We start from the raw sequence: 144179 nt of genomic DNA, 5'->3' as shown, positions 1-144179 counted from the left end.
ATTTGTGAGGTAAATAGTTTGAGACAGATACCAAACCCCCTCTGTTTTACTTAACACATTCTCATTTTTTGCAGGTATTATGTTAGCACTTGCATTGATTGTGCCACTATGATTCTAGGGACTTTAAAATGCAATGTTTTCTTTTTGACAGGCCAAATCATACAGAACATATTTTGTCACAACTCCATTCAGTTCTAAAGGCATGCAATTGAAGTTGCTTGATTTTAATTGACCCCAGAGTCACTTTAAACAAGTTATCATCCTGTGCTTCAGACAGATTCTATCGTTTAAATCACTCTAAGAAAGGAATATATTTTGGTAATTAGAAACACAGCTTGCAGTTGGGTGGTTGTGTTATTGATGTGGTGAGACAGCCAGGGCCTGCCTGTCCCATAGTGCAGCCGACAAGGAGCATCACGGTGGAGATGAGCAGCACAAATCTGTGTTTCTTGCAGTTGTTGGATGTATTTCTAGTGTTAATTTGAAATACTGCCCATTAGTTTATTATCCATATAGAACCGGCACTCTTTAAATCGAGAAGGAGAGAAACAAGTAGTGCAAGCTGAGAAATTCCATTGACCCAGTTAAATATAATTACGAGGTTAGAACTGGGGCCAAGATATTTGAGTTCCGTACGTAACATTTCGCTGCTCAGCCCCTTTTGAATGGCATTACCTCATCTTGCATCCATTCAGGAAAAGGGTTGCAAATCCCACAAGAACAGATCTAAGTTATCCAAGGTCATTGTATGAACAGAATGCGGACAATACTTCTCACGTTTTCAGTTACAAGGGGATGCTTAAAAATACATGTGATGCAGCATTTTATCTTTTAATATCAGTTGGGTTTGGGCAAAATGGGTTTTGTCAGACCTGTTTCTTTTGCAGTGTCTTTTCCACATGTTTCGCGTGTCAGGTGCAAGTGAGCCTGATCAGAGTGTTAGGAGGAAGGAAAGTATAAATATGCTAAGGTGCTTTGTAAAATAATGGCTTTATGTGAGCAAATGACATCAATTGGAACAAATTACATACTGCTTCCAATGATGTAATCCAGAAAGTTTGAATTGCTTTTAATGCTTTCAGTCTGAATAAATTCCTTTTCTTTTGAGTTCTTCCCAGTAACCAGCTTTTATATTGCAAGCAGCAGGCTTGATCTCTGTTTATTCCTTCATTTTGAAAATTTTGTCATAGAAAAGGCAGGTAGAAAAAAAAGACACAACCCTCATTGTATGGAATGATTAGTCATTCAGGAATATTTGAAGGTTTAGATTTCTTTAAAACATTGATGAGTGAGCTGCTGCAGTAGTCTTTTAAAATGTGCATGTTTTTATAATGCCTGTAAATAGTGACAGAGATAATAGGCTGAATATACAATTGAAAAATTCAAGCCAGGAGTTGATGTATGTGTTGGTGGGTTTTGGGGTTTTTCTTGGTTTTAGTTTTTTTTGGTGTTACTTTTGGTTTTGTTTTGCTTTATTTTTTTTTTTTTAATCCATATTCTTTTTTCTGTATATAGATATAAATATCAATGTAATGAAATGAGGCAGTGAAATAACATCTTGTGCTAAAATACAAGTGAATGTACAAATACAGATTTTTAGTACATGTAACAGGTGACAATGTGATTAGAAGTACCAATCATGGTATTTTAAAATGCTTGCTAAAAATTAAATGGGAGCTTTGATCTTTTTGGATATTTTTTAGATCTTGAAATAATACTCACTGCCATTAACAAAATTTCATAGTTGTGAGATCAGCATTTAGAAGAATCTTTGTTTCATTTAAGACTTTTCTGAAAATTATGGTACATTCTGTGGTTTTATTCTATAAGTTTATCCCTGTAAAATGCATCTACAGCCAAGGCATTGTATGAGTTACTGGCACAAGAGCTGTGTCTTTTGAACTGTGTGTGTCCAGTAAGGGACAAGGGATTGTAAGAGCGATTAACATTTTTAATTTCTTGACATATACAATAGAAAACAATCCCTGAATTTCATCCAGTTGTTTAGATGGAAACTAGAAATAAAATTTCCTATAAAGACTGCTATTAACATTGCAAGGGCTCTTCTCCCATCTCCGGAGGATCAGGTAATTTACATGGAGCTATCATGAGTAGCATCACCCATCAGAAGGCACGACGTTGACTCCACTGGAATATTTTGTGATGATAATATGTGATTACATATAAGTGAAGGCAGCAGGATACAGCTGGCAAAGTGTTTACCACTTCAGAGATAGTACGTATTTATTTTTCAGAGCTCAAAAGGAAAAGCTGTCACAACTCTTTTCTTATTTAATCTTAATTAGTATGGTTGTTCTTTTTTTAAATTGAACTCTGCCATTTTTAAGGCCTCAATTATTTTATTATTTGTTTGTGTGTGGAATGCTCTGTTAGCTTTTCCTAAGACTTGCTGATATTTTTGCAAGCGTAGCTGCTTGCTGAAATATAGATGGGTTAAGAAAAGTTTTAACTATACTACTTATATCACATATACATCTGTTGAACATTCTCAATGGTTTCATCTTTCCTTGAGTGAGCTGAAGTTACATTTTCATTATTTTTATCAAAGCAGAATGAGAAAGAAAGTTGTCTATTTATTGGTATTTATATTGAAGGTGATCAATAATAAAAAAACCATAAGCAATAAAAAATGCCTATGGTTCTGCAGGTGTTATGAAAAATATTTCTGAAATTACTCTAGTAGAAAATATTTTTTGGGATACTTTCTGTTGGTATGGCTTATGAAAAAATATATCTCAAACTTATTTTTTTTTCAGACTATAGAAAAGCCTTCCTGTTTTCTTTTTTTTTTCAATATTTAGACAACCGGACTAATGGAAAAAGACAGGACTGATAGCTTAGACATATCTTATAATGCCATTTAGATTTCCAATACAATACATTTTTTGTTACAAGAGATAAAGCGATGTGCTAGAAGGCAAAATATGGGAAAACTTACATTCTTATCAGGAAAAAAAAAAGAGTCTGCCCGTATATGCTAACGGATTATGCTGAGATTGAAAAGAGAGAGCATTATCTTTAAAAGAAAGTCAGTCTGAGGGACAAATCCTGAAACTGAATCCCTGCTGACAGACCCTTTTTCCTGAATGGGTATTTTTGCAGGACTCAAATTTCTCAATGTAATCGTGACACTCAGGTACTTCAGCTGCCGATGTCCCAAGGAGGGCGGACACCCAAACGTCCTGCTTGATGCTCTGGCAGAGCTGAAGTTGTGCGGAGTTGTCTGCACGCATACATATAATAATACACAGGTAAAATCAGGCTGATAGAAGGTGTATCTCACCTTCTTTTCTTGTCAGTTACGGTGCAACACCTTTAACATTAACTTTAAGATTTTGACTGCATGCGTGTCAAACAGCTGCCACTGCAAAAGGGGGTGGAGAGAAAGGGGAAAAAACAATACTAACATGTTTTATCCTCCCTCAGTGGAATATGGAATTTCCTGCGTTGTTCTCTGAGTGTCCAGGATCTGGGACAGGCAAGACTTGCATGTGGTTCAATAACACGTTTGGGATAAATATTTGTGTCAGAATTTTAAAACCTCTTTTTTTTTTTTTTTTCCTCTTGTTTCATTGCTAGAAATGAATAAGAGCTTCGTACCGCTGAAAAAACATTGCTCAGTTCCCTTTGGTTTCAAATCCCGCTACATTATATTTTTAAATGAGGAGTTTTTCAGCATAAAGCATCACACTGTGTCTCTCTTTATAACTTCTTTTACATGCTATCAGTTTCAGTGTTTCTTCCCCTCTGATCTGTGATCAAATCAATTGTCCAAAATGCTCTGCTGGTGTCAGCAGAATACGTTGGCATCTAGTATAACACATGTGGCTTGATGGACGAAATGGTAAATTCAAGTGAACTATAGGGTTTGTTGCTTTAAACGTTGTAAGAATGGGCACACTTTAAACAAGTTATGCCATTTTAATTGCTCGTGTTTGGGTGCTAGGGCCGCAAACCAGACTTTACCTGGTTGATAATAGAAGTGGGGCAGTGGGGACAATACCAATTTTGCTGTGTCAGTAACATGCTCTGGTTGGTGTGCTATTCCAGGTGGTAAGTGTTATAATTATCATGTCTGCACTGAGTTGAAAATGTCTCTCTCAAATAGATTAAGTCTACAAGGACTGATTGTTTCCATTTTTCTGGTTTTCTGCACCGATTCTGCTTTATTTTGTCTTTCTCCTTCTAGGAAGTTGTAGAGGAAACAGTCCATGAAGGAAGTTGATTATAGTTGGTTGGTAACTTCTTGCTGCCCAAATCTCAGTGACTTAGGCAATTACTAGTAACTGTTAGCTATTAAAAATATATATATATTTTTAAAGGCTTTTAAAACTATGTGGGCAAGATGATTTTGCAGAAAGAAGCTGGGCATTCTTGAATTGAATTTAGACCACATTGCTATTCCAAGGTTTGGATTTTGGATCAAAACAGGACCAGATTAAAAAAAAATCTGAATTTTTTTCAGGCTTTTTCTGCCCGTTATTGCTCCATGAGCAGTGTTTTCCTCTTTCCTCAAGTCTCTTCCACATATCAAGTAATATTGATCTCCTCTCAGCCTTTTTTCTTTTACTTTGTTTCAGACCGACTTAGATACTTGGGCAATATTTTCCAAAGCCAGTAGCTTTGTATATAGTATTTGGGATTTAAGGTGACCTAATTATTTGGTAGAATTCTTCTCCTCTCCATCAGTTGCCTAAGAGGTGCTACAGAAGGATCCCTTATTCATAAGTAATAAACACACACAAATGCACTTGGCACTTCTATAAAACCAATAAACCCTTACTTCTATGAAACTACTGCGGCATGTCAAATTAGTCATGTAAAGTGACCATGGAGATTTCAAGTGATGAAATCAAGCTTTTTGTTTTCATACGTAGGAGGTGCTTTGGTTTTATATCCCTGCATATAAAGAAATTTAGGCATAAAAGAATTCTCCTTGACTCTGGTATGTTTGTACTCTTCCTAAACCTCCAGTTAGCTGTTCTTATTTGTTACTGTAGTAAGACTGCATCTTCATTTCTGGTCCTTTTCGATTTCCACATCTGGCAGGCAGTGAGGGATGGTTGGCAAAGCAGATGACCTGGTTCTGTTCCTGGCATTGTCGCTACCTTGCTGGGGAAACTTCTCTATGCTTCCTTTTCCTCTTCCTTATACTGGGCATAATGGTAATGACTTCCTATACTAAATCTATGGATGAAATACCTGTATATAAAGATTTCTTTATGGAGCACTTCGTAGTCTTTGAAAACAAAATTTGCAAAACACATGAAGTCAAAGCACAGAAAAAACACCCTTTGTAAAACCTTCTTTAAGGACATGCATCTGGTCTCCTGGCAGCCTGCTTCGTTTACCTACCAAATAAGACTGTCTACTGCATATCATTTTGGGTGATGGACCCCAGTTTCAGACAGAATTTTTTTGCCTGGAGCTTTTCAGTCTACAGATGTTCACACTGCACTTCTGCCTCAGTGTCTCTAGTCTGGATGTAATCAGTGATCTCATTCACACTTGAAGTCTCCAGAGAAGGGATAAACTGTACATCGTGTCCTTGTCCATCTGTGTCTTCAATGATGTAATCAAATTATTGGTCGAGTGCAGTCCAGTTCCACTGGTTGACTTGCATGGCATCAATATCAGTGCTAAATACACTCCATTGCCACTGCTGCATTGGCATACCCTGTGGAAGTGTTTTGCAATGTGCTCTGTATTTTGTCAAGGGACCTGTGCATTGCACTTATTTCAGCTGTCAAGCTTATAGACATAGCCTCTGTTTACTTTCTGGAGATGATGGTTCTGTTTCCTAGGCCATCTAATGTCTCCGAATGTTACTGGCAAAATGGGTTTTGGTGTGCTCTTAGTTGTCAGTGTCTTGAGTAACTAGTAACTTCAATAACTAGTGACTCGAGTAATTAGTAAATGCAAAGTTAATGAAAGGCAAATCTGTTTCCCAAAACCATTATTTTCAGTGGCTGAATAGTCAGTATTGGTGTCAGTCAACAGCCATATACAGTTTTTGACACAGAACTCCACAACAGAAACAGCACACCTGCAGCTTCATTGTCTAGTCATTTGAAGACAATTTTTCGTAGTTGCTCACTTGTACTATGGGGGAAAATTAAACACTATAGAAGATCCATAACAGTGCAACATAGTACAATATACCATTTTTACAGAGTTGCGAAATGGGAGATAATTTGAATAAAGAATTGCCAAGAATGCACCTGTGCCCTGTTTGCCTTATTCAGGGTTTACCATAAGATCATACATATTTCAAGGTTAAGTATCTGATCTTGTTGTAGGACAGCTAATACATAACAGTCCTATGGTCTTCTGTTCTCCCCTATTCAGATAATGATTTATGATCTGGAATTTGCTGTTCTAGAAACACTTTTAAACTTGGGAGCAGATGTGTTAAAGTCACCGCAGACAGCACGACCAGGAAGGAAGGCATGGGATAAACATGCTGGCAAGTGTCCCTTTTCTTTTAAATTTGCTCACCCCCAGAAATGATCATTTCAGTCTGGGGCAAAGCAAATGGGAAAGACTGAAACAGTTTAAGTATACTGGAAAATAATAGATTACAGTTACAGACCATTAGTGAAATGCATTCTCTAGTGAGCATGTATTTCAGCAAAATGTCAGTGTAAAAGGACACTGAAATGAAGCATTAAGGTAGGAATTAGTGTTCTGTTGCTCATTAGATCTTGGTAGAACTCAAAAAGGTGGACATGGGCTGTGGACTTTCAGAATTTACAAACCAAAAAAAAATATTACAAAAATTTATGCAAAAGCATAAATATTAACTTCACACTTAGATTGCTTAAGTGCCTGTGGACATGACTCCTAAACATCAACCTGAAATCTTGCCGAAATCTGGGAGGTGTCTCAATGTAATATTCAGTCAGTCCTTTCATGCTTTAATAGCAACATTGCAAAATCTGCTCAACTTTCTCATGGATTCATCAGGGTTGCAAAGGTGTGGGAAGCTACAAAACTGTTACGTTCCGTACTTTTGTAAAGCAGGCACAGTAAAATTTGCAGCTGTATGAACTGTCTCAAGGTAGCAGTAATTTAAAGACACTCATCCTAGTCTCTCACCGTGTTGTCAGAACCTTGTTGTAGTCATACACAGGCAGATAATTCTTAGTTCACTTGACTAATTCATATTAGCATATAAGATCTGTAGTGTTCTAATGAAAAGGCTGGCAAGCTATCATCTCTGGTCAAAACAAACAAGTAATACAGATAAAGTTTCCATGCAAATAATGCAATAAATCACCTGCTTTACAGAAGTATTGAGGACAAGATACTGAGATTGATACCTCCCACCCCTTCTTTAGTGAAAATTGTGGTGTTTTTTTTAACACCTACAGAGTTCAATAATTCATTAACTAATTTAAAAGTACTTCTAAAAGTATTAAACAGTTGGATTTTGTGTATTGGTGAGGGGGGATCAATGTGGACTGTTTGTGGGGGGGAGTTGGTGGAAGTTTGCCTATGCAAAGACAAAGGTAGCCACTGCCTTCTCCTTATGGAAGGACAGAAATTAGAGTTGTATCAAAGATTGAGTGAAGGGACTACCAAGGGCAAGAATAGTCATTTTATCACTCGTGGGTAATATGGAAAGTCTCTTCTCATGCCAGGAGAACTCTTGTGGCACCACACAGTGTGTTTTCTTCCTAATGCCTCGTTCCTAGAGAAGCAGTATGTAGTGATGTACTGTGACTCAGCTGGATGACCTGAGATAGTGAGTGTCTAATGATAATGCTCTCTTTTCCTCCAAATATGGCAATTTGTGACAATCTGATTAAGCCAAAAGTTCCTAATTTCTTCCCAGGAAAACAACAGCTTCCTTAGGAAATAGAAAAGTTTACTTAGAGTGTTTTTTGTTTGTTTTTTTTCTCTCTTTACCTTTTGTGTGTACAGGCACACACGCTCATTAGAAGTGTAGCTTGGGAGAGGAAGGAATGATTCTGTGGAGCATATATTCACATGGACATGCCAGTTAGCACATTTTCAAATTCTAGGTTAGATGAGGCCTGTTGTTATTTAAATATGTGTAGTTGGTGAAGATGCAATTGATTTAGAAGGTTAGATAGAAGGTAGGATGCATCTTACCTGGCTTGAGGCACCTGAGCTACAACTCACTTGTATCGTCAGTGAAGACAAGTGAGCACAACCAACAGGTTATTCAGCAATGAGAAATGTGGCTTTTAACTGTAGGGAATTATAGGAAACCCGTTGGGAAGTATGCTCTTAGTTCAGAGGCATTTTTTAGATGGGATGATTGTGGGGTCTAAGATTTATTCTCTGCCCGTTATCACTTCTTAGAATGCTGGATTCTAATGCACTGGCTAACACATTATTAAAAAGTATCTCTTTTTTCTAGTATAGGTATGTTTTTAAAAATGCACCAGTTTGTTTCTGCAGGCTCTTCCCCTCATATTGAACACAGAAAGTAAACTAACAGAACTTTTTAATATGTCCTCGTGGAAACATGATTTTTTTTTCCTGTTTTACTTTTGTGCTGATCTGTAGAGACTGTATATGATGGTTTAACAGACAGTATCAGCAAATTTAGGACTATATTTGGTTTTAAATAAAGTGACCTGATCCAATCTGTGTCTGTCTCAGGCAGTAAACTACTTTCTGGTCCTTTGGTATGGATTAAATACAAACTAGTGTCATTAAATTCATTGGAGTGGAGCAGAGGAGAAAAATTAACTGTGTCATACTCCATTTTTTTCTCAGTCTTCATGACTTGCATAAATTCTATTATCTTCTGAACACCTAAATATGTGATTGTCTGCTCTATACCACAAAATACTAGTGGGATGTGATTCAACAGCTGTGAGTTTGAAAATTTGCAAAGCATTTTTTGGTTTGGCAAAGTTTCCTAGGATCTAGCAGGATTACGGTGTGTTTGAGATGCACTGCTTACTTGTGCAGAGTTATAATCCAGGAATCAAATCAGTCTTTTCTAACAGGCTTTTATAACTAAGCTCAGTAAAGTTGAGCAGAAGTAGAGTATTTAACAGGAAAAGTGTTGCTTGATTTTCTTCTTTAAATTGTATATTGGCTACATACCATTGACACTGGGATTCCTGTAGTACAGTGTAGGACTCTAAAAATGCTCTTTCAGAAATCTCCAAGTGGCTATGTGACTCTGCACAATATTCCTATGCTTATTTCAAACTCGTAGCACGGATATTGTAAGGATATAGAACATGCAATATTAATAAGGAATTACTTTTACAACACCTTTTTTTCTCTCAGCTCACAAAATGCTTAGAATACTTTAAAAACCTCTTATCAGTGTCCTCAGAAGCTATAGGATATTCTGTGGCGGTGCTTGGCCACAGCACCACAGTGACTCATGTACATGACGAATCAAAGAGGATTGGAGTGTCCCACATTATACAGTATCTGAGTTTTCTAGATAGAAGAGCTATAGCCTAATACCGCCTTTTGGGGCTTCTCCAAGAGTGAAAACAGTTGATCCGGTGTTATATCCTTAGTGGCCTGTAGCTACAACAGCTTGCAGCACCTTATGATTACCTTAGGCCAAACGCTGTGTTTTAAGAAGTAACTTCCCCTGAAGTGATTTGTTTAAGAGTTTTCTAATGTGCTGGCATATATTCTTGGCAAAATCTGCAAAAAAAGAGAATTAAAGTTGAGAATTGATATCAATGACTCCAGGCCTCAAAACATTACAGAGCTAATTTAAGTGCCCCAAAGAGCGGGATTTATACAGCTGAGGGATTTTAGAATTGCAGCGAAACTCTTAAGAAATCTGAGCAAAACAAAAGATAGATAATAGTCTGTGAGATCGCCTCTTCTATCTCATATTGTCCTGTACATGTTCTTCTGAACACGGCAGACAAGGTTGACGGAGAACATACTTCATGGCTTTTGTCCTCCCACTTCTCTTGACATGTCTCTCAATGTTCTTTCGTCTGTCGCATGGATTACTGTTCCACCTGTTGCCCATATCTTCTTCAGTTTTATTCTTGTTCATATGTTTGAAGAATTGTTTTTTCTCATTAAAGACTTCAGAACCAGTTATGTTGTCTTGATGAGGATAATTTTTGCTTACTTTTTCTCTTAACTTGATTTTTTCAAGTAGTTTTTGTCCACTGCATTTTCTTCATAGGAAGTGACTCTTTCAGGAGGTTTTCCATTGTTCTCCATGGCAACAATGCTGGAGTTTGCCTTGGTTTAGGATGACATCCTTGAAATAGCTTGGAGAAGAGGAGACTGAGGGGTGACCTCATTAATGGTTATAAATATGTAAAGGGTGAGTGTCACGAGGATGGAGCCAGGCTCTTCTTGGTGACAACCAATGATAAGATAAGGGGCAATGGATACAAACTGGTAACACAGGAGGTTCCACTTAAATATGAGGAGAAACTTCTTCTCAGTGAGGGTGCCAGGGCACTGAACAGGCTGCCCAGGGAGGTTGTGGAGTCTCCTTCTCTGGAGACATTCAAAACCCGCCTGGACACATTCCTGTGTGACCTCATCCAGGTGTTCCTGCTCCAGCAGGGGGATTGGACTAGATGATCTTTTGAGGTCCCTTTCAATCCCTGACATTCTGTGATTCTGTGAAATAACCAATCTCTGACTTTTTTCGTACAGATATTGATTCGAAAATGTTGTCTGTATTGGTTGACTTGTCGTGAGGTGGCAAGGGACAGAGGGAGGGAAAAGTGATTGTGCTTGTTTAGAGTCAGTTTGCGCCCCATTTCTGTCATGAGTAAGGAACTTAGTTTTTTAGAAAAATAATTGAATTGAAGTTAATGTCTTGATATCCTGGAAGTCCATAGAAGTAACAGGCATTTCAATAGCTGACAGTTTTAAAGGCAGCTCTCTAGGGAAGAACAGTTCATGTGAATGAGAGAAAAGGCAGTTATTTTCAAAGAGTAGTATGAAAACCCACAAAGCCTACACATACAATTTGAGTAAAGCTGGTGTATAAGATTTCAGTGAGTTTTAATTTCACAATAGTTCTAATGAGCCTGCTTTGTTCTGCCAAGGGTCTTAGGAATAAAAGTGTTGGATGTCTTCAAGGACCGATTTTACATTTACTTTAGTTTGTAGACAAATTAATTTACTTCTGAGAGGGGAAAAATAAGTGGCCTGCAGACATGGATATTTCTTTCCCATTCTAAGAGGGAAATTTAATTTAGCCACAGCTGGTATTTTTAAATTCCTGAACTGTAAAAAAAAATTAAAAAAAATTAAAAAATGCAGGTGCACCAGGGAAAGAAAAAGAAAAACAACCTTTAGAAGGATGTAAAATACCTGGGAACATTGACTGCCACACCTGATCATCTTGACTCCTGCCTTCTGCTCTGACTGGACATGAGGTACGCAACACATCACTTTATTCCTGAGAGATGCTTATTTACCCCATGTCTTAAAAAAATTCAATAATGGGAATTCCACAGCCTTATTAGGTAACCTGTTTTAGTGCATACCTCTCTTTATGCTTAGCAAGCTTTTGTAAGACCTAACCAGCCATTCCCTTTCTGTAAATTAATCCCATTAACCCCATGAAGTAGAGCCCTGCTGTGTCCTGCCATGTGGATGTGGCAAAATTGGACAAATGCCATCTTAATACCCATCTTCAAATGTATACGCAGTTGTGAAAATGTCTCCTCAATCTTTCCTTCTTAAAGTAAAGATGCCCGGTTCACTGAACTTTGCTTCATAAATCCTGTTTTGTCAAGCCTTTATCGTTCTTTTCATCTTCTGGATTCTCTCATTTGTCTAAGTCTGTCTGTCACTGTGTGTGTTACCAGACGCAGCTTTTCGGTTGAACTTTGCCGGCTTGGTTGAAGGATCTATCTTGGTTTGATAAGGACGAAGTCAACTCAAGTTAACTTTGTGCTTTAAAAAACAGAACAGCAGCTCTCAATATGGTTCCTTAATTGCATCCATGTTCTGTGTGATGAATAACATTTCCCATGTACAGAGCAAAATTAGCAGACAAATGCCCTTCTTCCTCCCAGTGCAGGGGCAGGGGAGAACCAATAAAGATGTTATATCTGTAAAAACAGATGTGTTAGTTATTTAAATGGTGCAAGCTAAACAAGGAACAATTAAGGTTAACTTGCTGCCATTTGAGTTCTTAAAAACACATATGAGAACAATGTCCTGCACAGAAGGAACTGATTTAAATTCGATTGTTACTTGGCTAAACTTGCCAGACTTGATGGAAAATAGTTGGTAGTTCTTTAAGCTGGTAGGTTTAAATAGATATCATATCTTTTCTATTCCATCTTGTTTCTGTTTTCAGTGCAGTTCTTTTAGAATATGGATTCTTATCTGTATAAATACTGATACATTCTACTGGTATTGAGAGTGATCAAATCCCCTGAAAACTGGGCACTATATGTAACTGCCTTGTCTAGAAGAATCTCATCCAGTTGCAAGTCTTAATCCTAAGTTTTCTTCCTGTAAGTTACAGTTTTTTAGTATCAAAGGTAGTTCTAGAAAGTGAAGTCTTTGTGAATGTAGTATACTCTTAAATGTTAGAACTAGACTTTCTGAAGTTGTTCTTTCATTGGGGCAAAAATGACTGACAAGTATGACAAGCAATCTGTAAATTGATATTGATCTGTAAATCTTGTTCTTGATTGTAAAGAACTTAATGAGAGCTGGATGTCTTAGTGAAAATGCATTTTATGTACGTTATTGTCCATTAAAAGTCACATGCCTCAGATGAATTATATTGATTGGAGTTGCATGAGAAATGGAATATCTCCTTTAACCTGAGTGGGATGTGGCACTTCATTCATCAAAGAGTGGAAGTGCTTTTTGTGGCTACATTATGCAGGGCTCTTCTGATGATGTGAATGTCTCTTTTCATGGTATAGTCCTGCCGAACTAAGCAGTGAGAGAGCTGTGGAGGTAGAAGCTTGTTCTACACAGAAAGGTGGGTTGAGGGGGGGGGAGGTGTGTGCGGTTGGTTGTTTTCTTTTATTTTTCTTTTGTTGTTGTTTTTTGTTTGTTTGTTTTCTGATGATAGATCCATTCCATTCCGCTGTTAGACTAAAATAACAGATCTTATGCAAGACATCTCCTTTGAAGGGAGGAAGCATTTAGTAAAATCACTGATGGATGAGATAAAGAAAATGCACTAGCAACAAAGTATTCTATAAGGTCACTTATCTCTTAATCCAAACTACATAATTGAAATCAGGGTTATGTTGTCAATGATGTGTCTTCCTGTCTCTGACCATACACGAATCTTGAGGGACTGGTTAAAATTAAGGTGGGCTGGACTTCATTCAAGACGCAAAAAAAAAAAAGAAAGGTATTTTTCATCTCCATTTTCCTGTACATTGATGTAGTGCTACATCGTGTCAATGTGTGTTCTGCAAACTGAAACCTTGTCTTCAGAAGTAGTCTCTCAATATAAGGAAAAGGCAGTTAATAATAAACACTAGTCTGTGTGTAATTCACGTAAAATGACATCAGTCTTTCAGCGGCAGGGTAAATACTAATTTAAAACTTGATATGATAAAGATTGGACCACCAACTTCAGGTTTATGGAATGCTTTAGGTTTGAAGTGAACAGTGAGTCATTAGGTTAGCTTGCAGGTGAAACGAGCTTCAACTTGTTTCACCTTCTTCCCTTCTTTTCTTAAAGGGAATCTAAGGTGTCAGTGACTCACATTTGTCAGATTAAGTGGGGGATTGATGTATTCTACAGTATCACTGCACTACCTGGAGGTCACGATTGCTTCTTTCACCCTCTGCATATATAAACATGTTGGTTATTGTGAACTGTTGCCAGAAATTATTTGAAATACACTAAAAAAGATCAAGTGGAAGTGTTCTATCAAGTCTTTCTTGAACTGAATGAGATTATTTTCTACTTCATGTTCCAGATTTGTTCTTGGAAGAATTTCGGTATAAATTATATAAATTGGAGAAAAGGAATCTATATGTAAAGACTTTGATCATCCCAGTAGAGTAAGGTGAAATCTGTCCCGGGAATACAGGGAAGAGAATACAAAGTCACTGTTACTCTTTCGTCAGAGTATTAAAAGTGCTGGGCCTTTTGGGTGCTGTGAAAATGAGAAACTTAATCAGTTTCTATTTATGGCAATGGGTCTGCAAGGAACTCTGTGGGTATGAATGGACAGATTTCTTGGATAGCTTTTGTGCAAACTCAGGTGACATTTTGCACGGTTCTGTGTGGAGCCAGGCTTAAATGTTTCATTTAATTTGCATGAGGTCACCTAACTTCTTGGCTAACTGAACTGAGCTATACCAGAAAGAACAACATTGACTTGAAGGCAGACACCACATGGATCGTTCCCATTAGTGCTGGATGCTCTGGCTGATGAGCTGAAGTTACAAAACACAGGGAAAGCTGAAAAAAACTGGTAGCAATTCAGTGGCAACTCTCCTACAGGCCGTGTGGTTTTCAGTGAGAAGAAATGGTGTGATTTGTGTTTTAAAACATTTGGCTATGCACTCCAAGAATACCTATGTCCAACAGTACTTAAGTTATCTCACAGAAAATAGAGGTAAAGTCTCTCCCTGTAGAAAGTTTTGGGTTTAGTCAATGTGTTTCTCACTTCAGGATAGCAACAATGGTAAAAGGGGGAGCCAGGCTCTTCTCGGTGGCAAACAGTGATAGGACAAGGGGTAATGGGATCAAGCTGGGACACAAGAGGTTCCACTTAAATTGGAGAAGAAACTTCTTCTCAGTGAGGGTGCCAGAGCACTGGAACAGGCTGCCCAGGGGGTTGTGGAGTCTCCTTCTCTGGAGACATTCAAAACCCGCCTGGACATGTTCCTGTGTAACCTCATCTGGGTGTTCCTGCTCCAGCAGGGGGATTGGACTAGATGATCTTCTGAGGTCCCTTCCAATCCCAAACATACTGTGATACTGTGAAAAGCTGCGGACCAGACTGAGGAGTCCAGATCTGAATGTCACGTCAGATTTGCTGCATAATCGTGGCCCTGAACTCAAACTGGAAATGTCTCAGGCAACTAGGAAAAACAAACAAACTCCAAAACCCTCCACCAAAACTCTTCCTGGTTGTAACAAAGTAACTAGGGAAGGAAAAGATGAAAGAATATACATACATGCAATATCATATATTTTTAATTACAGCTACTACCAGAAGTTCAGGTTGCGGAGAATCACATAAAGGCTAAGAAATGTTGGTATGTGGCTGTTGTAACGATATTTTAGTTTCACAAAAATTTGATTCTTCGGTCAGATACTATTCCCTTTGTATCTAATGTGTTCGCTTCTGTGAACACATACTGCCACTCTCAGTGTCGAAATATAGAAGGCTACTTTGAAGTTGGATGTCAGTCAGACAACATTAAAATCACCCATAACACTGAATCCAGTTATGTGAAATGTGGGTTGATTAGTGGAGTAATGGTAACAGGACAGTAGAAATAAGGAAGAAGGAGGACATTTGGTGAATGGTCACATGTGTTCATGGATTCACTTGGTAAAACAGATTCACTTCTGCTTTTAATGGATGATATTTCTGGATTTCCAACTAGCTTTTGTTTTGGAACTGTAATCTTACTATATACCACTATAAACTATAAGACTAAAAATGAGTCTTAGGCTGCAGGTCGATACACTGTGCCAATGCTGGTTATCACAGATTCGTTAGATGTTTCCTTTCCTTCTCCTTTGCCGGCCTTTGGAATGTTACACCTGGGTATTAGGTGCCAGATGCGCTTCTCCGATGAAACATATAATGCATTTTCTTTCTTTTCATCCCAGCAGCAGCTGATATCCCTTTAACCCTGTTTGTTGCCAGACAGGGGAAGAGGGGGAGTATTTACCTAATTTTTCAGGGTAAGAGCCAAAGCTGAAATACCTAACACTCAACCAGTCAACTCCAACTCTCTTCTTCCATTCTCCTGCCCAAGAAGACAAGAGGAAAAAGAAAATGGAAATGAAAAACATAGAATTGGAAATAGCCATCAGTAGCTTGCAATGACTGTTTTTACTCGTAGAACTGCATGTTGGTGAAGAACAGAAGCTATATTCTTTAACTGATACTGGCTTGGGCAGACAGGAATGGTCAAGAAGAAAGAAGACAAAGAATCAGGGGAATTAAAACTGGAGAACTGCATGACAGTAGTGTGGAAAATGGCTGTTCATGTAGCTTGTCACATTTATATCTTGAAATCCTGGTGCACTTTCCCCTAATTTAAGTAAGAGGCATTATAAGTCTGAATGTGCATTATCTGATTAAACATTCATCAAAGGTTTTGTGAGAACTAATTCACTTATGTGCTCCCTCCCAAAATAACAGGTAATTCCAAGTCTTTTGTAATTGTTGTCCTTAAAAAATACTCCCCATGTAATTATTTTCATTATGAAATATATATATGTATCACAAATAAATACTTTGCTGGATTCATTTTCTGTCAGCTTATATCATGTGAAAACAAAAGCTGTTATTACTGGGAGGTCATTGTGAAAGAGAGGTTATGAGTGCACAAAACTAGACATCAGCATCACATGGTATATCTAATGCTACTTGGTAGACAGAGGGCCTATTTATATGACAAGGAAAGGATGGGAGAAAACGAAGGCATTCAGTGATTCTGACGGGAAAATAGATCACCAGACCACTAAATAGCTAAACTGTCTAACTCCTGAACAATCACTGTAATTCAGTAAGTTTGTGAGTTTTTGCATTTGCTTTGTAGAAAGCAGAAGTAAGGAGAGGACAAACAGATTTGTTTGCTTGACTCAAGAGGAAAAAGTTGAGCATCTGCCTAAGAATTTTTTTTTCATGTTCCTGAAACTAGTTCGTGGGTTTTCGTTACTGAGAACTGATATCAAAGTGATCTGCTTGCAAATCTGTAAATAACAAGCATGCGAAGAGGAATAGCAATAGAACTGTGTGTGCCTTAATCCAGTGCCTATTATTTTACATTTTTTATTTAGGTTTAAAATTTAATTTCAGTGAACTTGCTCCTTGTACTTTTACACAGGGAGAGAGGGATAGCAAGAAGCCGATTGATATTTGAATAGATACCAACAGTCTGAGGAAGAATTTCTAAAGCACTTAGGCTCTTAAATCTTGATTTGAGCTTACTCCATATGACGACTTTTCAGAATATTGATCCTGGTTTTCAAGAGTGCGGAGTGAAGTCCTGGGTCTTGATTAAATATGTATGTATATGTACAAGGGTAGAAAAAGCCCCCAAACCATATAGCATTTCTGCAGAAAGATGAAGTTTTTGCCCTTTTTGAATATTAAACTTGAGAAGACATAAGCTTTGTAAATACATTATTGGCTTCTGTTCGTTTTGCACTTTGATTTTTTCTTTCAGAGCCATTACTGCGGTGAAACAGACACTTAAAAATACTGACTAGGTGCTCACACATTTAAGTCTTGTGATTGGTATATTATATATGAAATGTGATTGGTATATTATACACTTTCCATGAGGAGGATTTTTCCATCCTGAAAACTGGAGGTAATTTCAAGGCATTTTCTTCCATTTCCATTCTTCTTCTTCAGTGGGAACTTGCATGAGAATCAAATCCTTTGTACTAGAAATAGCGAAGCGCTGCGCTAGTGCTCGCTAATAATTGTTGTGGTCTTTGTTTTCAGACAGGTTCTAATTTGTTGAGTCATTATGGCTTTATAGTGTGGCTTTTTTGCAGTAACTGTTGGACTGACATAATTGAACTGGTTTGGTCAAGCTTCATATAGTGTTGGGAGACACTGCTCTTTCAGTTTCAGACCAGCTTCTTTTGGTTTGGTCTAAATATGATTCTAAGGGCTTGTCCACCAAAAGGTATTTGCCAGAACTGCTGTACCAGAATATATATATATATATATAAAATATTATGATATATGTTATATAATATGATATATATCTTATATATAATGTAAGCAAATAGTTTAATGCTCAGTGTGTTCACTCTCAGATTAGTGGGGACTTTTTTTTAGTACAGTTTAGTCCACTTACTTGTTATAATGTAAATGTAATAAACATGATTTTAACTAAAACAAGACTATCCAGACAGACATCTGGAGGAATTTTAATAACATTGCTCAAAACACACCATAAGTAATTGGTAGAACCAGGAGCATGGACAAGCCTGCTTGCTCTCATCCTTGTCCACATTAATGGAAAAGCAAATAATTCTCTAACTTTGACAGGAGATGGGCTGGATTTTGCTTTATATTTACTGAGAGTAAAGGGGCATCCCATTTTGGTTAATGTTTCTGCTATTTAAATTGAACACTGAAGTATGTCGATTTAAAAACTCATCATAGCTAATTTTTTGAAGTGCTCTGATTTTTCTGTATGCTAATACTGTTTGTTGGGGGTTTTTGTTTCTTTGTTTTTCTGAATTTACTAAGCATAGATTGTAATGTAACAGTGAAGAATATATATTCACAAATAAAGTATAAGTATGTTGGGACACACTGTCACCTAGATTTACGAGTTAGATCTCATGTCTATATTATGTTCTGTTTTCCTGTGCTTGTATTTGCTGTATTTACAACCTTGAACTTCAATGAAGACTTTGCTTCATATTGAAGAAATGAATCCATCCTGAGGAAAACCACCTACATCGTCTGTCACTTTCCTTAACAAGACACAGGAACTTGTTGGTATTAGGCAGAGATTGTGAAAATTACATCATATAGCATAGTTGAATAATGTTATGACAACTTATCAGCAAATCGCTTCACTGTAGGTGAAATGATAGTCATCTGTGGTGAACCACCAAAAAGATAAAGAAGGGCAGTGGGTAAAGAGAACTGTCAGCATTCTTTGAAGTGTTTAGCTAAGTGAATAAGCAAACTAGAAAAGAGAGGGTTTATAATAATTTTTATTGTTATGTCAGCCTGGATGTACATTCTTTTGATTCATATTTGTTTTGTATCTCATGCAATTATAATTCAGTACCAATAAATGAATTAGTTGTTTACCTAGCAGGGGAAATGGTAAGAAGTCAACATATTTGTTAGAGACACCAACTATTGGATGAAAAGGAATGGCTGGCACAGGTTGCAGGAGTAGGTAATACAGCTACAAGTTTTCATCTTAGAAGTTACTAAGTTTAATTTTGTGTCTTGTTTTTAATAGCTTTTATGGGGTTCAGAATACCATTTTTATTTAAGAGTTTAGTGAATGGACTGTATACATCCTGTTTCTTCTGCACAAGCATCTGGATTGCAAAAATCCTCACAAAACCCGGTATGACGCAGTCCATTTGTTGGCAGCCTAACAGCAGCTGAACAGATATGGAGATCATATAAACTTGTATAAACAACTTTGCAGTGTTAAGCAATGAGTTCCATACATCTGGATGGGTTGAGAGATGCTTCCCACAGGTCAGGTTTACTAGATGTAAAGCAAAAAGAAAACATTAATAGAATGGCAGATCTGGTATTACGTTTTAAATGGTTTAAGACTAGAACTGATGTTCCAATTCTGCTGACTAAATTCAGTAATAGAATCTGTTGGGTCTTTTTTCTTTTTGAAAGAGAGGGAGAGAGAACTCCACCTGTTCAGAAAAAGGAAAAAAAAAATCTCAACTAGTATGGATATTTCTATTTTCTGTGGACAAATTTCTTTGTACTCAGAAGAGAGCAGTGAGAACCATGGCAAAGCATATCTCCCCAAGTTTAGAGTCCAGTGACTCTGTAGCTGCTGAAGATTGTAGTAACTTGTGGTTACAAGTTCAGTCTGTTATACCCAAAGCTGCAAGGCTCTGATCCCTAGTTGTGGCTGCTAAGTACTACTACCAGTGAAATTGTAAACCACAACTTTCCCCCCCAGTCTATAATTGATTTGTTTGTTTGTTTCCTGGGTAAATGTACAGTCAGGATATTCCTTGGCTTTAGAATTTCACACTCTGAAGTCAATATGGATACATAGCATTTTACTTTGAACTTAGTCTTGGAGACAACTTCTGTACCTCTTGGTAGACTCAAATCTGAAGTAAGATTCAGCAATGCAGTAATTTGGTTATTATTACAGTGCAGTCCTTGTAATACTTCACAGTTTTTCTCAGGATTATTTTTTTCTTTTAGTAAAGCATCAGCTCAAGCATTGAGACCCATTCCTTTTTCTGTGAGACTCCAGTGAGAAGTTGTTCTGCAGAAAGGCAGTAACTACAAGGCTATTTCTCTGCCATGCATGAAAGTACTAATTCTTTCCGAAGTGTGTTAATAGTTGGAAGGATGACTAAACATGGCATCCTGGGAATTTTGTGTTTAATTCATTCCTTTCCCTGTGTCTATCTTTGTTTCTTTCTCTCAATGACTTACAGATCCACTTTCTTACAGGTCAGAGAAGAGTTCAATTTGAAAACCACTCTGTGCTTTCAGTGCTGTATTCACTTACCGTAAGATTCCCCAGTTGGAATTTAGCTGACTGCTTGTGGCTAATGCACACAGCAGAATACACTTCAAGTGCTTTCACAGTCTTACTGTTGATACTATGGTAACTAATGAAACTTCAGGACCTTTTTTTTTTTTAGTTATAAAATAAGCATCCATGATACAGAAATGCTTTAGGATCCTAAGTGCTGAATACAGCAATACCAATTTTTATATACTCAGTCATCACATCTGAACAGATATAGGTAGATACTTTCTAGGAAAGCAGATATGAGGCTCTTCAATAGTGCTCAGCTACCCAGGTGTATCCGTGAAGCTTTTCCAAAATTCTCATCAAGCACCTTTTTAATACAGATAGGAGGATATAAGTTTACAATATTAGGTGGTATTTGGCTTAGTTTTTTGCTCAGGCGATTTCTCCAAAGTTCTGTTTTTGCTTCAGTAACCTTCCTTACCTTCCTTCCATCTTCTTGGCCCTGAAGAGTGGTGGTGTTTGCCCTGTGCAAGGAGCTCGTACATCCTCTGTAAGCCTTTCACTTTCTGAGCAAGAAAAACAAGCTCTGTTTTCACCTGAGAAAAACTGTGGGATGTCTCGTGCATCTCGGAATATATAAGTCAGGCAAGAACAGGTTACCAACCGTACCCAAGAAGTCATTTTCTCTTGAAACTAGGTGTACAGATGTAGATCATCCCTTGAATTGCCTTGGGATTCCCTGAAGAAATACTCTGCTTTTCTTTTTCCACTTCCCCTCTGAGACTTCATGGACCCTGTGGCCTCCAGCAGAGCTTAGTACAGATGATTGTACAATTTTATGAGGTGCCTGTGAGTATTTCTGCTGGGCTGCTGACCCTGAGCTCCTACACTGCTGGTTCTCCAACACCAGGTTCATCTCCTATGCTGAGGAGCCAGGCACCAACATCTGGAAAACAACACTTGCATCTGTTCTAGCAAACTAAATGAGGCCAAGATGTGGGTGACTCAGACACTGGATATTCATTCCACGTTTTTAAATTTAAAGTGTGCTCCCTGGCACAATTTTAGTCCATGCAATCTCTCTCCTAAACAATGCTTGAGAATATTCTTCCTTCCGAAGTTCGATCTGCAGGCTTTAAAGCAATCTGGCCTGGTTATAGGAGCTCACTGGAGCTCTTCTACTGACTGTTTCATGGAGTTCAGACCTGAAGGGCAACCTGATTTCCCTCATCCTTCTGGCACAGTTCTGAATTATGAAGTCAGTGGAAGGTGGTGTCAGGAAGGGGCTGTTCCTCCCATCACTGGTGTGTCATGCCAGTCCCATTGCTCTCTAGTTTACTAATAGCAAAACTTCTGTTTGAGAAAAAAATCAACACTATTTAAGTATTTTGCATGTAGTGCTACCTATTATCTTTTCAGTAACAAAAGAAAGGGGAGAAGTGTTGCCTACTTGGTTTTTATTCAGCTCTGCTTGCGCAGTGTGAATTACCATTTTTAAGGTCGTCGTTTTTGTTCTTGTTGACTTTCTTTTGAGACCTTGGAAGGAATTAGGGGTATACTAAAATTGTCTGGTATATGCTGAATCTTTCCTCAAGAATGAGCTGTATGTCCTAATGTTATCTCTGAGTTTAGATAACTCTGGATCTTTGAGGCATGCTTGGCAAGTCTCCCAGTGGAGGCAGTTCAGTCAGCAAGTGGCAATGACACCTATCTCTAATAACAAATCTGTAGCAGGTGTGTTATCTGGCAAAATAGAGGGATTTTGCTGTTCCCTGCCTCTTTTATTTTTAAAGTATTATAAAGTTTATAGGGAAGAAAATGAATGTTGCTTACTTTCATCCTCCAGGACTGTTGCTATACTAAATTTGGTGGGGTTTTTCATTGTTTCTACAAGCAAAGCATTTAGATTTGCTCAAATCAGTTACGGTGCATTGGCATAGCCCATAAAATAAGAGCAGGAATGATAAGCTCTCATACTGCCTTTCTGGTAGACGATGTAACTTTAAAGGTCAGGGTGAATTTATTACATTAACATATTTTTTTTTCACGTTTCTTGCAGTTTCATTGTTTCAGCCCGTATCAGAGCAGGTATGGTTAGGTGATTCAGGTCATGCTTCTATAAGGAGGTCATAATATGGAAGAGTGTCATAAGTTGTCCAGCTAAGGACTGAGATTAGTCACTGAACCTTCCGTTGCATTTGTACTACATTCATACAAGATTTTGCTGGGTCAAACGTGGTGATGGGGCATCTTGTTGTATGTGGAACTCCTTAGTATTTCTGTGGTTTGATAGGAGGTAGATCAGCCAAGCCATAAAAGCAAGACAATTGCTACTGCAGTCACCAACATCTAACTTCCGTCTTTCTGCTTTTTGTTACAGTTGGACTTGAGTGGTTTCTGTGACATAAACTGTCCGATGCCAAAGCAAGAGTTATGTCCCACTTTAGAAGTTAACAGTTAAGTTGTGAGTGCAGAGATCCCAAACTCACACCTACATACAAACACAAATGATGTTAATAAAGAATATAGATACTCAGGCAGCTGTACGAGCATGTCTCACGTGCATGCACACTAGCTTCTGAAAAATGGCATTTGTTACTTCATATCTCATTTTAAAGTCTTCTTTTGATCTTAGCTGGACATTTGTTAGTGGTTTTCAATAGTCAGGGCAGATGTTTGAGTGAAACAAATTTGTAACAGGGAGTTCGTGGTAAATGCTTCTTCAGTAAAGCTAAAACCGCTTGTCTGTATTTTCAAACCAAATCAAACCAGACACAGAGTCTATCAAATTGTCTATTTGAGCTCTACTACATATACATTAAGATGTCTAGAGACAGAAAATCCCTGTGACTGCTTTCCCATAGAGGCTGTGTGGGTGACTCTTTCTGTATACACATACAAGACTTCTGAAGGTTTAAATTCTTGGCTGACACTGGTAATGACTGCAGTGCCAATTCAGACAGAGAAGAGTGCTGGAAAAGTGGAAAAACAACGATACCCTGGGGTTGTAGAAAGATGAGATCACTCGTGGATATGTTGAATGCTAATATTATGTGACTGCCGATGACCACACCTTCCCAGGGGCAGAATCACTCACTCAGCTTTCAGTGGCTGAAGGGAAAAGTTTCTGGATACAACCTCTAAAGTTGCAAGAATGACTTGTCCAGGGACAGGTTCATTCTTGCTTGACAGATTTTTTTTTCAGTGCTCAGATTGAAGAGCAAGAGAATCTAGGAGGTTCAGTATTTAGAAAAACAAAAGAGTAAAAGTGCATTAAAATAATTAAAACAAAACAAAACCCAACCCCAAACCATAAAACTACAAAAGGATGAAAAGAAAACAAAACCTAAGAGGCTTGAGGAAAAGTTGCTCCTCTTACCCTTTCCTTTTGCATTATGAGACATTTGCCTGTGCAGCATTTCTATTCTCCTCCAAAACTTAAGTTTATATACTGTTGTGTGACCTAGAGGCTATTTGGGATTTGCCTTTCTTGAATCATTGCAGGTGATGTTGTACAGAAGACTTCAGAACTTCTGTAGAACACTTCCCTGGTGATCAGTGGTAGAACATCTGAGCCAAAGGTGTACGAGCAACTCCGAAAATCTTTTTTTCTGTCATTTGCACATGTACTTTCTTCCTTGAGGTTATTCACTGTGCACAGAGAGCTACACAATTGTTCCGTTCTGTTCTTCCTGGACGACATTTTCCTTGTTTGTTTTCAGTACTGTGTAACTGATAGCCCAGGACTTTGGGTGATATGAAAGACTGACAGAATTGTTAGTCCACAGCTTTCTGTTGTGAATGACTTCTTAAATAGTCTCTCTTTTCTCCTAGATACAATACTATTGATTTGATTAAACATGATGGTAAAATGCTAATAGATTAGAGTGGGTGACAATTTACCAGTCTGGGCAGAGATTATCCAATACTTGCTTTTATTTATTTTTGAAAGTATATTTCTTTCTAGATAAACATTAATGGTCCTGTAGAGATGCAAATAACAATGTGTTTGTTGGAGTTGCAAGTAGAAATGCCAATAAGAAAACACCTTACATGTGAATATAATAACAGGAGCATTTGTAGAAAAACATTTCACAGATTTTGTTTTGGTTTGTTGTTTGTTTGTTTTTCCATTTTACATGGATAACATAATGAAACACAAGCAAAAAATTACAAGGTAGTTTTAAGAATTGAGACGGTGATTAAAGAGATGCCCTTTATTTTACCATATGCTGAATTTATTCAGTGGCTTGAACTCAAGAGTAAATGTACATTGGGCCAGAAGCCTGCATAGAAAGGACACACCTGAGTTGAGAGGGGGAAAGGAAACAAAAAGCTTTTTGCTCCTATGTGCAAAGGGACTGCAAGCAGGAGGTGAGACACTATGTAATGATTCCTTAAAGAGCAACTTGATAAAACATGAGCATGCATTTTAGCTGGTGAGACAGAAGTATAAAACTGGAACATGGAAAAGCCTAGAAAAGAAGCCCAATTACTGAGATCCACTATATGCAGGGGGAGGGTAAAGAAGGAGTCAACTGTGTGATTGAAATGGCAGTTTTATGGAATCAGCCCAAGAGAAGAACATTGATGCAGGCGATCTCACCACATTGAGCCATTTTTTACCATATAGAGGTTACATGAGCAACCAGGGTGACGCAGTGGAAAGGCATCAAGGAATATAGAACTGAATGAAGACTGCAGGGGGAAGGTATGGACAGCTACACTTGGTGAACTAGGACCATAAAGGTTAACAACAATTGTGGCAGTAGATACAAATGCTGAGGTATAAAGAAAGAAGAACGAAGCTAAGGATGCTGTTTGATGACACCATTATGAGAAGAGACAGTTTGATGCAGAAATACAGGGAGAACAATCTCTTTAGATATTCAAATGAAAAATTTCTCAGGTACCAAATAAGTAGTTTTAAGATGATGGGAACAGATTTTTATTGGCTTTATTTAAAACCAAACTGCAATAGCAATTACATAGAACAGTGTAGGTTATATTTCATATAGATACTAGTTCATCAAATTACCCTTACCTTTCAGCTGAATTGCAGAGACTGTCTTTGTTCCAACTAGTTTAGTTTTTAACGTCGTTTCTGAGGCATAAGCAGTAAAGATTTCTCCCAAATGAATACATTCCTGCTTTTTACCAGTCCTTTAATATTCATTTAAAGAGCTATAGGCAGTACTTTTCTTGCATTAACTACAATTTATTGACTAGCTTGAAGAAAAAGTACAACTTGGTCCGTGAAAAGCGTTATTTGGCAGCTTCTGTCTCATTAAATACTCTGCCTGGTTTCTCAGTAGCTTTTAGCTGCTGAACTTTTGAAAGAGAACATGGAACATAACAGGAAGCAAGAGGTTTTTTTTTTCTCAGAAGTGGAGTTCATAGTTCTGTTGCTCTAGTAAAGCAGTTTTTATATGGGGAAACTTATGATTTAGCCAACACAAAAGTCTGTCCAACTCCTTGTCCACATGCCGTCTATGGGACTTGAATAGTTTCTCTGTTAAATACCATATTTAAGGAAAAGACAAAAATGAGTTGTGATTTTGCAATACCTCATCAAGTGGGCTATGTTTTTTAAAACAAAATGTCTTTCATTTATTCCATTATTTTTTGTCAACATGTAATCTATTTAGTGCAGGAAATTAAAAGGTAATCTTATGGTTCATGCTTGTCGAAGAGTTTTAGGAATCGATCATATCCTGCACATTCTGCAATCCCAAACCTGTTTCCTATTTCACTTTCATTTTCTCCAGTAAGTCCTTGAATGATAGAATTAAATGCTTATGCATGTGGTGAGGACTTAAGGTAAGGAAATGAGGACAAGAACTGCTAGAAGAGTTTCCTCTTGGACAGCTTCTTATTCGTTGGGCAGCAATCTCATGTTTTCATAGTAACCTCTTCCTGGGAAGGGTTGTCAGGCACTGGAACAGGCTGCCCAGGGAAGTGGTGGAGTCACCATCCCTGGAGGTGTTTAAAAGACACATAGATGAGGTTGTTAGGCACATGGTTTAGTGCTAGATTTAAGTTATGGTTGGACTCGATGATCCTGAGGGTCTCTTCCAACTGAAATGTTTCTATGATTCTGTGCTTTTCTCTGTGAATCCCACATCTCCTTCTGAATGGTAGGATGACTTCAACAACCTTGCTGGTGTCCTGGTATCCTCCTGGTGAAAGTTGCTGGCCTGGTCTGTACAGTGTAGTCCAGCTCAAGCAGAGGAAAGGACAGAACCTGCTTTCCTGCTTTGTGTGCACAGAGTCAGGTGCTAATGTGTTATGCAAAGATGTGTGGCACCACAGATCATGTTTATTAGTGATAGCAAGTGAGGCTGTTGTGTTTTCTGAACTCGATGTGTGCAGTGAACCCAGCTGTGTGCATTGGCTACCTCATGGATTCCTACTTTAAAAACGAGATATGAGTTTAAAAAATCCAGATACAGAAATAACTAAATGAGCAGAAAAAAATGGTGCTTATGGGCTATCAAGATGTAGGCATAGGTTTTTGACATTCTGCTCTTAGACTTGAACCTCTAAATAATACCAAAAAGGAACTTTACATTGTGAGTGCTCTTTGTGGAATTGATTTTAGTTATTCATAAAGATGTAAGGAAAACATCATACTAAAGGTATGATAATAAAGGGTGAAAGAAAAAAAAAATGTTCAATTCTACTCTCACATCCTTCAGGTATATATGAATCTGCGCTACTTACAGAAAATTAAGATGAATTTCTGAGGCAGAAAATCGCTTCCAATATGGGATAGCATTCAGAATACATACTATAACTGAGGTTTTAGATGTAATGTTTATAGCTGGAGTTTCTTACATTGGCTGCCTGACAATGTTTGAAAAAATACAGCAATGTAGAATAAAAACACTCACCTCTGAAAAGACAAAGGTAAAGCCTTTCTTCACTTCTTACTCTTTGAAACAGTTTCTCGTGTTATAGAGAAACTAAGAACTGAGCATACAGAATCCTGGGGTAGAGTTAAAGGTATTGTTAATGTCAGCTGAATGCATACTTCGCTGAAATACATAGGCCCTTCCTCCCAGATAATTGCATCCTGGCAGAGTAGAACACCGTATCTTTTGGAAATATGCAAGTTGCTAGATACGTGCTGCCAAAACGTGCTAGTGAAAAGTTTCTGCAAAGGGCACTTAGAGTTTCCCTGTTCTCTTGGGACAAATCTCTGTGGTTAGCATTTCTCATTCTAAGAGATGTAGAAGACAGCTGGTGGGGGAAGACACGTGTTTAAGTATCTATTTATGTGGCATATATGGCATGTTGGAAACCAGCAATGGAAAGTTTAAGTTAAACTGAGAGCTAATATATTTCCAACTATTCTGTACTTTAAAAAGCCGCAATTGTAAATACGTGTATTAGAATGTTCTGTGGTTTCATATCGAGATTTATGGCTGATACACGTTTACAGTGAGAGCAGGCCTGAATTCTGATCAGGGAGAAGTGAGCTGACCTGCACTCAGGCTGCCCTCTGTATCTTTGCACACTTTATCTCCCAAATGCAAAATTTTAATTCCTGCTTTCAAAAATATCCCATCAGTTCTTTGGCCATTGCCAGGTGAGAGTCACTAAGTGAAGCCACCGTTAGAGCTGTCTCAAAAGGGGAGAGGATATTTTTAATAACTAGTTTCTATTCATTTGAACCTTGTGCCTAGAAGTAGAAGTTCTCAGGCAGTTCAGGATGAAGCTGCAGAATGATAGGACAGTGCTATGTCTGACTCTCTGCTTCTCGATTCCTCATGAACAAAAAGGACTTTTACTAGACCTGCACTCTCTTCATCATTTACACCAGTAATTATTTCTAGGTATATGCAGGCATTTATAAGGATTTTCAAATGAATTTATTATATTTACTGTTTGTGAACTGTTTAATCCTGTATGTAATTTTAATCTGGAACCTGTGTCCACATCATTTGTGCTAAAGTATTATAAGCACTTGAGGGAAAGCTGTGACAGTCATTGTTATGTTAAAAAATAAACCATATGAATTCACTTCAGGATACGATGTAGTTAGAAGAGTAGAAAACGGGCTATGAGGTCTTAGCATAAGAATTTTAAGCAGCACTGGTAATTAATAAAGACAAAGCAAGTTACTACTTGTGAAACACGTGAAAGGGTGTAGCATCTGCAATTGTGAGAATACTGCCTACATTCAGCTGAAGTAAACGTGGCCTGGATGGTCCTCTTTTTACTGTAGGTGACTGACAAGAAGAGGCCTTCTAATTAATAGGGACTATGATGTTTACTTCAGGTTGTAAGCATCTTACAGTTAAATGTGGTATCTTAAGGATATATATAAATTGTGATTTGTCAGCCTCAGTAACCTCTTGTGTGAGGCCAAAGCCAATTCTTAAGCCAAAATCACTGCCAATTCGAAACCAGAACCAATTCAGTAGCCTCATACTGTTTTCTGAAAAAAAAAAATGGTCTTGTCAGGACAAGCTGGGACTTCTGCAATGTCCCAGGCATTAAACAGTATGTGGCCTTTCCTGGTGTGTGAAAGAAATTCCATGTAGCCATGGGTAAAAGCTTTGCAAACTCACTTAAGTGTGTTTCTTTCTCAGAGGTTGTGTTGCGAATATGGTGAGTAAGCGCATAGAATCATGGCCATGGAGTTGATGATGTTTCACAGGGAAGGGGCATAATTTTGGTTGTGAATAGAGTAGCTCTGTTTAACTGAAGAATTCTGCTGCATGCCAGTAAGTACAAACAAAGATCAGTACAGCAGAAGGAGAAATTATGATACTGACAGACAGACAACATATTTCTTAATTTGCAGTATGTAATCGTAGCTACTTCATAGATACAGGTTTGATGCTGTTGTAGCTACTTATAGTATTGTTTCCAGTCTTCTTTCTGTTCTTCCTACACACTGCTCTTCTGTGTTGTTGTCCATCTATTGCAAATCCTTCCTTCCAGCTCTTTGTGCTACTGGAATGAAGTTTCTATTTTGCTTTTATATAATCACAGGTTGGGGTTTGAAGGGACCTCTGGGGATCATCTAGTCCAAACCACCTGCTAAAGCAGGTTCACCCAGAGCAGATCACACAGGAATGTGTCCAGGAGGGTCTTGAACGAACAAACCCAAGCAAACAAAAATCAAACCAAACCAAACAAACAAAAAAAAACCCCACTAAATCCCACCATTCTTTACCCATCAGTTGCTTTTATTCCCTGTTTTCCTTTCCCATTTTGAAGTTTCTCAAATATTGAATAAATGTTTTAAAAGCTTGCAAACTGAAATACTTGATGTCATTTTTGAAATAAAACTTTTTACTGGGGTCTGTTAACAATCAAACTTCTGAAAGGCATTCTTGTCAAATTTCACTATTAAAAATTTTGCTTGAAGTTGTAGACAGAAAATACAACCTCCTGTAGTTACTTCCAGATCTTCCTGTCGCAAATTTCTGTGAAGTTAATGTAACTGTCCCTACACTACACAGTAGAGGATGGCTTTTGATCATACAATATGTTTAAATAGTACATGTTTTTCTAAATACAACTTTATCTGCGATTGAGTTCCAAGTGATATAAGTGGAATTTAATAAGACTTTTTAAAAAAATGCTTCTGGAAAAACTGAGCAAAACCAGTTTATACTGCTATATCTCATCCAGATTCTGTATTGACTCCTTCAATCACTTAATAAAAATATTGTATGGCAATGGGGGACTATTTTTTTTCTTTTGAGTGCAAAGGCAGTCTAAAATTTGAAAATCAAACCATAGCCACTAATCAGGATGCAGCCAAAGTCACCAGTGTATTTTAAATAAGGTAACACATAGTAGAAAAGGTAGATAAACTAGAAAGGTAGAGTAAATTTCAGCTCAGTCTTCTATAGTTTGCAACATCAAAAGTACCTAATACTTTTCTGTTAATCAATAATTTCATTACTATGACTGTAATTTAAAATGGGACTTCAAGACAGTTCCCTCTCAGATATGTTTTCCTTCAAGTCAGTAGACCAGAAACTGTGGTGAATGTCTCAGAAAGTTGTACTTCTAAGTTCCCCAATAATTAATGGTGGAAAATTTGGGATTTTCACCACTGTAATACAGTTATGAGAATGAATTATCTTAATTATTTATCAATGTGACAGTGGTTTTAGAAATGTAAACTGAAAAAAGTCAACCCAGCCCCTACTGATAGTGTCAGACATTTGGAAAAACTTTGTGTTTAGTAAGATCAGCTTTCTCTTGCTTTATATTACATTTCTCATAGTATGGTCAGTTTATCACTTTTGGCAGCAATTCTTATCCTGGTCAGATGCTGTATAGAGTCCTATAGAGTTTTATGCTTCTGCCTAAGATTTCCATTCTGTTCATGCTGCTTCTAGGTACTTTGCTGTAATTCTAAGCACGGTTTTCAATTACCATCTTGATGCTGTGACATCCAGGTGCTGAGAATTTATTTCTGTTCATGTGGAAGAAGCAGTCTTGGAAAATGCTTATCAGATGGTCTGTATTACAAATTTATATAACACCCACCAGCAGAAACAAGAATGTAGTCTCAAGAGCATGCAGGTATGAGACTTGCTAAAAGAAGGTTGAATGCGTTATTTTTCATCTCAGGCAATATCTCTCTGTGGAAAAGGGCTGTAGAAATTGGTTTGGATGAAATAAATGTGTGCTTTTCTATAGAAATTATTCGAAAAGTACATACATTTCATTACCATGGGTTTTGGTTTAGATATATTTAATTGATTGTCTATACTTCTATAGCAGGACTGCTGCATTTAACTCTTGATTGTTACCTTCATATTAAATGCCTAGGAATATTTTCATAAGAGTTGCAGTATGTATTGTAGTTTGTAGTATATATATGTTAGGCTCACTTATTCATATTTAGTATTTTGGAAGCAATCCAAAATGGTTTATTTGTCATACATTTTCCAGTTAGATTTTGTAGTGCAGTCGTATTTTTAAAATACCTCAGCTAATCAGAATTGACCAGCAATCTAAAAGGCACATGGGCGAATACTGAATTTTGACAACTCTTTAAGAAGAAAATGGAGGATGAAAAATGACTGACTGGTTTATCTTTTATATATACATCTATAAATACATGCATATGAGCTTATACATATATACGTAAGCATACATACTCTTCTTCATGTTGAAGTTGAATGCCGTAGCAAATTCTGTGCAGTGAAGCTTTATGTGGTGCAAAGAAATGGGCTTTGTTCACAGCGTTTACAAGAGCGATAATACTTCTTGAAGCAACTTCTGTGCTGCTAGTTTTCATGAAAAAGCCCACAAGCTGGTGTCTTCTGCATACATGGAGCCTACAGATAGCACTCTGGGGCACTGAGTAAATAATAAACATAAATACATCATTTGGAGGGATAAGGTGTTGACTGGATGCGATCAGCTTGGCTTTACCAAGGTTATACTGATTGCCTTCCATGATAAAACAGCTGGATGAGGGAGAGCAGTAGATGTCATTTATATTGACTTCAGCAAGACTTTTTGGACAATGCCTCCAAACATTCTTGTGTCCAATTTAGAATGCTATGATCTGGGTGGGCGGACAAATAAATGCACAAAATAAGGTTGGCTGATCTGGCTTAGAGGGCAGTAATTAATGGGTTGTACTTTAGCAGGAGGTCAGTGACAAGGAGAGCACCACTGGGGTCTCTCCTGGGAGTTGTCCTGTTTAACACTTTCAGCAGTGACCTAGAGGAGGTGATAGAGCGTATGCTTATCAAGTTTGCAGATGTCCTGGTTTTAGTGAATTTGCCTGTCAGCTAAAGCCTTCATATTAGCTGCTTTCCTGAAAGCCAGATACATGTTTTGGTAGACATAGCAATGGTATGCAAGGTCGCTGGACTGATAAGGATGGATGTACATCTTGTGAGAGGGGCAATGAGAAACAGGTGACCAAAAAACTGACCAACTGAAGTATTCCATTCCATTCACGTCATTCTTGTCCTTTTTCCTCATGGCCGACATTAGGAAAGGACCTTGCAAGTCGTCCCTGCCAACTGAGGCCTAGTGACAGACTGAATCCAGCTCCGGCTGGCTGCAGAGTCCAGCCCAGGACTTTGGGTGCCAGCCCTGCAGTTGCTGGGACTTTCAAGGTTGGTTTTGTATTATTTTCTCTATTTTTATTTGTAGCATTAGTAAAACATTGTTAATTTTTCCAACTCTCTTCTCTCTGTCCTTCTTTCCCTCCGGATCGCCTGTCCTGAGTGGGAAGCAGGGAGAGGGAGGGGCTGAAGAGGGAAAAGCAGGGGGAGAGGGGGTTAACAATACATCTGCCACAGTTTTATTGTCACCCCGCAATCAAAACCTCGACAGCAGATGACACCAAATTGTAGGGACCAGTCTTGAGAGCAGAAATGCCATCCAGAATGACCTGGACATGCTGGACAAGTGGGCCAGCAGGAACCCTCCAAAATTCAACAGGAATAGATGCAAAGTCCTGTACTTGGGAGGGAAGAATCCCCCTTGTGATAATACAGGTTGGGGGAGCAGCTCTGCAGGGTTGGTCCTGGGGGTCTTGGCAGACAGCAAGCTGAGCATGAGCCAGTCCTGGCAGTGATGGCCTTTAATGGCATCCTTGGCTGTATTAGCCAAAGCAGAGTCAGTAGGTTGAGGGAAAATATTTATCCCTCTTACATACTATTCTTTAGACCTCATTTAGAAAACTCCATCCCGTTTAGGGCTCTGCAGTATGAGAAGGGCATTGATAAACTGTAGAGGGTACAGTGAAGGGCCACCACGATGGTCAGGGGACTACAGCTTTGGTCCCAGAAGGGGAGACTGAGGAAACTTGATCTTTTAACCCCAGACAAGATAAAGCTTTGGGGGGCCAGGGGATCTAGTAACAGCCTTCCACTATCCACAAGGAGGTTATTGAGCTGATGAAGTCCCAACACTGAATGATGTGAGAATACAGAAACAGAGACAAATAACATAGAATGAAACGAGAGGTGCAGACTGAGTATAAGGAATAATTTTTTCACCATGAGGTCAGTTAAGTAATGGAACAGGTTTCCCAGAGCTGTTGTGGAGTCCCCACATTTGGAGGACTCCAAGACCCAGCTGGATGAAGCCCTGTGCAATCTGGTCTAACCTAATAGTTGTCTCTACATTGAGTAGGAGGTGGGACTTGAGAACTCCTGATGTTCCTTCCAAACACAATTATTCTTTGATTCTGTAATAGCTGTTTGACATGTTCACAGCTGTACACAGCTGGAGAGGAATTCTACGTTATCATTCTTCCTCTCTTGTAGGGAGATATTGCTTTTGAAGCCTCCTGAGTTGTTGCTTAATATATGAGCTTACTAAGAATGCCTTAAGAGGTTAAACATAGTAGGGGTTAAAACCTGGGGTCTAGTTCTACACCACATTGCAAGTTCAATGCAGATCCATGCCTTGGGCACAAGCTTCCGCAGCTTTCTCACAGCAGAGAAAAACTGAGCCCATCTTGCCATGAGGCCAAAGAGCATCATTCCTTCCAGTAAAGCTGCAGGGGCTGTGACCCTGTCTGTCCTTAGCTATCCCATCTGTCCTCAGGACACTGTAAAGTGCCTGACATTGGCCCAAAGAAATAGGCTTTTTGAACAAGAGTCACAGATTGATGTGTTTGAGGGGCAGCTGACACTGCGACGAGCCCCAGCCAAGGCTGCACATCCATCTCGGGGTATGTGCTGTCATGTTGTGACACGATCTTCTGGTGCTGGCTCAAAGAGCATGTCGGCTTTTAAGGCATTTCCTGTCTCTGTTTCAATATGGGAATTGCTGTCCTGATTTGTATATTTTGAATGGTGATTCTTTTTCAAAACATACCTTTCTTAATAATGTTAAATATTTCTAAATTTAGAAAATCTGATAAGTATATTGATGGCATTTTGCAAAAAATGCCTTTTTGCCAGTGTAGAATGGACAATGAGTATGTTTGGCATGTGAAAGCACTGTGATGATTCTAAAATCTAGTAACGTGTATAGATTTTTGTTTTAGTTCAAATGTAGTTTCCTTAATTTTAGGTGTACTTTTTTCTGTAGCTGTTTAAAATGAAAGTTATACAGCTCTTCTGGGGTTCAACTTCCATCTTTTTATTTGTTCAAGTGCATTTTTAAGTGGTTTTCTGTATCCAAAAGTTGTCAGTATGTTGTTTAACTCACAGCTTATCTTTTTTACAAGAAAAATAACACCTCATGTGTTTCTGGTTTGATATACCACTTTGCAAGGCCTCTAGTGCCTGATCCAGCTCTCACTGAAACCTCTGGATTTTATTTTTTTCATTGACTTCAGTGAACACGAGCTCATCAATCCGGAATAAAGCGCCTCTGATTTTTTCTTCTGTGGGAAGAAACACAAAATATTTTTCAGACATAAATCAGAGTAGTCTTAATTTTTTCTATCCAAGAAAATGAAAGTAGTGGAAAGCAACTTGGTCAGATTACTCGGGCCAGTGTTGCCAAATTCTTAGCAGGCTTATGCAGGAGGATGGGAGTGGAACCATGTCCACATGACTCATCACAAACTCATCACAAACTCTATAGGTGGTTGTCCAAGAAAGCATCTGATCGGCTCTTTGGCAACACCAAGAGGTTGTTAAGCCCCATTTCGCATTTCTCTATGTGTCTGTGATGCGGTTAGAAAAAGCAATGATCCCACCACAGTATCTGTGTCATCTTTTCATCTCTCTGAGTCAAACATTTAAAAGAGAATGGAAAGTGTATAGAAATTGGTGGCAGTAAAAAAGGAGTTCTTAATTTTTTCCATATGTACAGAACTAGAGTACTTAAACATATGGCTATAGGGTCATGAGAGAATATGTGGTGTATTCTAACTTCCTAAGCAGTAGACGTGAAGCTGTTAATATTATGATTTGACTGATGGATTTTTTTTTGTTGCTTTTACTGAATATACAGTAAAACTTACATTATGCCAATTGCTTGTAGTTTGGTTTTGGTATGATTTCCTTTGCTTGAGAGTTTTTCTGAACAAGTCGGTACAGTAGCACATCTATCTGAAGTTGTAAAGAACAAGTAATTCTCACCTTTTTATTGAACCTCCTTTTCTGTGTTGAACAGCAACAGTGATTTCCTATCATAGTATTACTAGTTCTGTTCAAGCTTCTAGGTGACAGTGTTTACCTAATTGAAAACATACTATTACATGATCTTGCCTATAGTCTATTTAATTATTTGAGGCAGGAATGTTGACTGTGAATTTCCAACATCTGAACTAATTGTATCAAGAGTTTGCATTTTACAGTAGAAGAGTAGTATTCTTAATATTACTTTTCATGCCATGTCTGTGGGCTACAGCAGCAGAAATGCACCAAATCATACCCAAGGGTGCATTTTGAAGGAGTTACATACATTTAGATAAGGCCTAACATGTATCTTTGGGAGACTGTGATGACTGGAGGACCAGAGTTTGAGGTGGTAAGAGGAAATTATTCTGTTTGCAGCCTTCTCACAGACCTCTGTGTGCATAACACTGATGAAATTTAGTATCAGTAGATCAGTTTCCTAATGTGTAAAATATATATGAATATGAAGCCCTTTGTAAGGCATGTAAGCATTCTGGTGCAGAATTAAAGCCTGTTCTGGAATGTGGCTGGGGAAAGCCCTGTGAACTGCCATAGGCTGGTCAAGAGTTGTGGAGCTTGGAGCACTGTCCATCAACATTCCCTAGTGAGGTTTATGCAGTCCCATGAATCTTCTACTCAGAGTGGGGCTACATCTACTTTTGATAAAAAGGCACAGAATATTTACTTGCTTTGGTAAATAATTCCTCCAAAGGAAAACTTTGTGTCTTGGATTAGGAAGTGATGGTCTCTCCTGTGTGCACATGGTAAAGTAAATCCAGTCGTGTCACAAGATACTTCTGGCTGTCTTGTGATTTCATTTCAGGTTAGTAGCTTGTTCTAAAAGGAGAACCGTTTCCATGTTTATTTTGATTTGCAACCAGAGTATGATGTATCCTTTCTAGTAATTCAAAGCAGAAATGAAAGTAGCACGATTATTTAACACATTAAGTGTTAAACATTAAAAAAATGGCATTCAAGTTGGAAGTCTTTTCAATACTCCAAGACGATGACAACAACAAACATACCTATCCTTCTTGAAATGGATTAGAATGATGAGATTTCAACATGGAAAAGTCAAAGCACCCATCTCAGCAGGGAGTGCTCAGGTTGTCCAGGGAAGTGGGTGACAGGAAGAGTGAGAAGAATGGAGCTGGAAAGGAATTCTTAATTCTCACCAGCCAACCTCCTTCACTTACTCTCCCAGCAACCCAGCCCTGTGAGTCTGCGATGGGGAAAAGCTGAGATCTGAGGAAGGATGCCTGACTTCTGCCGGCCCTCAACCAGCTTATGTCAATTGTACCATTTCCCTTGGCGAGCAGATTTCCCCCAAGAAAGCCCTGCAGCACACACTTCCACATCACGGGGTGGAAGAGAAAACTGTTCTGGGTCCTCATCAGTCCCTCAAAAAGACACACTTGCTTTAAATGTGGGATCACACTTGTGCAAGGATTTAAAATCAAAATGGTAGCATCCTTTATTACTGTAAGGTAGTGGATTGCCAAGAGAATTCTTAAAATGCCCTAGATATTTTTGACTGCCCGTGTGACCTGGGCTGTGAGCATTTCTATGCAGTGGGTTGATCTGAAGAATCTCTAAAATGGGTGGGTCACCCTTGTGCAAAACTTCGAATACTCCACATGACTAATTGCATTAGAGAGATTTAAGGGGGACTGCTACCATTTTTGGATTGTATTTCCACCATTCTGTGTGGAAAATGTTTCAGTGAAATCAGGACAAAAGAATGAAGTACCAAAAATTCTGGATTTTGAAAAAAAGAATTTAGTAGCTCACCTTCTGATTTATTTATTTATTTATTTATAATTATTAAAAGCACACAGAGATCTGATTTGCAAGATCTACAAATCAGTTATACCTTCTGCTGGCAGGGCTAGCTATATAACTTTGACAATCGGTCCAGGAATCCCCTTCCATGTATCCTTACGCAGCAATGCCCTCTACTTCAGGCTGGCTCAGGGACTATGGCAGAAATGGGGTATCTCCCAAGCCCGTAAGGCTCACATTGAAGTCAGCAGGAGCTCTGTATGTTTGGCCTTTTCTACTTTAATGAAAATGCTTTCTGTCTAGTTTCATGAATTTAGGAATTTATGCTTTTGATCCTGTCCACTTACGGTTTAGGGGTGGGTTGTGTTGTAGCCGCAAAACTAAACAGATGAAGTAATGAAGCCAAATCTTTAGAGAAGTAGAACTTTTGCAGTTTGATTCAGTTTCTTGCAAGAAAACCGTGCTTGTTATGAGTCTTGGGCTAAGTTTAAAAAATTCGTTGCAACACGTACCCCTTGCACAAAGCTGTTTAGCAGAAGGAGGGAACAAGTGTGCTCCTTCCTTTTTAATGCTTCCTCTGGGAAGCAAAATGGGAAGGGAATCCTATATAAACTTTTCCGTTAGACCTGCTTATTGTAAAGCACAGATTTATCTCACAATTTAAATTTGGATTTAATTTGTCCATATTTTATCCTTTTTTAAACATTTGTGGTGATTTATTCTTTGCTCCAATTCGCATCTGCTTTCAGCTGGCAAAGGAGGAACTTACTACAGCACCTGGAGGTCCATTTGAAAAAGGCGTATCCTTACCAGTCTAATTACTGGTGTAGTATGTGGGACTGATCCCTTTTCCTTTATTATTTAGTCCCAATACTAATAATGCCTTTGTCATTGAAGAGCTGAAGAGCCCACAGTTACTCAAGCAGTACGAGACTGTACATTTGGGCTCCACTGACAATTATTGTCCTGATGTGTGTGTGTCATCCCATGTTACTTTACATTAACTTTCAAGTTGCTGTTGTAGGAGTTTCAGGGAGTTCCAGGATGGAACTTTTGTACAGGGTGAAATGGGAGCTCCGGTAAATTATTTTCTTTCTTCCAGGGTTAGTTGGCTTTTTCAGTGCTTATGTTGGCACTGTTTGGTTATAAAAGCTTCCAATTAGAAAAAATTGTCTTTTTTTTTTTTTTCCTGAAAAAGTGAAGTTCATTTTAAGGTTAATTAAAGTCCATATATGGATTGCTAAGGAAGATATTTCACCTATTGTTACACGAAACTATGTTCGAGCTTGTGTTTCGGCTGAGTACTGTGTACCAGGTTTCCTTTATATGAATTAAGCTATACTACACTCTTGTGACATAAGTTTTTAAGACAAAGAAATATGTATGAAGGCTATTAAAGATGGTAAAATCTCCAGTATGTACGCTAATTTTACCAAAGATTCAGAAACATTTAAAGGAGTCTAACCTAATGTACTTTTACTTTCTTGAAAAAAAGACTTTAATCTTGCTGTCATCTTTTCTAAATGGCCACCCTTTGTCAATATAATAATTAATACAATTAATGCCAATTTTTGTAATGGCTGACTTTATAATTTGTAACATTACGGATTATATCACGGTCTTGAAGAAGAGTCTGGGGTTTTTTGCTTCAGTAGTAAAATACTTCTGCTAAATAAGAACACTGTGTTCTGAAGAATTTTTTGCAAATGTGGATTTAAAATGTTGCTTCTCTTATTTTACAAATTGAAAAAAATACATCTACTAAGTGTCTGGGGTTTTTCTTTGTCCCAGTAGTAAACCTACTATTTCATTTTAGGGAGACAGCATTCTCTAACTGTTTTATTTTGTCTGGGAGTTTTCTGAAGCCTTTCAAGATTTTAAGAGGTATTTTTACACCATCTTTCTCTCCAGAAAGTCATAATTTTAGTCTTTAAACACTGGAAGCTGTGCCCGCCCCTTCCTCATCACCCTCCCGATACAACTTTTAATACTCCAATCTGTGGTAAATTTGTCGGAGAGGAGACATGGGGGCCCGTTTTGTGGAATTTGAAACGCTGACAAGTCTGTCGACACTGGAAGTGCGATTGTCCCTCGGAGCTTACATCCAAGTTTGTTGTACCGCGCAGAGAATAGAATGTGGGAGAAGTTATTCTGAGTGTGTGTGCATGTGATTGCAGTTTCCAAGGAGACCACCTTCTTTGTCTGAACATGTCCAAAATGATTGCCTAATTGATCTCATCATGTGGGACACTCTGTCTGTCTTTCTGTCTGCTTCTCTCGGGCTTTCTTTCCTCCACATTGTTAATCAAAAAGTTAAAAAATGAAAAGTTACGTCCTCAAAAAGAGCCAAACAAAGCCATTAGCCTGCCTGAACAACAAGTTTGGACCATCCTTTAGTCAAAACCAATTGCTAGTGTGTCATCAGTATGGATGTGAAACATGTTGTTGCTGGTATTTCTTCCCGGTCTGTGCTATAACTCGTGCATAGATGATGCTAAGCGCTTCTTTGAAAGAGACAGCTGTTAATGCCACTACTGAATTTCCACTAATTATAAAATGAAAGGACCGGCTCTCTTTCCCTTCTCAAAGCTCAATAGTCTAGTTTCACTGATTAAAAAAAAAACCCCAACAACAACAACAAAAAAATCCCCGAAAACACACAAAACTCAGGGAAGAAGATGTCAGTTAGCGACAGTGCTGAAAAGCACGCTGATGTGCTTTTTTTTGTTGCTTTTGGTTTTGTTGGTAATGATTGTTTCCTAATGAAAGCCAAAGCTCTTTCAAATTGAATCCCTCAATACTGGAACTGGAAATGAAGAGCTCAGGTTCAAAAACATTTGTACTAAAGGGAGGAGGAGATTGCAGAAGGCAGTAGGAATAAGGTGCGGAGGCAAAACTGGAGTCACTGAATACTGCTCTTCGTATCACCAGGAGCACAGGGGACTTTAGGCCAATCCTCCCTTTCTTGCTAAGGAAAGATTTGTCTTAACTTCAGGAGAAATTTAACCTGAGTTATGGAAACAATATTATTGAGACAGAAACTGAAACTGTGTCACAATTCAGTATGTAAAAAAATATAATAAAAACATAATATTGAGTAAATTTAGTAATTACTGAAAGAAATATATTTTTAAATCCTCTCTTTTTTTTTTTTTTGAGTCTTTTTCCCTGCAAATGCCGTCGTTAAAAAAGACGAACATCAATTGCATAGCATGATTTTGTTTGTTTATTTGTAGTAAGTGTCTGTAATCTGTGTAAAACTGGGGAGAGGGCATAGTCTGTGTCAGTTTATTGACAATGTGTCACACTGGGGGTAAATACCAGCTGGCACATGAAAAAGGTCCAGGCAAATGTAAGCCAAGGGTAGTAAGCATAGACAGCTTGAGGCGCCGAGTCTGAGAGAATAAATGGAGTTTGCAGCAGCCACAGCTCTCAGCTTTCTTGGTGGTGCTTGTTGGATGGGATATGATTAATCTGTCTCTTGAAGGAAAGATCTCAATGACTGTTAGAAGCTGGTCCCTCTCTGCCTTTACTGTAAACTAGAAAGAAGAGAATAGTATCATGGGCCTTTGATGTTACCAGCTCTTACTCCTGCCTCGCTTTCCTCATGCGAGCAGTCCTGCTGAGCTGCTGGGTACAATTAAACAGGTATGAGCATCATTGGAGTCTTTGCAATTATACATGACCTTAGCATATGAAGATTTCAAAGTAGTAATTTGCAGGGTTTACAAGTCTTTTTGACAGACAATATTTTCTCTGTGTTTCATAAAGATGAAAATTTAGGCAATAAGCAGCTTGAAGACGACTTGAAGTACTAAGAAGTCCAGGGCAAAGCATACATAATAGACTGAGATCACCAGGTTGGACAGAGCAGGATGGTGCAAACCTGAGTGAGACAACAGTCGTGGTTAAGCCCTCGGCTTCATTTAGAATGTCCTGTTTACAAAATGCCATGTCGACAGGAAAATACGGTACTGTGGCTGTGAGTCCTAAATGTCTGTCACAAGCTCAGTGCTTCATCTCTCTACAACTCTGGGGAGATTCCTGAGTTGTATTTAATTAAAGCATGATAAATGGTCCATTTGAAAAAATAAGTCTCTTTCCCCCTTTCTGGTTATCCCCTTGAGTTCTGGCCAAAGCCTGAGGCCACTTCATATCTCTTCTGTTCTGCAAGAGCGATAAGAAGAAGAGCCAGTAGGACTCATGACCTTTTAATTTGAGTGTCTTATGTTTTAGCTAAGACGGAAATCAAATTTGTAGCTACACTGGATTTTTTTTTTTTGATATGATTCCTGTTTGAACTTACTTGGGTTTCGTGCAAACATGGTACTGTGGAACATAGAATAGTTAATCTTATAAAGGCTGAGCTATGAGGCAGCACTTTACAAAGTCTTCCAGGGAGAGCTGTTCCCTGACAAGATGCAGAACAACAGCAGTAAGGGCAGCGCTTGCAGAGGGGCAGAGGTGCCGCTCCCTCCCGAGAGTGAAGCTGAGAAGCAGCTCCCACATCCAGCACAGGCACCTGCATCCACCTCACCTGAATGAACAAATGTCCCAAATGATCAGAGAATCATAGAGCCATATGGGTCAGAAAGGACCTTCAAAGGTCATCTAGTCCAGCTCCCCTGGAATGAGCAGGGACATCTTCAACTAGATCAGGTTGCTCAGAGACCCCGTCCAGCCTGGCCTGGAATGTCTCCAGGGACAGGGCACCTATCACCTCCATGGGCAACCTGGGCCAGTGTTTCACCACCCTCATTGTAAAAAACATCTTCTTCGTGTCTAAGCTGAATCTCCCCTCCTTTAGTTTAAAACCATCACCCCTTGTTCAGTCATAACAAGCCCTTCTAAAAAGTCTGTCCCCCTTTTTCTTACCAGCCCCCTTTAAGTACTGAAAGGTCTCCCCAGAGCCTTCTCTTCTCCAGGCTGAACAACCCCAGCTCTCTCATCCTGTCCTCACAGCAGAGCTGTTCCAGCCCTCTGATCATCTTGGTGACTCCTCTGGCCCCTCTCCAACAGGTCCATGTCTTTCCTGTGCTGAGGGCTCCAGAGCTGTGTGCAGGACTCCAGGTGGGTCTCACCAGAGCAGAGCAGAGGGGCAGAATCACCTCCCTTGACCTGCTGGATGTGTGCCTGTACTTGGAATGTTGCATGGTCGGAGTGCTGCACAAACACAACTGCTTTTATTTGTCATTATGGTAATTAAATAAATGTTTAAAATAGGCTTTCCAGACTTGCTTGATAAAATACATCTTTCTGAGCAAAAGGTTGAGACCTGACAATGGCTTTTTAGAATACATTTGAAGAAATCTTGTTTATCTATTTAATCTGTACGAGATTCAACTCTGTTTGAAACATGACAATAACGCATCAGCGTGTATTATACAGACCACTAAGTCGGAAGGCACAGCCGTGCATTGTCACAACTGCTCTGTCACTTGTGCACAAAAACACTGAGCGCTGCAAACTTACCTGTCTGACTTCTGCCCTTGTTTAGTAGCTGCCAGAATAGACAGGCTTCAACTTTTCTTCTCTCCTGGACCCTCGCCTCCCAATCACTGTACTCCCTTTTCTTAGCTCCTCCTGCAGCAAACTACCAGAAGATGTTGGACAAGGTGAAGCTCTCCAAGGGTGCTTCTGACTCACAGACAATGTATTTATTCAGCCGGAGTCCCCAGTGAAAAATCTTTAGTTAATCTACCTCCTGGTGTTTCTGTGCTTTCCATCTTCTAGATTCTGCAGTAGAACATTCTGTGCCAAACTTGGGCAGACCCAGTCCAGCAAAACCTTTCTTGTGTGAGTGGTTATTAAACTGCAATTAATAAGAAAAATAATGTAAGACCTTTCAGCCTAAGGCAAATTATTTTTTATCTCTATTTTTAAAGTATATTCTATTGGACTTTCACAAACAAAATCCATTTTAGGAACTTATTTAAACTAAAGAAAGATTACAAAGGCTCTTCTTTTTTCAGCTTATACTTAGCTAATATACTTATTTTTATTTGGCACATACTTAACCTTTTCAGAACATTATTTCCATTGTGATGATAGTCAAAGAGAGTCAACATATTTTTTCAGTATTAGGAAATATTTTTGAATTTGATTAGGATAGGAGAACAATTTACCACAGTACCAGGCAAGCCAGGAAATCAAAGCATTGACTTTTTATACGGTCTGATGTCTTCCAGAAGTAAAGCAAGCTGTGCGCAAGCACGTAGCAAACGCAAGACATGAAGGCACAAGCAGGATTGGTTTTCTTCCTTGTATACGGGAAGAAAGTTTTTGAAGAGGTAAATTTGAATTAGGTAACTTAAGTGTCTTTTTGTGAGTTAACATTTGATTTCCCCTTTCTATGTGCATAATTATTTCTGTAACTGATTTCGTAGGTCTTTTCTAGCATTTTCCTGTTTTCCATAACAGTGAAGGCTATTCAGTTTACACAGGTGGTCCTGAGGGTATGTGGAGCTGAGAGAACATAGCAAATACATTACTCGTTTTACTCAATTGGAGCATTTTCTCAACTTTTTCTCTCTCACCCTCTATCTTGTATAGAACATTGCTATTTTCTTACATTCAAATGTCAAAGGGATGCATTTTCTGACTCAGACAATATCATATATATACATTCAGCCCTTTTTGGGCCCTCTCAAAGCTTCTTTTCCGCTGGATGGGCAGGATGTTTTCATCAACCACACTGCTCGGGTGGAGACAAGAATCAGTACATTAAGGCAGCTTTTTCCCACTCTTTGTTCTTAGCGTGTAAACTTTTCTGACCTCAGAATGTAGTCGAAAGGTATAACATTTGCAAAATCGGAGCTGTGTAAACTTTTCATAATTATGGAAGAATTTCGTTAGTCTCACAGAGTATTAGGAGACAGGGATGTGTTTTCTGAGACTGACTCAGAGTGAGTATAATTATAGCACTGTATGATCTTCTGCTTATCTAACAGAAAACTAAGATCCCTGACAGTGCTGATGATAATTAGTGATATCACCTATGGCATCACTTGTTAGATTGCCTTTGAAAATCAGTTGTGAGAGTAATACCACTTTGTAGACATTTAGGAAGTTAAAATGAAAATTTAATTCTCATTCCTTCTGCATTTCCCTTATGTTTTTCCAGTTTATATATTTCTAAAGAAACATGGGAAACAGAAGTATTTGTAATGTTATGTCTGTTCTGGTTTTGCTAGTCCCATGAGAATGCAGCCAAATGTTCAGAAGCTGAACTTCCCATCTTAGTCCAGTAGAGTTTTCGTACCTCTTTCTATATTTGTCATACTGATAACTAGTCATTATTTTATTGTGCTAGGTAGTGTACAAACCAAAAAAAAGAGGATCACTGCTTTAAAACTTTAAGGTCTTTTTCCCTCTGGTACTTTTTGTGATTGATATGATGCTTATGGCTAATTCACCTGGTATTCCCTGGTGATCATGATTTTGACTGAATCTTCCTCTTACCTGTAGAAGAGAAGAAACTAACCAGGTTTGTCTGACTAGCTCACTCAGTCCTATGTGGAAGTAGAAGGTATAGATATGGGTCTGGTAGGAGTTAATTAAGAAATATAAGCTGGAGATATTTGCACCACCACAAGTGAGTCTGTTGTCAGCTGTCTGCAGGTTATCTGTTTAAGGGCAGATGTCCTTTGCTTTGGATGCCAGAGTGTTGGTTCCGAGTTGTCTATCTTGCAAGCTTACTGCTTGTTAGGACTGTAATTTATTCTCATGTGTGGACATGTAATGTCCTCTTGTACATACGTATGCACTTTTGGACAATATCCATAAATAAACTGTTACACAATCACAAACTGGCTGGGGTTGGAAGGGACCTCTGGAGATCATCTAGTCCAACCCACCTGCTGAAGCAGGTTCACCCAGAGCAGGTTGCACAGGAAGGTGTCCAGGTGGGTTTTGAATGTCTCCAGAGAAGGAGACTCCACAGCCTCTCTGGGCAGCCTGTTCCAGTGCTCTGGCACCCTCAGAGTAAAGAAGTTTCTCCTCATATTCAGATGGGACCTCCTTTGCTTCAGTCTCTGCCTATTGCCCCTCATCCTATCATTGGGCACCACTGAAAGGAGTCTGGTCCCTCCTCTTGACACCCACCCTTGAGATATTTATAAACATAGATGAGATGTTATTAGTCATGGACCTTTGATCATGTAGCGGGTTCATCAATACATGATCTCTGGAAGAGCTTTCATAATCTCTTCTGGTAACTTAAAGCTACTTTTAACAAGACATGCATGCACATGCACATATCTCTGCCAGGGAGCTATTTCATTTTTCCCCCCGCTTGCATATATGGAATTTCTTCCCCAAATTATTTTGGCCCGATGCCCAGGAGTCCACAACAGTCAATGGCTCAGTGGCATGTTTAAGATCTGCATGAAACAAGTCTTTATGCTGTTGGGAAGGAGAAAATCACAGTTTTGGGGACACATGGCCCTTGTTACTGGATCTCTCTAGAGAAAGAGTCTTAAAATCGTGAGTTTTGCGCGTTTAGAAAAGCCATACTGGGTTATATTTAGTGATTTTTTAATATATTGTTTCTATTTTTCCTTTCACCTCTGAGGGTTTTAGAAGCAGACATACCATATACCAAACAGAGAGAAAAAGTAACAGCTTTCATGATATTTTCATTGTAATGCAGAATATATAATGATGTCATGTGTGGTGCTAACATTTTATCAGCATTCATTTCTGATGATCTTTATTGCTCTCGGCTTTACAGTTTTGAGGTCTTGGGGTTAGCGGGAGAAGAGAGATAAAGCAGCTATACCACAGCATTTCCATTCTTTGTACCTTCTGCAGTATATTTACAGTGCGTGGATAGAATTTACTGTATAAATTAATTTTCTTCCAGCTTTAAGCACAAAGAGCAATGAAAAAGATTTATTTATAAACTGGATTATAAATATGCACAACATTTTTCAGGAAGGCAGCTTTTTTACCCTCTTAATTGGAAGTAAAGGGATAAAAATTAATAATTGAAATGTGGATGACAATCCAGTGCAGATAGTGATTGTTTTCCTAAATGCCTTAACTAAGAAGTCAATTGTATGTGGAGTTTTATACTAAAAAGGGAGGAATGAGAAAGCTTTTCTTGTAGGTGTCTTTGTCTTGTAGCAGCTTTTCTTCGTGCCACACAGCAGAGGATTTCGACCCATGGAACTTTGCCCTGGAAACTATCCCAAACTTTCAATGGACAGGAAAACACTCTGAAGTCTCTACCTTGAAATTACAATCGTACAGCACAAGGGCTGGACAAAGGTGAATATGAACGGAACTGCCACTAGAGAAGTACCAATCTTGTCATTTTATTACATTTAGTGAATTCTGCTTGTAGTGAAATAATTCTATACTAAACTAGGAAGTCTATGAATCTGATTTTTCATTAAAGATAGTGTGAAATAATGTTTCCCTCCATCCTCAGATGGCTGCATTTTAAAACTAAGAAGGAAGAGCCAAGAAGTCAAGTGAAGTGCAGGGACACTCATGTAGTGACATTTAAGAAGTGGCTACTCAAGTCAAGTATCAGAATAGAAATACTGTGATATAAACTCTAGAGTATATGTACTGTGCCAAATGAACTTTGATACCTTTTGTTTTGCATAGGAATTATTTTATAAAAGGCAATTTCAGAGGAATAAATATGAAGAAATTGTCTTTTCTCATTAGAGTACATCTTCTTTCTTTTTGCAAGACCCCACAAGCACTTGTGCTATCTAAATTGTCTTGTGTTTTCTTACTGTTGGCCTGAACAGTAATTCCATGTAGGTACTGAATAACACTCTGTGCATCAAATGTTTTTGGCATTTGATAGCGTCTTTTACAAAACATTTTAAATGTTAGAAGTGCTTCAGTTGTGAGATTTCTTCTCCAAGTCAAAATAAATTTCACTAAGTTCCAATGACAGTCTGTTAAATTGATGCATGTTACTTAAATATAGTGCAGGTATTTGTTGGGGTTGCTTACAGAAACTGGAACAGAAGTCAGAGATTAATACATATCCTCGAAATTTGCTTTATGGCTTATGAAAAAAATACTACTTTTTATATGAGAGTAATAAATACAAAGAAATGTGTGGGAAAGAATGCTGTTATATTGAACGCAGTATTGCCCTTTGCATCAGGCAAGGCAGAAGTTGTCCTTGGAAAGTTTTACAAAACTCACCAGTAATTTGTAACACCACAAATGTAGTTTGTGTAGCATGTTAGTTTCTGTCTTTCAATGTGATATATCTGTATTCTTCAAATAAATCTGGGGTGTATGCTCATCTGATAGTAATGGCAATACTCGTAACACTTTAGCTCACCAAGGCCTCAGTTCCTCAGATTTTTTCCACTAGTGTGTTCAGTCCCACATGGTTTTCCCTCATCTACATTACAGCTTTCTGAAATTCCATGGCATTTGTATGCTAAAGCCAAAAACCCTAGAGCTAAGTATCTACAGTATTCAAAACCTGGAGCTGGAGCAAGATTTGCAAAACAGACCAACACCCAGAAGCTCAGTGCCTTTAAAAACGTGGCCACTCTGTTCTGTGTGTGGGAGAGCTGGGTGCTTCTGCAGAGCAGGCCTTGACTAAGAAAGATGATCTCCTTCAAAAAATGTGACCCTAAAGGGCTTGGCAATATCTATTCCACTTATAGTGCAGAGCTCCGAATTCTTGAGTTGTCTGTTCTTGTGTTGGGAAACATCCCCTCCTACCCAAGGGAGTGTGGCCTGACAAAAAGAGCATTGAGATAATAAAAGTAAAGTGCATTCCATGATCCAAAAAAGGGCAGATATAAATATTTCTAGCAGAAATTAATGCTGATTTTTGCCGGAAGAAATTGTGCTGAAGAAGGATGTTAGACATTTACCTTGTTTGTGTTGCTTTTTCTCATCTGTTTTTGCACCGAAATATGAAGTTCACAAGTAGTGTGAGAGATATATATATATAAGGAATATCATACTATGCAAATGCCTTCAGATTGAACCTTTAATTCACAAATAGAATATAATGAAATCATATGTGCCCTGTGACACACTTACTGTACTGTTCTTCTATGAGGTACACTTAACCATCCTCCTTTCTCTGCTCAAAACCGTGAGCATTCCAACACAAAGGACACCACTAGGAATGAATGTGGTAGGTTTTTATAAACACTCTTGCTTTCACAGTAAGCAGAATTAATTTTTCTTTCTGTAGGCTTTCACTATTAAACTTTTGTCATCCAGCTATCTGATAGGCAGTCTAGATAAGTGAGACTACATCTAGAAAGCTCTTACCAGCATGCATGAACCTGATACCCATCTGCAGTGATTTCACATGTATAATATAAACAAAGACTCTGGTCCAAAGCCCATTTTGATGTTCCTGAAGCACAACTTGGAATTGTCTCACAAATCCTTATATTTTGTGTATTTGTGCTAGAAATGAAAACATGACAAAACATAAACATGTTTCTTGTCATTTATGTTTCATAGTATGAAATCAAACCACAAAAACCAGAATGGATAGTTAAACTAAAATAATCAGGCCTCAGAGAGAAGGCAATAATGCTGTGTTTCTATTCTTTTACACAACAAATAAGCAAAGAAAAGATGAATAAACTTTCTAGAACAGAAAGTTGTTGAAGAGGATTTGTTCACATCAACCTGGAATGATTTTTGAGACTACTGTAGTTTTTGAGAGTATCGGGGTGTTTAAGGTAGAAGATCTCTGATCATTCCTGTAGTTCCCAGTTTAGCTAATGCCTTTTTAAAAAGTGGTCTTAGTGCAGTATGCAGAAATACTAATTTAAAGGGCAAGTAGAAGAAGTCAGCAGTTAAAACCATCCATAAGATTGTCTGTGGCAAGAGCATACCATTGTTTTCTTTTCCCAAATAAAGGAAATATGTAGGTAGATTAATTTTTGAAATAAACGATGGTAATGTCTGCATGTAAAACAATCAGAAAGAATGTCCGGGACATGAGCATATTATTATTCTAGCTTTTCCCAGTGACAGCAATACCTAAATAAATGAATTCTTGCAATAAGTAAGGGTGTAACTCCATCTATTTACTCTGAGATTCAATTTGAGACAGCATGCGAGTTCTTTTTCTTTTCTTCTGATTCACTTGTTCCTGGCATGGTCTGCCACGATCTCAAAGTCCCTTAAATTTATTTTACATTATCACCTGTCAGCAAACAGCCTCAAAATGAAAACGCTTCTCTTAAATGTGAGACAAGTTTACAGTATTTTGTTAATGGCCATCTCCATCGGGTAAATGAGGCATATCGAATGCCTGCTCCCTCCCCCCTCTCCCGTCACGGCACCTACAGTCCCCCGTGACAAACCGTAAGCCCACAATGTATGTTGGGGGACAACCCAGGTGATTTACCGCCGCCTGGAGCAGGCGTGGGAAATGCCTCCCACTTCACAGGCCCGCTGCAGACGGCCTCGGTGCCACACAATTGATGCGATTGTATCGCCAGGCTCTTCAATTCAGCATTTGGAGGCTTCCTAATGATCCATTCCAAACGGTTTGGCCGGGCAACCCTTTTGTGCAACTGGGGATATAACCCCATGTTGTGGCATTACAGATAGTGTGGTTTTGTTACGCTGGTTTTGACTGTGTTTCTAAAAATAAGAAGGAGCAGTCTTTTGCCTCAATCATGAACTTACTTAAGGGAATACTAGAGAAAGTATCTGAGCACAAGAAAGCATCTTAGATTAACAGAATGAATAATCAGAAGACTCATCTCCCTAGTCACATGTATGTGAGTCTCATGCTAATTGTGCAAATCTCTTAACATTTACCCGTAAGTTCCAAAAGCTCTGATCTATAATTCATGACAGCAACCTGATTTACAGCAAAGACCAGAAATTAACAGGGTGGATCCTACTTTCATTGAAGGCAACAGCAAAACTTGAACCGACTTCACCTTAGTAGGACAACACACTATTCCTCAAGATCTGTCCACATTTTCAGCTTAAAAAGTTTTTCATAGCATCTCTCCCAACATCATCTGATTTAAGTAGTGAAATGTAGCAGTGGTGTAACTGGTATAATAATAATAATAATAACAACAATAATAGTAATAACAATAACAATAACAACAACAACAACAACAACAATAACAGTAACAGTAACAATAAGAAGAAGAAGGAGAAGGAGGAGAAGAAGAAGAAAAAGAAGAAGAAGAAGAAGAAGAAGTTGTTGTTGTTACATACATTTTGGTAAGTTATTGTAATAGATCTGGGGCCCAGCATACATCCCAGGTCCGGCACTCACAAGCCTACACTGCAGCACCATTCCCAAAACTGACCTTTGAGTTGACTAATGAAGGATACTCATGTTATATTTGGAGGGGAAGTAAAGTATAGTTAGGAGGAAGATTCTTTAGATATTGTGTGATCTGCTTGAAGTGGCATAGGATTTCTGTGCTGCTGCCCATGCTGCTGTGATGAAAATAAGAAAATTAGCTGTAAAATCGTCCTGGGGAGATGCAGCAATTCTTTTTTCCAAAGAATATAAAATAAGGAGAAATGGCCTAAGGGAAACACCGTGTAGAATACTACGAAGAATAAACATATTCTTAGAAAAATATTAGTAAATCTAACTGGGAAAAGCATTTCCTGGAAATTAATACACTAACCTAAACTAAAAATTGACCAATTTAATTTTTCTTCAAATAATATATTATGACACATCAAAAGCCATAGAAGTTCCATCATATGCAAAACCAAAAGTACTCCAAACCAGACTTTTTACTGAAACAAGTTACAACTATCAAAGTTTAAATTTTTATGATCTGATCAGGATGGTTAACATTAATTTTCCCCACCCCGAAGTTCTATTGTTTAGATTCATGGGCAATTATTGCTTTTAAGTCAGCTGCACCTGATAAACATCTGTTTTTTATATCTAGATCTATGTTTTTATGTTTATAAGCATGTGTGACTTGATCTGACAGAGCTTCTCTGACACTTCTTGCTCCAGAACGCCTGCACATCGCAAATCCTGTAGCAAAAGCTTTCCATGTCACTCATTGTGAAAGGACCCCTTCTCTCACTATCCTTTTAAAATTAATCAGTCACTTCTTATACTGCTATCGGTTGTTTGGTAATAATAGCCTGAGAAACATAGTGTCATTTTGAGTTGTCCCTTTTATGCAAAAGATTTACTAACTGTATATGGTTTTATATGGGGAGGTGACCACTCTCCAGGATGAATTAGTGCAAAATAGCATACAGTTTTTAGATTGGGAAGTGAAACCAAACCACATTAGTGCTAACAACCCAATAAAAAGCATTCTCTCCAAATTCTGGGCCATTTCTGGGGCTGAGTTTGAATGAAATCCTCTCTACAGTCCTTGTTTATATGTTTATTTTGTTATGAATGGAATGGAATGGAATGGAATGGAATGGAATGGAATGGAATGGAATGGAATGGAATGGAATGGAATAGAATAGAATAGAATAGAATAGAATAGAATAGAATCGAATCGAATCGAATCGAATCATTTCAGTTGGAAGAGACCCTCAGAATCATCGAGTCCAACCATAACCTAACCTAACTCTAGCACTAAACCATGTCCCTAAGAACCTCGTCTAAACGCCTTTTAAACACCTCCAGGGATGGTGACTCCACCACTTCCCTGGGCAGCCTGTTCCAATGCCTGACAACCCTTTCCGTGTACAATTTTTTCCTAATATCCAATCTAAACCTCCCCTAGCACAACCTGAGGCCATTTCCTTGTCTCAGCAATCCCACCTGCACAGATTTAGACTCGGAATTCAGGTCTTGTTATAAGCAGAAATACCAGAATATTACCTCCTGATTTAAGAGATTAATTATTTGAACTTCTGTCTGGAACTAAATACTGTGTTGAAAGTAAGATTTTCTCTTTCTGTCCCAATGTAGGGTAACACTCCTCTGATCAAATGATGATGAGTTGAGCTAAAAGTAAACAGTGCGTGAGAAAATTTCCAGCTCAGAGCAACAGAAGAGCAGGGATATTTTCTCACATTATCTAATCAGATGTACTTAAATTGTCTAGCAGCAATAACTTTCTATGTAAAGAAAGGTTACTTCCATACCTGCAGCCCAGAAAATTCTAAAAGGAAATATCGGTGCATACCTGCCATGTGTTTTATATTGCTTAATGCTGTAAGAAAGGCAAGATAGCAAAATACAAAGAAGGAGATAGAATATCCTGAGTTGGAAGGACATAAAGAGGTAGGTGGTTTAAAAGCAAGTGTGTCCTGATGCTGGCTATACTAAGGTATTATACAAAAACCTAGTGATCAGAAAATACATAATGAGGTCTAAATTGTGCCTGGCTATTTTGTGGAAAATATAGAGAAGTTTATGGCTACTTAAGAAAAATCTGCCTTGGCAGAAGAGATTGCACAGCATTCTCCACCTTACTGATATGGATTGCAACTGCCTAAAAGAGTTTAAAGACTAAAGAGACATAGGATGGTTTGTTTTGGAAGGGACCTTTAAAGATCATCTAGTCCAACCCCCTGCCATGGGCAGGGCTATTTTCCACTAGATCATGTTGCTCAAAGCCCTGTCCAACCCAGCCTTGGATACTTCCAGGAATGGGGCAATTTCTCTGCACAACGTGTTCCAGTGTCTCACCACCTTCATAGTAAAAAATGTCTTCCTCATGTCCAATCTAACTGTACCTTCTTATAGTTTAAAACCATTGCCCCTTATCCTATCACTACAGGCCTCTATGAGCCCCCTCGATATATATAGAAAGGCCACGATAAGATCTCCTTGTTACCTTCTCTTCTTCAGTCTGAACAGCCCAAATTCTCTCAGCCTTTTTTTCAGAGGAGGGGTGTTCCTGCCTCTGGTGTACCTGGTTACATGGGAACATCATCTCAGCTCTAAGTGTGTAACAGCAGGGCCAGCTATAGTCAGGATGTTTTGAGTGGTACAGCTATCTCTGTGCTGAGAGACCATTATGAGCTGGAGTTGGTGTCAAGGAACAGGCTTGGAAAATGGAAACAGCATCATCCCCATTTTAGACCTTAGGAACAGTTATCTTGGTTTTCAGGGATCATGTGCTCTGTCTGAATCAAGGCTGGGAACTGAATTAAGGTCTTAGGGCACCGTTCAGCTCTCTTTCATAGAATCATAGCACAGTTTGGGTTGGAAATGACCTTTAAAGGTCATCTAGTCCATCCCCCATGCCATGAGCAGGGACATCTTCAACTAGATCAGGTTGCTCAGAGCCCCCTCCAGCCTGGCCTGGAATGTCTCCAGGGATGGAGCATCTACCACCTCTCTGGGCAACCTGGGCCAGTGTTTCACCACCTTCATTGTAAATAATTTCTTCCTCATTCCTAGCTTGAATTTAACCAAGAAGCGATAGTATTGTTGTAGCTATGAAGCCAGGAAATGAGCTTATATGCCAAAAAGCTTGTGGTTTTGTTTCTTTTCCTCTCTTAACTCTTTGATATATTAGTCCCAATCAATCTTGCCTTATTTTGCCAACAACAAACTTCTTCATTCTCCAGAAATTATCTTTTGCAAGCCTCTGCCCTTCAGCATTTCTAGTACGAAGCGTTTTTCAGGAAAGCAGCAATCGATGCTGGTCTAATGATTCTGTGGCCTGTTTCAGCCTTGGACATCACTGCTTTAGGGAGCTGGCTGAAGCAAACCCTGTGCCATTTTCATGTGGCATTGGGTGTAAAATCTGTGCTGCTTTTGTGATTAAAAAAAGGCAACATTCTGCTAGAAATGGAAAACCACTGGGCAAGAATGTCAGGATCTAAAAGGCAAGCTTTCCATGTTCCTTCTTAGGCCTACAGGTAGGTAAGCTCACCTTCTACAGGGGTGTCCTTCTGCAGTTGCTCTATTTTTGCCTTTTCTTAGCTTGCTGAGGCTTTAATAGCATTCAAAGCATTCTGATTAATACCTTTTTATATTATATCTAATCTCTACTCTTGATGATTTCCCCATGAAGCAATTTATTTAAAGAACCCTTGGACTGAAAAGGCCATTTAGTCTGGATTCAAAGTTAAATTGACTGAAACACCTCCTCAAGTATTCTTCTAGCAGAAGGGCGAACGGGATCACTGAACAAATCTGCAGTTCCCAAAAATGCTATGAAACACTTTATTTTTTTCCCTCTCTTGAGCTTCACATAAGACATGACATATGTGTGAACTGTCGTGTGAGTTACACTCCTCTGGGTGGGTGTTTTTAGCCTCCACTGTGGGCACAGAAGTCTATCTTACCACCATTCATGAAAGCCTAAATGGATGTGTCATATCTTTCTTGGCCAGCAGTAAGAATTTTCACTGCTTTTTAAGAAGAACAAGGTCAGGAAAAATAGACTGCAGAGAATTGTGTGGTTTACAACTAGCAAATTAGCAGTTTTAGTTGTAATTAGCTGGCTGACGGAGCCGTTAAATGTAGTGGACCTTTTGGAAAATATATTGTATGCTAGGGTTTATAGTAAACTATAATATGAATAAGTAGCTGGAGGTTATGTGAGCTTGAAACCAGCAAGCTGTATATTACATTAATGGAGCGGTACCCTGGACCAAGGAAGACTAAGTGAGGCTTTTCTGTATCTGATTTGATTGCTTTGGATAGACAGGGTCTGTGTATTTAGGGCAGGCATTTAACAGATGTGTGAGACATCATACAGCCCTGTGTACCAGGGCAATATCATAGCTAGAGACCAGAGTTGGGAGCTCAGCTTTCAGTTTTGTACGTGTTTGACCTATATTTTAACGTTTTCAGAGTTTAACAGGATAAGATGGGCATTTTAGAGAAGTTATATGATTTTAAAACCCATCTAACCCTTTAAGTTCCTGAACTTTAGCAGGAAAAGACTTTAAAAAAACCACACTTGTTTTTCACATTGAAATGAGTCCACAAAATTTACCTCTGTTCATTATAATGTACACTTTAAATGTAAACTTCTTCTAATCTGTAGAATAAATTTGCTGCATTACATTAAACCTAAAAGAGACCTTTCACACACCTTTATGATTCTGTAAAACTATCTGCTGGTTGTTTCTAAGCTAGAATATTAGTAATACGGCTTCATTCTTCATCTTGGATTTCATCACATGGCAGAATATTGCCAAACCACTGTAATACTAACACCTCTAGCAAAGGCTGATCTAGAAAAGCCAAAGGAAGACAGTCAGTGTCTCTCCTGTTGTCATATTTGCCTTTCTATGTGCTTTAGTCCTACAATGACTATAAGCACTGTAAATCCGGACAAATTAGAAACAATAATAATGCCAATGGAAAAGTACGTAAAAACAAAATAAAATGAGACGATAAAAAATTCATGCAGAAGTGCAATGAAGAGGTGATCAGGGAGTTTTAATGAAGCACCTGTTTTTAACCATTTGTAATTTCAGCATGGTAGAACTCAGTAACTCAGTGAGGGTGCCAGAGCACTGGAACAGGTTTCCCAAGGAGGTTATGGAGTCTCCTACTCTGGAGACATTCAAGACCTGCCTGGACACCTTCCTGTGTAACCTCATCCAGGCGTTCCTGCTCCGGCAGGGGGATTGGACTAGATGATCTTTCAAGGTCCACTCCAATCCCTAACATTCTGTGATTCTGTGATTTAATTTCTTTTGGGGACACATTGTTGCTTTATGGCAGAAGACTAAGGATAGAAGACTTAGGCTCTAGATGTTAAATGCCTTGTCTCTTGAGTTCATCAGGGATCCTGTAAAGGTAGAGAATGCCTTCTGTCACCTCAGAAGACAACTCCTATCGTCTTGCCTTGTCCTGCTGGCTTCTGTATAGGCAGCCCAAAAGGGCACGCTCAGTTCCTGGGATTAATTCCAGCCAAAATACCCTATGAGCTGCCACAGACCCAAATCTCGCAAATGTCCAAGAGAGTTGTGGGTATGTATCTCCTTTTTAAAGAACAGGGCATAATGGAAGATTTTTAGTTCATTGCTGGGAATTCCTCACAGATACGCTACTTTATTTTTCCTGGACATTTTTTTCATCTGTCACTGCATATGAATGAGTTATACTGAAGTGATTCCACATAGTAGCTAAGCTGCATTTTAAACCTCCTAGGTATGCTTACGCAGCAGTTTGGTCCAGAAAGGACTTCCCTCTTCCTCTTCAAATTCAGTAGCTTCTTACAAGGGTTGTGCCTTACCTTTTGCTATTAGGTGACAGAAATACAAACTTCTCTTTCTGCGCTCTGTTTTAAGTTATTCAGGGTGCTAATTGCTATCTCGTTTTTTATGAACAAGGGGGAATGTTTATGCAGTGGTTGTATATCGTACATGCTTTAATGGGAACTTGAGACAAATCATCTCAATTTTTCTTAGCACACTGTTCTTTAAAGGCTAGATGTTGAAAAGGTTTCAAAAATGTATCTGCCATGCTCAGAATCTCAGAACTTACAATTTTATACATACAAGTAGTTTGCTGAATGGAAAAAGACCAATGGCAGCTGCTTGTAGGGCTAGCGCTCTGGCCTGGGTTCTTTCTGGTTTAGGGAGATTAGATTTGGAGATTAAATTAAGGTACCCGATTAGGAGTTTGCTCAGACTAGGCTTCCAGCACAGTCAGTCAATGATGTGAATGCTCATCAGGAGGTGCCTCCTTTTTCTTCACTGCATGTATACCCAGCTTCAGAAAATCAGATATCTGGATGCCTGAATTTAGGTGGGATAAATTAGATACCTGAATTTACGAGGTAGCGTTAGGATTAAAATGATACGGCTTACCTAACGAATGCAAGCACAGGGTGAACACTGGGGTCAGACTAATGACTCTTCCTAACGAAGAGCAGGAGCACTGAGATAGCACCACATTTTCCCCTCCGATACTTCGCTTTTGCTCATCCCTTTGCTTTTGCACAGGGAGCGGGGCCGCTTTGATTGGCCTTTGATGGGTGCAGACCAAGGGACGGCTGCTTGGGCCTGGACAGTCACAGAGTCATATGAAAGGAAAGTGAGGGTATGCAGATGCTCAGGAAAAGAGCCACCCACTTTTCTATTTCTGCCTCAAAAAAAGGAATTGTTTGTTTCATGGAATAAGTTGCCGTACAGCGGTGCCTTATGTCCTTTCTCTGGTGGAAAAGGATTTTGTTGAATTACTGTATGAGTTTCACCTTCCTTTTCTGTGGCGATTTTGGGGACCATATGAAAGCTGGAGCAGTAAATACCTCCAGATATCTCTTTCCCTGAGCAAAAATGCAAGAATAATGATCATAAAAAGAGAAATGTAATCTAGGGATTTTTGTAGTCGAGCAGACCTTTTGCTCTGGATACACTCTTTTCCAAAATATAATTTAGTTCAGTGGTACCACGTAATTCGTTAGCACACAACCATTTTTTAGACTTTGTTATTCACTGTAGATTTGCTTTTAGGGCATGAAATTCAATGGCTGAAGCCCGATCTGGCTTCAGATGATGCAGTCCCTGGTTTTTTTTCAGTTAATTCCCAGTCTTTTTTTTAAATGGTGCACTCTTCAGAGTGATGATTTTCAGTTTGATAATTTTACTCCCAATTACTTTTTTATTATGGCATTTTAGGTGAAGAAGTATGAAGAAAGATGGCTTTTTTTATTTTTTTTTTTTTTATTGGCGTGGTCTGCATTTTATGTCTCCGTCAAGTGCTTTTCTAAAGCTGTTTTTCCCAGACTGTGTGTTTTGCATGGGTGGGACAGTGGGTTATTGTTAGCCTGTTAGACACAACTCGGTTTGAATACCCTTCAGTAGTTTGTGAGGCAAGTCAGCTCTATTTGCATTTGTTCCAGTCACAAAGGTTTATAGGTCAGCAAAGGCTGGCTGGAAAAATTCAACATGCCAATGCACTGTTCTTCTATGGTTGTCAGGAATTCAAACGTGCTGGGTTTTTATATTTCTTCTTGGTCATGAATATATGATAGCGCGCTCTGAAGTCGCTTTGTTTCTTTGGAGCTTGGTACCAGCTGGGACTAAGATGGAGGACGTGACTTGGTGCCAGCTTTCCCCTCCCCCCTCTTCTTTTGCCCAGACTAATCAGCACAAATCAAATGTCAGTACATCTGGAGGCAGTGAGAGGGCAGTGCTCACCAGTGCACTGTAGCGCTGCTATTTCTTCTTCTTTTTTCCCCTATGAAAAAGACTCCAGCCGAATAAAAGATGACATTTGTCCTTTCATAGAAAACATCGCATTAGCTTAATCTCCCTTCTGGTTTGGACTTCGGTTTTCTTTTCTTTTTTTTTTTAAATTTAGATCCATTTGGGTTACATCCTGAAATGTTTCCTGCTTAGCTACATGCAAAGACTACGTGGAGATCTTCATTTGTGCATGGCCTGACAAAGAATAGGCATCTTGTCGAATTCAGGACTTCAGAAGCCATTCATACAGCTTTAATGGTCACATATAAAGATATCTAAGGAAAAGAGTCTTGGGATATCCCTGATAACCTGGTCTTCTGACACCTTGCATGCAAAGCTTAAAATACATATAAAAAAGAATGCCTTCCCCAAAATAAAGCATTTCCTTAGCTTTGTTTTTCATCTTCCAGTTTCACAAGAGGTTTGGCCTTTCGCAGTTCTAAAAATGAAATATAAATTTATCCACTGTAATTTGATTTCTTCCAAACTGCATTTTGAATTTTAAATGGTGTGTCTGAATACATTGCCAGGGATACTATTGCAGGTTTGTTAGGAGCTGACACCTCATTTCCAGGCTCGCTTACTGTAGCCCCATTACTCTGAAACCAGCGAGCCCTTCCTCAGCTTGATTTATTTAAAACCCAGTTGCAAAAATTGTTTGTCTTTATAGCCGTATCTTGAGTTCTGAGATTTTTCTCATAGAAGTAAAAGGAAAATGTGCCAGATCTCCTTTTAATGTGCTCATTGAAATGCAGACTGTGACCTTTCTCGGTCTGTTTTAAAGAGACTTTCCGCAAAATATGGCCTGTTTTGAGTAAAAGGCGACGTAGGCAAAGGAAGGTCGCATCTGTAAACAAGAGCAGCAGCAGCTCAACCTCGTATTGATGCCTCCATTTGAGGCGGCCAGGGAGACCCGTTTACTTTTGAATGCACGATTCGCTGCCAAGTTGGCACCATCTTCCGTGTTTATAGATTTAAATTCAGCACATGGCTTTAGCTCTTCAGCTGCACTAGCTGCAAACAATTACCCCAAAAACAAATGCTTAGGTATAATCAGTTCATTGTCTTACCCATGCCAAGTTGCGTCTGACCCTTTAGAAATACAGTTGAGAGCGTTATTTTAAAATGCCATATTGGCTAAGACACATGCAAATAGCAAAAGCATGTTTTAAATGCAAATGTTTACAAATATGAAACCTCACTGTGAAAATGCATCTCATAAAATAAGCGTTTCTAAAATCTTGTAGTGCGTTCGTGGGAAGGTACAATGTTTAACAGATGAATAATTGAAAAAGATTCTACAGTTAGAATAATACTAATAAGCACACAAAAAAATGTTTATGAACCTCCTTTCTTAGCCTACAGAACTACTAATCTGGTGCAAACAGCTTAACATTGTCAGTAGTTGGAAATTCATAAGGGAAGAACATTTAATAATTTATTATTTTTTTTGTTTTATCTTATACTCTTAAAATATCTGTTCTGTCACAATATTGCTTTTGTAAATAAATTTTTCAGTCAATTTTGACTATTTTAATAGGAAAAACATTTTACCGCACATAGAAATTAATTTTTAAAACACAATCATGATTGATTTATTAAAAATGTTTTCAGCAATTATAGACATATTGCTCTGTGGGTTTAATATTTAGTAAAGGAGTACTAATAAGTTAGCTGCAAATGCAGTCATGCTCTGAAATCAAATTGAAATCTTAGCTTCAAAATGGACAAATCAACATTTAATACAGTGATATGGGTCACTACCATCCACACAGTGAAAGCGTGGGCTGAATGCCATCAATCCCAGTCATTGCTAAGGTTTGGGTACAGAGAAGGGAACAAGTAAATGCAATTCTAAAGTTTTTATCTGCAGCCTTTTATCCTAATCAGGCGTTTTTTCTAACTTGTCCACAAGCTTCATACTTACAAGCATCTCAGTTATTACTCCAGTTGAGGCACAGATAAACTGTTAGTAGCTGTATTAATCGTGTTGTAATTATAACATTGGGGGGTTTTTTTATTTGTTAATATGCTTACCTATTTTTTCCCAACAATTTGCAAGGCATAAAGCACTTTGCATGTCACAAAACAGTTCTTTCACTCACTAATTATTTCATTTAGCATTAACTTCTGGATGCATGCAAGCAGTGACCTATCTGTAAAGCATTCAGTGTAATAAAAAAGTAATTTGATAAGTCAGAAAGCATGTCTGCACAGTCATATATCCTTTTTGTGGTTTTAAATATTTTCATAGTCATGGATGCAACTAAGCACATGGGAAGCTCCTTGTAGCTGGCTCTGAAAATAGAGATCGACAGAACATCTACACTACATTACAAACATGTAAATATCTTCTGAGTTTAGATTAAGAATAATTTATATTTTTCTCTCAAAAATCCCAGTGAGTGTACTGGTACAGTATACAGAGTAGCTTTGGTTTTGGCAGTTAGTTTACTCTTAAAACTCAGTAATTCTTTCATAGCGCATCAGATTTACCAAATTAATCATTTGTTGGCATTATTCTTTTAATTCACACATGCTTGCGTGTGTATACATACATACATGCTCCTTCGTTGTTTCTGGAATTTTAAGGAGGTGAGAAGCACACAGACTTGAGTAGTTTTACATTCTGTAATAGTTCACTCACTGTAGAACAGAGATTTATTTTTATAAAAATACACACCGCTTTCTGACCTCGTGTGAAAGACACTTCGTTTCTACAAATGCTAATGTAGGAAAAGCAGCTGTTAACGTTAGTTTGTGCTTTTATTCAGGTGGGTTCCGTCAGCTCCTAAACCCCTTGGAAGACTTGTAAGTGAAAGCAAAAGCTGCAGGCACAGCTTGGATGCCGTTGGGTATCCTGGACTGCAGCGGATTCTTTGAGGGCTGCAGCCCTGACCAGTAGAGGGGTTTGTTTGTTTATTTGCTTGTTTTTATGGAATTGGTTGTGAATAGGGGAAGGGAAAGACAGAAACTGATGACTGGCATTTCTGTGCCACAGAAAAGGAGCAAGACTTCTACTGAAATGTCACAGGAATTCTGGATGAAGACAAGTCCTTTAATTCGGTGTGTGCATTGTGAAGACATTTGCAGAGGTCTCACAGTTAAGGTTGTTGCAAGCTTTCAGTTCTCCAGAAAGAAAAAAATTTAAAATCTTAATAAATCAACCTTTAAGAGTTGCTTTATTTTAAGGTGGGGAAAGGAGACGGGATTTTCGTATATGGTTCTTTGGTCTTCTCCTACTTGTTCTCTCTTCTTTTTCTTTTATTTATTTTTTTAAAACACTGATTTAATCTTTGAGAATCTTTTGCCTTGTGGGATTTTTGTTTGTTTGTTTTATTTTATATTTTTTTTTCTCCTGTTAGCTCTACAACAGGACTGATGTCTGTCTTCAGTCATCAGAAATATGCATACCCCTTGCCTTGAAGAGATAGGATGGTTTCGGTATTGTACCATCAGAACAAATGGCTATTTCCCTCATTGTGTCATCATGCAATTTATAGACATTAAGGAAAGCCAGTGAACATGACAAGTATTTACATGCCCTGATACTGCCAACAGCCTACTGAGCCTCATTTTCTCCAGGCACGTTACCCCCCTGTCCCAGGAGAGGCCCCATCCCCACCACAGCTTGTCCTTCCTCCTCGTCCATGTGTGCGACCCCTCCCCAGCCTCCCTGCAGAGCTGTGACAGCCTGTCTTTGTCGACCTCTCCAGATATTGCAGCAGCAATTTGCTCACATGGATGCTGACTGATACCAAGATCTCTTTTTTTCACTCCGTTTTCTTCGCGTTTCCTCCTCGGCTCAAGTCTAAAACTGAGCACTATGGGTCGTGACCACTAACAAGACTCTGCAAAGGCTGGTCAGTGCTAGAATTTTTCTGTGGTGGATGGTAGAGGAGCTAATGACAGATTTTAGCTGTCAATTCTTAGAATTGTGAGAAAACCTCTTCTCCATTCACCTCTTGCTACGACTAAGGCACAGTGGGAAACTTAGAGGACAAATTCAGTTGACAAACAGAACTTGGATCCCTGCAAAGGAGACATGTCCTCCTGTCAAATCTTTGAAAGATCAGAAAAAAAACCCTCCTGCTCTGATTAACTTTAGTGTACCCTCTTACATCCCCTGCTTCGGGACATGCCAAAAGTAATCCTCTTCACTCAGACTGGGAAAATTGTGTTGGATAAGCAAGGAACATGCCTGAAGTTAATGAAGATTCTAGTTTTAATGGTGACTGGTTTTCATTATGAAAAGTTTTGGTTGTGCTTTCTGTTCATGTAGGCCTCAGCACAAAAATGTACTGTACAGCTAAACATAGATTTATTCCTCAACTTACACCCTTCCTATTATTTTATCTCAGTATTTTTTTATTGATCTATTACAATAGGACATACTCCTGAACGCTTACCTCTCATTCAATTCAAGTGCTCAAGATAATGATTTTATTTTTTTGCAGTTAAAGTTTTATAATCAATTGAGGTAAAAATTGAATTATTTTTAGAAAGCGTTGATCTCAAGTTTTAAAAGTCTAAACCCCAAGCTCTTGTAGAATTTTTCATAGTACTTTACTGTTTGGTGCATGTCTGTGTGGCCCACTTGCATAATGAAATGCAACCTCTAAGTAGACAGGGCACTCTACACAACCCAACAGTACTTCAAATAGATTTAATTATGTTAGAGCAATACTCATGGCACTGCTTGATCATCCTTTTTTATTTCTGCTACATACGGTAGAATTTTAAGGATATTTCGTATGTAGACACAAATAATTAAATTCAAGTGTCCTTTGCAGAATTGGTGTAGAGAACAGTCCCCTTTTGATATGTGAGGCCTCCATTTTGTTCATTTTGATGAAGTTCAAGTCTAACGCATTTACAGTAACAGTTAAATCTGGAAAAGGACATCTTGAATTACCTGGACATGACAGAGGTAGTGAAAGGGAGCACAGGAGCCCCGAGCCTCTCCCTTATGAGAAATTCCTCCTTTGCAAATACTATTGCTGTGCAATAAGTACTTCACACCAAATTTCACAGAATCTCAGAATCGTTTCAGTTTGAAGAGACCCTCAGGCTCATCAAGACCAACCATAACCTAACTTAACTCTGGCACTAAACCATGTCCCTAAGAACCTCATCTAAACGCCTTTTAAACATCTTCAGGGATAGTGACTCCACCACTTCCCTGGGCAGCCTGTTCCAATGCCTGACAACCCTTTCCGTGTACAATTTTTTCCTAATATTCAACCTAAACCTCCTCTGATGCAAATTGAGGCCATTTCCTCTTGTCCTATCACTTGTTACTTAGGAGAAGAGACCAACACCCTCCACGCTACAAGCTCCTTTCAGGTAGTTGTAGAGAGCGATAAGGTCTCCCCCCAGCCTCCTTTTCTCCAGGCTGAACAGCCCCAGTTCCCTCAGCCGCCCCTCATCAGACTTGTGCTCCAGACCCCTCACCAGCTTCCTCACCCTCCTCTGCACTGTCCTGTAATAAAGAAATGTGTTGTATACTTTACAAAAAAAAAAAAAAAAAAAGTTAAATATAATGAGTTTTAATTGTGAAGATATTCCTTGTGTCCCAGTGCTTTGTGGTGCTCAGGTCAGACGTGAATAGGGACAGGACTGTGTCCCAGAGTTGGAGTGGGGACGGGATGGCGTGCCAGAGGCTTAGTCAATGGTAAGGCCTGGAGGAGAACCCAGGGTAGAAAACTGGTGAGGCAGAGGAGCAAAATTGTTGCTTTCCTCATGCCAAGGTCTATATCAGCCTGATCCCTCCTCATCCTTCCTGTTGTCACCACGTTAATACCAGCTTCAATACTTTTAACCAGCATGTGGGAAGGTGCAAGCATAGACTGAGAATAAGTAAATAAAAATGTGGCACAGAAGTAGGCCGAAGAGTCAGCAATGCCATTGCCAGCCATATAAATTTCATTTATTTTTCTGTAAAAAAAGAGGGATTTGCACTTGTTGCATTCAGCAGACCTTGCATTTGCCAGGCACGAAACTGAGTTAGGTATTGTATATAGTACCTCTGGGATTTTGTTTGACATAACTGAAGGATTTTCACTTTACAGGGAATGTTGGCCTGGAATGTGGCCAGTTCTGACCGCTTTGTGTAAATTTTGGGTGTCTGAGAAAGGGAAGATGCAATGCTCGGTTGGGGCTCCTCCTGGCACGTCTTGCAAGGAGCGCTTTCCTTCCCTTGGTGGGGTCAGGGTGCTGTTGCTGGAGGTAAAGCTCTAGCTATCCGCTGCTTATAATTCGGAGGGGCTATTAAAAGAATAATTACCATTAAAGATTAATACCGCGTTTTAATTACTTTAATGACAGTGAGTCTGATTCTGCAGCCATTTTCTTTCTTTCTATGTATGCATGCATTGCTAGAAGATTTTAAATTGCACAAGAGAGACAGGCAAACTAAACAGTTTACTCTCAAAGGCATTTTATAATGCTTCACCTAAAAAAGTGTACTTCTAAACAAAGCAAAAATGAATCAAGAAAACCCCCAGAACAAAATGTAGTTAGCTCTTTTCTGCCAAAAGGTTGGGTTTTTTTGTTTTTCTTTTTGTTTTAATGCATAAATTACATAAGCTTCCAGGTATACATACTGGTGCTATATGCATGCCATGGATTTATTGTGTACTATCCTGTCTAGCAGTATGGTGATACCAAACAGATAAACTCCTTATCATGCACTTTTATGATTAATCCAGCTCTTTCGAGACTTCCTCTAACGTGCAAAATTTTCTGTTACCTCAGAAAGGCAGAAATCTAACAGAAAAATCAACATCTGACATAAATACGTTTTATTACCTAAATAAAGAAGGTACGTAGATAAAGAATTGTAGTTGCAGTATTTAGTCTCAGATCAATGGCACAGTTTTAGGGTCTGATAATTTGGCGGAATTGAAAAAGGGAGTTTTACTCCTCAAGTTGGCACTCAACTGAGTGCAAATTATGACTTCCAGCCTATAAAAGTTTAGAGATATCAGACTTTAGAAAATTGTAGCATTCCATTGTCTAAGAAACATTTAAAATATTTTTAGGGAGTTTAGCACTTTCTAGCACTCTGATCTTTGTGCAGCAAAACTTTTGGTAACCAAAGTAACTGGTTTTAAAATGGAGGGACTACAGTAGTGCCCAGTAAAAATGCCAAATGGATTCTTAAAATATGTTTCTTTCTGCATATTAGGAAGATAAGGTTTTATGTTGGTTTGCATCAGCATTTCTGTCAGCATTGCGTGACTCACTTAAGGAGACTCATACCCATAAATTTGGTTATGCCACAAATGTCTCGTGGTTAAATATATTGTGGTTTTAAGTATCTGAAAGATGATTTCGCAGGTATAGCTCCCACTGATAGTCAGCGAGGGCCAGTTGTCTGGTGCCCCCCACTTACACACACAGAATCACAGAACGTTAGGGATTGGAAGGGACTTCGAAAGATCATCTAGTCCAAATTCCTCTGTTTAATGTACAGTCCTGGTGTGAGTGGGGGAAAACTGCAAGGGCTGTCTGATTCTGTTTCTGCAAATAAGTTCTTTGCCTGCCTCTACAGCACAGTGTTTTAATCTGATGCAGTTCCTGATTGCAGGGAAATGCTGTAGAATTGTACAGCATCGGCTGATGATAGATGCTATCACGCTTCACTCTGGCATGTCAGATGTCCAAACATTTGTCTGAGTAATATTGTTAAAGGTTCTATTGTTATCATAGTTTATTCGTTTCTTGAAAGGATTTTAAAACAGAAAAATGAATTCACTTACTAACTGCTAACATGTTCTTTAAGCGCTTCTGAGTAGCTGCTGGCTACTGTCCTTGCATGTCATAATACAATATAGTGAAGTTCAGGCAAAATCACCAGCGATTGTATTAGAAAGGTCTGTGTACTATAAATCATTACAGATTTATCAAGGTAATCTTTATAGAACCAGGCTGGACTCTGTTGATGGTGCCTACTGGTCTTCGCAGCCTTTTAAAGGCAGAAGATGCTCTAGCATTGTCTATAAAATGCCCTATATGTGAACGCACACAATAAAATATCCTTCGGCACAGGCTGCCCAGGGAAGTGGTGGAGTCACCATCCCTGGAGGTGTTTAAAAGGCATTTAGATGAGGTTCTTAGGGACATGGTTTAGTGCCAGAGTTAGGTTATGGTTGGTCTTGATGAGCCTAAGGGTCTCTTCAAACTGAAATGATTCTATGATTCTATGAAAATTGGTAAATCAGCCTCCTGAATAAAAATTGATAAATAAAACATTAGGCTTTTAGCCTTGCGATGTGCCTTAAAATTTCTACATCTTGGCTGATTTCTGCCTTCCAACCAGCAGCTGTCAGGGAGGGCTCACAGGCACTGAGCCTCCTCAGAGGGAAGGCTCGATGGATACTTCACTACCAGGCTGCTCTGCAAAAGCTCCAGGTAAATCAGGCTTGCCCGTTGCCATCCTCCAGCATGTCTGAGTTCTGCTTAGCAAAGCACTGGTGGAAAAATGTGAAAAAATGACTCGACTACAGAGGCATCACCCCTGGTTCAGGCTACAGATAAGTTAAAAAAAACTGACACTTGCAGAAGTCTTTGTTTTATGGAGTTTAAGGCCATCTCAGGAGGGACTTATCTGCTGTAAAATTATGCAAATAGACACTGTAGAGAAGTTGTACCCTGGAAGAGATATTTAAACAGAAGGACCAGCATAGAAATTGAATTTAGTTCCATAGTTCTGGGTGCATCGGACAGCAAAGAGAGTGAGTCTCAACTGACCAAGAAGTCAGATGGGAGGAGAGCTTAATTAGTAGACAGGTGGTCTAAGAGAAAAGGAGACCTTTCCAGAGAAGACACTGTATAACATTATTACCAGGATAAAGCATTTTATACAGACAGTTGAGTTTTTCTGGCTATAGATACTCTCAGGCAAGGCCTCCTGAGCTGGTCCTGAGGAGGTGAGGAAAGCTGGTGATTCAGAATAGGTCTTCCACATAGCACATTTATAGGCAGAAGATGGAGGTGTTTGCAGGTTTAACATCATAACTTCCCCATGCGAAAGAGCGTTATTTATTTCTGTTTGGTGGCACAATGCATTTTTTCCCACGGACATTCTCTAACTTGTAAAATACTGTATCTTTCAAAAGCTATTTTTATCCATTTATAAATGGTTACATTCAGCCCCTAAAGATAAGGACACAGTCTGATATATGGAGGAAAAAACCGTACTGCATCTTCCTTTGTAAATAATAGATGAACATTTATAGATCAACAGCCCCTCCCACTAGTTAAATAATAAATAAAGCATCTCTTGAGTTTTCTTTCAAATGAAAAATTCTCAGTTGCTCCTGATAATCCCAAGCAACCTCAATTGTTGTGGTGTTGGTTGCAAATCTCAACATTGATATCACTTGACCTCACACAATCAACACAAAAGGGCGTTATTTGCCCAACTGTGCTGAAAGTGCCATGTGTCACAGACTCACGATTAGTTTTGACTTAAACTCTATAAAGACAAGACCCCATGTTTTGAAGGAGCACTCTTTGATTAACTGCATGGTTTTTAACTCTGCTTTCCCTCCTCCCCCCCTTTTAATTGTATTTACCAATATTTGAGTACCTTAAGGTTGAAATAACAACAGGTGACACTAAATCATAACATACAGCTCTGTAATAAAAGGGAGCCCTGAAGTCAGTGATACTACTTTATTTCCATATTGTGTTGCTGGACTACTGATCTTATTTTAAAGACAGCAATGTCGTTTGTTTACCTCTTAGTCTTTGTTTATCCCCATTTTGTTAATGCAAAATGATTGAATATATATGATCACACAGCCCTTAGTCACATCCCTAATTCAGTCTTGTCATCATTAATCAGGCTGTTGTCCCTGGTATTCACTAATGTGAGCATGCAAAACACGCAAAACGGCTCCAGTAACACTGGCAAATAAATAGAGTAAATTGAATCTATCTATAAACATGAACCCAACTGGACAGGTGTTGCTCCACCAGAGCAAAGGCAGTGGTAACCCTCTGCCCTCTTATCTCCATTGGCACTAAATGTCTTCTGAGAAAACAAGGAAAGATAACCAGCTATCTGCAAATTTGAGCGTATTGCTCAACAAGTATGCGTGTAGGTAGCACCGGATGACCTTATTCTTGCTCTCATGACATAATTGCTGACAATACATGGGCAAGTTTGCTGGTTTGCCCTACACCCAGTCCCTGACCTAGGACACAGAGGTCTCCCACCTTCTCGTCAGCTCCTACACAAAGGTTGTAAAGCCACAGCAAATTACGATTGTGCTTTTTAGTATCTATTAATATGTGAACAGCTTTTACAGGAGCCCTACTTTGAACAGATTGCTTTATTTGACCTGATGCACAATGACAATCCCATTCTTCCTTCCCCTTTTCACCCCTGCCCCGTACTCCCCAGAGCCTGGGTTCTAGTCCCACGTGCAGCTGTTGGTGCATCCGGGGACCCAGCATGAACCGCCACACATCCCCAAACCACTGTGCTTGCGCCCAACCTTCCCCTGCATTGTATTTCCCCTCATTAATATCTATATTCCTGTAAGTTTTCTCAAGCATACTCTACCATATCAGTGCCCTAAAATTAAGAAGGCATATGAAGCACTCCTGCAGTGCTAGTTAGTATGAATAGTAAATTCTGGAGAGCAGCTAACAGATAATTAATGACAACTAAACAAAAGTGTCTACAAGTTGAAAACCTCTATAATATGCTGCACTTTGCAGTCCTGTCTGTCTTACTCTTTGCCAAGTTTTTGTTTATAAATAGTGACACAATATGAAAGTGTTTAACCCTCAATTTACACACGCAGACACTTTTTCTTTAAACGGTTCCCTTTCTTTTGCCCAAAGTCTGTGTAACTGTTCAAATATTCGCCACAGAGCTTGAATCTAGTTTTTGGCCAGAGATGACTTAGGAACAAGTACAGGCCTGCATTCCTGAGAAACATGCTCTGCTCTTCCACACCAGGTGACTGAACTGAATGACATCTCAACCCCACAGAATCACAGAATGTCAGGGACTGGAAGTGACCTCGAAAGATCATCTAGTCCAATCCCCCTGCTGGAGCAGGAACACCCATATGAGGTTACACAGGAAGGTGTCCAGGCAGGTTTTGAATGTCTCCAGAGAAGGACACTCCACAACCTCCCTGGGCGGCCTGTTCCAGTGCTCTGGCACCCTCACTGAGAAGTTTCTCCTCGTATTCAGATGGAACCTCCTGTGTTCCAGTTTGTATCCATTGCCCCTTGTCCTATCATTGGCTGTCACAGAGAAGATCCTGGCTCCATCCTCGTGACACTCACCCTTTACATATTTATAAACATGAATGAGGTCACCCCTCAGTCTCCTCCAAGCTAAAGAGACCCAGCCCCCTCAGCCTTTCCTCATAAGGGGGAGATGCTCCACTCCCTCCATCATCATCTTGCTCTACGCTGGACTCTCTCCAGCAGTTCCCTGTCCTTCTTGAAGCCCAGATGCTGTCTTTCTCCATCACATAACCCAACTGCATCAAACCTGCCCTCACTGTGATATTTGCCTCCAGCCTTGTCCGTGTACACCCCAGGTCCGAGGCTGATTATAAACAACCTCATTCTAGCTGAGTTGCAGGTGTTTACACCAGTGAAGCAAGTGTTCTCCTCTGAAGTCTGGGAAAGAGAAGACTGGGGAAGCTGTTTTCTGTTGTTTGCTTCACATGGGTGAAGGCTCATTTTAGGAGCCTTTCCCTTTGCAGATGAACAAGTTGCGTGAAATCCTGGGTCCCTGCAAGTCCTAAGATGTAAGGCCATTGCCTGGAGAGGAGAATCAGCCCTGTAGTTCCATGACAGTTCTGTCCCGACATACATTTGCTGTTTCCCCTTTGCAACCTTCTAATATTCAGCAGACAAATGGTCCGCAGGGTGTCCTCTAAGGTCACCCTACGTCTGGCTGGGGCTCCGGGCTTGTTTTGGCAGGAGGCCTCCTCACGGAGAGCTCTGCCAGCACCTCGCTCTCCTCTCAGCTGGGAAGCCGGAGCTTTCGCACCCCCCTCCCTCCCTGGCGCCCCAGCGGTGCGGCCCAGAGAAAGCGGCGATTTCTCAAGTGCTGCTTAAGCCATTTAGCTCGCTTCAGGTGGCAGAAAACATCTCAAACAACATCCATCCACCAGGCGGTAGCTGGTCCCGGTGAGAGAGCGGAATCCCAGCGGGGATACGGCAGTAGAGGAAACTATGTGAAACTCCCATGTGAGTCATGCGCTCGTCATCTACATCAGGTTTTTTCATGCATTTTACTGGGAAAGCTGGGGCGGTGAGGGGATGGAAAATGTTTTAGAGACATTTTTTATTTCAAATTTCTTTATGCCTGTTTTTTTTTTCCCCTTGCCTAACTTTCCATCTTTTTGTAATAAAGCATACACGAAGAGCAGATCAGATGAAAAAGTGATTACGCCCTGTTGTAATGTCAAAAATATGCTTATTCAGCTAAACATGTTTTGAAATACTGGCAAAAAAAGCAGCCTGCTAAGTTCAGGCTGGAAGCAGTTTACATAGTTTCTGAGACTATTTCCTCTACTGTTCAATATATCAAGAACTCGTAGTGCTGCAGCAACTAGTGTTTTTCTGCCTTCGAAATATATCTCCCGAACAAAAGCTATGGTTTCAACATAACATGAACTTGCTCCCCGTCTACATGTATAAAGAATAACTGGGCAATAACTGGATTATTTTTTGTAAACAAACCTCAGACATACATGGATTTTTTTTTTAATCTTGAGGTTTTTTATTAAAAAAATGCTGAACTCAATATGGTGAGTGTAAGAATACAAAATACAAGCACCAAGCTAAAGTATCTTGTGGGTTTTTTTAAATTATGATTATTGTCTGCAGTTCCCAATGTAAGGAAACATACTTTTAAAGGACTTGATATTTTAAATGTTTTTTATTGCAGAAAAGGTATGTTGAGTTTTTCCATTAAAAAATAATCATGCAGTAACTCATAAATTGGGGGTGGAGGGGGGGGCGGATTTCAGAGTAAACTGTTACATCTATTTTTTAAAAGGAAACTGTTTAATTTATTTAATTAATGCTGAAGCTAGAGTGTTGGGGGGGGGGGTGTTTTGTTTTGTGGGTTTTTTTAATTAATACTTAATTGTTTGTAGCTGCTGTTAACTACCCTGAATTGCCAAGGAATACCCTTAGAGTTTTATTTCTTCAAATAAAATCTGAGATTGTATCTTACAAATACGTAAGATTGTTCTTTTACTTACTTTGGAAAAAGGGCCGTTGCCATAAAGGCTTGAGAACCGAAGTCTTTGTCTTTGCTCAGCACTCAACACAGGCCCAAAGTTACAGTCCCTGTACATTACTGCAGTATAAATGTTCAGTGATTCTGATCACTTCAAACTGCACAGTATATTCCAGTTTCCTTTAAGTGACAAGGGAAATAACTTAGAGTTTTTAAATGGGGAGTGGCATTGCAGCTTAAGTGAACAGCAAGTACTGGATATAAAAGCTTCGACTTTTTAAAGTAATTGCCCTGGTCTTTCCCAAATAATTGCAATTTTCTGTTCATTTTCTGCTAATTGCATGTGCAGACAGATTCAGGCAAAACATCTGTGGTGGCTCTAAACAGGAGAATTTCCTACAAAGCAGTCAAGTTCCAGATGAGTTTTGTCCTGTTTTAAGCTCCCTTCTAGTCTGAGATTTGAATCCCTGTTAGCATCTTTCTAAAGAAACAACACCCCATTTTGTAGGTTCTGCCCATAGTACAAATAATACGTGAGTACATGAAAGCTGTGAGGCTTTCTGCTATGAAGTACAAGCTGAACACAAACCAGTGTGTCTTCTATTATTTTCACTCAGTGAGGAAAAAAATCCCTCATATTTTGTAGCTTTAAATCTTGATATTATAAAATGTAAAGTTGGGTAAGACATTTTTGGGTTATGCTGCGCTGCGGTTGGTTCGTTCCCTCAGACTGTAGCGTGAAAGATCCATAATGCTCACTAATCTTCATTCAATGAGATTTCATCATAGGAAATTCTAAGTAGGTTTAGGTAGGATGGCAGTTTTTGGATTAAAGATAATACATCTTAAAACAGCGAGGCGGAAATATAAAAGCAAATATAGAAAAGCCAATAAGGCATGAAACATTCACTAAAAGAAGATCTAATGGTAGAAGTGTATTACAGTAGAGTTAAAGTAATCCTTGATGTATTTTTTTTTCATCACCTGTTAGGTTTTGTATATAAATTCAATAAGATACATCTCCTGGAAACAGATTTTGATTTGCTAGATTTATAGCTGCATATGAGAGCTTTAGTCACAAGTATATTTAGATTGGGAGCAGACCAATACAGATTTATTTTACAACACACACAATACTAGGAATCCCATGCAAGCTTGGTCATGAATTTCTGCTGGATGCATCTGTATAAAAACAAGCAAGCAGTATGTGCTTGGCCACTTTTTCAAATGTCAGAATAACCTTAAAAATACAATTGAATTAACATTGATTTCACTATTGCACCCTTTTTTTTCATTATTTATTTTATTTTAAAATAATTCAGAAGTTCACATAGACCAAAAAAAAAAAAAATGGAAGGCATATTTTAGGGTCAGCATTCATAGTTATGTGGAAGAAACTAATGTCATATGACAAAATGCATAAACATTGCTAGTCAAGCAGTCCTATGCTAGAAGTAAATACATACACAAAAAGCCATGTTTCAGTAACAATGGATGTTGTGAGAAAAAGAAAGAAAAGCTGAGAAATAAGTTAACACTGAACCAGATCACTTTAAATTTCTGGTTGGTTGATTTTGACTTTTAAAATTCACTGAACAGAGGACTGTTTGGGGTTTTTTTTCCACTTTTCCCACTATTTTTCTACTTAGATATCAGCCTTACTTCCCAGGAGTGTATGTCTTCTTCCAGAATATGTGAATGCTGCTTTTAGATGTCTTAGATAAGAAGAATATGACTTTTATTCAGAGTAAAAACCGCAGTTGAGTGTTTGGGAACCACATTAAGAAGGAAGCCCCAGGACTTTCTCATCTCCTACGCCCTTTTTTTTTTTAACTTGCCGTTCCACCTTTCAAAATTAACGCTGTGCATTGTAAACACAGCAACTTTAACTCTTCCTACTTTTTCTTCATTAGATCACTTACCGAATTTTTCCCTAATTATGGGAGTGCAGGGTTGTGAGTTGCACCTTTTCCAAAGAAACAGATTTCTTTTAAGTGAAAAATGTTATCACAAGTAACCTGACATTCTGTACGAAAATGAAAGAGCTGCTTTCACTTTCAGGTTGTTTGAGGTTTTTTTCATTGAAAATTTTCACACACTAGCCAACAATTTGAGTTGGTTTGGGACATTTGTTCCGTGTAGGTCAGCTAGGATTCCAGAATGTGATTTTAGCCTAGTTTTTTTATGAGTGCATTTGTTGAGAAGTTTTATAGGAGTCCTGAGATGAGACAAGAAGGAAAAATTTTATAGGGAAGAACTTGAATTTTCATTTCTCCAGATCAGAAGAGTGCCTTTGAAATTCTGCTTCACTCCTTTACAAATTCTGTTTGGATTATTTGAACGTTTTATCTCCTAGAATCAGTTTTCCAGCCTTGATCAAGCTTGTCCTGAGCAAGGTTGGTTTCAGATTATAGCATCGTACTAAGAACATTTCACCCCAAATTGTGGTCGCTATTACATTGAGAAGATGCTGGTCCTCGTACGGGAAGCCATGTTATCAAAGTTTTGCCCATTATCATCATAGTTTGAGAATAATTTGTGTCTAGCATATCTTCAGGCAACTGTTCGCTGCTTCATTGAAGCACGCTGCATCTCCTATTGGAAACTGTCATCTGACCACGCTTTGGTTCAAGATCTTTGCTGTTTGCATCATTATGCTACGATGCAGAAGCTTATTCTTCCAAAGATCCAGCCTGCCTTTCAGTGCTCAAGGTTTCCTCTTGCTATGAAAAAGGTATTTATGGTTAGACATCTTTGCAGTGAGGTTTTAGAAAATAATTCACCTTGAAAAACAATTTTCTTTTCAAATACCCTTACATTTAACTTCACAGCTCATGTTTCCCGTGATTTTGGGGTTTCTCCCACTTGCAGTTTTGCTTCCATAGGTAGGTTAAAGCAGTGCTGCAACTGGTGTGCCTCAAAGATGCTGGCAAAAGTTAACATTGGCATTCATGTTAATACAGGTTTCTTTGAGTAATGATATTCAGCTCTAGGCACTCTTCAAAACGCTTAAAATACTTGAGCAACAAGGATGAAAATTCAGAAGATGTAGAACGAATTGCACAAAGTGCTACTAGAATAATAGTCATCCGAAATAAGAACAAACTGGTATCGACAAACATTTGGGCACCTCACTACGGTAAAGACATTGAGGTGCTGGAGAGAGTGCAGAGAAGGACAATGAGGCTGGTGAGGGGCCTGGAGCACAAGTCTGATGAGGAGCGGCTGAGGGAACTGGGGCTGTTCAGCCTGGAGAAAAGGAGGCTGAGGGGAGACCTTGTCGCTGTCTGCAACTACCTGAAAGGAGGCTGTAGCATGGAGGGTGTTGGTCTCTTCTCCCAAGTAGCAAGTGATAGGACAAGAGGAAATGGCCTCAATTTGCGCTAGAGGACGTTTAGGTTGGATATTAGGAAAAAATTGTACACAGAAAGGGTTGTCAGGCTTTGGAACAGGCTGCCCAGGGAAGTGGTGGAGTCACCATCCCTGAAGGCGTTTAAGAGAGGCATAGATGAGGTTCTTAGGGACATGTTTTAGTGCTAGAGTTAGGTAAATGGTTGGAGTCGATGATCTTAAAGGTCTTTTCCAACATAAATGATTCTATGATTCCAGTAAGAGCACTATGGCCTTCCCCCTGCTGTCCCAAACACGGATCCTCCCAGCTCTGGCAGCGTAAAAGAAACGTGCATTCTCTGTGGCCTTTCAGCCTTCCTTTTGTGCAAAATGACGAGGAAAGTTGATGACGCTTTGGCCTGGCAAGTATTTGCGATGGTCACTTGGTAGTGTGGTCACTCACCCTTGGTTCAGAACACCTGAGTCCATCCATGTGGACCACTGAGCAGCCACCAGGTTCAGCAACCGTGAGTCCCAACCCACACGTGCTGCATTCTGCTCCAACACTGAAAAGGGAAGACTCAGCAACGCGTTACACCTCCCCCTAAGGCGCTACTGGTATTGTCAGCTCCGCAGTTCAAAACTTATGAGTCAAACCTCCCCCAAATCTTAATATTTACTTAGAACAAATATATTAAAGGATAGAAAATGGTTTGGTTTGGTTTGGTTTGGTTTGGTTTGGTTTTTAACTGGTTTTATGTTATATTGTGTTCCAACACTATAATGCTAAGAAAACAAGTTTTATTAAACTGGGATAATGGGTAATGTTGCATAACCCCCCAGCGCATGGTAACACTCGCTTTAAAACTTTGCCTTGTCAAGAAGGAGGCATGTGTATTTGGCAGAAATACATTAGCTTGGGTCTTTTACTTTTGTTTTTTAACACACTCATATTGTAAATCTGTTAATATTAGTTCCTTATATTCTCATTAGGTTGTGAGCTATGGCAAACATTTGCCACTGCCAGTGAAATCAAGGGGAAAGGTGTTTTCAACATACAATGCCAATATATACAGTACTTTATAAAGCCGAGTAACTTGAAAATCCAGGTTCTCCGTCTCTCAGTATGGGCACCAAGCATGGATGGGATACTTGTGCCAAATTCATACTCTTTAAAAGGTGGGTAGTATCTGTCCTTCAGCTCACAGGATTTCCGTGAAGATAAATCAGTGGATCTCTGAGAAGCACTCCAGGACTACAATGGTAAGAAGTGCCACAGGAAAACCTTGTAATTCAGGCTTCGGTGGGTAGTTTGAGAAGCATTCAATAAATAAGACATGGGGCTGTGTTCAGCAAGGAGAAATCAAAATAGAGTAGCTGCTAATATTGGCATTGTTTTGTTCCTTCCATTGAATGAAGCTGGGACCCAGCAGAAAAGGTGGAATACAGGCCTATGATTGGGAATTCTGTCATACGGGGGCTGTACATAAGAAATGCTGCTGCACAGTATATATTACTCCTGTTTTGTGTGTGTGACTCTATACTCTTTAATTCTGTTTGGACAAAATTAACCTCTGTTTTAACACAGTTTTAACACATGTATGCATGTGTATGTGTGTGTGAATGAAATGCTTGTGCACGTCATTTTTTGCAAGTTAGAGGGGGCTTAAGAGCAAACTCCATAAACAGAGATATTATCTCGTAGCAGTCTACTAACATCCAAATGAGTCATCAGGAGTGGAATTTTCTGAGCCATCCCACAGTGTCTTGCTCTTTGAGCCAACTGATGGCAGTATTCCCTATTTAAAGCACCTCCATACAGAAACAAAATAGAGTTGCTGGTGATTGCATCTTTTCTCTTGACAATGTCCTGGCTTCCCAGCACTGTCACTCTCCTACCTGCACCCATTTTCTTCCCCAGCCAAGAAGCCCATTTTTCTTTTTGCAAATAGTTTTAGCTTCCCGGCTGTGACTGAGAGTCTACTCCCGCCTTCCACACCCAACTTGCTGCCCTTGCTCTGCCGGGCTCTATCAGTTTACTGTTGGCCTTCTCCCTTCTCTTTTTGGTTTGGTGTCTTTAGTTCTTCTTCTGAAGAAGAAGAAGTGTTTTGTGTGTGGACATCCTTGGCTGGTGCTTGAAATACAGATAATGGGCATTGCAGATCCTCTTGTTCACTCTTCACGCTGAAGTTTGTTGTGCTTAAAAGCATAAGATACCAGGAATGAGAAAGATACCAGAGGCATTTTAGCTTTGAGAAAAGGAGGCTGAGGGGAGACCTGATCGCTGTCTACAACTACCTGAAAGGAGGTTGTAGCATGGAGGGTGTTGGGCTCTTTTGGTGCTGGAGTCACCATCCCTGGAGGTGTTTAAAAGGCGTTTAGACAAGGTTCTTAGGGACATGGTTTAGTGCTAGAGTTAGGTTAGGTTATGGTTGGACTCAATGATCCTGAGGGTCTCTTCCACCTGAAATGAATTGAAACCAAACAACTTCCACTAGGCTGTCTGGATGCAAGCAGGGAGAAATATGGCAAGCCAAAGACGCTTGTTTCGTGGCACCCAGATTGGTGCTTCTGATTCAGCCAATGGCTGAATTAAGAGTTCTGGTGTAGAGCATGTGGTGGTTTTAGATGCCATCTCATCAACCCGGACAGATACGAGAGGAAGCAGCATGTTTAGCGCAAGTGAGATCTTTGGGAATTTTTCCTGTTAAACTCCAGCAAATCCCTCGCAAAGGTACACGAGCTGAAGTTTTCAAATGTTTACAGCCTGGCTAGAACAAACCGGCAAAATCCACTTCCTTAACAGGCCACCTCCCGTCCTCATCTCTGCTCCAAACATGGGGATGCAGGAGCTTCTCAAATAAAAGGTTTTTGTAATTTGGCGGCACGGACCAAACAGTTGATAGGCGCGTTCTTGGAAAGGTCTGAGCTGTTTGGCTGCAGATTTTCAAATAAGTTATCCCTGAGGCACACACCTGGTGAGGGAGATTTTCAGCCAAACCGTTCTAAGTTTGGCAGTTTTTAAGCAACTGAAAATGCAGTCTTATAATAGGAGGCATCTGGCAATCATACCACTTGGCAGTTGGGCTGGCCCCACCTATCATATTTTGGATCACTTAATAATGTAGTGAAGATTTTTAAGGGAGTATTTTTGCCATTTGAATTTAGTAAGATGCAACTGTACAGCTTCCTCATACTCTGAGCTACAAAGCGTAGAGGGATCATTTCAAGCAAGCATGTCAAGTTTGGAATCACTAGCTAATTCACATAAGCGTCAAAATACTGAGAAGTCTGCAATTGAACATGCACGTAAGAAATGAGAAAAAACAGACTAAAATTGTTGCTGACTTTTCCAGTTTTAACACCCACAGTATACCTTTAATTATTTTTAAAACATATTTTCGCTTGTTCTAAAAATTATTTTTGAAACGAGAAATTAAGTCCTACTGATGTTCCATCCATGCAGGTCTATTTGGTTAGTATTAGCTCTGACAATGTCATGCTGCTTTAAACAAGAGAACAGCAATAAATATACAAGAAAGCTGCTGATAAAGAACGTCTTTACATAGGCAACTTTCACTTGTTTTAACAAAATATTTGGTATCTGTTTTTGTGACTACACTTAGCAAACTTCATAAGAGAGAACAGCAAGTTTTTTTATTCATTTTAAGCCAAGTATTTATTACCATTTTTACAGGTAAAAGATTACATCCTCCAAAGAATTCTGTAGTCTCTAAAAGAAATACATACCTAAACAGTTTGGGCCTGCCTTCATAAGCCCTCATGGCCTAGGATTTGCTTGGTATGCTTTTTGTTTGTTTATTTACTTTTAGGTGCCAACTCAAATGCAAAACATTTTCTCTTTGTACTGCATGGCAGAATAGACTTTATTCTGATCTGTGAAGGGGTGAAACTTTTCTCGATGGTGGTAGTTATAGAATCATTTTGGTAAGTTGCCCAGTGTGGCTTCACATATTACAAGGATAAACAGATTACACCCAGTAAAAACTTTTAGAGAATGTTGGTAGCAGGAAGGCAAACACTAAAATTTTTCATCCCTGGTCAGACCACTGGTGTTTCAGCTCTCTCCCTAATCTCTGTCATCGGAGCAATTACCAAATGCTTTAGAGGAAATAGAGGGACTCTACTAGATGTGTGTATGCTAATACGTAGATGGGGGAAAGTTCTTTCTAATACCAAGCATCTAGTGGGTGGTAACAGGGTCCTAAAACTGGGGCCCGGTGAATGAATTTGTTTCATTTCGCAGTGTCTCCTTTCTGTCCTTGCTCAGAACATTAATTAATATGCTGAATAATACCAATGGGATTACATCTTGTCAGGACAAACTTGGTACCAGGTTCTGAATTGACCATACTGGGGAAATAAAGACTAACTAGCCTAGTTCATACAAGGATAAACTCAGCTTGTTGGAGCTGCCTGGCAAGTAATATCCAGAATTCATACTCTGTGAAAAAGGTTTTTAATAAGTCAAATGAACCACAGAATCACAGAATGTTAGGGATTGGAAGAGACCTCAAAAGATCATCTAGTCCAATTCCCCTGCTGGAGCAGGAACACCTGGATGAGGTTACAAAGGAATTTGTCCAGGCGAGTTTTGAATGTCTCCAGAGTAGGAGACCCCATAACCTCCCTGGGCAGCCTGTTCCAGTGCTCTGGCACCCTTACTGAGAAGAAGTTTCTTCTCATATTTAAGTGGAACCTCCTATGTTCCAGTTTGTACCCATTGCCCCCTGTCTTATCATTGGTTGTCACCAAGAAGAGCCTGGCTCCATCCTCATGACACTCACCCTTTACATATCTATAACCATTAATGAGGTCACCCCTCAGTCTCCTCCAAACTAAAGAGACCCAGCTCCCTCACACTTTCCTCATAAGGGAGATGCTCCACTCCCTTCATCATCTTTGTTGCCCTGCGCTGGACTCTCTCCAGCAGTTCCCTGTCCTTCTTGAACTGAGGGGCCCCGAACTGGACACAATAATGAATATGTCCATGGCTTAAGAAGAAGAAGATAGCTTCAGTTTAGTACATGGTCCATCTATTTTGCACGTCCCCTAGCCAAATAAAGTGCTCATCTGCAGAAAAAAACAATCATAAGGCTTTGCTTCTGCTGTGCCACACTAACTATTAATGAAGGAAATTGAAGATTAAATGGGCATAAATAACCAAACAGATGTAGATGAAACCCCGGGATAACTGCATTTAAAACCAGGGATATAATTTTGTTAAAAAGGGTTAAAAAACGCCAGCAGGGGCTGGGCAGGAGCCCGAACGGGGCCGGCAGCAGCATCCGCAGGGCCGGCAGAGCGGCGAGATGTGTTTTCCATGATGACTGACACTGCAGCCGCTGCTGCATCACGCCGGTCACGTGACCGCGGGGGTGGTGTGTGTGTGGTGGTGTTGCGGGGGTACCCGCAGCGGCGGGGCCGCGCTCCCGCCACGCCGGGCGCGCTCCCGGCACCATCAGCCTCCCCACAGATCGGGATCACCCCGGGCCCACTTGCCCCAGCCTGGCGGCCGCTCCCCGGCACCCAAAGGCCCCTACCGAGGGGAGATGCTCGAAGAGAAGGAGCCGGGTAGTGGGTGCGCAAGTGGCCCCTGAGCGCAGGGGCAGCTCATCGCATCCGCACTCCGCGTCACTCACGGAGGGGCTGGTTGCTGGAACAGGGGTTGTCACAGCCGGAGTTTGCGTAGAGTGAATCTTGCAGGATATGTCGGTAACTAAATAGCAGTTAGAAATACAGCCTTTTTCCCTTTTGAGACAAAACAAACAAACCAACCCCCCAAACCCAAAACAACAGCAACAACAACAAAAAACCCAACCAAACAAAAAAACCACCAAAACAAACCCTCCCAAACAAAACAAAAACGGGAAAAAATAATAATAAAAAAACCCCAGGCATCTGTTACAGTTAGAACTGAAAAACAAGTGCTTGGGAGAAAAAAACAAACAAACAAACCAGAATAATCTGAAGTTTAAGCTCTCTCTGATAGATTATTGTTAAATATTTTGATTACTGTATACAGCGTATTTATTACTTGTCTTCATTTGTGTTTGAGGATCTGAGGCTCTGCAAGTTAATCACAGCGTTTCAATGTGAAATATTTTCATAGTTTGGAGCACTTGGATGAGTTTAAATTACACATTTTACTGGATCTTAATTGCAATATTTCTTTATATAAATAACTTTGTAAATATTCTTTTAACCTCGCTGCGCGAAAATACATTAATTTGCAATGACGCTAAAATTTATAAGCGATTTTATTTTTATTTTTTTTTTTCCCCAAATGAAAAGCTAATGATGAGTGGATTGCAGCAAACTCCCTTCAATAGTTTGTGGCTATTCAGGGCCTCGCAAAAGGACTCACGTGGTTGCCTAACTACACAAAAATAGCAGAATTAATATTCACTCCGAGTTCCCAGGCACCAGCCCGGGGAGGGGGGGCATCCTGCGAGCCCCGAAGCCGTGGGAAAGAAGGAGTTAAAGCGGGGCAGCCTCTCCAGCCAGGCAGCTTGGACACACAGGGCAGGCCTTGCCTCTTTTCGCCCCCCTTTTTTTTTCTTTCCCCTCCCTTCTTCTTCTTAATTAATCATACGCTGCTTCACAATTTAAATATGGAAATGGCGAGCCATTCGCAATTATTAATGAGCCTCCAGGCTGTCCTGTGGCGCTTCCAGACAAGCTGTGTCAGCCCGCGGGGAAGCAGCGCGGCATCTCCCTTTCTTGATGCGTGTGTGAAATTTATGTGCACAAAAGGCTCCTCCTTATCTATGCGCAGGCTAAATAAATAAATAAAGGCTTTTGTTCGCCGGGCCACTCGCACATGACTGTTTTGACTAAAAAAAAAAAAAACGCCCGCTCCGCGTTATTTGTACATTACAGTGGCTGGAGAAGAAGCGGGGGGGAGCGGGCTGGGGAAGGAGGGGGGCGACGTCCCTGGGCCTGCGCTACCTGCTCCGTGCGGCTGCGTCCCGCTGCAACCAGCCTGCTGGGCCGTCGGGGGAGAGGGGGCGCCTTTACGAATTAAATAAAATAAAGATACCCCCCCCCCCCCATACACATACACACGCACCCACCCACACCACCCTGCGAGGCAGAAATAAGAGCGCCGAACAATAAAACTTTGCCCTCGCCTGACACCCGCTTTGCTGCCAGCGCCGCCACCCGAGCCCGGCAGCCCGGGCGCTGCGGACAACATGGCCGATGCTCGGGCTCCGCGCCCCGGGACGGAGCGGAGCGGAGCGGAGCGGGGCGGCTCTCTAGCGCCCGGCCGGAGGGGGGTGGCTCGGAGGATTCAAGCGGCAGCATCCCTATTTATTTATTTCTAACCCCTCTCTTTCTTTTCTTTAGTCCTTTTTTTTTTTTTTTCTACCGGTATTTCAACTCTCCATTCAATAATGCAGTGTACGACTAGGTAAAAAAAAAAAAAAAAAAGAAAATACACCCAAACTGTAACGGGCAACTAGTTTAATTAGCCTAGTTTTGAATTTGTTATTTATTTATTTATTTATTTATTTATTTGTAGCGCTTTTATAAATGAGGAGCGGCGCAAGGTGGGAGGAGGAAGCGAGGAGCGGAAGGGACAGGGAATGAATGGTGAGGGATAACAAAGAGTCAGGTGCAGTGCTGGATGGGCGTCCTCACTATTGCTCATAGAGGGACTTTTTTATTTCATATATATATATATATATTTTTTTTTTTTAATCACTCCTGTAGCGATTAAATGAGAAAACTGAATAGCTGTGGAAGGAAAAGCCAGGTTCCTAAACGGCAGCTATAGGCTTTGAAAGAAGCTTATGCATTGTGTCAGGGAGAGCCTGTTCGTGTAGTGATGGAGAAGAAGGTACCAACCATCCCGTCCTGCGGGACAGCAGTACGTACAGACACGGCTGACTTTGGTTTTCCCGCTCCAAAATAGTCCGCTGCTTCACTGGGTGAAGGTAAAAAAAAAAAACCAAACAACAAAAACCCTCTAACGCGTTTTTGCAAGTTTGCCATGTTAGATAAGAGCGTGACTTTGATGTCTTGATGCAGTTGCAAAGCGAGACAAAGCGGGGCAAAGACAGGGATTTCAGCTGCAGCGGGGGGGGTCCGGTGGGGTGTGGGGGGTGTGTGTGTGTTGGGGGGGTAAGATCAGGATCTGATAAACACCGCTGAAAAATGGCAGGAGAATAATGTTTACTTTTGAATATATGGCCTGCTGCCAGGTTGGCGCTGGTTTTTAGGTTAGCAGAGGTTGGAGGAAGGGCCAGACTGAGGCGTGGCTAGCTGCTGTCAAGGAAAGGGAAAAAAAAAGGGCTGCAAATTGCTGTTCTCAGCTTTTTTTCTCTCCATCCACCTCTCTTCCTCCCTCCTCCCCCCCCCCCCCGAAAAAAAAAAGGCAGTGCTTTCTCTTAAGGCTATTAAAAATGATGCAGAATTTTAACCATCTGCTGTACCAGTTTCTCTTTGCTGGTGCTGCAAAGCTGTATTTCTGTAACGGGAAGAAACTGCAAAGCTTTCCAAATAGAAAGCTACTTTTTTAAGCACTTAAATATTTCACGAAATAGTGTCTTTAAAGAAAGATTCTTTTTTAATTGTGAGTTGATAAAGGGTTATGGACAGAACTGAACCGTTTTTAGCCTGTCGTGATGTGGTTTTTCTCTAAAAGGGACACAAGTGTACAGCTACAGCACGGCATCCTGCTGCTTTAGAAATGTTGCGTGGGCAATAGAAGACTCAAGAAACGGACAGTGATAGAGTCTGATAATTTTCGTAGATTATGATTTTTTTTTTCCCCCCCACAAAGCTTTTTGTGGAAGTGTGTGAGATATAGCTGAATGCAGCAAAGTCATTTCTTGCACTTGACCAGCTGTGTATGCACGGATGGGAGTGAAATTATTTAATGAGTAGCAGGGTAGCTGCTTGTAGCTGATGCGGCCCCCTGAACCCTAGTAATATGTCCAGTGCATGAAGGAAGAATATTTCTAAATAATAATAATAATAATAATAATAATAATAATAATAATAATAGATGGGAAAAATGCTTTTGAAGTGGTGAAGCTTAAAGAAGAAAATCGCAGGAATCATTAATGTGGTATTCTTACTTCTCATAAATTAGATTAACTGTTTGAGTGCCGCGAACAGCAAATTAAATCTTTTAGATATTCATAAATCAGAACTTAGTGTTTGTCTGGAGTCAGAGCTAAGAGAATTGAAGGTTATTGCCTCATAATTCATCTACATATTTAAAATCAATTAGCAAGTTATTGGAAAAAGAGATTGTAGTGAAGTATTTGAGGCATGCAGTTCCTTTGAAAATGCAGTATGGGTTTTCTCTTTTAAGATCTGTCAATACCAGATTGTTACCTAAAGCCACTGGTTATTATTTGTAACTGAGAGGGCTGTATTTTCTTTACATGAAACATCTACAATCTACGAGTATATGCTAAAGAAGGCATTTACTTTCTGAAGCCCATGTAGAGGCCCAATTAAACCTTTTCATTCAATTTTAATTAAAGAGGGGGAAAAAAAGATACTATATTATAGATATGTTGTAAATTTTCTTATTTTTAAAGCTGAAGATGGAGGGCTGTATTTTGTCACCTGTTGCCTACCACAGAAAGAAAAGCGGGAGGAAACATTTGCTGATCATTCAAGCTTTTGCATGGAACTTGCTGTTTGTCATTTTATTAGCGTACAGTAGAGAAAATAGCCTCTTTTTTTCCCCTATGCTCTGAGGTGCCACATAAAATTATACAACATGTTTGCTTCAGATAGTGCCAGAGAAGCATAATGAGGTGTTTAGTCACAGCTTGGATGCGGTATTGGTAGAAAACAGCGCAGGAACTGTGGGCTAGATTTTCAAGGGAATAGTCCTTGTAATGCAAGGCTGCCTAAATCCCAAGCTGGTATCCAGGCAATACCAAGACACTAAATTCTCTGTTCGCTTTTTGTTGGGCTGTTGTCTGCTGATCATCTTCCTTTTCTTGATTTTGGTGTTGCTTTTGCTTTTTTTTTTCCCCTCTTTTCCTGTGTTAACCCTCGGATTTCTGTTTGCTCCCCTTCTTGCAGAGCACCTTCATAAATACGAATGCAAACAGCCTGGAGTAAGTGTGCTTTTCTGACATGGAATATGTGGATGGGAGGGCTTTGTTGAGTGACTGTTATAAAGCAGTAAAATACTAGCGTGCTAACATTTTTTTGTACTATGTATTTGGATTTAAAAGTCAGTGTTGTGTATCGGAGCACTCCGGTATGATGAAAGGTACACGTATCACCTAATATTCTGCAGTTCAGAGAAAAAAAGGTTTCTGCGTGAATAAACATGTCTACAAATACTATAGTATTGATGTTATTCTGCAGGTTAATTGTATTTTTCTGTCCGTGTGCAAAATATAGCACGTGGACTTTATCTAACCCTGCATTATGCAGGCTTTGAGATTTCAAAATTGTGTATTTGAAACCTCTTAGGATCTAGGACTATTTGAAACTGTGAACATCCTTACTGATAGGGTATCATTTGTTTGTAAGAGTGTTTTTCTGTGGTTGTGGGATCGTATATGAATAAACATGTAGTAAGTGCTGGGAGTACAAAATTCTTTTGGCTTTGGCATTATTTAATAAACTGTCTGTAATATATGTCATCATCCCCTAACGCACATCTCAATATTACCATAATGTTTTTATTTTAATATCAATTTGCACTTTCAGCAAACATAATAATATGAGATTGTGGATTCAGGTTACATATTTAGTTCTAAATTAAAAAAAAAAAAACAAACCCAAGCAGCTTAATATTAATTTCATGGTCCTCATGATAGCTGAACAATATTTTTCTTTGTGCATTTGTTTGCAAAAAATTGAGCTTAAGTTGCCGAACCTTAAATACTGTATTTTTGCTTTGTTTTCAAACGATGGAGCTGATTATTTGAAAATAAATGGGTGTTTTTGGAGATACTGGAAAAAGTTGGTTTTATCACTTTGTATTCATATTCAATATTCTCCTGTTAAATAGAATATGAAATGTGGTATAATTACAGTGCCATTTAAATAATGAATTAAAGCCAGCAGATGATACAATATGCAAAACAGTTTATAGCAACAATCAATTTCCATATAGCTCTATGTACTGCTGAATTATTGATAAAATAAATTGTATGAAACATAATAAGAATAAGGACATATTGGGGGATACTTGCTATGCAGTAGCATTATTAACTGTGCAAAAGATACTGTGATCCAGATAATTTGATAGTCCGGGTGAGGTTATGAGTGAGAGACATAAACTGGGAAAGTTTTACTCAAATTCTACTTTTTTTAAATCTAGTGGGGTGTTGTTTTGTTTGTTTTGGTTTTGTTTATAATAAACTCAGGGTTAAACAGATCTGCTTGAGTTTCAAATCGGTAGCACCCCACAGGCTGAAGAGAGAACCTCTGGAACATCCTTCTACGCTTGTCTTGTGTTGGCATCTGTTACTATAACAAAATACGTCGGCTTGTCTGGAGATACTCTGAAAAGCCTCTGATTTGTGAATTATTCCAGTACCAGTGGAAAACATATTATATTAACTTCTAAAAAAGATAGAGAGTGCTTGATTCTGTAGAACACTTTTTAATGATGTTTCCTGTGATTTGAGCAGAGAGCCGAATCCGGCCTACCCAATGTGTTAGAAATGAAACGGAAAATACAAACGTATGTGTGCAAATACATCTACTTGTTTCTAATCTGCCTAATTAAATCAGCAGTGTGGTATCTGGTGTCCATTAAAAATGTTTGTTTTTTGGTTTTTTTTTTCCAGGGCCTGTCTTAGAAAGTATTTCATGGTCAGTGGGAAAAAATGAGGAAGAGGAGGGTGGGGCTGCCGCATAGAGGATCTGGCCCTGCAAAAGGGCACCGGCTTGTGGAGATGCAGCCCTTCATGGTGACAGAATGAAGGCTTCTTTTAGGTAAAACAATTTTTTAATTTATTTCTTTTAAATCAGAAATCAATTCAGCATGCAGTCCTGTTATTTCATAACGCATATTTCTGAAGGAACGGTCAGTTGTCCTCACTGAGGCTGGCTTTATTTGCGCTTTGCTTTGCCCCAGATTTCTCGTCTTTTTCACTGCTCGTGACCAAACCCATGAAAACTTGTTCCAGCTATATGCGGTTATAAGGAGAGTGGTTTGTTTTGTTTATTTTGAATGTCCAACAAGGGATTGATCCTGTAGACTCTGGAATGTATATGAACCCACTTCTTAAGTTGGATTTTCATGCAGTATGCTGAAGCTTTAGCCTCTGAAGTGGAACATATACACACAGCTATTTTAATCTACGGTTCTTTATATTATGACAGCAATTACAAGATCATAAAAGGCTGGAATGAGACTTTGAGAATATTTTCAGGTAAAAATTGTTGTGGGATGCAATTTTGACAGTATTTATCATAAAACTGTATATAATTTTTTTTAAGATGTAGTCTACACTTGTTACAAGAGCTATTTGTCAATAATGCTTATTTACAGTCTTAATTCTGAGTAATTAGTGTTAAAGCTTTTTTCCTCTGCTGCTGCAACTGTATTTTGAAAACGTGTGTGACTTTTACTGAGACCGTGAGTGAAGACGGAGCTGAAGAAACTTCTTCAGTAGTACATAACCACTCACAGGTGTGGTTACAAAATCTGCTCCCTAATCTCCTGTCTTATATTTGAGCTCATCATCTCTTAATTATGCACCCTTGTTTTCCTTTGAAGAGCAGCAGCATGTGGGTTGTGGTGAGGTATTATCACAGTCTGGGTGAATTGTTAGCCACAAGACTGAAGGCTAAGTATAGCAAACCACCATACGATCTGACACACATCTTGGAATCTCTTGTAATTATTAAATGGCATTTGCAAATAGCGATGTGTGGATGGGGAAAAAGATAATAAAGTAAGCAAGGAAACACATTTGTATAGTAACTCAATATCTTGCCATTTAAATTCTTGCAAATGATTTGTGGGGAGGGGAAAAACAGGTGACGAAGAAACCATACATGTTTTTAAGTATTTTTGTGAAGTTTGAGCAATGCATTGATAGCATTGTATCAGGCACAGTAGCAAGCTTAAAGTACGAATGATTTTGCTTTAGTTCAAGTGAACTTGTCTGTTTTTTTGCCATTGCTTTTGGCCACAGGAAAACATTTAAAAGTAGAAACTACTGCATTGGATCAGATCCACAGTCTAATTAATGCTAAGTCTACCCCGACAGTTCTTACAAAGGGTTGATTGGTAAGAGAACGTAGGGTGAAGACAACCAACATTTGATCCTTTTGGAATACCCTGTCCTTGTCAGAAAGTGGGCCAGCCAGATCCCTTGGCCAATGCCTTTATCATGCCTTTGCGCAAAGGTCTTTACGGTCTTTCCAGCAAACAATCCCATTGAATCCTATATTTTTGTAGGCTATGAATAGAACCGTATTCTTTCAGAATCCTGCTGATGTCCCTTAATGATGGGCTGTGGCACTGATTTTCACATGCTCAGCCTGCACATTGTAAAATAATGTATTCCCATAGTTTGAATTTGCTGTTATTTAGTTTAACTAAATAATCTCCCATTCAAGACCAGAAGTAGGCAAGAAAGTCAGACTGCACTTCGCAGTTCCTGACTTTCAAAGTACGTATATCTGTTGTGTTCCCTGTTGCTTATGCGCTCCCTAACATGAGCACATGATTTAATGGTTTAATCTCTTTATGTCTTTGTATATGGCAGTCTTTTTGTAAGTCAAATCATTTGAGTCACTTGCCTTTGCACTCCTGTTACTTCTGTCGTTTTAATGAGGCAAGGTAAAAAGAACCATAGATGGCATTCTCCATGAAGGCATTTCCCTGGCAGGTGTATATCAGAAGGGTGATGTTTTCAATACATTATTCTGTGTTTTTTTGCATGCATCATAAAACTTGGCTTGTTTGGCATTGCTGCATATACATGAAAGCTTTCGTCAGCTTCTTATGATGACACCCAGGTCTTTTCCCTTGTCTGAGAATGTTGCAATATGATTGCCTTTTCAGTTATTAAAAAAATATATATATATTCTGTTTCACATTCACTCAACTTTGTTAAAACCTTCAGCAATCCATATACGCTCCCCTCACTTGTCAGTTTTGCTGCTCCGTTTTACAGCTGATCTTTCTAGACCGCTAACTAAAGTTAAAAGCTGATAGCAGCAAGGCCTCTGCCTGCAACGACTATTAACTGTTTTATTTTTAAAACGTCTTTTTATTCCTACATTTTACTTTTGGCTGCTTAGCTCATTTTTAATCGTGACTCCAACTTTCAGTCCTGATTACTCTGTTTTCTTTATGGTCTTTATGAGTCACATTATCAAAGCCCTTTTGAAAGGCCAAATTAATAATTTCTTCTGCAGATGCACTCCGAAGTTAAAAAAGACATATTTTTCATTGTGTTAGCAGTGTTGTTTTTCTCTCCATTATGTAATCTCTGCTTAGGCATTAAAGTTATAATCTTTTAAAGTAGCCTTCCAGACGGTTTACTAAATGCTAGAATTCATTGCCATGTAATCTGGATCATCATTTGTGGCTATTTTTAAGGAGTGCTAACCTTTCATTCCTGATAGGAAGGTGCATAGATTTGTTGGAAACCCTGCCTCCAACCTTGAGCTGCTTCAGAACTCCTCCTGATATGTGTATCTGGTCCTCAGAATGGCTTGCCTTTTAATTTACCCAGTTATTTCAGCACTTGCTGTTTAGGTATCTGCTGCTCTTTCACCCTTTACTTGCAAAATAATAGATCAGTGGCATTTGCTGTCTAGAAAGACCAGAGGAGACAATTTGATGACTTGAATATCATGGATTTTTCCACCCGGACTGAGCCTGACAACTTCCTTTTAAGTTAAAACGTACCTTTGGGTTTGTCTGGATTTCTAGGCATCAGTAGATAAGGAAGTATATCTGGGAAGATGAGGTAGGATCAATATTGCTCCACACCACGCTCCCCGCCCTCCCCAAAAAATGGACTGCGTAAGAATTTTGCGTCACAAAGTCACGTTTCCTCTGTTTTCCTGTTCAAGAGAAGCGACGTCTTATTTCTTAACTTTCTAGAGTGTGGTTTTTATTTCCCATCTTGGAGGGAGAGCGTTGTTGGCCAGTGTGAAGCTGAAAAAGAACTGGAAAATAAAAGACTGGGAGGTATAACCTTGAGTTTCCACTGGAAGAAGTAGTGGGTATACAGCTTTTTTTTTCCCCTTTTTTTTTAGTTTTAATACCAAAGATCAGGAACGCAGCTAATAAGAAATGCTAATATGGCCATATAGGGTAAATTTACTCTTTTGCATGACCCGATATCTCAAGGTCATAATTGGCAGTTATCTTTTCTGAAGTGTTTTTCCTCCTTTTTTGGAAAGGTACGTCTTTGCCTCAACCGTTTCAAAGCTTTTCTCAGTACTCAGATTGCCCTTGTCCACCCACTTCTGTGTCTAGAGATTTTGTTACTTTTTTTTCTGGTGGATATGCTATGCCTGCGTAATCTTTCATGCATAAAAGCAGAATGTTCCCACCAAAGTCAATGGGAAGACCTGATAAACATACAATGTAACAATACATCACTCCAAGTGCTTTTAATACCTGCCATACATTTTTGTTTTTCCCTAGGTGCTTGTTTTGCTCTGGATATGGGGCTTCCTAAGCTCATCATCTGTCAAGGCTTTCTGAATCCACTGTTCTTTCTTTGACTCCTGGTATATAATAAAAAGCCCAGTACTTTTATATTAGATTTTGGAGAACAGCAATCACTGGAAATGTTATTATTAGAATTGATTGTTACAGACACAGAAGTGGACGGGTGAGAAAATGTAGAAGAGAGTTCTAGTGGGTGCCAGTCTTTCAGTGCCCATCGCAGTGCAAACACATGGTTTGGAAGTTTCTTCTTTACGCATGGGCACGTTGGAATCTGTTGTGAGCCATCTGGGCTGAACCCTGTGCTCATCAGTGGGACGTGTATGCTAAGAAGGCTTTCTCCTTTGGGTTTTCCTGATGACAGTAAGTTTCCCTTTCTTTGTACTGGGGTGAGGGAAGATCAGAAACCATACGAGCAAGGAACAACAATGGCAGGTGAAGAAGGAAGTGATTCTTCTGACAAACAGAGAGAACATGATAAGGCAAATGTTATTCTTAATGGAGTCTTGATTTCCGTTGTCTGTTCAGATCCTTTTAAAAAAATTTGAAATGCATGAGCTCCTGCTACGGAGAAGCCTGCAAACACGGAAAGTGACGTCTCAAATGTCCTGAAGAGGAGCGCAAAGAAGCTTCCTTCCTCATCCTGCCTGATGCTTGAGGATGCAGAGCCAGCAGAAGAGATGGGAAGGGGCAGAGCGTACCAGTGTGAAAGCAGTCTGTATATAATGAGACCCCAGCTTCCCACGCTTTGTGCATTAATTCACGTTGCTAGAGACTAGAATGCTGCCCGTATTATTGTGGATTGAAAAATGGTTATTTTGCACAAAGATCTGAGAATTGAAGGGCACTCTCTAACTCCTGTAGTGGGCTGCTCTAGGGCCTTGGTTTTTGGAATCTGGCACTCCCGCTCCTCCTTTCAAAGTTGCTGCCATAAAGGGTGATCTAGTGCTGATTTCACCCCTGTGGAGTTTGTCTGTGGTGCTGAGCTCCCACCACCAAAGACTGTGGGCAGCTTGGACCCCTGCCTGACCTTATTTCTACTATGTTCTTCTGGGGCCTCTAGCAATGTTCAGCTTCGTCACAAGGGCTACTGCCCGAGAGTAGTGAGGGGAAAATATCTTAGTCTAGGCCACTCCCTTCCACATGCTCTTCTTCTCCCATCCTGGCCGTGTAACTGGTGACAACATCTGCATGCCGGTGAGTGACATTGTGGCAGATGAGGAAACTGAGGCAGAAAGGAAAAGTTGGGATCATCCAGCAGGCCGGTGGATTAGAGGCGAGCACGGAAAGGAGACAATCCAGCATGCTGTCTTAGTTGGCCACATTGCCTCCCGTATGTTGCCAAAGCAGCATTCATTTAGCTGTTTCAAGAGATGCTTCTGTTAATATATTTCGTATTAATAATGATGTTCTAAGCTATTATTAAAAAGTTGATAGCAGAAAGCTTAACAGACAAAAGAAGTGCTTGTTTAGCCTGATGAAGCCTAACCATCAGCATACATGAATTCTCACATGAATTTTCACTCTGTTTTCCTTGGTTTCTTCTTTGCAAGTGAACCATCCTGAAATTAGCCATTGTCTACAGCAACAGGCAACTTTTCTGCCTATCCACATGCTGTAGGGTATTTTAAGATTCACATTTATGATAGTACAAAAGATTACACTTTTTAGTAACCATTTCAAGAGCCAAACAATTTTATAAATCAACTCAGAACGTTTCAGAAGAAGACATAAAGGAAAAAAAAAGAATGAGGTGATGGTTTTCACTTAAAATATTTTGCTACCTTTAAAAATAACTTCCAAACAGCTGGCTAGCTGTGTAGAAATTAACCCGCTTTTGGAAGGAAGACCACATAAAGTTTGTACAGACTTTCGGTCTGGAAATAATGTGCCATTGAGCCTTGGCAGCTGAAGGTGTCTCTATTTTGAAAGCTGGGGTTGGGGCGGGGGGCAAGGGGGAAGTCAAATGATTTAGTGACTGAAGAGAGTTGCCACTTGCGTGAGCTCCATCCCTAGGGATATGACCTTTTTAATCCTCTTTAGTTAATGTATTGGTGATCTTTACTTAGGCAGAGTAAACAGTGCTGTTGGGAACAAAGGGGAGGTCATGCTTCCTGCATTACACTCTGACCCCGGGGTCGCGGCCTTTGTTCACTTCTCAATGGGAATTGCTCTCCGAGGGCCACCGCAAAATGGAGAACTAATTTAGGCGCGTGCGGGCAGAGAATGGCAGAGTATCGGGTTTGCCTCTACCCCAAACCTCCCAGCCCGCCGCCGCCACGGCGAGAGCCAAAGTCAATCTCCTGCAACCGGGACGTATTAGCTCCTAACTTACCAATGGCTGCGGCGCCTCATCCCTCCTTGGACTAAATATATTGCTGGGGCCTTCCCCCCTGTGCTGACAATAATTCAAGTTCTCCATTTTCAGCCTTTAAACTCTCTTTTAGCCCCCTCACTGGACTGTTCCAAATGAAGAAGCGTTAGCCTAGTGAAAATTAGAGACTTTTTAAGAGAGAAACCTCACGGCAATTGCAGCATTGAACTTGGGCCTGTGAGGTTTCCAAGTAAGCGCTGTTTCTCAGCCTGTAAGGAAACGTGGTGCTGTGTCCCAGCAGATTGTATTCGTCACCTTTTTCATAACATTTTCTTTGTGTTGCACCGAGAAAATATACAATTGGGCACACACGCAGAGCCTTGTGAAGCTGAGCGTGGTAAGTGTGGGGTACTAAGCCAAAGTGAACTAGGCCGTCCTCGCATTTAGCGCTAATCTTGTGAAAAAACAATGATTTTATTTTTTTCACTTGGCTTCAGAAGTAACTGGTGGCAGAATGCGATGCATCTCATTTTGAGTTGTTGTGACCAGGGAGCATATATAAACGTGGTAGCCAAAATAAATTATCTAGAAGGCTCACATATAGGAAACATCACCTCTCACTGAAATGTGTGTATTATTTTCCATTTATATACTGTTCTTTGCTCAGCATTAAAATCTATGAAATACAATATTAGATAATAAAATAATTAAACTGTAAACACATCTCTTCAGTCAAAATACTGCTTTTCCACATTTCTTTGTTACATATAAAAATAAAAAGCCCTTAATTGCTGATGATGGCCAAGTTTTGTAAAACACAGCAGAGTTAAAACTGAGCACAGTATATTGGGGGAACGTACAACGTTGCCATCCCCCAAATAAGTAGTACTATGATAGTAAGCTTGGAGGCTTCTGTGGCTGTAGACATGAACAGGATCAAGGTAAAAATGTAAATTTTAGCTCTCCAACTTGGGTATTTTTGGGCTTACTGGTTTGGTTGGTTTGTAGTTGTGGGGGTTTTTTGCCTGATCTAGAATACTGTAACTCTCTTCTGTGTACGAGACAGCAAAATTGTCTCTCCTTTTCTCTCTCTCATCCCTCCTTTTCATTTGTTTTATTTGCATTCCAGTCATTTAAGGTAAAATTTTATGCTTTTCCCTTATTTTTCTCAAAGTTGTATTGTTTAAACAAACACTTCCAATCACTTACTCTTAGATTTAAAAGGGCATTCTGTAATACAGCGAAACAAGCTATTTGAACAAAAGAAGGAGCCAAACAACTCAAACATCTTTCCCTTTTAATGAAAACCTGCATCCAAAACTGAGCCAAACGTGAACAGCAGAGAGTTGGTACGTGAGCAGCAAGTGATGCTGATTACAGCAATATTGACAACAACTCTTCTGTGTCCTTTATTTGTTACTTGAGATTCCCAAAGTCCACCAGCTTTAGATTTTAATGTGAGCCAGAGGGGAAATTTATACTTACTCTCCTTGTTATCCAATAAAAATAATATTGTCAGGTTAGCATATGTATATTCCTCAGTTGTGTTAATTAGTTATAATTAGTGTGTTTACTAATGAAAATACAAGGTCTATCCCCTTTCACCGTGTGAAAGTAGTAGCATTGCATTTCTGTTAATCTGCAGGATTTTAAAGACTAAAGAGAGTGTGAAGGCAATGTCAGTTGTGTCATTTTTTTTCCCCTTAAAGCATTGATACAGTTGTGCTTTGTTTGGAGGTGATGAGCTGTAAGAGAATTTTAAAATGTGGACAGCTGCTTAGAGAAAAAAAGGAAAAAATAAAAGTGAAGAAAATATGCAGCCAATATTAACATTTCAAAATACTGTTTTTGTTCAAAAAGATATTGTAATCTTACAATAAATACAGTGTCTGCTTGAAAGGAAAACTAATTTTTATGAGTGCATGTCAAATATTTCAATATGATAACCTAAGGTATGGTAGTAGAAGTGCCTCTTCTGAAAGCTTCTTATTAAGTGGGGCCTTTTGAAGATTTTTTGCTTTGGACGTTCCTGACTCAAAACTCTCAGGATTTTTTTTTTTCTTCTTTTGTTTCACTTTTTAAAAGAGCTTTATCCCTAGCAAAGATTTGGACAGAGAATGGTCTATTTTACTGCATGAACTTGATTCCTCAGCATTACTATTCCTAGCAGCGATTTCTTCAGCTATTGTACCTGGTAAAGCTTAATGGTGGTTAAGACTCTTCTCATTTCCTAGACAAAGATGTTACTGAAATTAGAAATAGGAAAGCTTGTATTGTTTTTCTAAATTTGCTTTATCAATTTTTTTTTCCAAATGTGACCCCTGCAGTGAAAACTAAATAAGAACCATTCATATTTAACAGCCTCCTCTGTTAAGCAACTGTTGTACACCTGTCTATTCCACTTTCAGCATTAAGCAGTTTCTGTTATCCTGTTGATTTCCTTGATCCTTTGGACAATGATTTGCAATATGTCAGTTTATCTAAGGAGAGAAAAAATGAAAAATTAAAAAATAGTCTCACAGAACATGGGTTGGGTCAGGCTTCAGATGCACTGTGGAAATTACTGAGTCTATTCTTTATTTTTTGAAGATACACATTTTTCTAAACACCGGACTGGCAAAGATATATTTAGGCCCAGTGTAACTGAGCAAAATTGATTTGAACAAAATGCTTGTTTTCCCCATTTGTCTTCTGGTAAAATCTCTTTGTCTGCCTCTTCCCATTGAATACTTGAATTATATGTGAAAGTTTAAAAACGCTACATGAATACAGATAGCTGCATATCATCCATTTATGTGCGTGTGGTTTTAAAATTAATATTAGGGCGAGCAGAAAATGCAAGACAGACTTCAGTTGCACCTGTAAAAATAAAAATGCTACTGCTCTGTGAAACTGCTTTGCTATATTTTTCTGTGGTATGAGGATACCATCCTTATGTTTTCCACTGGCGTTATCCGCTTTGGAAAGAAAAATGCGTGACAGCCTCAAAATGGCGTTCTCTGTCAGGGAAAGGCAAAGACTGGAATAGTGTAGTAGTTCCAGCACAAAATGTCCTTTTTCCAACAGATTTCCAATAAATTTCTTAGACCGATTGAGGTTTTTGGCCATTAGCTGGCCAGTAAAAAACTGAACAATAATACAGTAAATCTGATATTCCTATAAAAATTTTCTCCTGCGTGTCTGAGGTACCCATTTGTTATACAAGCATGTAAGTACGGTATTAAAGCAAAGTTGTGCCTTGCAAGTCCCCACAACGAATCTTAAGTATCTATTTTGCTTTCCCCTCTGTGCTGAAAACTCGGAGCACTGCCAGCTGAGGGCTGGAACAGTATTTTGGTGTGCGGGTGCGGTGCTTTATTAGACGAAATCCCTGATGTTTATTGTCAGTCTCCCAGATCGTTTCAGGTCTAGTAGAGGAACGAGGTCTCACATTCAGGTGGTCACAGAGCAGTTAGTTAGTTGCATTTGTTTTCTGATTGTAGGGATGAGGTGCTATGATAATGTGAAGGGATAAATGCTGCGGTAGTGCTGTTGTGATCAGCTTCTTTTGTAAAGTTCTTACTCTGCATTTTAGATATATTAACATCTAAATGCTGTGTTCATTTGTATAACGAGAAAATATCAGTCCTGAACCATGTCGTCCATGATTTTCCTGTTATAATTCAAATGTAACCCTTTGTTGTTAACCTTTAGGCAGCATTATTAAAATATTCTGACTTCTATTGAGCCATATTATGTAAACTGAATATTAATTTACAGTCTTACTCTAATAGTATTCATACTTACTGGGCTGTTGTAACATGAGACCATAAATGCATACATAGCTATCTCATGTATAGGTCCACCATAACGCACAGAAGTATGTGTGTGGGGCATATACATGGAGAGGAGATGAAGTATGTGATTCTGTTAAAACAGTTGTTGGGGGAAGAGGGAATTGTTTAATTTTCTTACAAATAAATGTCAGAAGTCATATGGGCTTCAGATGACAACTTTGAATTTTGGTATTTGGCTTCAAAAGTTTTGAAAATCAGCTATATTTCTAATTGAGTCAGGGAGAGTTCTCGATCTTGAATCAAGTCTCACTGTCCCATTGCCAAGAGGCAAAATGTCCGCCTTTTTTTCCATGCTCGATTTTCTTATTAAATTACTTCTTAGCACTAGAAAAAAACCACTACAGTTTTCTTGAAATCTTTGGTGGACCAAGAAAAATTAATTGTTTTATATTTCTGTTGATGACATTTTCTGGGACTACAAAATTAGGAGCTGAACATATCAATTTTCAGTGCTTTTAGTATGCATCTCAAATCTCTAGTAAAATGCACTTATGCCCTAGGAAAAAAAACGGTTAAATTCGAATCTTGAAATTTCTGTGGATTAGTCACTGATATCCCCTGGGAATTTTCACTATTCTGAAAAGGAAGTGTTTTTAAACAACTGAAAAACATAGTTCACTGAAGAAGGCTGGAAGCAGTTTTCACAATTCTCTCTCCCACCCCCCTTTTTTTTTTGTGATGCCAGTGTTATCATTCACACTGTACTTTATTAGTGTAGATAGCATAGTAAAAAACCTACATGTTTTCCTTATTAGAGTGTGTGTATTGGTTTTGTCAGGTTGCAATAAACGTCATTAAAATAACCTTTATTAGATTATGGCATACATTTAACCTGCATGGATGCAGATTCATCTTTTGAAAAGCAAAATTGTTAAAAAAAAAAAGGAGAGATCTTTTGCAAGAAACTTCTGGTTTGCTGCCAACACCGAAATGACCCTTTCTTTTTAAAAGGCATTATACATGCAATGCAATGCAAAGGTAATATAATGTGAAAGTCTTTTCCCTCTATATGAACGGGAATGGTTTCTTTCAGAGGGGGATGCTCTGAGGCCTTGCTGCTGCTGCTGCATCTGCTTTGGAGTCCCAGGGCTGTCGCTCCACCAGTGCAGCTGCTGCTGGGGGGGTGAGTTTGAACTTGGATTTGAAAGGCACGCTGCCGAATGCCGTGCCTGCTTCACGGCCTGTGTCCAGGAGCAGGGCAGCTTCCCCTTCACATTTTCTAACATCCTTTCTGTGTGTTACACACAATCACAGAATGTTAGGGATTGGAAGGGACCTCGAAAGATCATCTAGTCCAATCCCCCTCTGCCATTCCTGTCAAATGCGAAAACGCGTGCGTATAGACCGTGGAATGCTCGAATGTCCATCCCTGTCTGTGGGAATACGTCTTTCTGGACAAAGGAAATGCAGAATCACATGTGTGTGTGACATTTTGTTTACTGAAACTGAAAAGTAGCAGAATACTTGTTAAAGCTGAATATGTAAATTTAGGCATCCCTTCAAAATGTAAGAAATCTAATAATGCACGTGTGACAACTTTAGTAAGTATAACGTGACAGACGGGAAGAAAAAACCCAAATGATTCGCAGGAAGACACTTCATGGAACACAAATTCTGTGAAGTATTGAACTGAAGGCGGTGTTCTTTTTTCACAGCCATAATTTGTACCTGCAACTGATATAAAGAATGTAGAAAAACCTGTATTATCTGTCCAGATAAATATATTAATACGTGCAGTAGTTTAATTATTCTCTTAGCATTATATTTTATGATAGAAACAATAGTGTCAATATCGTTCCTGTTAGGATTTTTTTTTTTTCAAGAAGAGGGATTTAAATTTACCAGTGCAAATATGCTCTGTTACAGTGTGAGATTCCAGTGATATTTTAGATAGCAAAGCTAGATAGATCAATCTGAGATGCACCTTATGTACCATATATTTTAGTTTTAGAAATATTAATGTGAACAGTAAACCTGAAGGTGAATATGTGAAATAGATATGATACTAATAGTCAGCTCATTAACAGATCGTGTCCCTATGAATTCTGTATCTGCAACCATTTTGGATTAAGTATCTCTGTGTGTACTAAATAATTGCAACTATGCTATGAATGTGTTGCCATAGTGGACATCCCTTTTTATTTTCTTAGAGTTTCTGTAATTTTTTTCATCCGTAATAACATTTCGCTGCCAAAAAAACGCTGAGGAATTTCTGCTGCATGTGATTCTTGTTCCCATTACAATACAATTTGTCCAGGATTGTAGCACTCTATTGTAACTAAAAAACAGAAAAATAGAAACTCTTAATATCACAGAACTTGGTCACTGGACATCTCTTGACTATTTTAAATGCCTTTAAGTAATTTGCAATGTAAAGGTATTTTAATCCCCTTTTAGAGTTATGAAATTTTCAGTTTTCCTTACAGGTTTCGTCCCATACATTTGCTTCGTTTTTGCAGCTTATTGTTCTGTATTTTTTCTTTTTTATTTTACATTGTGTCTTTTACCATTTTGTTATTTATTTTCTTCTCTCACTTTTTTTTCTTCCTCCAGTAGCTATTTCTGCAGGCCGTGCCCGTTTAAATAAACGGGAGGGGGCTGCGTTTTAAAACCCCAATAGCTCGTTTTTTTAACTCTGTGCTCCTAAGTGCTAACAAGCCGAAAGCACTGCCAGGACAGAGTATTTACAGCAGGAGAACTAGAAATACCAGTCACTGCTGAAGGTACAGAAACATCAGATACGAAAAAGAAGACTCTCTTTAAGGATTTAGCTTCTAAACTTCGCCTGTGCAGCAGAGGGTTTTTCCCCGGGGTGGGGGGACTCTGGGCAGAGGTCGAAGCGCTGCTTTAGGGGCAAAAAGCTGCAGCTTTCGCCGTGGCCGGTGGGTGCCGGGTCGTTGCGGGCCCTCCCCGCTGCCGCCGGGAGCTGCCGAGGTGCTGCCCCGGGTGGGGCTGAGGGCTCGGGCCGGCGGGGCGGCCGCCGTCGTGCACCTGGTAGGAGCGGGGCCGAGGGCGCGGCGGTGGCACCTGCGGCGGGGCTGGGCCGGGGCCGCCGTGAGAGAGCGAGTGATCCAGAGCTGTAATGTCAGGAAGCGACTTCCATCCTGTCAGGGGACGCCCGAGCAGTGCCAGGGGAAACCGGCTGCGTTGTAAAACTTAGTTATTACCTTTTCAGTTAAATAAAATCCGTGGTGTTTTACAGCTGAGGAGCTCGCTGCTTATCTGGCTGTAAAACCAGAGGTGACAAGTGTCACTGCTTAGTTTCCAGCTTGCACCTCTGTCGCAAACAGTTCTGTGAGCCTTCAGGAACTCGGTAGCGTGTTTGTGATAAATAACTAGAAACCAGTAAATAAAATCTTGTCCTGGGCTTGCTGCTGATGTAAATTTTCATCAGTAAATATGGTGTATAAGCAAAATATTAAAACCCTCTGTTTCAAGTGTACAGCTCCGTACCAGGAAAAAAAAATAATAAGGAGAAAAAATTATAGTTGCAAGATAAAATCGTGTGGTAACACCCTTTAAAAACTGCTGTTGCAATGCACTGTTTAATGCCTCCTTTCTTTAAAAAAAAAAAATAAAAATAAAATAAAACACTTGTCCTACTGCCAGAGTTTCATTTGTGTTGATACCAGTTAAATACCAAGTTTGCTATAAAACATTACAGTTAAAATACAGTGTGCTGAAGGAAGTGTTTTTGCAAAATGCTTCATTATGTTTTAAAGGGGTGAATTTGGAAGTACATACCCTTGTTCAGCCTGCATTTGCAGTTCGGAATCACTTACTTCAAAATTGTCTTTTATTTGGTATTTAAATGTTTTTTCCCCATAATTTGATATACCACTGATCCACTGGAATTAATGTGAGTCGTTCAACAGTAGAATGGAACTCTCCCATGTAACCCTCACAATGTGTAATTACTGTCCTTTCTATGGAGTGTACACCAGCTGTAATCCCACAGAGCACCTTCGGTCCCTTTAGGGAATGATGTGCTAGACTGCTTTGCTTTTATTTATTTTTTTTTATCATTATTATTTTTAATCCCTAGAGAGCGTCTTTAAAAAGAAAAGCTCTCTAAGTGTTAAGGTACTATCGCTAATGTTTTAATAACTTGTAATGAAATTATTTTAATAATATGATTTAAAAAATAAAAATGTGAATTTACACTTTTCAGGATAGCTTAATGCTAAAAAAGAAATATGTTTGCTTGGATTATTTTTTAAAAAATCAGATACCTGATCATTTTTTATTAAACATTTCTGGAGGTTGGTAGGTTAGAAACCACCCCATATTGAAAATGAGCTATATTCTTTAGAAAGACAAAAATCACAAATCTGTTTAGAGCTGACCTTAGTCTTTATGACTGTATCAAGTAAAACCGAGACGAAAGAACAAGAGATACCACTCTGAGTTAAAATACAAGCAAATGAATTAGTGTACAGCAGGAGTATCTATAATGAATTTTGCATAGACAGAACTTGTGATAAGGGGAAAGAGAGAGGTTATAAAATTATGCAATAGTATAAACTGTGGTTAGAAAATATTGGCTTGCAACTATTTGCATAATTTAAATTTATTCAGGCGTAATGAATCTTAAAATAATTCCTCCACTTCCCTTTTCGGAATTCCATTTCTATTAAGTGAAGCTTACAAGTTGGACTTCACTTAATTGTTTTCCTCTTTCCTGAATCCTTATTTTTTATTACTGCAGTAACCTAAAGTTAGATGGCTTTCAATCTTATTTTACAACTATGGTGACAGATATAATGCATTTATATATCTCCTTGAAGAAGGATAACTTTCAGTGAATGAATCTGAGCCATAACTGTGTAAAGGCGATGTACTTTTAACCCTCCAAATGCACCAGAATCATCCCAGTAAAGAGACAGGCAAAAGGAGAGATGAAACTCAGCTGTTTTCACATTTATACAAAAAGTGAGAAAGGAAGGGATAGGTATCAAGAGTAAAGAACAAGCAGATCTGTATTTTTGTATAAAAAGTACAAAAATAGCTAAGGAGCTAAAAATAGCGTCTGAGAAAAAAGGGGGAAAGCCATTCAGAAAACCTGTTAAATGCAAGTAAAACACTATCAAATAAGGTCTTCATATACTTGAGCCTGATCCTTCCCTAAAAAAAAAAAAAACCCAGGTCTGTCTTTTATATTACATTGGCATTAAAAGTTGTTGAATGCACTATCGCATAGAATCTCCTGTGGAGGGTTAACATTCTCATCTGTGCCTGTTCTGTTAAAATAAATATTATCACAAATGTCATGCCATTATTTTTAAACAAAAATGATAAGAGTTTTAGCTGGACATTATGGCTGTCTGCTGCTAAGTCTGTTATCTAGAAATTTTGCTTGCTTTTACTTTTTATCCACACAGGATTTATGCATACACATCCTCTGCATCCACAGTCTGTATGCAATAGATATCAAAGTTATTAGAAGAGGTCAGAATTACTAGGTGTCACTTTACCAAAATAAAAATTTGTGGGAAAGTTACTGTTTAAATATCTTGTCAACTATGTCCTAATAATCTTTAGTATGCTTTTACTAGAATTCCCCGAAAATAAATATTAAAAACATTTTGTGGTTTCACACCATTAAAAAAAAAAAAAGAAGTTGGTAAGCATAAACCATAAAACATATATTTGGCTTACAAAAGAAATGTTTATTCTCCTCAGAATGCCAGTGGTTGGGCATTTTCTTGAGATTTGAGGCTGCATAAAAATGTGTAACAGAGGTTCCTTAAATATGCCACTGCAGTATTTGTTGGAGATGTGGCACAGCCAGCCAGTTCCGAGAAACCCACATGTGCCACACTATGCTTAATACATGTGGCTAATATTGTGCATTTTAATAGAGTAAATCTGATTAAAGTCAGGCCTGAAAACAATGAGATGGGTCTTGATGATGTATAGGTAGAAAGTATGTTACATCAAATACCGTATATGCTGTTTGTAGTAGCGCTTGCTTTTGCCAGCCTTACCGGTTAGGCAGAGTACGTACAGCTCTTGGAACGGCCGTATTACAAGCTATAATATATTGTAAATAGTGTTAAGTCTTTGTCATTATCATTACCACAGCTGATCATCCAAATACTGCGTTTTTAAAAATCGTGGGAGTTTATGTAAGAAGGAAATAAATCTTGGAAATAACCTACGACTCTGAAAGACCTCTGGTCCATTTTGCAGGACCGTGCATTTTTAAGCAGAAGGTTGGAGAGCAGCCTCTTCGGATGGGATCTGAGAGTTGCAAGGGACAGAAACTCACATCCACCAGTTTTCTTTTTTCCATTGCATTTTTTTTCCTATCACCTCATGAACAACATTTAGAGGAATAACATATCAATGAACATTTTTTTTTTCCTGAGGAATATTTTACAAAGCCTTAGAAACACATGGTAGTGACTTTTCCAGTTAGTTGAAACTATCTAGCTGTTTTAAAAGTACATCAGGAAAGCAATGATAGTATAAGCAAAATAAATATTAAATGAGAGGGACAACTATGACTTTCCTTAAGTAAACATATAATCCCTTTTTTTCTTATGGTAGCATATTTTCCACAAAGAAGACTCTTCAAGACTGAATCCTGTACAGTCTCCTCCCCCCCCCAACCCCCCCCACATAGGGCAAATCAAATGCTCGACAACGTTTTTTGTTAGGAAAGCACATAAAAAAATTTGAATATACCAATAACAGAAAAAGTATATATATTTTTATTGCAACAAGGAGATTTCATTGGTTGAGTGAAATGGCGAGATGTGACGCAAAAGGACACTTGGACGGGTAGAAATGCTGATGTATGCCAAAGCAGGCGTACCAAGAAATGCTGTTGCTATGAGAGAAACAGAGGGAGAGAGAGAGGGAGAGAGAGATCGTGAGAGAGCAAGTTGTGGAGGCCTTATTTTTTCCTTTTTGCCTTACAGCACAGAGACTGCAACATCTCCCATTGCTAGCAGGGAGGGTTTAGAAGCTTTCGGTGGGTATTTTCATTAGACAGAGCATTTAGAGGAGGGGAGGAAGACAAGGGAGATGCAGGTCACCTTAGAGTACAAAAGCAATTGGAAAGTAGGAGGCTGTATATACTAAGCCAATGATCTGTGCTATGATAGATATACAAATTAGTACGACAGATGAAGCAGCTTAGCTCATTATCCACCTGATGGTATTAAGACTTAGAATTCAAAATGACAAAATTAAAATGCACGCACACACACACACACATACACACACATAGATTTATAATGACCCCACCTTTTCAGCTTATGAATTATCCAGCTGGGATACCGACGTCTCTTGTGTAACATTCTTAAAGAGCTGCAATAAATTCACCTTGTGAGTCCATTAGCCAGAAAAGGGGGAAAAAGAATTTGCAGGATTTTTTTATTATGATTATTTTTTTTGTCTCTCTTCTTCGGCAAGGGGGAGAAAAGTTTGTGCTGTGAACTTAGCCTAGCAGCTTCTGGAACGTGAGCCAAAAGGGGCAGGAAGTTGTTTTACAATAGCGTTACAGTGATCTGCCACAAATGGAAAAAGCCAAATGTTGGACTCGGCAAAGAGAAAAAATATCCTTCTCCCCCTCGTTTCCCTCCTTTTGCCCCTTAAGAGAGAAAAAAAGAGAAAGGCACGTTGAGCTAGAAGTTCTTTTTCTTTTTTAATTACTTCTGGTAAGTAATGGAAAGATTATCTTACTTGCATATTCCATGGCAAGCACGAGGGAAAGAAGTATCAAAGGGACGTTTAAAAAAATGCACTTGGTAACTAGCAACGGGACTTTTGGCACAATTCCTTGAGTTTGCTTGAGGTTATGGAGGGGGGATGGGAAGAAGAAAAGCAAGTCGACGCAGTACGTTTTCTTTAAAAAAGGGGAGGGAGGGATGGAGGAAAAACCATATAAAACTTTTTTTTTTTTTTTTTTAAAGGAAATGTGTGTTGATCCTCTGAAGCTGAATCCTCAGGCATTTGTGGCCCGTCTTTGCAGTCCGATATGTTTTTTTGTGAGTGTGTGTAAGCGCTCTCAATCAAACAGCAATCATGGCAGCTGTTTTTCTTCCAGCACAGCAGTTGAGCTGTCTCGCCCAAATGCTTATCAGCTTTTGACTCGGTGCCAAGATAGTTAGAAGGGCCAAGCAGCCTGAGCTTGGCTGTGCAGCTGGTTTAGAAGTAAGGGGCATGAGAAAAGAAAAATCACAAAGTTTTTTTGTCACATATTTACTTTTTAAAAGATCCATTTTCAAGTTCGGTGAGCTTGGGGTTGGGTTGGTTTTTTTTGGGGTGTGTGCTGTGTGTGTCTGTGCTGTAGTTCTGTGGTCCTTGTGGACTGCTTTGCTACAGAGACACGTCTAGGTACGTGTAAATATAAAGAGGAGCTCCCTTCTCTCCCGTTTTAATCCCGGAAGATATTTCCGTAGGACCTTCCTCTCTCTATTCTCCTCCTCCTCCCCCCCCTTCCCCCCCCTCCAAATTAAAGGCTTCATTAACCGCGCTGTACTGTCAAGCATATTGCCATAGCGTGGGTGCATTTACATTCCAGCGCAGCACCTTTCCCCCTAGTTGCTCTTTTTCTCCCTTGGTTCTCCCCCCGTCCCCATCCCAACCCCCGGGCTCCCTGCCCGCGGCGCGAACCCGCTCCCGCCGCGCCGGGGGCGGCCGCACGGTGGATGGGGAGGGAAAAGGCGGCCGGGGCGGGTGTCACCGGGTTGGTGGCGGTGTGTGTGTGTGTGTGTCTCTTGTTCTGCCCGTGATGGAAAACGAGCCTTCTCACGCAGGGCCGTGCCTCTCTTTCATCATCAGCTCTAGCCCTCTGCGTTTCGCTAGCTCACGTCCTCCTCCTCTTCCCTTAGCCAGATTGCTCCAGTCGCTCACAAGGGGGAGGCTGGACTCTGAGAGAGAGGAAAAAAAAAGAGAGAGAGAGAAAAAAAAAAGGTTGCTACTGCTGCTCGCATTCCTGCTGCAAGGGCCTCCCCTTCAGACGGCCTTCGCCAGAGCAGAACTTTTAAAGATGCTGCAAATAGGATCTTCTTTTTCTCCTCTGCTTTATTTAACCCTCCTCTCCCACCGTTTAAGAACGGGGTTCGTTTTCCGTCTCTCCTGCGCTGTGCTCGGCTGTACTGTATATCGCAATGCTGAGGTTAAAGCTCCCAAGTATTTTCCCCTCGGCTGATCCCTTTCTCTCGCTCTCCTCTCTCTCTTTTTCCTCCGTTAAAGAAATTGATTTCTTTGACTGAGCAATGAATCGGGCTTCGCTAGTTTGTATGCTGTGAGAACGAAGGCTTTTATTTGTGGTTTTTCTCTCCCGAGTATCAGTGCACAGTGCTGCCTATGGAACGAGGCTCTCGCTGGCTTTCTCTTTCTCTTTAATAGAAATATATTTTTAATGGCTTTAGGTATCTGCGCCATGTGAAATAGGGCGGATGATATCCCTCCAAACCCCCTTGTAATTTGACCATGGCTGAAATGGAAATGGGGGGGCGAGGGGGGGGGAGGCAGGGGGGCTGGCTGTGGGGTAGGGGGTGCACAGGCTGTTTCGTCCTTGCAAACCTCTCCCCCCTTTTTTCCTCTCTGAGGAGGGAAAAGGGGATGTGCAGTAAAATGCCGTCTCTGGGACAGGTGCCAGCTCCTAGACAAAAGAAGTAAAATAGGCGGTAAAGAGGGACGTGGAGGGGGGGGGAAATTAATAGCCAGCAAAAATAGGAATCGAAAATCTCTGAGAGGCAGCACTGGCGACACTGATGGTGCCTGACTGGCCTTTTTGCCGAATATTTTCTTAGCGATGGGTGGAAAGGAGAAAGTTGCAGCATACTTTTTATTCTCGTCTTCTCTGCAGACGTTTGAAAGCGTGAAGGGAGGGTGGAGGTTGCCTTTTTTTCCTTTTTTTTTTTTCCTTCTTCTTTTCCCTCCTTTCTACTGAATTATTCATAGTGTCAGTGGTGAAGCCAGGACTATTAGCATGCATCAGACATGCTGTTTGTCTGTTTGCTAACATTCTTCATTCAAGACTTGTTAACTACCAGACAAGCTTAACACGAATCTCTTTTTTTTTTTACCCCTCCCCTCCTCTCTCCCTCCGTGTCTCTCTCTCTCTCTCCCTTCCCTCCCTCCCTCCCCTCGCTTCTCCTTTCCTTTCCCTTCCCTCCCTTTCATGCCAGCCCTCGCAGCCGCCCATTGTTGCTGCCGGGCGCTGGCAGCCGGGGGCAGTTTGTGGCAGGGGAGCGGGCGGAGGAGAAGCCGCCGCCGGTTGCTAGGTAAGGACCGCCTTTCCCCTCCTCTCCCAGGCCTGCGTGCACTTGCAAGGGCGAGAAATGCCACAGAGCTCGCTCACCGCCTATCTGCCTGCTTCTTTCCTTTTATTTTTTTCCCTTTTTTTTTTTTTTTCTTTTCTCCTTCAGGAGACTGCAGAGCCTGCAAGGTGAACACCAACCAACCACCCAAACCACCGGCTCCCCGAGGCTGGCTTCCCAAACCCCTGCGCCCAGGGTAAGCTGCTTCCCCTTCTCGACGCGCACCAGCGTTTCGTGTTTATGTGGCCGCTGCAATGGCGTGAGCGGCGGGTAATTACCGAGGTGTGGGGGGGTGGAAAATGAAGTTTCAGAAACTACGTGGGGTATGGGCGAATTGGCTCGCGTCTGCCTATTAATTCATTATTAACCAGTAGTACGTTATCAGCCTGGCGAGGTTTAGGCTCATTCAGGGATGGTCGCTTGCTGGCTATTAGGGACGTGATATACTAATATTTGCTATTGTTGCTATTTTTTAGGTTCTCTTCTCCCTCTCTATCAAGTCTGCCCCTCCCTTCGCTAGTCTGTTTAAAACCAGCAAGCTTCATTTTCTTAGCAGACAAAGGTCGATCACAGCTTTTATTTCTGAATGCAAATGTTCTAGGACTTGTGCCAGTCTTGCCTTCATTGATTACAATATAGCTTCTCTCTTGAATGGCATTACCCCCCCTTCCCTTTAAGAAAAAAGAAAATAGAAACTCGAGAAAAGAAACAAAGTTGGGCAGTTCAAGTTTTGATATTTATTTAATATTTCAACATGTTTGGAACATTATTAAACATCCATGTGCAGTGCAGTCCTGACGCAGCTGCTAACAAGTACATAGGGTTTTATGCCATTTGTGTGTGTATACACAAGGGTATGTGTTTGCATTTCTCAACTCATATTTTCTTAAGGTAACTATGTGATGATCTTCAGTAATTGTATCTCATTACAATTACATTTCCTGATTGTCTCATCGACATGAATCTGGACATAAATATTTTCAGTGTTCATACTTAAATTTAATAATACCTGGAATTGTTCAGGATTAGTTCATAATTACTATTTTTATAATATATATTTTAAAATACTATTTTTGATGGCCTTTAAAGGTCCATGAGTGCAGTAAGTACATTTTCTTATTTATCTTTTAAGTGCGCGCACGGGCACATGCTCACGCACACTCCCACTCTTTCTCTTGCTTTTCGGATGTTAATGAAGGAATTTATTTTAAGTTTAATTCTTTAATATTACACTGAAGCCATTTATAGATCAAAGTAGCATGTGGATATAGATGTACTGAGGCACAATTTGGCAGACGGTTATACACTTAAGAGTTATTAACTACTATGAAATTGCCAGACCTATTATAATACTTACTCTGTATTCTTTATATAGAGAGGTGCATGTGCAAATTAAGTTATCTGGAAATAAATATATTTTAAAGATACTTTATGAGAAAACTAGTCCTTTCATATATATTTGTAAAACAAAATGCTTTCCTCTACACTGAAAAAAATGGGGTGCTTATGTAAAATATTTTAATGTTTCCCTTTTAATTTTATTTGTATCCAGGAATGAAAGTAAATAACAAAACAAATCCAAATAAGTTTGAGGTTTTTTTCTCCACAAAAAAACCCCCATGAAATAATTAGAAAACACCTAGTGACTTGTACAAAAGTAGTTTTTAATGCAGGCCACTGACAGCCTTGTATCAAAACCATCTCCGTATTGGCGTTGCATTTGAACTGTTTTATGGCAACATAAACTGAAAAACAACTCATAACTTTAAGTAGTAAAGCAGTATTTATTGGCCAATCAAGCTCAAAGTAAGTAGAGAATGTTTTAGTGAACTGTGTAGATTAAGAAAGGAATTTAGGAATGCATGGTTTGGTGATAGCTAAAATTAATTTATTCAGAGTACTTTTTAGAGACCTGTAGTAGCTACACGGTACAATGCAAATAAAATATTGGTTGAGGGTTTTAACTTGTAGTAGTTGTTATAAAATCACACGCTGCTAAACACTCACCATTGAGTACTCTGAAATTTCTCAGTGAGATTGCTCCTAATGATGCTGTTTATCTGAAGAAGATTTTGTTTTTTTTTTCTTAGGTTGTAATACTTGTTGGGGTTGTTTTGTTAATGAGGACTGACAAAGGAATATAAAATTGCTTCTGGTCTATTAGTTCTTTATTTTGTGGTAGCCTGCTAGAAATGATCACCGTGAAAGAAGCAGAATTGCCTTATTACTGGTTTATTTCACAGTGAGGATTCCTGTAAGCGTGCTGAAAATGAACATAGCAGTGGGTAAAGATCATGTGTATGTTAATTGAGGAAGGATTAAAATCTGCTGATTAGATTGGCAAATTCCAGGGTTTAAATTTAAAATTATTTTTAGTCTGTAACTTGAAATATAACTGCTGATAGGAATATTCAGCCCCTCGGATGAATGCCTTCAGGAATTATGCACGTGAGCTAGAGAATTTACATTTTGCAAGTGGTTTGTGTTGAACTGCCAAGATTTTTGTACAAAATGTTTGGTGCATGGAAGGAAAAATTAAAAGCGTAAACAATACTTTGCTTAATTAAAAGATTTTTTTTATAGCTGGCTAGGATGAAGTTTTGCGTATTTTCAGATAATGATGGAGTAAAACACAGTGGGGAAAAAAACCCCACCAAAACCTACGATGCACTGATTTTGCTTCGAACTCCGTCTTTTTCCCTCACCCCCACCCTCCAAATGGATTTTTAGCCTCCAAAAGGATATTTAAGGTGTTGCTGATAAATGAACAGCCTATTCTTAAACTCCCACCTGTCTTGACTAAAAATATGGCTTTTACCGAATGATACTGAGGCAGAGAGAGCGGGGAACAGGAGGGAAAGGTACATCTGTTCTAGGCCTGTGAGTAATCCCGAGTGCTCAACAGAGAGCACTGTTCCGTGCAAGGCAGGGAGCAGCTTGCAGGGAGGCGAGGGGAGCGCAGTCCACACCGCGTGTAGCGCAAATATAGGTGGGTTACGACGTGACGATGACTTTCACAGATAATAAATGGGACGTGTGGCGCCCTCGTTCAGGGCCGAACTTTTTGAAATTAATTGGAGTTTTGCCTGGATGGGCGCTGCCAGGTTTGGATCAGGTTAAGGGAGATTTTTATTGTGAGTAAAGGAGAGGGAGGAGGTGTAGAGAAGAAAGGGAACGGAGCAGGAGTCACCACTTTCAGATGTGTGTGCAGTCCAGACTCCTCGTCTTCCTTGAATATAGAAGATAACATAAGATTCTAAGGCTGGATTATATTTTTGTATGGCTGTACTGGTACAGCACTGCTTTCTCCTAGTACGTGCCAAGTATTCATAAACATTTTGTAGCAGCTAAGGCGGCAAAATAAAAGGAGTGGAAGGAATGCCTTGTTTCATCCAGATTTCTTTTGAATTATTATTTTTTTAATTACTATTTTTGGAGGGGAGGGGGGTGTAATTCACCTCCACTTACTGTTTCAGCAGGTCCTTTGCAGGCAGAATTGCTTTCACTGTAATCGGCTTTCGTCCATGTGCCATATATTCCCATGGCGTGATAAACCTCGGCAGGGCCTTCTACCTTGTCCGGCAGCGTTCCAAGCCTCCTGTGCACAAGGGCGCTCAGGGCATGGGCAGGCCTGTGACGGTGACACCTTCCCTCCAGAAAATGGAAATGCGCTCTAATTAGGCGTTTTCCCTCCTAACTGCATCAGTCGCTCTCAGCTCAAAACAGGTGCAGGTAATCAGCCCTCCCTCCTCCTCCTCCTCCTCCCCTCACCGCAATTGTGGTTGTTGTGGAGGTCTGATATATAGAACAAAGCAATACTGCCATACAGTTCTAATTCTGATTTATGGTGCCTGTACCTGTCTGAGGAGAAAAAATAATAATTTAGAAGCACGATTACATGTCTTTGTTTCTCAAATAAGACATGCTGTAGAACGTGTTTCTTCATAGCTACATACGTGTTCATACAGTGTGCGTGCTTGTACGATGCATTTGATTTTTGCAAAGATAGGTATTAATTTATTCAATATGCATATGGCTAGCTAGACTTACGATTGCAGCCAGAAGACAAAAAAGTTGAAATCCCTGTAGCCAGCACAATAGACATTCAGAAGTAGAGTGATCCCAGTAGATATAAAATGGCGGGGTAGAGATTTTCAAGTGCACAGGCGCTTTTGCAAGTCCTGAGTTTATACTACTGTAAACTGTCCTGGCTCGGCAAATCCATACTTGTTTATGCATTTGACTCCGTGCCTGATCCACAATAGGATGAATTCAGCAGAGTTTGATTGGCTTTAGAGCAATCTCTCTCTACCTAGATATCCACTAACGTAGTATGAATGCACATTTGTGAAATCATTAATAAATCTGTCCTGTTTCTCACTAGCAAGCAAACCAAATTTGTGATTTTCCAAGGAACAATGCAGAACTTTGTCCACAGCTATTCCTGCACTCATGTAGAATATTTTAAATCTCCTAGTGACCCCACTACTACTGGATTTTCATTAAAATTTAACTTACCATCTCCAAAACAGAATATAATTCTGTTTAAGATGCTTTGATTCGTAGGTGGATATGCAGGAATTAAATGCCCAGAATCAGCCTCTTTGCTGCTTGTCTTTTAAAGATAAATACCGTCAAATATCAGATCTCATCTTTTTGAGTTGCCCTTTGTAAATACAGCCCTTTTTTTTTACAGAAGATTAGTGTTACTAGTTGTTTAGTAGTTGTACATTCTTTCCTCTTGCATACTTTTGAAATTTGCTATGCCGTACCTCTGGAAACAAAGGATTTGATCCAAAGGCCTCTGAAAGCGATGGGGGGTTTTCCATCGCCTTCAAATGGGGTTTGGATTAAGCCTATATACATAATATACGTAACAGTTTGCAATGGTGATTTGACAGCTATAGTGATTTTCAGGGCCTTCCACAAAACTTTTCAAAACTCTCATAAAAACTGTCCAGGCATGATACTCCAAAATACATGTGTAAGCATTGATTTTATTTATTTATTGATTTATTTTTTAAACGAGGGAGGGTGGGCTCGAAAGAGCTTCATCTCACTGATGCTCCAAATGAGACTTTTATGAATAAAAGAAGAGTGAATGTTGGTTCCATATTTGGTGTGTAGTTGATGCATCACCTTATGCATTCTTTATTTAAATTAGGCAGCCTTTTTGGAACGAGTCTGTAGGTTTACAATGGCAATGTACTACCTATTTGTTTTTATATACGTAAGTTTAAATTAACCTCAACCGTTGTATCCTGTTGTCTGCCAAGGAAAACATTTAGCTCCTGTCCAGTCTCTCTGGAGTTTCAAAGTGATTTGCTCCTTTCAAAACTTATTAAAAGACAAACAGAAAAGTAAATTGCTTTGGATACTGATTGAAGATTTTGCGAAGGGGAAGGAAGAGGACCTAAGGAAAAATTTATTATTATAATAACCAATATACCTTTATTAAATATTAGTTAAGTCATTTTCTGTAGCCTTTTAGTGATTGTGTTTGAATTGCTCGCTGATATTTTGCAACAGTTTAAATCTGACGCACACTTAGCATGATGCCCATGTGTTCAGATACCTGCATACAGATATGTTTACTGTGGCATTCATTCAGCTCTTGAAATTCTTTTGACAATATAAGCGGGCATTTTCAGGAGAAGGCCGCTTCAGTTTTAACAATTAAAGACTTCACGTGCTTTTACAAATACAGACACAAATATTTTTAGAATGCCAAATTAAAAAAAAAAAATAGTATTATTTGAAACTGGTCTTGTTCTCTTTATTTTTCTCAGTTTTAATTTTTTCTGGCTTTAGGTAATTTCAAAAATAGGACAGTACACTGGAAACAGTTGATCTCAGGAGCTAGAAAACAAGCAGCAGCACCATCAGGTCTATTTATTTTAATGCTGAGTGGTGGAGGTGGTGGCACTGAGTAGCTCAGAGAAATATGTGGTAGCACTTTTGTGTTTTACAACCATGGTAGGCCAAGATACTTCACACCAAAGTTAATTCATCAGCGAGAGAGATCAGCTGGGGGTTTCTGTAAAGGTGCTACACTTCATACTGATTTTTCAGCACAAGTTATATTATTATTTCTAATACATTGCTCACAGTAACTGGTTTTACAGAGTCACAATAGGATGGATGATAGAAAATACTTTATTCTGGCCGGAAGATAAAGATGTAGAAGAATTCATTTACACTTTCATTTGCAAGGTACAACAGCCCTAAAGAAGCTACAAATATTCACAGTGTTTTAAGATGGATAGTTACTTGTTTCAGTTCAGGAAGTACTGAGTTGGCGAACACAAAGCTTTGACATGGACTTTTAAACACACTGACAATCTTTTGAGAATTAGTCTTGCTTTTCATTGGACTTCAGTGTGCAGAAGGGTAGGAAAGCTGTTTGATTATATCCAAGAGATTTTAATCACTGTATTTATTTTGCTACCCATATACAAAGAGCTCTGGTATATTTACTTCTACATTTGTATGTACAGCAAGTAGTATTTTCAAAAGATTTTACTCTCTTATAAATATTATTTTTCCCTCTTTTTTTTATATTTGTTTTTCTCTCTGGTTGCAGGTTTTTTGTGTGTTTTGATTTGGTGGGTTTTTTTGCTTTTTGTTTGTTTGTTTGTTTTTTAAAGAAAGGAGAGTTCTCATTATATTTTTGTTACCTTTGACAGATGAGATGTATTGTTTTATTTGTCTGTTAGATGCAAAATAGTATATCCAGTCCTGAGTCAGTGGAAAGTCTCCCACAAATATCAGAGAATTTTGGATTATGCTCTCAAGCCAAAGTAACACTAATTTAAAAACCTGATACAGGAAGCCTGAACTCAAATGACTCTTAAAATGCATTTAAAGAATGCTGCATTCTGCATGACCTTACAGACTTACTCTGTTAGCTTTTTTACCTTCTTACTTTGTCTAATTTAAACCAAGGAGTGTCAGTCTTGCTTTCTTGTTGTAAGGGACACAGCACTGGTATTCTTCCTACTCTATGAATTGCAGGGTGCATGGGAAAGAATTGATCATATTATCCCAAAATGGAGGGAAACTCTGTTACAGGCCCAAAGGGCGCACACATACAAATTTTGCCGCAGGGGTTCGTCATGGGATTTGGTTTTGGTTTTAATGCAGTGTGAATATAGGGGTTTTTTTTGTTGCTTAGTTATTATGTGAATAAACCACTTACATCCTTAAATCTATTTTTATTAGTAACCGATTTTTTAAAATAGTTTTTCCAACTCAGTCTGTTAGGGAGATAGATAGTTACCAGTTTTTTAATGGAAGGTTATACATTTCTCATTCTATAATTATTATAGAAGGAGGAATTAACATGATCACATGGAAATTTTGTTTCTTAAATGGAGATTTACATTGATGGATTGAAGGTTTAAAGTGCAGATTTACATTTAAATTACGTATTGCATGACATTTACATTTTAAATTATACTAAAACAATTATTTCTACTGTCTCCTTGGTGCCTCTTGAATGTCTCTATAAAATTATTTCATTTAAAGTATGAGCCACTCTGCAATATGTATGTTTCATGTGTGAGATCATTTGTATGGATGCATTCCTATTTGGTGTAACTAAAAGGTTGCACATGTAATATTCACGTGTACACATTAAGGTACTATTTAGTGGCAATTGCTTTCTTCTCTGTGACATAAAATGCTCTTGGGGGTTATGTTTAACGGGATAAAAAGTGGTATCCATGAGGTGCTTGTATTTTTTTGCCCCCAAATGCTTTCAGGAGTGTTGCTTAAGGCGAGCAGGTAAGGAATGGCACTTGCCTGCAGGTAGAGCCAGCAGGGAACAAGGTGGTCTGGAGTTTCTAGAAAAAGACGACTGATTTGGGAGAGAAAACCAAACTGGAAGGTCCTTTTGCCTCCTGTAAAGAACAGGCCAGTGTGGAAGTCAGGAGTGACAGCAAAAAAATAGTTGTAGCTTTGTGGAGATACTTCCATGCTTATGGAAGGTACTGTATGTGCATATGTACGCTTGGTGGTGAATTATTTCTTCAGTCTGTGACACTGCAGTCCGCATCTTGCAATCAGTTTTAGCAAGTTGAAGGAACTTTAAGTATGAGCATAATTCTCTTCCCAAAATAGATTTCTTTACACTGGCAGTTTATATGGCAGTTTTGCACCCATATAAGGTTCTGGGTTGGACACAAAAGCACTGAAATTCCATTATTGTCAGAATAATTGCTGCAAGCCTTTTAACTTTCGATGCCTGCCGAGCTGAATAGGTGGAAGAGTACACACCCACCTGCTGGTGCCTTGAACTTGGCCTGGAAAAGGGACTAGAGTGAGCCAGTATCAAATCCCTCAGTTTTGTAACTTTTCTTCTCGTCCGTGTGATACAATCTAACCTAAAATACAGATGAATTGACGGTTCAGCCGGAAGAGCTAACAAGCTTTTCAATCCGTGAAAAACAAGGCCTGCTCCTTAACTGTGTATTATTGAAGTTGCAAGTGGTGGAAGAACAAACAGAAAAGTTTCACAATTCAATTAACATCAAGAGATCAAGCTGAAAAATTACTTTGCTGGTGCAATTGCAGACTTCTTTACAGCTCTAAGTATTTTTGAAAAAGGCTTATAGTGAAAACGTTTATCCAGGTGATCAATGGCTGTGTGTTCACATTGCTGTCTAGTGGGTATTACTTCTAATGGCAATTAAAAAAAAGTAAAGCTATTCTTCACAGGGTGTATTTCACCTCTTTGCAGATGACTAGTTCAAGGCCTACGTGGAGTTTAAGTCCCACTCAAACCACTTCAGATAGCACACGGCTTTTTTTCGTGTCCTTTATGTTCTGTGAACTGCTGCTGTAGAAGCCACTGTGAGAAATGCTGGGTGCAAAGAATAATTTTTATTGTGCCATTGAAATCAATGACGTTAACTCTTTCTGATCAAGATAATCCGCAGTCCCAAGAGTTTGTCTAGTTACTCTTCTGACCTTTAATATAATATAATTTAATTTGTAAATTTTGTATCTTAGGCATGCTATTGTCCAGAAACTAGGCCTTGATGAAGTATCCGTATGTGGGAGTCGTGGTGCCCTCATCTGGAAAAATGAGTAAGAAGTTGGGAGATTCTTTTACACTCAGCCTTGGTTGTAACAGTAAGAGCCTCTTCAAGTTTCCTCCTCCTTCTCTGCCTCAACACCTCCCCTTGTGCTTTGGAGATAACTCCGATGTTGCCCACAAGGTTTCTTCTGTGAGAAACAGTTCATGTCTGAATAAATCAGGTACAGCAAACACCTGGAGAACACTGAGCTGAAAAGGGGGAAGCTGTGAACTGTTTGGAAATGCAGTGCCTGCAGAATTTGAGGGGTTAAATACGTCTTCACACAAGTTGGCATCTCATAGTCTAGATCTGTGTTGCAGCTGCTGTTCCAGTCCTCGACTTCCTTTGATTGGAGACTTTCACTCATAGCTTTAGAAGGTGACTCCTCTGCTCCCAAAATTCAGTAGTATTCTCTACTAAAGCGGAAGGTTATGTGCTCTCATGCTTGCTTGCCGTGAGGTTTCTTTCATCAGCACCATCTTGTAAATCAGTCACTCTGTTTTATTCATTCATAAGTAATAGGAGGGATTGCAACACACGCAGCATCTGCATAGATATACCCCAAATCAAAGTCTAAGTCTGATCAGACTCAATAGAAATATGCTGTGAAATTGCCTGCTCTGTTGCCCTTCCAGTTTAGGATTCTACTGTACAAGTAATTAAAATCCAGTATGTTGATACCATCTTAAGATTGTACAGGAAAATCAATTAGATCATAAAGAAAAGAAGTCAAAAATCCAAACCTTTACACAATACTAGACAATGACAGTGCAAACTAAAACTTACAAATCCTGACATTTTATGTACTCCCTGCAGAATAGAAAACTGGGAGGGAACTTTTTAAAATAAAGACACTGGCATATTTTAAATCTTTTATTTGCTGACCTTTTTTTTTTTTTTCCTGATAATTCCATTCTTTATATCCTATTGCTTGCCTGAATGTAGTTGAGTTTAGGATTTATTTCTTTTTACAGCAACGTATCCTCCATTCTAAGAGTTCAGTTTCTAGAAGACAGGCAAGCGTGGCTGGTTCATGCAGCATTGGCGTTGTGTAGCAAATTACAGCCAGCTCAAGCGAGCAGGCTTTCTCCGTCACCCTGTCTACAATTTTCATTCCCAGCAAGGGCAGAGCTGCACTGGAGGGTGCCCCAGACATGCACGTGATGCTCAGAGTTGGGAAGCAGATGAGGGTTTAACCAAGCAGAGAGAGCCACACTGGTTCCACCATGTGGACAGCTTCAAGCCAGCTAAAGCCGTGCTGCTTCAGTTCCTGCAGAAGGCCGGCTCCGTTTTAATGAATACTGCAAAAACTGTTTTGGTTTTTTTCCCCCTACCCCACCTACATTTTAAATAAGTGTGCCTACAACAATCAAATCCTGCAGATGCTTATGTATGGGACTTTTGCACCCACTGGTAGTCCCAGACTCTGTTGCTTCCATGTCCACTCCCCCTCCTACCGCCGTTTCCCCCTCTCCTCTGCAAATGGTAACGGCTGTGTGAAAAACAGTGCTTAGAACCAAAAGGGAAAATACAGGAGACCTACAACCAGAGTGTTCTGAAATATTTCCTGGTAATCCTCTGCCCAATGTGAGAGCTTTATAGGCTGATTATTAATGGTGCTGAAAATCTTTGCGTGAGCGCCACTGGGTCCCAGGTATGTTCTAGTGCTTGTGTTTAGGTGTCTGTAGCGGGGTCCTGAGTGACGCTGGTAACCTGTGGTCTTATATTCTCATTATCTGTGGTGTGAGGGCACTTCCAGGCCAAGCTGGATGTCGGCATCCTGAGCACTGAGGAGTGCAAACTGGCCAGGGAAGGCAGTTTCCCTCTTAGTTTACAGTATCGTTTGAGATCAAATGGGAAACAGTAGTGTAATAAACCTGAGAATAAAAAGAGAAGGGACAAATGTTCTAGTTTGCACTGTTACGTCAGGCAGGGTTTGTAACTGTTTAATAGGAGTAAGTGCTCCAGTTTTTTCATACTGTTTGCACGACATTTTAAAACTAGTGTTTCTTTTTTTTGGGACGGGGAGGGGGGTTTCACCACTTTTCCTTTCTTTACTCTTTAGGTCAGTTCACATCCAGTCTTTCCAAAATTACTGGTAGGCAAGGCTATGGTTGCAGGAGTTTTGGCTTGTGAATCCCTTGTGTATTCAGTACCTGCCTTTGCCCGGTGCTCAGATCAGAGAGGAAGATAAAATGAGACGTTCCCCTTTCCTTCAGCTCAGTAAATAATAGACTCAAAATGATGAGCAAGTTTCAGCACACTGAAGCAAAGACCTGGGAACTCCTTGTGTCACAGACGAACTGACATGTTTTGAATGCACTTTTTGAGAAACAGAGGTGTCGATTGCTCCAGGAGTTCATTGCCAGAGATAATGAGATCTGCAAGTACATTAGAAATTTTCGCTAGGAGGAAAATCAATAGTAAAACAATGTTTCAAGCTGTAGTCTCAGTAAGTCATCTACTTCTGAAAATCTAATTCTTCTCAGAGGTGAAAAATTTTCTGGTGGTGTTTTATTGAAGCACAGTATTTGAATAACAAGTCAGTGTTAAGAAGATTTTTGTTTTGTTTTAAGAAGCCCTTCCAAAAACTCTTTGAAGATCTTTTCTTTGTGAGTGATTTTTTTTAAAAACGAGAGTTTTTACAAGACACATTTAAAATTGCCTCACAATCGGTAAATGTTCCTGTTTAGCTTGGAATGTGCACATTACAGACTGTGTTTAACTGGAAGCCAACTTTTCGTTTTGAGTACGTATTTTATGAATAAATTACTGTTGTTGCTTACTCTTACTGTGGATGTACTGCTGCAAATAATGTGATGACTTGTACCTCTGTAGGAGTTTTGCAGAGAGTAACACCATGAGGCATTAAACCTCTCCTTAAAAATATCTGGGCACTGAACAACAGTAACAACATAACAAAATTTTTCTGAGAAACAGAGACAGGAAAAAGAGAAACAAGACAGCTGGCTGAAACATGCCTTTCTGTCGATTTAAGAGCTCATATTTTATTTTGTCTAGCAATCAAGATGCATTTTTTCTCTTTAGAAAATAAAAATGCATCGTTTTGCCTTCCAATTTGAAAAAACCAGAAGCCCTAAGTTTACATATTCCGCATGATTTCATTTTTCACTAGTATTTTAATTTTGCATTTCTATGTCATTTTAAATTTTGCTGTTGAAACCAATTCCTCTTGTAAATTATCCTGTAAAAAGGAGAAAAAGATATATTTAAGTTCAGATACATAAAGTGAATGATTTGACTCCGTGGCTTTGTCTGGTCAAAGAAAAAGCACGATACCTTCTGTAACTGCAGCATCAGACCCCGAGTAGTTGTCTCTGTAGTAGCATTGCGTTAGTGCAAATATTGCCGGTGCTTGTACTTTTTAGCAGGCTTCTGTTGTGTCAAAAGGTGAGAGAGGCTGCTATAAATAACTATGATTGATCGCATGGTAGCTAGGGATTTTTTTGGAGTTGCTACAGAAGTCAGCATGCTTTGGGTTTTGCTTTTTTTTCCCCCTTCCATCTTAAATAGCATGCAATGCTATACCATTTAGTGTATACCTTTATTTAATTTGTCTCATCTGTGACACAGTCTCTTCTAAAGAGCTCAAGCTTTAGATTAAAATGTAGTTCTCAGGCAGAAAGAAACTGCAGTAAAAGTAGTTGTACTACTAGTTCGTCCTATGATTAATAGCAAGAGTTGCTTAGAAGTTAGTCTTTGATTTCCTCTGTTTAATTGTAGCCCTAAGTGAAATGGGTTTTTGATTTATAGAAAATGCAAAATTGGGTACAGAAAGTTTTAAATTACAGTAACAGTAAAAAAATTCCCACAATAATCGTCCCATATTGTTTCAATTCAAAAGAGCTAAGGCTTGATTTGTGTGGGAAAGAACCCATAGCAGCCAAGTTCCACATTTGAAACTGGGGAGAGGGGAGGATCAATTACCCTCTTTTGAGGGTATAAAAATATGCCTGAACTTCACTATGTAATACTTCTGTCATATATTCTCTCTCTGGAAGGGTGCATGCTAATTAATTAATTTAGAATAGCTATATCCTTACATGGATACCGTGTAAAAGTAAGTAGAAAAATTGTGTCAGGACATAAAAGCACATTGGTAAAAAAAGCAGAAGCTTTAGGAAAAGTGATGAAAATGAATCTATTTTTTTAATGTAATATTTGCATTATACAGAATGGTTCAGTATACTGTTAAAGCTTTAATAACTGTAGTTTAATAACAGTAACTTTAATAACGGTAGTTTATTCTTAAACTACTTTTTGGAAGTTCTGCATGGCTGATCTTGCTTTTGCTTCGTCGTGTTTATGTTGACATTTTCTTTCATTAGACCACAATCGCTGTGCATTTTTACAGCATTAATCCTAGATGTTGAAATTTGTGATAGTTAGAGTAGATTTGGTATCATTGAAGCTATTCTGGGAAACAACTTTGCTTTAACAGAGTGAGACCAGATTCCGTGCTGTTTACAGGGGTAAATGCAGAAAAACACTGTTCTGACTCATGGAGGTTTACATGAACGTTCCTGAGAATGACTTTTGTCCTTTCATATGTGCTGTTTTGTGGACCAAAACACAGTTAAGAGTAATTTTGAAAAGAAAAATGCTGCTGTTATTCTCTTGGCCAATTTGCTGATTTTAAAAATCCTGCTTCACAGTCTCTCTTCACATGCAGTATTTATTTGGAACACACAGAGTTTACAGTTTGAATATAAAATGCTGCTTTTATTCCATTTGATTTGGCATGAGCAAAATTCAAAATCTAAACACAAAGTGCAATATTGATGCATTTCTAAGCATTTTCAAATTGTACTGCATTTCTCGGATAATTTATTGTAGTAGCATTTTAAAGTCAGGTAAGCTCTGGTTTTGTACTTTTCTACTCTGACAGTTTAATCAAGATACAAATTTAGAAACAAATCAGCGCTGTCTTTTATATAGTGCCTCTAAATCCATGGTAATTGGTCCCAGACCTTGGTAAAAGAAGAGGATCGCCGTTTCATGCTACCAGTACCAGTGGGTGTTGCTCCACAGCTGCATCTTATAAGGACAGAAGATGCAAGAAAAATTAAAGGATCCCCACATGCATTTTTCTGTAATATACCTTTTCCAGAGTAAAAGGTTGATAGAAAATTCCCTTGAATTCAGTGTGTTAGCCTGCTGTAAATAGTGCCATATGTTCTGCATGCTTTAACTCTTACCTTTTGATAGCACTGGACAATTTTTGTCAGCTTTCTTTACTTTGTAGTTTTGAAACATTAAAAGAAGAAAAAAAAAAGCCTAAAAAGCCTGTATGTAATAAAATCAGAACAGGGAGGGTAGAAGAAAAGTGCTGCTGGTGCATTTGGCTTATATTGATGTAAAATGGCTATCTTTGGACTCTATACAAAGGCCCGTTTTGGGTAGTTTTGCCATGTCAGAACATACCTTGCTATATGAGCTGCAGTGCAGGTTGCGTTCCTGCTCTCTTCGCTTTTTGAGGATTCGTGCTCAGCTCGAGCATATACGAGCTATAGACTGAGGCCGTATGCTCTGGCAGCACAGATGGAGTATTCTGTCATTAGGACTGTTTGTTGCCTGTTGGAACACACAGCATATTTCTACCGTGGCATCAACAGTTTCTTAGAACTGAGGTCAAAATAAACAGGTTGCAGTTGGATACAGGAACAGTCTGGGAAACAACTTAAAATTCCCTGCTTTTAGGCATAAGCATATTCCTAGATACATGGATAAAAAGGCATTTTTACAGCAAGGGCTCATCTTAATTTATGCTAGTGTATACAGATTAGCATAGATTTACAGAACTGTAGTTCTTAAGTTTTCTATGGACATTGGGATATGCAAAATTGACCCTATTTTAAATAAATAAGCGAAGTTAAGCACAATGATCTCGCCCTATTCTCACCAGTATTTATAGTACTTTAGCAAAGCGAGAGTCATGTCACCATGCACATTTAAAAAAATACATATTTTAATTAGGCTTCAGCCTTCTCTGCAAGCATGGATGTCACTAATTGCACTGGTGCACACAGTCCCTTTGAAGTCGATAGGATTCTTTGCAGGAGCAAAGCTCAAGCGCTGACAGACAAGCTCTGGCAAACCTCCTTGAAGTGGTTTAAGTTGCTGCTGCCCCAAACTCCCTGCTCCACCCTTTTACTAGGGATTAGTGCTTCCTCAGCAGAATCCGCAGAAGGGAACGTGTGCCCGCACCTCAGCTGCTTCGTTGCAAAACCCACAGGTTCAGCTCAAGCCCTTGGAAACGCATCGCTTTCTGCTGAGCTGCTGGAGCGTTGCCGTGGGGCCGCGTGTGCTGATTCAGCGTGGGGAGCACTAATCCCCAGCGGCCAGGTGGAGCAGACCGCTGGGAAAAGTGACTTAGCTGTGTGACAGCGAGATTCGCCAGAGCTCAAATGTCAATGCCCTTTCCATCCTGGGTAAGTATTTCCAGGATCAGCCCGTATACAGACTCAAATTCCAGGTGAAATCCTGGCCGCAGAGAGTTGAGCAGAGTTTTAGGCAGGTATGTCAGTGAAACCAGAGTTTAATTTGCAGAGCTTTAAAAGCCAGCAAATTTTACATGACAGCACAAACACTTGTCATGATTTTGACTTGAACAGAGATGTGAATAGATTTGCTTCCTGACAGAACCAGCAACAGTCACTTCGAAAGGTTTACTCATATTTACCTAGTCACAGTTCATTTATAGCTAATGTAACTATCTCCTGTTTATTGAACTGCAAACACATAAATGCATAACAAGCTGGTAGAAGTTAGAAAATGTTCTCATGTTGGGTTTTTTTTTTTCCGTGGGAGGGTTAAATGTAACTCAAGTTTCAGTGGTTAAAGTTAAAAAAAAAAAAAGGTTATTTTTTCATTTTCAGAAATGAAACATTATCGAGCCGTGTGGCATGCATAATGGTAGATAGATAATACGGATATGTGCAGTGTCAGTAGTGAAAAGAGGTGTCAAGAGAATTGCAAAAATTTTTAAGACTAATATGGAAAGATGTGTTTAATTCTTTAAAAGACAGAGTAGAAAAGAAAGCCTCCCCACATTTTTTTTGCTACCGGTTTACCGTCATTACCATTCCCTTGTCATGAGGAATTCAGTGGCCTAATAACACTATCATCCCTTCTCGCTTTCTGTGTGCTCCTTCCACCACAGTGGCAGGGAGAGGGCTCTTCTAGAAAACCTTTTTTATGGGCCGATCTTTTATCCTCACCATGTTTCCTTTGTTGTTCATCTTTTCCATAGAACCCCTACGCACACTACATATAAACCAACATTTTATTCCCATCCTTTGCAATGACAAGTCTTGTACATCCTTCATCTTAATGCGCAGTCTCCTTCCAATTCATAAGCAGCCCCTGAGTCTTTTTTCGCTGACTGTGGATGCAGCTGGGAACGCTGCCCTGCCCCCCCTACTTCTTTTAAGTTGACTCTCAGAGCCCACCGCAGATGGTTCTACCTCATACATAATAACGATTTTTTTGATTTTTTCCCCCCCTTTTGAGGCAGGTTTCTATGAATGTAAGAGACAGACACTCTGGCAAGCTTAGACCTGTGTTTTTATATTTCTCTTTTTCTAAGCGAGCCTTGGGGGACTTGCTTGCCATAGTTTGGAACTCCTGAATAGCTTATGGAGCTCAGTAATATCTTGGTGCCCCAAGCAGGAACCTGATTTGTCCACTTGATCTTTTCTTAGGGAAAATTATATATGTTAGCAGAAGGAAGTTAGGGCACGGCTCAACAAAACAAACAAAAAACAAAACAGAAAAAGCACTCCAGGAACTGATGAAAATCGGTTGCTTTAGGAAGGTGGTCTTCTAATAAAAGCATAGCAGGTTTGTGCTGTGTTTAGAAGTACTGCGGGGTGGCCTGTTATAACTGTGTATTTCTTACTACTCCTACTAAATTTTCTTCCAGTGAGTTCACTCTACACTATTTTTAGACTTGGATAATGAACTCTGTGCACCAAAATGCACCCAGGACCTCATTTAAGAGCCAAACGAGCATTTTCAGATGTCAGATAGTTGAAGTTCTAGGTAGCTCAACACTGTGGCTTCCCAGTTACTTTGCATGTTGTCATATTTATGTGTTTATGCTCGGTGTTATGGTAGTCATAAAAACAGGTACATATGTGGGGATCTGTTTCATGGGTCTTGCTGTGCATGTGCTTTGATTTTCTGCTATGTGTGGAAGCTGCCTGCCTGCTCAGGGCTGTTCTTGATCTCAGCGGTATGCTTTGGGAGCTGAAAATGTAGAACATATGCAGGAAAAAATAATGGAAATACATTTATAGCAGCAGTTTTAGCAGCTGATTTGACCCCCATGAGAAAAGTTATGTCAAGGTCAGGTATGGGGTTGTATTTTTTGAAAAGATAAGGGAAAAGTGTCTTGAACTAAGTTGGATTTTCTTCATGATGAGGAAAAAATTTTACAGGTATTTTATTCCTTCTCTGTTTTTCATGTTGATACTGTGGAAGGGTTACTCATTATATAGTAACAACTGCAGTCCAGAATCAACTCATGGATTTCTGAATATTTGCTAAAATACTTTGGGATTCAACTGTCTGAAAGAATCATTGGCTCTTAAAGAAAAGAAAAACACTGGTGTCAGATAAGACACTCTTTTCGGGCCTGAAGGGTGTAAGAGTAAGGGCTCTTAGGAGTGAGGACAGCAAATAAAATCTTGAGAGAAGGGACTAGCTCCAGAAAACATGGCAGTGAGGCAGCAATGGTCAGCAACACAGAGTTATCGTAGGATCGTCCTTCAGGTTAGAAGGGACCTCAGGAGGTATCTAGTCCAACCTCCTGCTCAAAGCAGGATCAGCTGTGAGATTAGGCCACATTGCTCAGAGCTTCATCCAGTTGAGTCATGAAAGCCTCCAAGCATGGATACTGGGCAGCCTCTTCCATTGCTTAGCTGACCTCAAGGCAGGAGAGTCTTTCCTTATTTCCATCCTCAACCTCTCGTATTTCAACTTACATCTGTTGTCTCTTGTTCTCCCACCACACCCCACTTAGAACAACCTGGCTCTGACTTCTCACTAACCTTCCCTCAGGAATGGAAAGGCCACCACCACCAAAACCTTCTCTTCTCCAGGCTGAACAAACTCAGTTCCCTTGGCCTCTTCTCACGGGGCTAATGCTCCAGTCCCCTTCCCCCGACCATCTTGGGGGTTCTCCTTCTTAATCTACATTACAGTAACGTCAGCAAGCTGATGAATGACGCGGGAGGGCTATCTGGATGTGGCTGGGGCTATCACGTGCAGGTCCATGTGACAGTTGTAGCCAGGACAGGCTTGGTGGCCCCACATGAGCCATCCTTCTCGTTCCTGGGTTAATGTTGTGGCATTACTAATCTCAGGTATTAATTTAGAAAAAATATCAGCCTGGATTCGAAAATCAGGGCATAGTTTAAATGCCATAAGATGTTAAAATGGTGTAGAGATTCTTTTACATGGCTGGGCATTTTTTGAGCTGCCGAGATACACATTTTAAGTGTAAAGCATGAGGGTTAGAGATATACTTAGTCTTAAAAATTGTTAAGTGCCTTGTAATTGCATAACTGCAGGAGCCAAGGCTTTAAGAACTATACTGAATATAATGAAATTTGTGATTTGATTTTAAAATTAAGCAACATTGATAAGATCAAGAGTCTGTTGCTTTTGTGAAGCAAATGTTCATCTAAGAAGGGTTTTTTCAAATAGTGAACCATATCTGTAAAGTTCTAAAATGATAACTGCTATTATGTACTCATCTGCTTGGCGCAGTAATTAAAGTATACATTAATGCTCTAAGACACGCATTTAGAAGTATGGATTGAAATTAATAACCTTGACGCTATATAAATTGCTTGCCGAGTACAACAGCATGTATGTTTCTATAGACAGTTGTATGTTTGTGTATGATACGTATTATATATTTAATATAATACGTATCATACACAAATAATTTATAATATAATATATAATATTTATAATATAATGTATAATATTTATAATATAATTTAAATATTAAAATAAATTTAATTTTATTAAACGTATGTTGGCGGTTATTTACATATTTAACCTGTCCAGGACAAGCATTTTTAAAGGTAAACCTTGCACTGCAATAACCACGGAAGATTAAATTGCCAGGATACTCAGATACCGCTCAAGGAGCCTTTGAGTTGTCCAAAAGCATCTGTGTGAGCAGGGCAGCAGGAATTCCTGTCTCTGCAAGATTTGAATCATCCGCGATGGCTCGTTTCCACATACCCAGCACAGATGGGGATGAGCCTCACAGCACACCAGACCTGGCCCCTCTCTCGCAAACTACAGAAGGGATTTTTACTGAGCTTTGTGGAGGAGGCCCTTCTTTAGTTAGAAAAAAAAAGAAAGTGTGATATTTCTTCAGCCATTGATTATTTTTATCCAAGGTTTAAGCTTGCAGTGTTGATTCCATCTCTGGCTTCCTGAACGCTATGTGGTATCCTTAGGAAGTCTCCAGTGTGAATTTGCAGGCTGTACAGTTACAAAGTGAGGTAACATGGCTACCAGAAAACCTTTATAATAAATAACCCACAAGATGTTTGAGAAGCTGTTAAAGTTACTCCTATACTGGACAATTCATCAGATCAGGTTTGCTCTGTTGTTTTACAGACTACGTGACTTGTAAGTCAAAAAGCAGGTGTCTGTCCTTTTCGCGCCGCTGAAATGCGTGCGGCCTACAGTTCGAAACAATACTGCTGTCCTGCTTTACAATGCAGATAACTTCTTTTCTTTTACAGTTTGTCTCACTGTATAGAGAGCAGTTGGAAATATATGTGCACGCTGCTCGATCTGTTGCTTTTTTCCTCGTGGTACAGTGCAGTCTCTTGACAAAGAGTGTCGTTCTGTGCAATGCAGTCATTAAACTAATGGATTGAGAGGAGTATCTAGCAGCACGTTGATAAAAAGGGCACAAAAAGAATTGTTGGTGAATTACTGCCCTTGCAAAGTTAAAATGCATGCACTGAAAATGTCTTGTTCTTCCCCGCCTACACTCTGGTATAGGACCCGATTTTTAAAAACTGATATTTCTGTAAAACTTTGATTTGTAGACTTGCACTTCTGTCTGTACCTCTTTATATGTTGGAGATCTAAATGCAGCGTTGAGGCATCCTTTCTTTTACAGCTGATATTGGTGATCCCGCTCCAGAGTTACAAAAGCAGAAAAAAACCCCAAACCTTGCAGACATTTGCTTCTTCACTTGTTACATATTTACATGTTTTTGCATGGTGAAAGATTTCCTCTTTTTTTTTCTTAATTATTTTTTCAGTGTACCAGCCTGGATGTCATCTCCCTGTGGTGAGTGCAAAATTTACAGCAGAAGAATTACAATTTTACACTGAAAAAGCACTTTTTCATCTGAACCATCATGCAAAATGCAGGATGAAAGTAGCTGAAGTTTTCTATCACATCATCTACAGGACTTCTGGAAGATTCTTCTGAAACTTGGGGTAAGGCTTTTTAAAAATCCAAACAATTTAGCTGTAAAGTAGGAGCTGATATGAACCGTGAAGGTATAATTGTAGGGCTGAGAAGAAGATACTGTTTGTGGACTGAGCTCTGTGCTAAAATGTCTACAGGAACAATTTCATGTAAGAAAATTTCAATGCAATATTTGTTAAAATAATGAAAACAGTAACAACAGTAAGCCCAAGTTTATTAACAAGATTAAATAGCAAACAAGTTGTTTGCTATTCAAAAATGAAACATGTATTATATTTTTGGGGTGTTTTTTTTTAATAATCCATGCCAAAGTACAGAAATATTTAACTTTGAAAAATGAGCTTTAGTGTAAGTATTGAAAGTATTAATCACTAAGCAGCACAATATATATTTGGATTGCCTAGCTCCTGACAAATAGCTGAAATATTTGCACTATATACAGTTAACGTTATTGCCTTGTTCTTAGTGGTTTTGTTTTGCATTCAGTAGTGGTATCCATTATCTTACATTTGGTGAATTAAATCCTTCCAGTTTATTTCCTTATTGCTATACCAATTTAGTGCAGTTAGTTGAAGTGTCATTAGGATACCTTCTCTGTGACTGCAGTCATAGTATTTCATATATAGAGCATCTTGCAAGGGATACTAGTACTTTCTCATATACATGAATCTTTTTCTCCTGCTTCAGGTTGTATGTATAAGTAAAATTCATGCCAAAGACCTTGTTGTCTAAATGTGTATTAGATACAGTTCCTAATGTTGCAGGTGTTTACATTCATGGCAATTTAAAATGCTGCTTATGAAAATTAATGGAATGCTTACTTTATAGCCTTAGGAATTTGGCCAGGGCACACAAACAATTTATTTTTCATTTGTTTGTAGTCAGACAAGTTTATAATTAAGACGGTAATGGGCATAAGCATTCTTGCACCCTTTGCATCTCGTCTTTCTTGTTAACATCAAAGAGAAAATCTGTGGTAGAAAACATAGCAGTCAGTATTAAGTGTGAGAGAATCAACAGCATGTGGAATTTTTTAATTTTTTCTGGTTTAAATCTGGTTATCCCCTGTCCTCCTATCTTCTGTATATCTGCAATCAAGGTAAAGCATGCATACTCTTTTTTGTTATTATTCCAAATGCTGTAGATACAAATGATAGCTATACACTGGTACCACATTCAGTGCACACCCCAGACCACCGGAGATATTAATGAAAATGTGCAGAGACTTATATAACCATTACATCAGTGTCTTATTTCTAGAAATGTAAATTACCCTTTGCTGATGAATCCATTGCACTGATCTGTAGCCTGCATGGTCTAACTATGGATTAAATCAAGAACGTGATAAAGCTGAATAGGAATCCTTGCAGGCATAGGATGATATTACTTTGTTTTCCATAGGAAACATCTGTGTTCATGCGTACATGTGCATAAAGTGTTTTGGATTTACCGTGTCTGAGGACAAAGCCCTATATGTGACGGACGTTTTAACTTAAGGGGTTGTGCATCTTTTATGTCAGTTCTGAGACAGATGAGAGAGATGAAATGTCAGTCCTGGGGGTCACTGGTGTGTAAGAAAAAAAAAGACTTGCCAGCAACAGACTTTCTCCAAGGGCCCCTTGAGTCTATGATTTGATTCCTCCCAGAGATTGGTCCAAAATAACATATATTTGTTGGCTATGAAGCCCCTTTATCTCTGCAAAAACTAGGGACCGTGCATATCTACTGAAAGGTACTGGAGGGTTATGAATTTCAAGGCCTTAAAATAATTAATATAGAGCAATGACTTTCATTGATGAAATGTTACCAGTTTGCCGATTTTTGTTTTGGCTTATGGCTTGAATGATGTGCCAGTGGTGTTAGAAAGCTGAGATGTGGGTGTCCACGTGTTTTACACTGAATTTAAACCATAAATATAGCACCATAAGAATCTTATTAAAAAATCAGTCTGCTTAAGAGGTCATTGTTCTTATTAATAAAATAGTTGTTATTGCTACCTCTAATGTACATAAGGCTAGTAATATATGTGTCTCTGTAGGACTAGACCTCAGAATAAATTGCAAGATCAGAGACTAAATTAGAATCTCCTAAAACTTGATCCTGATGTACTTTTAAGGAAGTGGTCTATTCCAAGAGCTCTAATATATGAAGCCTTGTTAAGGTTAAAATCTCTGTGGGTTAAAATTCATTTTTTGAGCAAGAAACCCACCTAACAATAAGATTAGGTGATGTCCAAAGATATTGTCATGAATAGGTAACTAAAATAAATTTTGTAGTCAGAACATCTTCAATGTATACAATAAATACTAGCCTCTCTTTTTATTACTGTGTTGTTTCACAGTTTTCTCAGTAATAATATAGTATATTTTGGAAAAACTAACTTTTGTGTCTTGAGCTAACATTCAATACTCTTCTTACTGTTTTCTCATTGTGTTCGTTCTCATTTAAGTACTCGTAGGAGGAATTTTTGAAACATACCTTAAAAGTCTTTTAATGCCTAATAAACCTTCCTCCAAATATGCATGCTCTGGATACTCTTGGAGGAGGGAAAACTGTTCTCCTGTGCTTCCCATGTACTGGATATGTGCAGTTGACTTTTCAGCTGATGCTGCATTGCTCCAGATATAAATACAAAGAGGAATCAGTAAATCTGGCCTTGTCTCACCTGTTTCATAGTAGAAAATGAGGCATTTTGAAGACAGATGCGAACATAGATTCAAAGTTCGCTTATTCTGATTTCTCAGTTTCTGGCCCAGTGAACGTGGTCGTCTCAAATCTTCAAACCAACAGAAGCAAAAGGCTGACCCCATGCTTGTTATTTCTTGGAAGTTAATGTATGTGTGTTCAGATGAAGAAAGAGGTTTGGTTTGGGGTTGGTTTTTGTTTGGCTTTGTTTGCTTGTTTATTTGTTTTTTAAATCAGCTGCAGTTTTCTTTGTAATTCCACAAGAAATTGAATAATTTGGATTTTTCCTACCAAAAGCTTTAGACCCACCTGTGAAAAGCAGATTCCATTGTACACAAGAGATCTTAACTCAGCTGGTAACAAATGAATACAGGAAGTGGATGGTGCAGTTGCTCCAATATTAAATTGCTCTTGCAAGCCTTTCAAGTCTGGATTTCTTTCCAGTCCACAGGAAATGACTGATAATCCTATTTTTTTTTCAGAGAGGGATTGTTCTGGAATAGAAATAGTATGTAACGTAAAGACTAAGACATATTCTCAAGTTAGTTAATTCATTGGAAAGGTATTGACTTTCTCCTTCCAGCTAAAATCATAGTCATGAAAAAGGGAAAGTTACCTGTATGAGAAGCTGCTTGCCTTGTATTTGCATTGTTATCAGTTCCTTAGAATACTACCATGCTTAAAATATGTGGGATGAACTTTCAGTGCTGAGCAATATTGTTCAGCCTTACTGTGGTGGGGCAATTTCAGTCAAAACAGCATTTTCTGAGAAGGCGGCGGTCATACCATTTGGTTTTCTAAATTTTAAGGACTTTATGCTTTAACTGCAACCCGTTTCTGTTAAATCCTCTAATATAAATCTTTGTTTGGACACTCAGTTGGCTGGTTGAATCTCCAGCTGAAAAGTGACTGTGAGATGAATGTACGCTCCTTATAATTGAAACCTTTTCCTGATAGGTACTAAAAAATGTCTGCAGGCTTAAGTAAATATGGTAGTGGTCTTCAGCGTGTAGCTCTTTTTCTCTGTACATAATTCCTGTGCGAGAGGTCCTGTAAGAAAAAGTGGCTCAGCTCTAGCTAACGAAGAAAGGAATTTTATTTGGAAGATTTAAGGAGCAAAAGAAGCTTGCAAGGAATAGTGTAAAAAGGTAATTAAATTCCCTGGGTAACCAGGATAAAGGTAGAAAGACAGTAATGTTACTTTGGAGTATTTTGGGTAAGGCATTCTTTCTTTTACTTGGTCTGAGTCATATTCCCTATTTTCCATAAGTACTATATTTTTACAAGTTGCCAAACAGGTCACCAAATGTTTTCATGGTCTTATAATATTACCTGAATACTTCCAATAACTTGCTTATATTGGTGATCAGTGAAACTGAATTTTTAAACAAACAATGATTAGCACATGTGACTTCTCATCATTGGAAGCTACAAACCCAGCTAAAGCAAAATCTGAGACAGACATCAAATGAGTTGATGATTCCTATGTTTAAAGCATTAGAAGCATTATTTCTCTCTAGGTGATGTGTAGGTTTCCAACAGTGATGATATGAGATAGATTATTTTTTCCCACCTACTTTAAAAACCTGTTCTGGATGGAAGGGTTGTTTCTGTAAGTGCCTATGTCCTCTTCATGAGGTATGGTCGCAGGGGATGACCCACACTCTCATATTGCTTAGGACTGGAACCAGTGCCTGTTAAATTCACTGGGAAAAGGTGTGCTGCTTGTAACAAGAGAATTCAGGATGCCTGTGTCACATGCATAGATGTCTACGTTCTTGCTTTGGAAAATGCATCAGGAATTATTCTTTCTAATAAAAAGAAGTTTCTTCGTTTGGCTGTCAGAAACAAGAATGGCCTAGTTATTAAAAACTGTTAAACATATGCAAGCAGAAAATCAAAATTCAACCTTATCCGTGGGTTTTATTAAAAATGTTGACATTGAAGGAAATAAAATGGTCATCATATCCTCCAGATACATTATCCAGTGCTGAATTTTGAAGAGTCTTGGTGTTGAAGCTCTGTATTTTTAGTTACACCAGCAGCCTCATCTCTAAAGTTCAGAAGAGGATTAGCAATGTGTGGCTATTCCTGACAGATGCCACACTGGAGATCAAATTACTCGGGTGATTGCTAATAATGTTTTGTACCTGTCCGTGCAATTGGTGGCAAAACATTCTCAACCAACTAGTGCAAGCAGAACTGTATAAATCCAAAGCATAGAGTCATTTTTCTGTTTTGGCACCTAAAGCTCTTTCACAGTGGACATCTATATTATTTCTGAATTAAACACATTGGTATTTCAGCTTGTTCCTTTTGAAACAGGTCTTGAACTAGCAGGATAGCGGATTGACTCCTGTTGCAATTTTTTAAAAATTATTTTTTAAATTATCTCTGCTAAAAAAGCTAATTAAAACCTGGAAGTCAGTTTTCCCTTTCTGGCAGGTATCACAATTACTTAACGTCATAGTTTTTAATGTGTATGTGTTAGTCTATTTATTTCTTTACAGAGAGTGGTCAAAACTGTGGTAAAAGGAGGATGTGAAAAAAAATGCCAGTATTTCATTTGAAATGATAGTACGACATTGCTGTTCATCAACGACAGACAAATCTGTTCATACAATTCTGTCTTTTTATTGTATCTGACATTATGTTACTTAGTCTTTGGGCTTCTGTGTGGTTTTGATACTTTCAGAGAAACGGGTTTGAGAAGCATGCCTTTTTTTAGTGAATTAAATGCATCTCAGAGAATCAATAAATGGATCTTAGAGGTGCCTGCTGTCTTCTCCCTTAAGAAGTAGCCACACTTTTCAATACAGTAATTCTGGGCTTAGGTCTGTGGTGAGGAATGCCTCTGTTAGGTATTTCCCATGCTGTGGGGTATGCTGGATTGTATCTCACAGTGACTTCTACTCTGACTTGAGGTGTAGCATTGTACTAGTGCTAAACTGGGCACATCCACTTGAATGGACTGCACAGCTTTCCTTAACAGTGCAGTCTCTCATCTAATGATTCTTACGTCTCCCAGTGTTTCCTTCACCCTTGCTCACAGTAGTTTGGAGGCATGGTCAGTGACATGGCTGGGTGACATGACGAGTTTTATTTTCCATCAAACAAGTCACAGGTATGAAACCGAATCCCAGCATTGGTATTGCTGCTGCAGAACAGATCAGGTGAGTTATAAAAGCTGGTTTAAAACTCACTGTTGAATTTCAGTGCTTCCTAGAGGTCTAAAATAGCTCTCTCAGCCCCCCTGGCTGGGCAGCGTGGATGTAGCACCCACGTGGCCTGTAGCGCAGCCACGGAAACGTGTGATTAGGAACCTCAGCTTTGCCCTCATGTACCATTCGGTGCTCAGCACTGACACTTGCTTCTGACAATCTGGCCCATAGTAACTGCTCAGAGGCTAGTCTTTAATTTTTCCTTTCCATTGGACCTTGAATGAGGAAGAATCTTTATTTTCATGTGGCCTGAGAGGAGGGATGTTTGAGGTGTGCTTCTAAGAGACCAGGTTTAGATGGTGGGTAAACCTCTGTGGATTTTGAGGTGATTATCTCTCCTGTCTCATGCTCTTGAAGACTTTGCACAGCTCCATGTGTGCTGCCTATCAGGGGGCTGTAGCAGTTCTTGAGACTGATGGCAGAATAGCAGAAGGTGGTATGTTGAAGATATTGGGGCCCTTCTGTCTCATATTCTTTGATAGAATCGAAACATGTGATATACAGAATACGGTTATTATATTTTGTTGTGTGTGGTTTTTTTTTAATTAGGTTGTTGTGGGTTTTTTTGTTTTGTGTTTGGTTTTTTTGTTTTTTAAATTGGAGAGAACTGTTTCTGCTATATGAAGGCTCCGGAGTCCACAGTGTTGGTCAAAAGTAAATTTAAGGGCATGTTATTTCTTATGTAAATGTAGAACTGCTGTGGTCACGGGCCAACAAACTGTTCTAAATTCATGGGCTCCTGCTGTACTACTGCTCTGACTACAAATACTGATTTTAGGATAACAGTATAAAGAAAGTGCAATGTGGCCTTTTCCCAATTTTAGATATGGTTTAACAGCTAGAAATTAAATGAATCAATGCCATTTGACCACTCAGCTCTCTATGGAAGAGCTCCACAAATCACAAGTGAGTCTAGGGCCACTAAGATGGTTGACATAATCAGAATGTACATCTATAAAACTGGTTTTGCACAACCTGGGTTCAAGCAATTATCTGGCCTTTCACTCTTTTTTTCTTTAATTTCAGTTCTCTAGAGTATTATTAGACAATCAAATAGTGTGCCCACAAAATTGGGATTTAGTAAGCTGGACGCAATAAATAATTATTTATAAATAAAAGCATGGAAGAATAAATAATTTTAAGTGCATATTAGATTTAATTGTAACAGCTGTATGATATATTATTCTCAGACTCCGGAATGAGGCACTGGGGCTGATGTAAGTTGCTCTGAGTATTCCCTGGAGTAAAAATTCTTGCTGTTTGGATTCTGTCATGAAATGGTTGGCATCCCAACAATCACGACAAGTGTATATGTTGGCAAGGAATTAGAAATGGTGATGTCTCTGAAGTTTTGCAGGAGGTTTACTGCCTGGGGATGGTAGACAGTTGTAGCTGTTACTAGTGCCATTCTGTCGTCTGTGTTGCAGCTAATTTTTAAAACAAAGCAAGACTGGTCACACATTCCACTTGGTAAAAGGAACTGCTGCATTTGGTTTTCTTTGAGCGTTTTCTGACACTGGCATTTCATTTTCATGTTCCCTCTTCTTTCTTTTTTAGTTGTTGTTTTGATAATAAATCTGACTAGAAGACCTCTCTGCCTTTAAACCACAGTGAGGGCTGCTTGATTTTTCAAGCATGACCCTCCTAAAATTTGTACCCTCAAGAGGAAATATGTGATTTTTCGTTTGTCTTTGATCCGCTCTCATCAATGCAATTTTACTTCTTCAAACAATTGAGTCTGCAGTTCATTATAGCGTGAGACCGGAACCCTTCTGTTACCTTATTTTTAGCAACCATTGCACTGAGCCTTAAAATCGCATTTGCAAAAAGAAAGGCCTGCACTAGTGCCTTATTTTAGCCCTTAAAATTTACTGTCACACTTCCAAGAGAGGCACCGGAGGACTGAATTCCAGCACCTTTCTCTCCTGAGAGAAGAGCAGTTGGATGTGAGGCGTTGTTTGGTGGTGCGGCTTGATGATATTTCTCTATGGCTGAGTTGAATTAAGCATGTAGTAACTTCACAATACTATTTTGCTTCTCATTGTCTTTGTTTGCAGTATTTTCACTTACTCTCCTAAAGTACATTCAACAACGCTTTTCCTTCTTTGAAGTGTAGCGTCGTTTGGCTCCCGTACCTGACCCGAGGGTGCTGTGTCTGTTTTACAGTCCCAGTCCCTCCTAGGGAGTGGCTGTGTGTGACCCATTTTGAAGTGCTGGCTGTCATGTGAGTGTTAATGGCCACCTCCACCTAGGAGATCAGGGGCGGATGGTCGGAGAGGACTTTGATGCTGTGCCTCGGGCAGGAGCACCTGTGCTGGGGACTCTGCGGAGCTTCTCAACCCGAGGCAGCGAGACGCTCCGCACCTGTGAAGCGACTCAGCCCAGCAGAAAGGACTGCAGGGTAGCTCTGTTCCTGCGGGTTTTAGCATCTTCCCAGAGCAGAGCCTCTGACTACTTCGCAGAGCTTATGTGCTTGATTAAAACATCATTTCCCTTCAGCTTATGGAGCTGAGAAGCTCTTAGAGGCACGAATTAATGGGGAGACAGGTTGTGTCTGCTACGGAGCCGAGGAGCTGTGCTGCAGAAGAGAAAAATCGTTCTGCTAGGTGATTTGTTAGATTTAAGCGATACTTCCAGAAATTTTCAAGCAAGAATGTTTATCTGCAGTTGGGACTGACTGACACCACTGCTGCTTCTTAAGAAACTCTCCATTAGAAATGTTGTAGTTTTCTTAAATGTAGTCATTAAAACTATAGGAAAAGAAACATAATATTTTACTTGGGGAGGAGTGAGGCGAGGAAGAATATTTCAGAATATTTGGAGGTATCTGCCAAGCTTATCAGAACAACCTCCTGTCCCTGTGGCTGTGGCAACCCAACTTGAAGTTAGAAAGAAGAGCCTAATTTTGCCAGTTTGAAAAACTGGATATTTTGTTCTCGTTGCACCTGACTGAAATATCCACGTTACTTGTAGTAAAGCTCTCCAAATACCTGTATTAAAGGTGGCTGAAAAATTGTGGAGCCCTCGTGTTATTTACCTAGTATACTGTGCATGGATGGAAACGCAGCATCAGGTGGGTTGAGAGACATCCACAGAGAGAAGAAAAAATCTGATTAACAGCACCTAGAAATGGGCAGATGAATCCCCTGCAAGGAACTAGACCACTAGGAATGTAAAACTTCCAGGACAAGAAGATTTCATGCATATGTGGAAGAATTGTGTCTGTATATGAGTCTGACAAAGGCAATAAAAATGTCAAAATGTAGGTGCAACTTTTTTACATCTTCACAGCACAAAATGAAAGATGAAATAATGGTGCCAGGAATGAACACAGAAACTCTGGAACAGCTGAGGAAAATATTTGAGGGATATATACACAAGGTATCAGAGGGATACTTCTCTCTAAATCCCAAAAGCAAGAAGCAGGGGAGAGGATAGATGCTTGCATCGCATTGCTGAGAATTCTGGCATGCACATGTACTTCAGAGACATAAAAGATCTCCTAATTAGACACAGGATCATTTGTGGGACATGTGATTTTAGTTTATAGCAGGAATTGCTGAGAAAAAGACATCTAACCCTAAAGGAATGAATCAAAGAATGAAAGCAGCTGAACTGTCCGTGGAAAGGAGCAAGATGATGGCCGCACTTGCAGTACATAAGCTACACTTGACATGAATCCAGGAAACGGGGCAGAGACGGGCTTATGAAGGATGCTGCTGCGGCAGTGTGTGGCTACTGGTGCGCTCTTCTGAACACACACTGGAAGGAACGTGGAAATCATTGTCACTGAGGTCTCAGTGCTGCATGCGGCTTCTTTTGTGAAAAAGCAGCCATGCTTAGACTTACTGAGAAATTTCCAAGGTGTGTCAGGAAATTTACAGCAAGGCTTGAGCAAATTCAATATCTCATAGCACATGTCCACTGCAGAAGGTGGTCGCCACGGATGTTATCAGCTACTGATTTTAACGTCCACCCATGCGCTCCGCTCGCCGCAGTGGGGATGTGGAGCTGGCCAGCAGCAATGGGAAGAAGAGGGCAGGGCGTGTGTGGACGGATCATGGGAATGGCAGTGGAATGAAGGCTGTGGGCAACGTATGAAAGCAAAGTAGCATTTAGGAGCTAGTAGAAGCAGAGTTGCAGGAGCATGATACAGGAGTGAGCAGCGGGATGGTGCAGTGTGCATCTGCCTGATGCCACATGGGCTCTCCCATCCTCCACCAGGGGTAGAGGAGGCAGAAGGAAACCAGAAGGCAGCGTGACGGGGCTTTGGCAGGGGGAGAGCAATGTCTGTTTCATCAGAACGGGAAACAAAGGGCTGTTCTGGAGTGCAATGTGTGTGAAGGAATATGAAATCCAACTGGTCCAAGTGGGCTGGTGGTGAAGGCCAGCCTTTAGGTGTCTGTGGGTTAGTAACCTCTAGTTAGTCACCAAAGGTTTGCGTGAAAAGCACAACAGCAGCTGTCAAAGGGAGAGTTGTAGTGGCCCACCTGCAGTTCAGAGAAGAGAATTAGGAAAATAATGTTTGAAAGAGGCACCAGGAAGTTAACTGAGCATGACCTGAATGTTACCCCCATTTTTTTGTGTGTTTCTGTCCATCGTTCTCTAAAGAAAAGCCAATTATATTTTAGAAGAATAGGGGCCTCTCATGTTGTTATTCACCATGTGGTACATGAAACACTAACAGTAACTCAGAAATTGTGAGTTAACCTTGTCCTTTCATCACGTAGGAATGTCTCATCACTAGACTGGTGACTGCTCAAAGCTGCCTGGAAATGGTTGGGCCCCAGACAACTAAACTTTTATACATCAGTACAAAAGCAGTAAAGAAGATGAGAAGGAAAACTGATTGTCCCAAGGGGCGCAGCACAGTGGTTTGGGTAGTTCTGCTTAGAAAGTCACTTGTGGCTTTTATAATGAGGAACTTAAGGTTTGAGTTTTCAGACTTATTAGCTGTACATTTGTTTGTTTTTTATTAACTTAATATACTATGCGTCACATTTTCTTTGGGGTATGGAGTCAAGTGATGGATTCATGCAGTTTAGCTCTAGATCCATGGGCTTTCTTTTTTCATAAAACTTTGAAGAGACTTGGGTCTCAAATTTCTTGAATTATTTTATTTTACGCCTGTATATTTTTGGTACAGCAGCTAACATTTTCTCTCCAGTTTCCTTTCTGAGAATATGTGCTTCTGCCTAACGTAGAAAGGTAACATAGCTTTTGCTTGTTCTCTTTCTTGACTTGTGGGAATTGGAGTTGCCTTCTTACATGAGCAGACACAGTTAAACCTCTTCAGTCTACAAAAGGATCACTGGAAGTTTTTAAAAGTCTGAGCAAGATATGGTTGTTAAGCTAATACAGTGTACTTCATCTAGCTTCTGAAAGTCTTGCCCATTAACAGTGATTAAATGTAATTGCATCAGTAAAAGTAGTGTGAAAAACAAAACAAAACAAACCCTGACTTTCGTTAGAAACTGTCTATAGGAAACCCTGGTTCCTTGAGTTAAAAAGTTTCACGTAACATTGCAATTTTATTTTGAGTAGTGCTTTAAAGGTTTCTGAAACCCAGGAATATGTAAAAAGGATAAATAAACCATAGCAGAATAAATACACAGTTCTGAAGTATTCTGCTAGGTTTCGTTATATATTTGCCATACATGTGGTTTATTCAAAAACAAAAACTGAGCATAAACCTGGAAAGTCAATGGCAAGATATTCAACCATCTTAAAGACCTGGCCAGATATTAAAGGTATTTGCAAGAAGAAACAAATGAACAAACCACCAGCTATGAGCCAGATCAAATTTTCATTGAGTGGAATGGAAGGACTCCCAGTAATTTCAGTTAAAGCTATTGAATTAATTTTTTTTAATGGCTACTCTTCAATTTGGAAGCAAATCTATTCGTGATTTTAAGAGCTGAAAAACAAAGTTGCTGAACTTTTATTTTCGTATATTTAAAATCTGAGCTGTGTCGTGTCCTTAACTCTCCACAATATTTATAGCGATTGTAAAATTTCTCCAAGTTATGTGATCTGAAAAAGCTCTTCCTAGACAGTAAGATGTTAACAAATTAAGCAGTTTTGGTGTAATGCAGAATACTACGTGCTTTTCTGTGTCCTCGGAGCTGAACTCGATAATTGCAGATTTGGTTTTATTCTGTAGATTATGAGAAATGATGTAGACTGAAAGAGAACTGTAAAACCTGCTTCACTGAAATACTGAAAATGATAAAATAACCTAATTCTTACACAGCTTTGTCGCTGCCAATGTTAAATATGACTGCAAGTTTTTATTGCAAGAGCATCAGTTACTACTGAGACGAAGGTGTAACAGTGAGCCCTGTTGGCTTAGAGAAATCATATACTCCAAATGTGTTCCAGAGCAATAGTAATATATTTTTTGTGGATATTCAGGAGAAGTGATAATTCTGAAGCAGGGAATGCTATTGATAATGGTTCTACTGGGAAACATAGTTAAAACATATTTACCCATTCCCCTAAACCAACAAAGTTTAAGTCCAGATCTTGAGGTGGCCTGTGGTGAGGCGCTGAACTAAATGTAACATTTATGTGTCTTCTACACATGTAGGTGCTTTCAACTTTTAAGTTTTTAAAGATATTAAAACCATGAAAATGTGTTTGTATTTAGGGCATTTAATGAAATCTTCAAAGAACGTAGGTGTGTAGAGGCAAGGTAGATACGCACTATACAAAACAAAGATAGGGTGGATGATGAAAAATGAGTCCCTTGTGAATTTTGTATTCCTAATCTGCTTACTATTTGCCTTTTGTTTTGATATCCCAATGTGGAAAAATATTTTTATAATCTGTTTGGCATTTTTGGCCCTCATGCGACTTTGATTCATGAGTTGAAATCCTGTTTCCATGGAAATCAGCTACATTGTTGATCAGCTTTGAATTTCTCCCACAAATTAAGGCGACTAGGGGATACCATTCAGGCTGATTCTGTCCATAAAGTTGGCCATAGTAATTTCTATTTTATCCTGTGTGAACGGGAGCTGTATGGCAGTGATTATTTCAAGCAAGAATCCCACATGTAACTGCAACAAATTCTCTTGTATCAAGAGAAATTTACCTAAAATCGGGGGGAAAAAAAATAGTGTGACATGTACACATGTGCTTGGCACCCTGGCAACATACGCTCAAAAAACCCACAGGGGCGGGTGCAGTCATTGTCACAATTACCTTTCAGTTTCTACAACCAACCTGCCTCATTTTTAGTGAGGCTGAGTTGCAGTTGTATAACCTTCATTTATAGCCTGTTTCTCTTCCAGGTACTGCCAGGGTATTTGACAGACATGCTTAAGTCGAAAGGGACTAGGTGTCATCTACATAAATGCCCGCTGGACATAAACCTTCCTTGTTATGTTCCAGCCGTTCTGAGAAGGAGGAAAAGCAGAATGTGACCGAGACTTGTTGAGGAGAATAGCAGATGTATTTTCTAGAAGGGGAAAAGCAAGTCAGCAACATTAAGATAGCTAGAGGACAAGGAAGTGTCCGCAGTGTTTCCTGACGACCAGTGTGTAAAAGTGGATAGATAATAGCTGATAGATAGATCACATAACACCTGACTGTCACAAGTTCTCAGGAGGATACCAGGGTAATCATAACAGAGCACTGTGATCTCCCGACATCTCTGCTTTGATCAGCTTGGGCGAATAGAGCTGCTCTGTTCAGATACTTGAACCTGACAGCATTCTCAGTAATTTTGTCTAAAAGTGGAAGTTCGGTTTGTGGGCAGTTATGTCCAGTTGTCAGCATCGAGTGACTTCTTGTGCGACAGCTGTCAACAACTTATTCGGCAGGAGCCAGCAGATCTGCCCCTGCTCTGTACTATTGCCACTAGTAATGGGTGTAGTTTTTATTTCAGAATAAGCTTGCTTTCAGAACAGCTGAAATAAAAATAGAAAGTTTTTGGGTATTTTTTTAAAAAACAGCGCTTGATATATAGCTTGGGGAGAGAGGCTTAAACTAAACTTATTTTAATTGGAATAGTAAGGAGAAGGGAAGCTCAGAATGCCAGCTTGGTTGTTCCCTTAGCCCTAACTCATAACTCAAAGAAACGGATGCAGTGGGAATTGGCTACTGTGGGACAAAAATATGATTCTTTGCTGCTTTGGAAGTGTTTGTTTGTCAGGCATTTGGGTGGGAGGGTAGCAGTGAAAACAGACCCTTCCCCGCACTGGAAATGCCAGGTGCTGCACTTCAGCAATATTCAGATTCTGAGTGTATTTCTGGCTTTCCTAATCTTTGATCCTGCCATTGAATCCGCGGGGGTGCAAAAATCCACCCACACAGATCCGATTTCAAAATCCTGGCCTTAATTATTTATGGTTTGGTTTGGACAAATTACTGTTCTCTGTGCAATAACCACAGTTATTACCAGAAATATAGAACTGTCTAAAGCATACATATATACATTATATATGTATGTACGTCTTTTTTAAGATGTTGCCTTTATTAATGTTGTTTCGAGGCTTAACTGAAATTCTCATTACTCAGCCTTGCCCTGTGCTGCTTTGCAGCTGACCACACTGGCCTGGATCCATAGCAATTAATTTTCAGAAAAAGCAGCTCATAGTGTTTATAACCTAAAAGCAGCCCTAGGACTAAAAGAAGAACATTTAGCTTTATACACCTTGCAACAAGATCCTATTGTTTTGTTAAACTGCAAATGGACTGTGCTCGTTTTTCTGCACAAAACAGGCCCCTTTTTCTTTAATGTCCCTGGGCCCTCTTCAGAAGACTAATCCATCTCAAGTTATTTCATTTTCATCTGCATATAAATAGAAGGTGGATCCCTTATGAAAAACAAAACAAAACAACTTTTGACCAAAGACAGTAAATTTCATGAAACAAAAGTAAAATCAGAATTTTACAGCAAAGTCAGACACGCCAGTGCCATTACAAGGCCTGGAAATAGCAGCCAGGACCATTCTTTAATTCGAGCAAGCCAGCCTGGTGACATTTATGTGTTTCCCAAAGTCATTTTTTTCCTTCCTTTTGCCTTTTTCCCGAATTTTTAATAATAAATTAATGCTGATATATAATTTAATAATAAATTAATGCTGATATATTCATAATGCTTATGAATAGGTTCCCAGCACTTAAGTGTTGCTGCAAATTAGGATTCTTGTTTTCCTTTTTGTCTCTTAATAGACTCAAGTTGAAGAAACATACTCTCTTCAAGTGTTCATAGGTAGGATATGGCAAGCCAGGCAATTTCAGCCGTCATGTGTTCTCAGTTGGAAGTCAACTGAAAAATAGCAGAAGCTTTCAGGTAATTCCTGTGCCTGCTTAGAATTGCGTAAAACCCATTTTTAGTTGAAGTTAGAAACGTGTGCTCCTGCTTCCGATGAGGTGCCATTAAAACCCATTCCTGAATTCTCAACCGGCTCGTCAGGTTTGAGATTGGCAACCAAACGTGGTAACAGCCGGACGTGTTTTTCTCTTCATCGGATCTCAGTTGTCCTCCTAGAAGGTGGGGTAAGAAGACTTTGCCATAGCTCCCACATGCTTCTCCAGCCAGGGAAGCTGAGCTCATGCGTAAAGCAGAGGGCTTGGGCCGGGCTTTGCGCTGGGCCGTGGCCTCACTGGGCGGCCTCGGTCAGTCACTCTGTACCTTCCTGTCACCCTCACGTAACACACCACTGCCTCCTGAAAGGCCTCTTTGTTCAAGTTCGTTGAGCATGCAAGTGTTTCAGGTGGTGGAAGACGATAGAAATATAAAATAACGTTCCTACGTGTTCTTTGCTGCCCACAGTGCATTGAGAAATCACGTGCAAGGTGGATGTTTGCGTTTTATCTAGTGAGATAGGAGCACTAGTTTTGATTTTCATCGAGTTAACATATACTTTATGATCTGAGATTTCAGTCCAATGTGTTGTGGATGTGGATTGCAATTCTGGTCTCGATGCCCAAAGCAGTTGCTATATTTGTTTTGCACGTGTTGTTATTGAGAAAAAAAACAAATGGCAATAAAAGTATTCTAGAATAGAAAAAAAATTTCCTAGTAAAAATCATGTTTGTACAAGTGACCTATCTGAAAATTACAGAACCTCACAAAGTGCTGTATCTTTGTCTCCTAGAAAATAGTACACCTGCCTTTCAATAACTGTTTATAATTTTAAAAACTAGAATAGCATTAGCATTTTGCCAGGTTATTAAATAATGGAAAATACTTTTTCTGGTTTGGTACAGTTGGTTCGTGTTTTCAAGTCATGGTTGTGTTTAGTGCTTCTTTAAAAAGAATTTCTCAAGCTTTCAGAATTGCCTGTTCCAGAGCTTTCGTTCTTTGTTGCAGCCTGTGTTGGAACTAACTGTTTTCTGAGCCTTAAACAAACCTCTTGAAGGGACAGTCTTCTTTTGACAGAAAGTAATAGTAAGCTAAAGCAGAGGGTCTGTTTAAGGCCTTTAAAGCCAGTTACACAATGGGGAAGAATTTTGCCCTTAATATATGTGTACAATATTTTTTTCGCTACAGAATTACCAGATTCTATCATGGATTGCATGGATATTACGCAACTTTTTGGGGTTTTTTGTTTTTTTTTTAAGATTGTGAGCCAAAGTTTAAAAATTACTGGTAATTCTAGAAATGTCAACGTTCAGGAACCAAACTGGAGACCTTGCCGATCCCCCTTCCAAAAGTTTCAAAGCGTTCAGCTCTGTGTAGGAGATTCACCTATAACGTGTCTCAGGTTGGGATAG

Source organism: Nesoenas mayeri (assembly GCF_963082525.1).
Source record: "Nesoenas mayeri genome assembly, chromosome: 1".
NCBI classification, from domain to species: domain Eukaryota; kingdom Metazoa; phylum Chordata; class Aves; order Columbiformes; family Columbidae; genus Nesoenas; species Nesoenas mayeri.
The sequence above is the reverse complement of the archived record's forward strand: the minus strand, read 5'-3'. Positions refer to the sequence as shown.